The sequence below is a fragment of the Palaemon carinicauda genome, chromosome 13, assembly GCF_036898095.1.
Source record: "Palaemon carinicauda isolate YSFRI2023 chromosome 13, ASM3689809v2, whole genome shotgun sequence".
NCBI classification, from domain to species: domain Eukaryota; kingdom Metazoa; phylum Arthropoda; class Malacostraca; order Decapoda; family Palaemonidae; genus Palaemon; species Palaemon carinicauda.
Window position 1 is genome coordinate 100366506 of NC_090737.1, and position 122748 is coordinate 100489253.

General features: G+C 45.9%; 1 pseudogene; it reads right to left on the bottom strand.

Annotated features, from left to right (window-relative positions):
• Positions 1 to 11674: 11674 nt before the first annotated feature.
• Positions 11675 to 117763, bottom strand: LOC137652345 (zinc finger protein 83 pseudogene; annotated as a pseudogene).
• Positions 117764 to 122748: the final 4985 nt, after the last annotated feature.

The window sequence follows — 122748 nt, forward strand, 5'->3', positions numbered from 1 at the left end:
GGTGTAAGCGGGAAGGTTAATCTACCCTGCTCTCCCCTCTGCTAACTAGCAGAGGGTAGTTACACCCTGACAAAAAGTTTTTTTGGGCTCAACCATGTCGTCCTGATGGAAGGTTCCTTCATGTAGCTTTCTAAGGGATATTTGACTACAGTGATACTTCCAGAGAATTGACCACAGGTCTCCAAAATTCTCCTGGTGCGAGTATCCTTAATATAACTTTTAAGGATATCGCATAATATCAGGGGACGTATTTCTTGATACGACACATAGCAATCTTCACCCCGAATAGAGTTTTCGCCTTGAGGGGGAAGAGTGGCGAGTTTGAAAGGCAGCCGTTATCAAGGTTACCCAGTGGATCCCCTCCCCGTACTACTATGGCATAACTATTCCTTTAAAACTAGCCATTTAAGCACAGTGTTCCTCCCACTTGGTCTCGGTGTTGTTACTGTTTTTAAGGAATATTACCACATGCAATCTCCAGCATCTTCATCCTCTAGAAAGTTGAGTATTTAATCTTTCCTGTGTATAATTTTTGGCTCCCTTCTCACAGTTAAATTAGCATAATTTAAGTGTGTCAAGTGGAGCAGAGCCAGCACCGGAAGCGGCCATTTTAAGACCGCTGTCGTACGCATAAATGCTTTATTTAGTTAGTAGTACGACCTTCCCGGTAATTAGCTATAAAGAAGTTCTAGCTATTTAGGCAAAATTATACTAGTGAAGATAAGCTTTACACATGTAATATTTCCTCTTCCTATTATAGGTTTCTATCGTTTACGATAGGGGCTCGGTGGTATTAGCGTAGCCGAGATCCCAACTCGGGTTAGGTTAGCCTAACTCGTTTTAGTATACTTTGGTAACGTTTTCCCCGTTCAACCTCCTGTATCGTTTTTATTAATTCGGTCCGAGATATATAAATATCTCCTAGAATTATTAGTATAATTCGATACGCTTCTCTTTTAGAGAAATGAGGATAATCCCTTCCTTCCTATATTCCCTTTTCTTATAACATTTCTATCGTTGACAAAAGGGCCTCTCGGTGGTACTAGCTTAGCCGAGATCCCGACGCGGGTTAGGTTAACCTAACTCGTTTTAGTTTACTTTAGTAACGTTATTCCCCGTTTAACCTCTTGTATCGTTTTATTAATTCAGTCGGAGATAAATATCTCCTAGAATTATTAGTATAATTCGATACGCTTCTCTTTTAGAAAAATGAGGTTAAACCCTTCCTTTCCCCTGAGTGCCGCCAGCCCCGGCAACAACCCTATCTTCTCTCATCGCCATCGAGTAGTGTACAGTACTCCGGCTTGACTTTGATAGTGTTTCCTGTCAATCTTCTTTGCCGGCGAGTATCCCGGCTTTGAAATACGACAGTAACTCAGGGTATTCTGTCTTATTGCTGACAACGGCACCGATAGGGGAATAGTCATTCCACTGCCGGTTACAGCGTTGGCGGCATAGGAAGTTCGGCTTCCCTAGTCCACAACCGAAAGTGGGTGGTATAATTGCCACCACCTTTCTCCCTTGTAGATGAGAAGACATGTCCTATATCCGGCAATGTCTCAGGCTGGGGAATCGTTATTCCTCTGCCGGTCAAGACGGCGCTGGTATAGGAAACCATGTTTCCTTGACTTACAGCCAAAAGTAGGAGGCATACCTGCCGCCACCTTTCTCTGTAAAATATAGGACCCTTTCCCTTCCCCTTCTGTCTCTAGTAGCATGATTCCTGTACCCGGTATTCTACAATCACCCCGCTTGCCAGGCTGACTGGGTTACTGGCCGGGCTCCTATAAAGGCGGTTAGGCTGCTGCTTCGACCATCTCCCTAACGGAAGCTAAGCTCCGGGAAAGGTTGAGCCGGCCCTGACGGCTGCCGGTGGGAAATCCATTATACTTTTGAGTATTCTTCAGTCCTCTCTTGGATTGCCATCCACAAACCCTGTAACCGGCAGTACAGCCGGCAACAGAAATTGTGGCTGGATGGAAACTAGAATCAATTTATTCCTCCCCTTCCATTTGAATCCTCATTCTGGAAAGAAGGCAGTAGAGACAGTAGTCCCTACACCCCTAATTATCATACTAAACTATAGTATTACGGAAGTCGTCCTTTCCATTCTTTCTCTCTCTCTGTCAGCTAGTGCCGCCAGGTACTAGCCTAACAAGGTAGCATACCGGCAAAACTACAGTATAAGACAATACAGTAGCCAGTATTCCTGCAGTATAATAATACAGCAATTAGAAAACTACAGTATATAATGATACAGTAGTATGATATTTCCAACATACTCTGTGTATCCTTTCACAGTCCATTACTGAGACCGTTTTAAAAAATGTTGAGGTGAAATATTCCTTTAACATCCTGATGAATCCTAGATTATTGGAACACCAATGATAACCTATCAGTATTAATATTTTACAAGTGGTGGAGTTAGTGTTAGTATCCACTGACTCTGGCTCTTCGTACGAGTTATTCCACTCTGTAATTTCCCTGATAAGGAAAATAAAAATATTAATATTGTAGGTCACAGCAATTGCCTGGAGGGGAAACACAGAAATGTGTCTTTTCTACTTCTTTTCTAGCTTACTATCCTAAGCTATGATAAATAATAGTAAAGCATACTACTTATGCATGTGAATATTTATCAGTGAGATAAATTACCCTATACTCATTTCCCTCTTTCTTTCCTTACAGGAGGAAGCTAAGGTGAAGTGTGTAGTCCTCTGCAACCACAAAAGTAGGGACTTTTGTGGCCACAAGATGTGCAGGTCTCATGCCCCCTGCTGCATCGTACCTGGATCCCTGAGGTACTGGGACCTGTATTTTAAACATATATCATATCAATGATATAAACAATCTAGTACTAATTCACTCTTTTTTTTCTCCCTTACAGGAGGAGCCAATGGCGAAGTGTACAATTGTATTCTGCAACCACAAGAGTAAGGACTTTTGTGGGCATACGATGTACAGGTTTCATGGTTCTGCTGCATCGTATCTGGATCCCTGAGGTTCTGGGACCCGAAGAGTCGCTCCAATCGCCTGACCTTGCTGACCGACGGCTTTGTAAAAGATATCCTTGACACTACGGAGTCAAGGGATACAGCAAGGGAAACCCACCAAAGGTGAATATGAGACTTCCAGAAGAACTCTCCGGGACCTTACCTACCTAACAAAACTTTGTAGTGCCTACTGTTCCCTAAGGCTCAATCGAATACGTTTGTGCCTCAGGCACAGGTCCAGCATCCCTCTATCCAACGGACAGTGGATACGGATATCAACAGACACTGCAAAGCTTAGACATCCACCAAGATAGGATGTCAGAGGTGTCCACTGACACTGGGCAGGACCTACTGCTAGAAGGCCCTAAATAAGGAATGGTTCACCCACCCACAGAAAAAGAAGGATCCGTTTTGACGGTGACTGAGGTCCGTCAGCTCACTGTGCCGGCATATCAACTTACGCCCTCAACCTCTTCAGCCCCAACTGGCTAGACAGGTCGGCAGGAGCGAAACACTCCTAGAGTCGATCCAGCAGACGCTGACACTGCTCCGGAAGGAACAAGAGAAAAATAAGCAAGATCTCAAAGAGATGAAGAGAGAGGTACAGGGAAGGAAATGCCGTGGCGTTTCCAGGGGCTCCGCTAAGCCCCTTAAAATATCTGACCTCCCTCACTGCTCCCAACCAACCCCTGGAGATAGACGGAACACATGCCCTTGTTGAATGGGAAGCTTTATATCTCCTAGAAATTGGGGTTTAATCCCCTTGAGGAGCTTCAACTCTGGTCCAGCTTTCAGCGTACCCAGATTGCTATGTGAGACTACGAGATGAACCTACATTCCGTCAGGAGACTATACCAAAGGAAGTCATTATCCTCGAACATGACAAGGCTCAAGCCATCCTTACCAAGACCCGGAAAGGGGCCGGATATACTAACTCCAAAGCCTCAGCATTGAGCAAGAAGCATCCACCCTTCATTGCTCCTTCCTCCTGAACCTTCCCCCTTTTCCGGGAAATCCATAGACTGTGTCATGAGAGCAGTTGAAGAGGGAAAACCCTGCCCAATCCTAGAGAAATATAAACCATTATCTTCGGCTACGCCAACCTGCGAGGAGAAGTGGAAAGTGGTACATCTAACCTTCTCTGTCTTGAGGTTGGATCCGGAGATAGCAGGCTAGCAGTTTAAGGAGAACCTTCCAAAGTTGTCAAACCCTCCTTTGAGAAGGGAATAGGAGATGAACGATAGTCTTACTGCATCCTTGTCTCAGCAGAACTGCTTACAAATATGTGCAGGACTTTAATAACACCCCAGAAAACTGATTTCATCATGTATCTGGAGCCTAGACCCTTTCTCACAGGAAGTGGTCCAAGAAGTCATTACCAAAGCCACCACAGAGAGTAGGAACCTGCTCCAAAAGTGGGGCATGTCCTCAAAGAGGAAATCCTCATTAGAACTGCACAATTTCCAACCGTGACCATGATCACGGTGCCTCAAATAGTAGTCCAGCTGTAAACCACCCTCCAGATGGTCTCTCATCAGCTGGTAGCCAGTTACCTGTATCTAATCCAGGCTTTGAAAATCACTCGACCACTTTTCGGTCCTACAATGGTAAGGGCCCAAAAGAGGATCCTCCGAAAATCCCCCAAGGATGGAGGAGGACGTGGTCACGGAAACATATCCACAGGAACCTCTAACAATGAGAGGTTCCAGGTAGGAGGTAGACTTTTCCACTTTCGGGATCATTGGACCTTCGATCCCTGGGTCCATCTTTCCAAAAATTCTTCCGACACTTCCCCCTTACTGGAAGAATATACCTCAAAACTCTTGATCAAGAAGCTAATGAGGATAGCGAAGTCCATCTAAATTCAGGAAGGCTGTCTTTCGTTCCCAAGAAAGACTCGGACAAACTCAGAGTCATTCTAGACTTGTCTTCACTCAACAAGTTCATTGAGAACAACAATAGACCTGGCAGTTGCTTACTGGCACCCACCAGTCAGTTGCCCCCTCTCCTCTTACCTAGGATTCAGGCTACAGAAGACAAAATTTGTCTTCGCAGCCATGCCCTTTGGACTGAACGTAGCCTCAAAGGTACTGTATTCGCAATGCTAACGGACACGATTGTCCAGCACCTATGCTCCGAAAGAGTACAGGTAGTAGCATAACTCGTAAGGCAGCATCCAAGGCTACTTGTCTGCAAGCGGCCGGAAGGGTGATCCAGTTCCTGGAACACCTGTGTCTCAAGATCAGTTGCTAGAAGTCTCGCCTTTCTCCAGCTCACAAGTTTCAATGGTTGGGAATCCATGGGAACTTGCAGTGACACCTCCTCTCCATTATATTAAAGAAGAGGAGAAATAGCGGCATATGTCAAGAGACTAATCCAACACAAGAGGATTTCAAAATGCCAACAGGAAAGAGCACTGGGCTCTCTCCGGTTCGCAGTAGTGACAGGCCCCATGCTAGAAGCACAGCCAAAGGATGCGCCAGGAGTCTGGAGAAGATACGCATCAAACGCTTGAAGAGATCAACAATGTTGACACTGACCCAATTGCGCACGCCATTAAGGCCGTGATCAATGAATAAGAGCCTAGCACAGACAAATTTCTTGCAACCACCACAAACATCAGTGGTGATACGCGTCAACATCTTGGAGGCTATGACAGTCCTCCTGATGTTGAGAAGACTATCCCCTCACAGAACAGTCCACATCAGATTGGCTCTCAACAACGAGGTGATAGTAATATGTCTAATCGACAAGGCTCGAGTTCATCTCACATCAACTAAGTGATGTTAGCCATCCTCCGCCTGGCAAGGAAGAGATGATGGCATTTATCAAGCAGTTCCTCTTCAAAGGTTCCACAATATGACGGCGGATGCTCTATCCGGACGAAAACCGATAGAGACAGAATGGTCCCTAGACGCAGACTCATTCTCCTTTATTTTTGATAAAGTCCCGGAACTGCCGATCGACCTCTTCACAACGAGCGACAACAAGAAACTACCTCGTTATGTAGCCCCTTACGAGAACCTTAAGCGGAAGCAATAAACATCATGTCTCTCGACTGGAATGGATGGAATCAAACTTACCTGTTTCCACCAACCAATCTCCTGCTAAAAGTCCTCTGCCGTACCCCGTTTTATCCAAACTGGTATAGAAGTCAACAGTTATATTTCATCCTCGAGAACCAACAACCTGCATCTCATGATTTTTTCGCCCTAACAGCGAACAAAAGGTTGGGATCTCGAAGAATGTGGCCAACTTCATTGTAGAGGACAAGTCAAGTCTGATCAGGAGACAATGCGGATTGTCTTGGAAGAAAGGGGTAAGCCTCGTGAAAACAAAGGGACTTACAGAAATTTCAACAGGTTTCTGTCTCTCTTCTTTCACCTACTTGGACGAGGCCTGACTTCCACCACGATAACCACGTGTAAGTCGGCCCTGACTAGACCTCTTCTATACGCCTTTGAGACGAACCTCATAAGCGAATCCCTTTTAAGGTACCAAAGCATGCACTAGACCCAAGCCGACAACCCCTCCAAAGCCCATTACATGGGCATTGGTCAAGTCTTGCACTATGCTTCGAACCTGAATAATGAGAATTGTACTCTAGAAGAGCTAACACGGTAACTCGGTTTTCTGTTCGCAATAGCCTCAGGGGCTAGAGTTAGTGAAATATTGGCCTATCAGGGATGCAGGCCATATTCAGTTCACAGAAGAGGAGAACTGAATCCTTTCCCCGATCCTACTTTCTAGCCAAAAACGGGCTGCCCACCAAAAGGTGGGGTCCTTGGAGAATCTGCCCACTGAAGGAAGATGTCTCCCTATGCCCATTAGGGTGTCTTAAGGTCTATCTTCATAGAACTTCAGACTTCAAGGAAGGACAGATCTTCCGAGGCAAAACCTCAGGATCAAAATCTATCCCTAAATTAACTAAGAGCAATGCTCACTTCCTTATTCGCATGGCGGATCCTGACAGCTCACCCACAGTTCCTGATCCTAAGAAAATTGCTTCTTCACAGAACTTCTTCCAATACTATATGAAACAAGTACATAAATAAGACATGTTGTGGTGGCGGCGGGTAGTTTTAGAAACCTGTCGTCTAAGCCTGCGACAAACAGTGAACTGCTTTGGGACTTTCCAGTGCATCGGGTGCATGGGTACATTTCCCCTCAAGTGCAAATCACAACGATGATTAACACTGTTCCATATAGGTGCATATCTGACCGATAACACCAGTGCCGAGTGAACGTTGCGTCACAGTGTTCAGGCATTTCCAAAATCTGTACAAATCAGTCAGATTTGGTTTCACATCTCCATTGAGTGGCATCATTTTGATGAAATTACATATTTTTCCCAAAAGGAGAAAGTATGGACCCTGATGTGTTTTCAATGCCGGATCAGATTCATACCTGATTGTAACTACAAATGATAATCTAGTTACAAGGTAAAATACTGAATGTATATGCGTCATTGCTGCTATCTCAGTTCCAGAGAAATAAAGTATACAAGAATTTTAATCAAACCCTAGAAGGGCCCAACTTGAAATTAGAGTACAGATTTCCAAGGGATGAGAAGGGTAATCTCTGAGATTTACCGTCCGTCCCTTTGGAGATACAAACTTTGAATCTTTATAGTCGAAATTGACACTTTCCCTGTAGGGGGCAGGAAGGCCTAAGCTAGTTCCAAGCTTAGTGGATATGACAAATAACGGTAATGTCATATATAAAGGTCTAGGAGACCATATAAGGAACCCATTCAAAGTAAAGGCACTTATACAAATCCAAAGATATAGTACTTTCAAGTAATTCTCTGGTATATTTCTAGCAGGACGACATGGCTGAGCCCAAACAATGGATTTTGAGCAAAGCGAAAAATCTTTTTTTGGGTGATATCACCATGTCGTCCTGATGGACCCTCCCTTCTTTCAAAAAGGAGTTTACAATTATGTAATGAAAGACACCACCTGAAACTACTCTATCTGCGGCTATCCATGCTTAAATGTAACAAGGAATAGTTACGCCATAGTAGTACGGGGAGGGGATCCACCAGGTAACCTTGATAACGGCTGCCCTTCAACTTCGCCACTCTTCCCCCTCAAGGCGAAAACTCTATTCGGGGTGAAGATTGCTATGTGTCGTATCAAGAAATACGTCCCCTGATATTAAGCGATATCCTTAAAAGTTATATTAAGGATACTTGTACCAGGAGTTAGAATTCTGGAGACCTAAGGTCAATTCTCTGGGAGTATCACTGTAGCCAAATATCCCTTAGAAAGCTACCTAAAGGAACCTTCCATCAGGACGACATGGCAATATCACCCAAAAACAGATTTTTCACTTTACTCAAAATCCGTTATTGGCTGCTTTCAGCTTCGCTGAAATGATACTCCACAGTTAAGAGCGTAAGGTTTGTATTTTTCACAGGAACAAAAGAAATCTGATTAAGGCAGGTAGCACAGAAACTGTAACACAATTATGGTCTCTAGTAAGTGAAAATTACCCGCCAGCTACAACTACTACCACCTGAAGTCATAATCGTATCAAAGGTTGAAGGTTTGTATGATGTGCAGGAAGAAACTAATAATAGAAGTTAAAATACAAAACAATTTCAGCATAATAACACATCAATTAATTGAAATTCCACTTTGTACCAAATCATTAAAGAAAGATGTCCCAAAGTAATCAGTTCCTCCTGCAGCGCATACAGCATAAGATTAGCAAACAAATTTATAAAAACACTTTTATTTTCTGTTGTCCAAGTATTTCCTTTAATCATTTAATTCCAACAAATACTTTTCATGTTTCTAACTGTTAAATCTTCCTAAGCAATAAAGGATATGAATAACTAGTGAGTAAAAGGTACAGTACAATGAGGAGGTGCATTGTACCGTTATTAACGATAGCAATAAAATTATCAAAGGCTAAGGAAATAAAGGTAAAAGATAATGAGAATGTGACCATAAATCGATGTTTACATTTTGTCAGCTGATATTCATAAACGAAAGTAACAGCACTTCAGTTTAAATTGCTTTAATTTTAATGAATTAATTTTTAAAGTGCCGGTAATAATACAATAATACCAGCAATAAAAATAAAATAAGTTTGCATGGAGTTTAGTGCAGGTAAAAGTACCTAGCGTAGGCTGGGTTAAATTAGTCTAAGCCTACTGTAGGTCTCAAACTTTACCTACGATGTATAAGGCGTAAGGCGATTTTTTCAGCCAAAATTTTTTGAAAAAAGTGCGTCCTATAGGCCGTCAAATACGGTAATCATCAGCTCGGGCACCCGCTTTTGGAAAGTGGCAGTGACTTTTTAAAAAAGGGTTAGGAGTTAGCCAACCTTAGTGCAGCATTTATTTGCGAAAATCCCCCTTTTGCGACTGTGACTGTAACCTAACTACCGCGAAGAGCAAGGGCCGACTGTAACTGGATCTGGTTCATGCTCCCATACCTTATCTTTTACTTCAATTTTCTATTCTTTACATATTTTACAATGTATATATTTAAAGATCTTATTGTGGCGAGCTGTGTAGCGACCATCTGCAAGCAGAATCTGGCAGGCTGAAACCAGATGGCCAACATTCTCAACTGCTACAAGACAAAAACCACACTGGTCGTTTCCTGATACACCAGCCATTTTCTTGAGGCCGTTTGTTAGGAGGGCTTGGTCTTTTGCTCCTATTATCATCCTTTCTCCATCAAAACCTAAATTTCCATTCCTTATCCATCTGAGTGACTCTTCTTTGTCTATGCAACTTTTTTCCAGTTCTTGGAATCTTCCTGCTCTTCCATGGTGTTCCAAACTTTTCATTCTAAGTTTCTCCTCTCTAGAACTGAATTTCTGCCTGGTCTTTCTGGCTATCATTGTTACTAGTGTCTGTTCCGTGCCCTTTGTTTCTTCTAGCAAGTCACCAGCGAAGTTCTTAGCTTGCTTTGTTATTGATGTTAGTTGGCTCAGGACTTCATTATGATGTTGGGCAACCTTTTTGATGTTTTCATTCATCCTCAGAGCTTTTTAAGTATTGCCCTATACTTACTATTGATGCTCTGTATGCTTGATTAATCTCGATTAAGCCTAGTCCACCTTCTCTGTGTGAGAGGTATATTCTATCTATACACTGGTTTCTATATGTGACTTTATGCAGGGTGAGAATCTTTCTGATCTTAACATCTATCGTATCTATGTCACCTTGCAGCCAGTCTACAATACCAAAACCATAGGTCACCACTGGTATCACTAGCTGATTTATTGCATTGATCTTCTTTAGGCGGCTGATGTACAGTACTATTTCTTTATCGTTTCTCATTTTCTTGTGTTCTATACAATTATTTTCTTCTATTCCCAAGTATCTACATGCAGGATCCTCTGGCAGATCTACAAACATGCCTTCCTCTACTTCTATTCCTTCTGGTGTTACTTTCTTCCCCTTTCTTGATAGAAATCTCAGCACATTTATCTAATTCAAAGTCAATGCAGATGTCACTTGAACATCTGTGGATTGTCCTAACTAGTTCTTCCAGTTTTCTTCTATTGTCTGCATATAGTTTGAGGTCATCCATGAAGAGTACGTAGTTCACTCCTTTGTTTGTCTTTTCTACTTCTGCTTTTGCTTAGGTCATAGCTGGTGTTAAGGTCATTCAAGATTTTACTAAGCGGATCTATGGTCAAGCAGATGAGAAGTGACGAGAGGCTGTCACCCTGGAATATTCCTCTTTGTATTTTTACGTCTGGAATTACTATCTGGCCCTGAGTGTATTTAAGACAGATGGTGTCTTCCACTTGACCATCTTCTTTCCTTATTGGTATTATATAATCCCGACATTTAAGTATCCAGATGAGTGGCACACTGTCAAATGCCTTCTTATAGTCTATTCAAGCCATATTAAGGTTCCTTTGCCTTTTTCTTACAGTCTTCTAATATTGTTTTTTAATTAGCAATTGACCTTTGGTTCCATGTTTATTTCTAATACATTCCTTTTGTTCTTTTTCCATTTATATGCTTTGATCTAGGTGTTCATAGATCTCATCTCCTATAACTCCAGTGAGCCATTTGTAGGTTGTTGGTAGACAGCAGATGGGCCTACATTTGTTGGGGAGATCGGTCTCAGAACTCTTAGGGAGAAGAGAGGTGTTTTCCGTTGTAAGCCACTCTGGTGATTCTTCTTCTCCTCGTATCTTTTTTGAGAAGGCTTGTTCATAGGTGTGGTGTAGCGCTGTGATCTTTTTTAGCCAGAAATTTGGAATCTTGTCTACTCCTGGTGCCTAATCAGCTTGGGCCGTTCTTCCAATGATATTGTTTTGGTTTCTTCAATTTCATTGTCTAGTTCCTCTTCTAATTCCCATTGTTCAGGGTCAAACTCTGTTCCGATGTTTCTTGGTCGCCTAGGTGAAGTGTGGTTTCCATTTCTTCTGGCAAGGCTGCTTGGTTCTTCTGTACCTGTGCTAGAGCTTGAGGGAGAGGTTGTGGTCCTCTGAGGTGCTGGTGGTAATGGTCTTTGCCAGACTTGATCTGTATTTTCCACAGCATTTCCATGGGTCATTTCAAAGGGCTCCTCTATGGGACATTTGAGTCTTTTTAACATATCTCTAACATCCTCACTCATCTTTTGAATTTCTGCTTCATTAAAGTATTGATGTACAATGAAATCAAATTTCTGGGTGGTGAGCCTTGAGCTAGATAGACCGATCTTATTTGGGCAGTGATGATGGAATATTCTCTGCCCCTCATTGCATCTTTCTCTTTGTCTGGTAAACTTTTCTTTGGTATACTCCATGGCCCATATCAATAAAAATTCATCTTCTCTTTCCCATCTACTTGTTCTTTATACTTGTTGTTCACTTACCTCTCTCTCTTCGTAGTCACTCTTTGCTTTGGCCTTGGCTTCTTTTTTTAACTTTTCTATTTCTTCTTAAGGAAGATATTTTGGAGTTTGTGAAACTATCGATGCTCTTAGTCTTGTATTGGTGGCAGCAATTTTCTCAGGTGGTAAATCTGACTCTCTAATTTTTTCCTTGAATACCTGGTTTCTACGTCTGGCCCACCCCTCATACCTTGAGTAGGTGAAGCAGAAGAGGAGTACTTTCTTCTCTGCAAGGGACCATTCAATCTTTAAAAGAGTCTGGTTTTCCTTTTGATTCCTTACCTTGATGGTTGCTGGGCCACAGGATCAGGATTTTGCTGATTTGGTGGGGATCCCTGCTGGATGCTCGATGCACAGATTGAAGTTCCACCATTGCTCTCAACAACCCGCAAAGTACAGGGATGAGTTGAGGGGACCGTTTTATCCTGATTGGTACCTTTCCAGCATCTTTGCTCGACATTTTTTTTATTTGAGTTCCTCATTGTCTACGGCTTCTTATTTTATCCAAAGCTACCCTTACCTTGATTATTCAAAGTGAGGGGTTGCCCCATTCGCAACCTAAGGAACGCGCTCGATGGCCCGATGTGAAGTCACACCAGCGGCCAGATGAGAAGTCACACCAGTGGCCCGAGGAGAAGGCAAACTGGTGGTCCGAGGAGAAGGCACACTGGTGGTTCGAGGAGAAGGCACAACAGTGTGAATTCTAAAATGTCTTGCGAGATTATTTTTCACAGAAAATGCTTTTTTGCAGACACTGCACTTGAATGGCCTCTCCCCAGTGTGAATTCTATAATGTTCTGTGAGGTGAATTTTCTCCGAAAATGTTTTGTCACAGACATTGCACTTGAATGGCTTCTCCCCAGTGTGAATTTTAAAATGTCTTGTGAGATTAGTTTTCACCGAAAATGCTTTTTTGCAGACATTGCACTTAAATGGCCTCTCCCCAGTATGAATTCTATTATGTTCTTTGAGATGAATTTTCTCTGAAAATGCTCTGTCACAGACACTGCACTTGAATGGCTTCTCTCCAGTGTGAATTCTATAATGGCTTCTGAAATAACTTTTATGAGAAAATGCTTTGTCACAGACACTGCACTTGAATGGCTTCTCCACAGTGTGAATTCTATAATGACTTGTAAGATTACTTCTCTGAGAAAATGCTTTGTCACAGAGATTGCACTTAAATGGCTTCTCGCCAGTGTGAATTCTGTAATGTTCTATGAGAATCCTTTTCTCAGAAAATGATTTGTCACAGTCACTGCACTTGAATTGCTTCCCCACAGTGTGAATTCTATAATGACTTGTAAATTTACGTTTTGCAGAAAATGCTTTGTCACAGAGATTGCACTTAAATGGCTTCTCCCCCGTGTGAATTCTAAGATGTGCAGTGAGAACAACTCTCTTAGAAAATGCTTTGTCACAGACATCACACTTATATGGTTTGTCCCCTGTATGAATTTTGTGATGTGCAGTAAGACAGCTTCTCTGAGAAAATGCCTTGTCACAGATACTACACTTGAATGGCTTCTCTCCCATGTGAATTCTATAATGTTTTGTGAGATTACTTTTTTCAGTAAAGGATTTATCACAGATATTGCACTCAAATGGCTTCTCCCCCGTGTGAATTCTATAATGGTTTGTGAGACGACTTTTCACCGAAAATGCTTTGTCACAGACACTGCAATTAAATGATGTCTTCCCAGTGTGAGTTTCATTATGTTTTTCAAGATTAACTTCATTAGAAAATGTTTTGCCGCATTCTCTGCATATGAACTGACCTCCAGTGTGAATTAACAAGTGAGTGTTGGGGTCAACTACATCACAAAATTGTTTTTCATAATTTCCTACCACAAATGACTCATCTTTCGTACCATCATCAGTGTGAGTTTTGAAATAACTTTCCTGACATAGAGGTTTTCCCAAGCCATTGGTTTTTATCTGTTTCTCTTTCTGTGAACATTTTAATTCCCTTCTTTCGTTTATTCTGTCCTGTTTCCTACTAGATACCAACTGTATCCCATATTCCTCTTTCTCACCTTCATTTACACTCTCCTCCTCTTTATTGACTTCCATTTTTCTGATTTTAAATTTCTCCTGACTCACTGATGCATCAGTGTCAAAAGAATATTTCATGTCACCTTCACTTGACTCACATATTTCTGGTTCTGTTTTTGAATATTTAATGTCACCTTCACTTGACTCAAATACTTCTGGCTCTGCTTTGAATTCCATGTCTAAATCCATGAAAAGAGAGCCATCATTAAAGAGCACACTATCAACTAAATCATTATTTTCTAACTTGACAGCAGTGTGTGTACACGAATATTCTATTTCTTTTTTCACTAGAAATTCCAGTTCCTCAGAGTTCCTCATCATCTCCTTATTACAAGATGACATCCTCCTCAATATTATCATCAACAGTGTACAATGATAAAGCTAACACTAAACATCCTATTCTTTACATGAGTCTTAAAATATGAATCCTTCTTTCTTTTTTCCAGTCTTGTATCTCTTGAAGATATCTTCATTAGTTTACACAATCTTGCAAAAAGAGGTGGATGATTATTTCCTTTGGGATGAAAGGTCTGAAATAATAGAGAACAACTATCAGTGGAGAAGGGCATGTTAGAAATGTTGGAGTTTTCTGAAATAAAATTAAAATATTTTAAAAGAAGAAATTTTCAAAAAGAAATTTGTAAATTTATTTTTCCTATTCACACTCATTTGAGTCCTTTAATTAAGGAAATTACGTCAGCACAAACTAGAATTGGTCACTAAAATAGAAACAGATAATGAGTAGTTATCTGACTGGAGAGGGTGCTAGGCAAGCAACCCCAGGGAGCCCCCCCCCCCCTTATAGTAACCTCATAACTCACTTTTCATGCTTTGGACCAGAACTTAAAAAGGTAGTTTGAGGAGTGAAGTTGGATTAAAGGACTCAATTTAGTATGGCTAGGATAAATAATAATTACTCTTAAAATTTACTTGTTCCTACTTATTATAAAAACTCTTGTCATTTAATTAGGGTGAGTCACAGATAAGATGATTGGAAAGCCGCTTGGAATCAAAACTGGAAGGTTCTGTAATTTCTCTGGAAGTATTCCAGGCTTGATCTGTGGCAAAGCAAAAGCATGGCCACTATCACCACTTATCTGTTTATCATAAGGATGAGAAACTGATAGACCCTGGTTTGTACATGAATCATACCGTCCCATGTAATGAGTAATCTGGGGAAGGGACATCAGTAAGAATCACATATCAAGTACAGTTATCCCTCCTTAATCACGGGTTCAAGCTTTGTGGATTTGGTCATTTGCAGTACAGAAAAACCTATAAAATTACAAATTTGCAAGTAATTGGTACAAACCTGTAGCTATTTATTAGAGATTATCTTTTAGAAAAACTGGAAGACAAGCCATTAAGACTTTTAAATGAGACAGAAAATACCCAAACCGCTAGTTAGGGGGGTTATGAAGGGTAGCTGGGGGGGGGGGGGGTTTGCCCTATACCCCTCTCACTCACACACCAATGAATCCCAGTCACTTTTTGATTGTTTTATTGATTAGATGTTTTCTGGCATCCTTATATCCAAGGTCAATGATGCAGATATAATCTATTGTGAATAAAAAATAAAAGAATATTCAATTAAAACCATAATAGCAAAAATGTAATTTTAAAGTTAAATACCTTTCAGAAGACCTGTTCCTGAAGTACAGTAAAGCTAAAAATACCACTAGCATGGTAGGACACATCATGTCCAAGAATATTGGCAAGGATGAAACTGCCATCCTCACCTCGAGCCTTAAACAGATATCCATTTCTTTCACTGCTATAAGTGGGGCTTTTTGGTCAACAAATGCCTCACTGTCGATGGTACCAAACAGACGTCGCAATATGGCTAGTATTGGCCAATAAGCAGAAACTCGTGTCAACCGAGAGTGACCAATGCGGAGACGACAAAGAGTAGTCTCCCACTTTTGGAAAATCATGTAATACTTCCCGGGGGATATAACATTCGTTATTTCTCGGATCTTATATCCAACAAAACTATCCCAATTCTGTTGCCAGTTATTAGAAATCAAATTCTTAATGTTAGGTAAAGAATCATCACAAAGAATGGGATACCTTCTTGGTCGCAACTCAGCTGCAGCATTCTTTGCCAGCGAATCTGCCTTCTTATTTCCACACACACCTACGTGTGCCAGAGCCAAGCAAAATTTAACTGTTATACCTGTCAGTCCAATAATAAAAAGCAATTCTAAGATCTTTAAAACTAATGGGTTACTGGATTAAAAACTTCTAAAGCTTGAAGGACACTCCTCGCATCACTAAAAATAGGAAAATTACCCACCACTTCCAACGCTATTTTTTCAGTGGAAATTAGTATGCCATATAGTTCAGCAGTAAATATGGAAGCTGTTAGAGGAAGTGCACTTCTACAATTAAAACCATTACTATATACTCCAAATGCAATGACAGGATCGGATTTGGAGCCATCAGTATATATAAAAGTCAATTCCGTATGTTCTGCAAAATGTTCCGTAAAAAAGAGACCTGGCTTCTAAGTCAGTCATAATCTCTTCAACTCCAATAAAATATTTACAAAAAGATACCACTAGTAATTTCCATTGAGGCATTGATGATACTTTAAATGGGAGCACCTTCGTTCTAACTATATCAAAACTGTCTATCAATAGTTTCACAAAAAAAAAACATGAGGGTGAGGGTATTTTGGGTGTAACTCAAAATATGTTGAGTGCCTTAACAAAGCTTACAGTCTGATAGGCTAAAGAATTAAGAAGTCTTTGCAACCTAAACCAATATGGAATAATAGAAGACTTTCGGCAAAGGTCTAAGGGTAATTTTCCAGTGACAACAAGGAGGCTTGGAATAGGCATAATTCTAAATGCTCCTGTTGCCAGTCTGATAACAGAATGGTGCATAGAATAAAATATCCTCAACCGGCTAGGGGTGGCTGAGGAGTATATTTCACACTTTTAACTAATTTTTGAAAAAATTAAGGTTTTGTATAACTTTAAAATAGTTTTGCAATCTGCCCCCATGATGTATGGGACAAAAATTTTAAGTTTCAAAGCATAAAGACATTCTACTTTTAATGATTTCAAGTGAGGAACCCATGTCAACCTACAATCAAATATCAAGCCTAAACACTCAGCTTCACTTGCACATGGGATCTGTTGAGATTTGATGTACATATCCGGGTCTGGAAGTAATCCCAGAATACGACAGAAATTGACAACAGTAGTTTTGTTTACCGAAAACTTAAACCCATTCATATCAGCCGACTGAATAATTTTATCAACTGACAGTTGTAGTTTTCTCTCAACCATTGCCATTCTAGCTCCAGCAAATGATAGGGAGAGATTGTCTACAAATAGTGTTGAGAGAATATCTTGGAGAATGACAGGATATCCCATTAATGGCTAGTGCAAATAGGGTTACACTTAGCACACTACCCTGGGGAACTCCTTCTTCCTGACAATTCCTCTCTGATAGTTTCCCCCACTCTCACTTGAAAAAATCTACAAGAAATAAATGATTGAATGAACAATGGTAGTTCTCCTTGTAATCCCAAATTATGAATGGTTTTAAGTATACCATGCCTCCATGCAGTATCATCTGATTTTTCAAGGTAAAAAAAAAAAAGACTGTTACATGGGGCTGTTTAGAAGCAAAGGCTTAACAAAAAGAGGACTCAAGTTATATCAACACATCAGTCGTTGAGTGCATTTTTCGAAATCCACACTGGATAGGTGATAAAATATCATTCTTTTCCAGGTACCACATCAGTCTTGCATTGACAATCTTCTCCATGATCTTACATGAGCAAGTGGTCGATAGTTTGCTGCTAAAAACTTATCCTTACCTGGTTTTAAAAACACTAAAATAATGGCTTGTTCCCAAACACTTGGATAACTATGATCATACCATACTCTGTTAATAATGCATAAAATAAATAACTTGGTTTTAACAGGTACGAGTTTAATCATTGCATATGGAATTCCATCGGGTCCAGGGGCTGTATCATTACAAGTAGCAAGAGCAAAATAAAATTCTCTTTCATTGTAAGAATTGTGTGACTATTCCATTCCTGTTACAAAATTTAAGACTTCCTTTTCTTCAATGCTCCTATACTGGTGACCAGGAGCTGCTTCATGCTTGCACGATACATTTGAGAAATGTTCAGCAAGGGCATTACTAACCTTAGTTGCTCCAGTCACATACTGACCATTCACCTTTAACACTGGCAGTGGGTTGGGGGTGAATTTGCCTGTTATCGTTTTTACTTTACTTCACAGAGAAGATGGTGGTGTTCGACTGTTAATGGAGGAAATAAAAGACACATACAAATCCTGGCAAATCCATTGCAGTATAAAGGGAAAAACTATGGTTTATTTTTTGGAAGGCACCTTGAATGAAGACTTCCCATTGGTAATCTATGATCTAACAATATTTCCAGGTAGTTTCTCTAGAGAGAATTTTGATATATTGGGTTTTGGGTTTGTATTTTTCTTTGTGTTCTTTTGATCTAATTGTTGAGGTGGATAGTGTACCTCAACTTGAATTTCTAATTTAATTAAGTTGTCTTCCAGTTGGTCAGAAACATTAGCAGATATGATATTTATTTGAAGTCATGACTAAATGTTTCTTATGGAAAGAGGTGAGAGAGATGGAGGGCCTTCTCTTTTTTTATCAAAAGGTTGTGAGGTACCATGTTTATGCACCTTCCCCACTACAGGTACACCAAGTAAATTGGTTTCAAGTAGAACCTCCATCAAATCAGGCAAGGACACAACCTGAGAAAGTTTATACTATTGTTTAGAATGGGAGTGGATGCCTTTTGAATATCTTTCAGATCTTTAAATATCTGATTTTCCACACTTTCTGGATATAAATCTTCAATGGGACTTTCATCTTCTTTAACTATTTTCATATCTTTCTTTATGTAGGAAGTGAGGAAACTATTTTCATCAGTGTATTTTGGCAAGTTTTTCTTCAAGACCAGTGAAAAGAGTTGCCCTGGCTTTATTTGTTTATCAAGAGCTTTTTTATGAGCCGATTTAAATGTAACTCTTTCCATGGTCCTAATGGCCTGCATTTCTTTTTCAGAAATAAACTTAATACAGCTTTTAGATGTAACTGGGTATGCATTCCCACAATGTATACAACTTGGATTTTCTGTGTATGCTCCATGACTATTTTCTCCACAGTTGGCACAAACAGCTGGCTTATTTAGTTTCTCTTTGCACTTTTCGCTTGAATGACCATACATTTGGCAATAATAACACCGCAATGGTAAAGGGATGTATGGTTTCACCTTCAAAGATAATCAACCAGTTTTAATAACATCAGGTAGTCTACACTGATCAAATTTTACAATCAAAGTAGCAAGAGGAACGTGTTGTTCAACAACTCTCATACTACCTACTTTTACTAGTCCTTGACTTTTCAGTACATCGTCAATTTCTTTTTCCTCTATATCTAGCATTTCTGGAGCATATACCACACCCTTACTCTGGTTGAAAGTTGGATGTGAAAAGCATTTGACACTATGACCATCCAATGTTGAAAGTGTTGTTAATCTTTCGCTTTGTATCTTGGATAGTCTCTATCAAGAGACTTTCATTTCCCTAGGGAAGATTTTTTGGCTGCTCTCCACATATATTCACTATTTCCAAATTAGCTTTAAAAACATTCACATGTTCATATCTTCCATTTTCAAATTCCAAAATTAAAATCTTTTCATAACTCACTACTTCACAGTGACCAGGTAATACTTCTGCTTTTCTATATTTTTCTGTCCCATCATCATTTATTACTCTCTCTTTCTCTCTTCTTCTCTAGTGTGTTCTTATAATCTAACATTACAATATTAGAATCTGAGTTGGAATAGTCTGTACCGAGGTTCATGTTTGTATTTTCCAGGTCATCACCAGAGGGGTTGGTTTCCAAAGGAGGAACAAGCCGGTTATCCACCTCTTATCAGAAGATGTCAGTCCTCCTATCCCATGTGGCTCAACATGAGAAGAGGTTTCAGCGGGGATCAATCCTCTATTAGAGATGGGCTGCCTCTCTTTAGGTGGGCGTACACTGGTCAATGGGGGTAGTTATCCCTCTCACTGACAACTTCAATGCCTGGCATCACCCATTACCCACATATATGGGATGACTTGAAACCGGATCACTGGAGCCCGACTCTTAACAAAGTCTGCACCCAATGGGGTCTGCCAGATAGTGGTGGCGTCTAAATTTGAAGAATATACAGAAACTGGTCAATGTTCTAATATTGGTCGTCAACAAAAAAAGGGAAAAGGTTGAATACTACTAGACCTCCTAACCTCAGGGCTTGGGTATGTTTAAAAGAGACTATGTCCTTCACTGGCTCTCATCATGGAGGTCAAGTTGAGAAGGAAAAACCTAGCTAAGAGTCAGGTCCCAATCTGAGGGCTAACTAGAGGTACGAAACACTTCCTTAAAGGAGGGTGGTTCAAAATCTACACTCCGAGGCAGTGGTCTAACTTCTGATTGAGGACTAATAAATTCAACACTAAATAACAAGATACATTTCTGTTGTTGCAAGGTAGACTGTTCAAAATGATAACCAAGACTCAAAGCTCAAACGGTACTCTATCGTGGTAGAGACCAAGCAGGGTCTTTCTTCCCTGAGGTAGTGAGCTTTGCTCTCCTGGGAGAGAGATATCGAGCAACTAGAAGCCCATGCAATAACCTAAATCTTAGTAGAAAACTCCCTTGCCTGATGGAAGGCAAAAGATGAATTATGGGGGTATCTAGCCATCCTTTTTGTAATTAACTGCAAAATTCCTACTTGAGAGGGGAGAAGGGGAGGCATTGAATACCTTCCAAGAGAAAAGTCGTAAGGGCACTAGTGATTGTGGTGAATCTAATCTCTGACTGAGGTTTTATGGGCTGCTCAGGAAAGCAGAAAATCATTCTCTTGCTATCTGTGCAAGCAGGAAGAGGTCTAAGCACTATTGTGCCCGCTACCACAGCGGAGCTATGAGGATCCTCGATCACTATGTCATTGCCCTTCTAGAATGGGTCCTGTTACCTCATACTGGTTAACAGTACTCTAGCAGTTCTGGACATAAGATGTCCTGCGTTGATATCTCATCTGCAACTTCCACCAGGGCCACGACTTAGATTGGCTAGCAGAGGGAAAGACAGGTCCCTCAAAGTCCACTATCTGAGTCTGCCTGATTGGAATAACTGCTAGGAAAGTTCCTTGCCTGTATTGATCTGGGTTATAGAGGCCAAAGGAGCTGTCTCAGGTCCAACTCCATCTTGCATCGGTTAGACAGATAGGAGTCATTGCCATCCACCTCTAGTGATCCCAGGCTATAATCCATCCAAATATTGATCAGAACTAACGTTTTTCGACTTCACTGATCAGACGAGGAGCGGTGTTTTCAATGTGGTAAGGTCGTTGACTGCAAGGAATGTCTATGTCTGTGTGTTTTATGCTGTATGAAGGATACCCTTGTTTGTCTATTCTAACACCATTGTGCTTCCATGGGAAACACAATGGTGTGACGAAAGGGAGTTATTGGATGAGATTAAAAGACAGCAACACTTCACTACAATCCATGGAAATTCATGTGATGATGCCAATAGGTGTCGTGACAGGTGAGCCCCTGTCTCGGTAATGATTTTTTCCCTGAGGAGGTTGGTAATCTGTACCTTCTGACTTGGGCCTCTCTTTCACTCTGATCCTATAGGACTTGTAAGTGTGTAGAATCTTTGCCAACACCAAGAGCATCAGCTGCCACGAGCGGAGACTAAGCTAAGACTTTCCCCGGGGCCAAAGAACTCATACGTTCAGGTGCCCTAGCAGCCGCAGTCATGGGTGCGCCTGTAAGAAGTCTCGCTTGAGGAAGAGTCTTTTTTTCCTAACTGGGTAGGTAGTAGGTTGGCCAGGGCACCAGCCACCCATTGAATTACTACCACTAGAGATTTATGGGGTCATTTGCCTGGCCAGACAGTACTACATTGGATCCTTCTCTCTGGTTATGGTTCACTTTCCCTTTGCCTACACATACACCAAATAGTCTGACCTGTTCTTTACAGATTTTCCTCCGTCCTCATACACCTGACAACGCTAAGATTACCAAAAAATTCTTCCTCTCTCAAGGGGTTAACTTCTGCAATGTAATTGTTCAGTGGCTACTTTCCTCTTGGTAAGAGTAGAAGAGACTCTTTAGCTATAGTAAGCAGCTCTTCTAGGAGGACACTCCAAAATCAAAACATTGTTCTCTAGTCTTGGGTACTACCATAGCCTCAATACCATGGTATTCCACTGTCTTGGGTTAGATTTCTCTTGCTTGAGGGTACACTCGGGCACACTATTCTATCTAATTTTTCTTCCTCTGGTTTTGTTAAAGTTTTTATAGATTATATTGGAAATATTTATCTTAATATTGTTACTGTTCTTCAAATATTTTATTTTTCCTTGTTTCCTTTCCTCACTGGTCTATTTTCCCTGTTGGGACCCCTAGGCTTTATAACATCCTGCTTTTCCAACAAGGGTTGTAGCTTAGCAAGTAATAATAATAATAATAGCAATGGGGATCACCACTGTGCGAGAGAACCGTTAGGTTGTAACTGGGAGGCAAGGTGAATGCAACTAAACTTTATTAAACTAGGACTTGCAAAATTATATATGAACTTTCAGATTTATACAGATTGGTTTACTAACATTGCAGGGAAGATCAAGTTTTAAGATGAAAATAAGCAAAACCGTTACAGTGTATGAAACACGTGCGGTACATGGCTTCCCCCCCCCCCCCCCCCAAAAAAAAAACATGTGAAATTGGACGTCCTGCTCATGAGAGGTGTACTGTAGGCGGGTCATCTGGCAGGAGATATGCAGGTTTTAGGCGACCAATAGAGACCCATTCTTCTTTGCCCCGATTGTTGATTTAGAAAGCCTTCAGTGTACGGTGGATCATCAGGAAAGGGCCCGTTCAAGGGGGTTTGCTAGTGTCATTGCGCAGTAAAACGAGCGTTGCCGAGTACAGATCTGTTGGTATGTGTTGTATAATTGTGGTCTTGTAAGTCTGGTGACATGGAGTACATTTTCACACAACATCACGTTGGTACTTGAGATTGGCTGAGGAGGTTGCAGACGGAAAAAATTCGGCACGGACGACCAACGGGTTGCCATACACGCATGTACGGCAAGTGTTTCATATACTCTCATACAATGTACAGTACTGGTTTTGATTTTTTTGGCCACTGACAACCATTCGCACATTTCTTCGCAGCAGCCCCCAATCTGGAGTGGTGGTAACATAACTGTGGCCGTTGGGTGTTTGTAAAAGGCTAATAAAACCATAACAGTTAGTGTACGAGCATGCATGAAACACGTGTGGTACACCACTTTGGTGACCCACCTCATTTACCTATTCATGCTATCACACCACCTATGGGTAGAGCAGTATGCACTGGCAAGGTAGCACTCATCTGTGGCACACATAATGTCCATACTGTACTTGGCGTGCAGGTGAGCTCGCCCACCTACGCATAGTGCACACCTGTGACAGCACACCACCGGGGTAGCCCTCACCTGTGGCATGAGCGAAGTCTAAGCTGGGTGTGCAGGTGAGTTCACCATCTACGAGGTAGCACTCACCTGTGGAGCATGCAAAGTCCATATATTGCATGCAGGTGAGCTAGCTCCTAGTAGCGTGCTAAGAGGCACACTGTAGTGTTTTGCGGACTGCAGCCAGATGTATAACACACACTGCCTAGTGTATGAATGCTAACCACAGCCCAGCTTTTCACTACACAATAAAATACGGTGGAATGCCTAGAGATCTGGACAAAAAATAATAATCAATAATGAAATGGGCGCTGGGCACCACCCGTTAATTTTTTACTGGACAAGAGGACCCAGCTAAATCTGCTGAACTTTCCATTATCTTTTCTTGCCTTGAGCTTGATGAATAAACAGGTAGTATGACCGTTGGTTTAATTCTGGGGAAAATCAGCAATCTATTATAAATAACTCTATCTTCTCTGGGTAAGATTTCTTCAACCTTAAGTAAGCTGAAAGAACATTAGGAGAAAAAAAAAAAACAATACTAACAGTATTGGGGGAAGTGCCTTGGTATATGTATGTATTATTATAAGCTGGAATATAAAACACCCTCTGGGAGGAATTGTATTGAAAAAGATTATCAAAAAAATATTTCAAATAATCAATGAGAAAAAAACAAAAATGCAATGATAAGAAAATACAGGTCTTCAAAACCAGAAGGAGAGAGACAGATATCTCCATGAAAAGCTTCTTAGTAATCAATCCTCTAAATACAGTATTTAATCTACATATATAGGTATAAATAAAGACCAACATAACAGCGTAAATATTCAAATGTAATTTGACAGGTTACTTAGTTACTCAAATTTTTTTCTTCTTAGCCATCTTTTTTTTTTAAGTGATATTTCATCACAGCTGCTCCAGAGGCTGCCTCAAAGCTACAATCAAAAGGGACAACAAAACATCAAATACCTGTAATCAATTTAAGGGGCCTGGCCGGTATAGGATGAAAAACACAAAATCCTGAAAAAATTCACTGAGCTTCAAATGGCAATGGAGAATGCATATATGAAATACTTTATCAAAATTCCTCTTACTTTCATAGTCAGGGAAATTAGTAAAAGTAACTAAATAAACCATAAACATTGATCCCCACGAGAAAATGCAGTATTTCTTCTGTATCGTAAATTTTGATGATTATCATATTTTGATATAAAACAAATTGTGAGCAATGCCATCTGTATAGATTCCATGAATCACAAGACAAAGTATTACAAGGTAATTACACCCTTCGGGCTTCAGTGCTAGCACAAGCCTCAGATAGAGTACATGTACACATTTGAGTTTGACATCTGACATTCACTCAGTTTTACGTCTGCTTTTCTTGGTTTCGGCAAGAATTTCATCATGCTAAAGAGGAAAAGACAATTTCAAAATCTCGTTAACATAAGGAAGAAGAAAATTTGCTCTCTTACGAGTTCAGAAGTAGGTAATATTGGAGATATTAGCAGAGTTGGTGAAGGAGAGAGATGATGAAGGAGCAACCGTCTCGCCTAAAGAACCAAGATATTCAGCAAAGGGATCTTAATTTATGATTAAATTATGATAGATAACATTGTTTTATTTTATCAATATCCAAAAAGGAACCTAAATTCATAATAATCATGATCTATTAATAATGTCTTTGTAAAAATACTGTACAAAGAAAAACTTTGAACACCAGTATCTCAAAACTATACTTATTGACCTTCAAATTCTATCTTCTCCCTTAATTTTAAAGATATGCCAAAGAGGTAAATACAATTTCAACATCTTATTACCATAAGGAAGAAGAAAACTCACTCTATTAAGAGTTCAGAAGTGGGTAATATCAGCGATATTAGCGGAGTTAGTGAAGGAGAGAGTGTTGTGAAGGAAGGAGTGACCAGGAGCCTAAAGAACGGATTTTGAGCAAAGTGAAAAATCTATTTTTGGGTGAGATAGCCATGTCGTCCTGATGGAAGGTTCCTTTAGATATCTTTCTAAGGGATATTGGCTACAGTGATACTCCTAGAGAATTAACCGAAGGTTTCCAGAATTCTAACTCCTGGCGGGATTTATCCATAATATAAATTTAAGGATATCGCATAATATCAGGGGACGTATTTTTAGATACACCACATAGCAATCTTCACCCCAAATAGATTTAACTCTTTGAGGGGGAAGAGTGGCAAACGAAAGGGGAGCCGTTATCTCGGAACCTGGTGGACCTCCTATTCGCACTACTACCGGCCGCCATTCCTTTCTTGCATTTAAACAGGAATAACCGCAGATAGAGTAGTTTTGGGTGGGGTCATCAAGAAAAAAGGGTGGGTCCATCAGGACGACATGGCTATCTCACTCAAAAATAGATTTTTTGCTTTGTTCAAAAATCACAAATTTCAAGTAATTTGTATTTTTCCTAACAGTATTTACCTCGAACTACTTTCTTAAGAGTATCTGGGATCTCCTCCCAACCGACCAGAATTTTGTGTAGTTTACCCTACTCCCGTTTTCTATGTGGGGTAACCTCTGGCGGAGTGATACGTGCCCAGAGACGACCCGGGGTCAGAGAGCATGCTTGCTCAGGTCTCGATCTCCAGTAAGTTTTTGACAGTTAGGTTTCTACTAAGTCCTGTAAGGCACTCGGGGTAGGATGGGCAGGCCATAACCCGAAAGTAGTTCGAGGTAAGTACTGTTAGGATAAATACAAATTACTTAAAATTTGTGATTTGTTCCGACACGGAGTACTTACCTCGAACTACTTTCTTAGGCGACTTATACCTTAGGAGGTGGGAGAGTCGCACAGGACCCAGAGACCGTGATGAGGAGAGAAAAGGGGAACCTAGATAGGAGGCTAGGTTCTGCTGCCCCCCAAGAGAAAACACGAGAAATAGGGAAAACTACCCAAAAAACTATCTTAGTGTCTAAGTAACTCACCTCTGTAAAAATCCTTGGAGATGTATTCATTCACCGACGATGTATCCCATGGCAGTTAAAGGATTTTAGGGTCATTTCAGGGAAGGTAATAGGAAAAAAAAAAAAGGGGGGGTAAGGAAGGAACCTGTGTCTCTTGGACTTACTGCCCGTGGTTTTCCCTGGGGCTACACCTTTAAATCATTTGAAGCGCGGAAATGACGGGACCGAGAGAGAATCCGTCCAGGGATCTCCTCGAACACTCCTTCAAGTAGTGAGCTGTGAAGGTTGACTGACTAGCCCATGTACCTGCCCTCAGGATTTGGCCGACTGCCATGTTCTTCTCAAAGGCCAAAGAAGTACTAAGCCCTCTGATGTCGTGGGGTCTAGGCTTCCCCGGAAGAGGAACCCCTGCACTACTGTAGGCTCTCATGATCACCTGCCGTAGCCAGAAGGAGATCGTATTCTTGGAGACTGGCTTCTTTACTAGTCCTGAGGAGACGAACACACTCTTGATTTCAGGTCGAAGTCTGGCTGTCCTCTCTAAGTACTTCCGTACCGCTCTGACAGGGCACAGAAGCAAGTCCCTCGGGTTGTCCGAAGGAGGGACTGCCGGCACCGAGAATCCTTCAAACTTGGGGTCCCAGACCGCTGGATTCTGGGTCTTGGCCACAAAGGATGGTATGAACCTGAAGGTAGCTTCACGCCAGCCCTTCGAGTGTGACACCTCATACGATAGTCCATGAATCTCCCCTACCCGTTTTGCTGATGCCATCGCTAACAGAAAAACTGTCTTGAAGGTGAGCTCTCTGTCCAAGATGTCCTTTAGGGGTACGAAAGGAGGTTCTGACAGCATCTTCAGGACTCTAGCCACGTCCCACTGGGGCATCCTAACGGCCTGAGGGGGGCACGATTGCTCGAAGCTCTTGATAAGCATCGAGATGTGTCTGGAGGTACCCAGGTCGATGCCCTTCAGGAGGAAAACTTGTCCCAGGGCAGCCAGGACTCCTTTAACGGCTGGGATGGACATGTTCACCTCGTCCCTGAGATAGACTAGGAAGTCAGCTATCTCCGGGATGGAGACCTGCAACGGGTTGATGTTCTTCGAGATTCACCACTTCGTGAAGGTAGCCCATTTTGCCTGGTATACTGTGGCTGACGAACGTCTCAGGTACCCTGACATCCTTGTTGCCGTCTTCGCCGAATACCCTTCCTTCCCCAGGAGACGCTCGATAACCTCCACGTGTGAAAGCAGAGGGACCGAGGGTTTTCGTGGAACCTTTGAAAGTGCGGTTGCCGGAGAAGGTCTGGTCTGTCCGGAAGGGGCCAAGGTGGAAGGCGCGCCAGATCCTTTAGATCCGCGAACCACTCTCTCTCCGGCCACCAGGGCGCTACCAAAGTCATCCACAGGTTGTCCACTCGCCTCAACCTGTTGAGGACTTGCCTGAGCGTTCCGAAGGGAGGGAAGACGTAATCGTCGCGGTTGTTCCAAGGGTGTTGGAAGGCGTCCTCGAACGCCGCCCCCGGATCTGGCACAGAACAAAACACGGGGAGCTGTGCGTTCAGTTTCGTGGCGAAGAGGTCTATCACTGGCGAGCCCCACTTCTGAATGAGAGTCTTGGCCACTTCCGGGTGCAAGGACCACTTGGACCCTACAACTTGACCCATTCTGCTGAGGCCGTTGGCCAGGACGTTTCTCTTCCCTGGGATGAATATGGCCGAGATCTTGATCTGCTCTATTTCGGCCCATTCCAGAAACTCCGTGAGGTCGCACAGCTCCTTTGATTTCAGTCCTCCTTGCTTCTTTATGTAGGCCACCACCGTGGCGTTGTCGCACATCAGTGCCACGGTGTCTCCCCGGAGCCGATGGACGAACTCTAGGCAAGCTCTTCGCACTGCCATAATTTCTAGCACGTTTATGCGCAGGTTCTTCTCTTCGGCTAACCATCTTCCTCTTGCTGTGATGTCGAGGAGATGAGCACCCCAACCCTCCTTGGATGCGTCCGTGAACAGGAGCATCTCCGGAGGGTCGGCTGCGAAGGGCATCCCCTTGAGGGTGTTCGATCTGTCGTGCCACCACTCTAGGACTTCCTTCGTCTCTGGGGACATCAGGACCACCTTGTGCGGGGAGTCTCTCTGGTTCCAGGTCTCCTTCAGGTTCCATTGTACTTCCCTGAGTTTGAGTCTCCCCTGTGGGACTAGCTTCTCTAACGACACGAGGTGGCCTATCAGTCTCTGCCAGTCCTTGGCTCTCCTGGGCTGGTCCGACAGGAAGTGCCGGAGGATCTGGTCCAAGTTGTCCAGTCTCTCCACGGAAGGGAAGGCTCTCGCCAACCGGGAGTCCAGGACCATCCCGAGGTAGTTCATCCTGGTGGAGGGTATCAGTTGGGACTTCTCCAGGTTGATGATGATACCCAGGACGTTGAAGAACTGCAGGAGCTTCGCGCCTTCCTCCCTCAGTACTTCCCCTGAGGCTGAAAGCAACAACCAGTCGTCCAGGTACCGAATCAGGCGGATACCCTGTTCGTGTGCCCAGGCTGAGACTGTTGCGAAGACCTTCGTGAAGATCTGAGGGGCTGTGGACAGACCGAAGCAGAGGGTCTTGAACTGCAACGTTTGGGTACTCCATTTTTACCCTTAGGTACTTCCTGCTGGAGAGGTGAACAGGGATTTGGAAGTACAGTATGCGTCCTTGAGGTCTATGGACATCATGAAGTCTCCCTCCCTCAAGGCCGCTAGGACCGACTTCGGAGTGTCCATCTTGAAGTCGGTCTTGCACACGAACCTGTTGAGGGCTGAGAGGTCTATGACTGGTCTCCAGCCCCCTGTCGCTTTCTCCACCAGGAAGAGTCTGCTGTAGAACCCTGGACCCGGGTTCTTGACTGGTTCTATTGACTCTTTCGCCAGCCTCGCAGAGACCTCTTCTTGTAGGGCCGTCCTTCTCAAGGGGTCTTTGGGTGCCAACCATTCCGCCTGCAGATCTGGTATCAGAGGTGGGGGGGTCCGCCAGGAAGGGCAACCTGTACCCTTCTTTCAGAACTGTTACGGTCCACGGATCCGATCCGTGGTCTCGCCATGCTTGCCAAGAATGTTTGAGGCATCCCTCCACCTGAGGCTTCGGCAGGAGTAGGGGGCCTCTCTCCCTATCTCCTTCAAGAGGCGCGGCCTGAACGACCTCTTCTGGCGGCCGAATAGGAAGGCCTGAAGGCTGATGCCAGGACGTAGTAGGGGCGTCTCTCCTGGGATGGCTAGGTGAGGCGAGAGGAGGGAGAGAGACGTCGGAGGATGTCCTTCTATGGGCAAGTCTTCTCGCTGGAGGGGGTCTGGGTTCTCCCGCATCCTTTAGCTTCCTAACCCCCTCTACCGTCTCCTCCACCGCCTTCAGGGGGAACACTGTCGTCCCACAGTGGCAGGCTCCTCAGGGACCTAGCTTCTCTGTCAGGGAGCCTCCTGACGAGCTTGTTGAGTACAGTGTGCCTCTTTCGCAGTATCCAATTGGCGGCCTGCACGATTGATTGGTAGGAGGAAAGGAACTTCAGGGCCTTGCCTCTCGAGCTAATCAGCTCCTTCAACAAGGCCTGGTTCTCCGGGATTGCGAGGTCGTGCAAGGTTTGGAACCCCACCAGCGTGGAGGCCCACCAATCCAGCCACGATGACACGTGCACCAGGTCCTTGGCCAGCTCCTCCATCATGGACGTTTCCGCAGGGGAGAAACAAACTTGGGCGGTGGTAGCCCTCTCCTCTGCTGCTCCTTGTCCCAGGACGGGGACTGCTGGTTCCACCGTACAGGGAGCCGCGCGGTGTCCTTCGGGAAGGTAGAACCGGCTCTGTGTCTTCAGGCCCTGAAGAAGTTTGGAGGCGCTCTGGCTCTTGGGAGCTTCCGCGTGGTTGGCCACGGTCCTGTCAACGTGCGCCATGCCCAGCTTAACATCCCTAGCCAAAGGAAGGGCTAGCGAGGGCCTCTGTTGCACAGGTGCATCCAGCAGCCTGCTGAGGCTCGAGAGCCAGACTTCGTCAGTGGAGGCCTCAGGTTCGTCCAGCCTGTAGCGACGCCTAATGAGGCCTATCACCCGCCTGTAGGCTGAAACTTCCGCTGCCGAACCTTCTACACCGTCCTCTACATTCTCCGTCGGACGCTCCGGTGCTCGTGATGGAGTACCTCCGACAGGGGGAGCCGCACGGGGAGGAGGCATCTTCTTGGAGTGGTCCAGTCTCGGCGGTTCAGGGTGAAGGATGGGCATCGCCGTAGGGACGGAGGCCTCCGTCCTGGATTTCTCTCTTCTTCCGGAGGACCAGGGGTCTGCGGGCTTGCCCGTCGAGGGAAGGAGTCTCTCTCGTTCCGGATGATTCGTCGTAGATTTTGAGGCCGGGACGCGGCTGCCAGACCGAAGAGGCAACTTTCTCCGCTGGGCGGATGGAGTCGGAATTCGTCGTGACAAATCTTACTGGTGAGCGGGACCTAGGGAGCCATCCCGAGGTGCTCGGTACTGCTGAAGCCCCCAGGAGTTGGCTACGGGGAATGGCGACCCGCACCCATTCTTCCTCCGGCGAGTCGCTTCTCCTATACAGTGAGCCCTCGCTACTTCGCGGTTCAACCATCGCGGATTCACCACTTCGCGGGTTTTTTTCATAACCCATATACAGTATATATACATATCGCGGATTTTCCGGAAATTTCGAAAATACCGCGATATCTGAAGACCCCAAATACGATATTTCGTTACCTGTAATTCCATTAATACTGTAATTAGTAATATCTGCTCTTACTGATTGTTCATTGCATTACATATGACATATAATTCAGCACAGAAAGAAATAAAACACGAAGAGAATGTGATCATACGATAATTCAGTACTGTACTGTATACAGTACGTAGTAAAATTAAATCGAACATGAAACGCAAATCAGATGCAGTCATACCATATTAGAATGGTGTAAGGCTGCTGATGGCTACTACTGTACTACAAATGTAATGGATGTGCATCTTTTCCATGAATCTTTTGTATGTATACGTACGTAGTACTGCATCCAATAATATTCTTTGTTGCAAAAAACACATCTCGAATAAGCGTACGAGAGAGAGAGAGAGAGAGAGAGGAGAGAGAGAGAGAGAGAGAGAGAGAGAGAGAGAGAGAGAGAGAGAGAGAGAGAGAGAGACATATCCTACAACAAAACAAACGTAAAATAGCGTACATAAAGCTGTATTATTATTATTGTTATTATTATTATTATTGTTGTTGTTGTTATTAAAATTATTATTGTTATTATTATTATTATTATTATCATTATTATTATTATTATTATTATTATTATTATTATTATCATTATTTATTATTATCATTATTTATTATTATTATTATTATTATTATTACTGTACAGTATACGTAGGGTACCTTGTACTTTGAATTGGTAACCTATGTAGCATATAAGACGGGTTGTGATTGGTTCAAGCGCTGATAGATGACGAATCAGAACCCAAGTTTTGTTATCTAGCCTGTGATTGGTGTTTTGCCCGCATCTCCAACCCGCAGCATCTACGTATTCGCGGTCACTTTGTCTCCCGCCGTATCGCTGTGTAGATGTTGTTAAGTTATTGTGGACTTTAATCTGTGCTGTGCGTGACTGTTTTAAGTTGAACTTTTTGTTGAACTTTCTGTTAAACCCTACTGTACAATGCCTCCCAAGCGTTCTGCTTCTACTAAGGCTGGTAGTGAGCCTAAACGCCACCGAAAAATGATGACGATTGCTGAGAAGGTGACACTTCTCGATATGTTGAAAGAAGGCAGAAGTTACGCGGCCGCAGACCTCGAAGACCTGACGAAATCGGCCAGTGAAGAAGACAGTGAAACACAGGAAGAGATCCAAGAAATTGTCGAAGAAACGGGCTTAACATTAGAACGGCTTGCCAAGCTCTGCAACCTTGCGAAGTTGAGAGAATTGTCGCAAGAGTGGGACGAGGATATGGTTCGTTCTATGCAATTCTGCAACAAAATCGATGTAGACATGACTCCCTACAGGATGCTCTTAAAGCGAAAAAAGAAGCAGCGGCAGCAACTTCCGATCACAATGTTCTTCCAGCCTCGCAAAAAAGAGCCAGTTCCTCCTGCTACTATGCCTTCGGAAGAAATTGAAGAAGTGTCCCAGGAAGAAGTTGAAGATGTGTCCCAGGAAAAGACACCTCCGTCTGAAGAGACGTAAAATACTATCATTGGCTGCACAGTAGAAGACATCATCAGCTTCATCATCATCATTTCTACTGTGCAGCAAATTCATCGCCATCATCATTCAAGTTTTTCTTGAACTTCTTTCGTGGTGAGTACAGTAACCATCTTTATTTTTTACTTTAATATTCTAACATTTTAATATTTGTGCCTGTTTTAGTTTAGTACTGTATGCATTAAGTTAAAGGGAAGGTTTTAAAAGTCTGAAGAGTATACATGTTGTAACCTATCATATTTTTTTTGTTTAAAATTTACATTTCCGTACGTAAAAAAATCTTTCTCTCTCTCTCTCTCTCTCTCTCTCTCTCTCTCTCTCTCTCTCTCTCTCTCTCTCTCTCTTGTAAATTGTTTTCCTGCTTTGCTACGTACAGTATGTATTGTATGATTTTATATAGATACGGTAAATAATATTTGTAATAACATATTTTCTAAAAGCTTTTACTGTAAATATCATTTATCACTTTCATCATGCGCGTTAAATGCCTTCTTTGTTTACTGAGCGTGGTTGTTTACTGAGCGTACTTTATGACGCCGTCGTTTCAGGCGGCGTCATAAAGAAAAACATTTCATTTGGAAGTCCTAAGAAAAATTAAGTAAAACATTGGTAATAACAAAATCAACATACAGTGAACCCTCGTTTATCGCGGTAGATAGGTTCCAGACGCGGCCGCGATAGGTGAAATTCCGCGAAGTAGTGACATCATATTTACCTATTTATTTAACATGTATATTCGGACTTTTAAAACCTTCCCTTGTACGTAGTACTGTTAACAAACCACCCTTTAATGTACAGAACACTTAATGCATGTACTACAGCACCCTAAACTAAAACAGGCACAAATATTAAAGGCGATTTTATATCATGCGTTTCCTAAACACCTAAAATGCACGATAAAAAATGGCAACCAATGTTTTGTTTACGTTCATCTCTGATCATAATGAAGAAACAAACTCATTTAGTGTACACATATATGTATAGGTTAGTTTTTGCATCGATTATATTGATTATACAGTATGTTGATTTTTTTATTACCAATGTTTTACTTTACGTATTTTTCTTAGGACTTCCAAATGAAATGTTTTTCTTTATGACGCCGCCTGAAATGACGGCGTCATAAAGTACTGTACGCTCAGTAAACAACCACGCTCAGAACAAACAAGGCATTTAACGCGCATGATGATAGTGATAAATAATGATACAGTACAGTATTTACAGTAAAAGCATTTACAAAATATGTTACCTTACAAATATAATTTACCGTATCTATATAAAATCATACAGTACTGTACAGTACATATTGTACGTAGCAAAGCAGGAAAACAATTTACGAGAGAGAGAGAGAGAGAGAGAGAGAGAGAGAGAGAGAGAGAGAGAGAGAGAGAGAGAGAGATTGTTTTACGTACGTACTGTAAATGTAAATTTTAAACATAAAAAATCAATTTACGAGAGAGAGAGAGAGAGAGAGAGAGAGAGAGAGAGAGAGAGAGAGAGAGAGAGAGATTGTTTTATATACGTAAATGTAAATTTTAAACAAAAAAAATATGATAGGTTACAACATGTAGACTTTTAAAACCTTCCCTTTAACTTAATGCATACAGTACGTACAGTACTAAACTATAAAACAGGCACAAATACAGTTTTAGAATGTGAGAATATTAAAGTAAAAAATAAAGATTGTTACTGTACTCACCACGAAAGAAGTTGAAGAAAAACTTGAATGATGATGGCGATGAATTTGCTGCACAGTAGAAATGATGATGATGAAGCTGATGATGTGTTCTACTGTGCAGCCAGGTAGTATTTTACGTCTCTTCAGACGGAGGTGTCTTTTCCTGGGACACCTCTTCAACTTCTTCCTGGGAAACTTCTTCAATTTCTTCCGAAGGCGTACTAGCAGGAGGAACTGGCTCTTTTTTGCGAGGCTGGAAGAACATTGTGATCGGAAGTTGTTGCCGCTGCTTCTTTTTTCGATCTAAGAGCATCTTGTAGGGAGTCATTATGTCATCAACCTTGTTGCAGAATTGCATCGACCCGAACCATATCCTCGTCCCACTCTTGCAACATTTCTTTCAACTCCTTCGCATGGTTGCAGGCCTTGGCAAGCCGTTCTAATGTTAAGCCCGTTTCTTCGACATTTTCTTGGGTCTCTTCCTGGGTTTCACTCTCTTCTTCGCTTGCCGATTTCGTCAGGTCTTCGAGGTCTGCGTCAGTTAGGGGCTGGGAATGGCAGTCCAACAACTCGTCGACGTCTTCAGTCGTCATGTCGCCAAACCCGTCACCTCCAATTATGGCAGCCAACTGCACAGATTTGCATATTGCAGAGTGTTGGATTTCAGCAGGTGTAAATCCCTCGTCGTCGTAAACAATCTGGGGCCACAACTTCTTCCAGCTCGCATTCACAGTTGCAGGTTTCATCTCTTGAAGTGCCTTCTGAATATTCTGCAGGCACGTGGCTATGGTGTACTGCCGCCAGTACGCCTTCAAGTTAAAATCTTCATCCTCATCATCTTGGGCAGCATCCACACACGCAACGAGGTCCGCCAAGGTGTTCTTCGTGTAGAGGGCCTTGAACGCCCTGATAACCCCCTGGTCCATCGGTTGAATTAATGACGTGGTGTTGGGTGGCAGGAACTCAACCTGAATGCCCTCATGCGACAGGTCAGTTGCGTGTCCACCAGCGTTATCCATAAGGAGAAGGATCTTGAATGGCAAGCACTTCTCTAAGAGATATTTGCTGACTTGCGGGATAAAACACTGATGGAACCAGTTGGAGGTCAGCATCTTCGTAATCCATGCTTTTTTGATTATGCATCCAGTACACGGGAAGGAGATTCTTATTTTTATTTTTCAAAGCGCGAGGATTTTTCGACTTATAAATAAGCCCCGGCTTTAGCAAAAATCCAGCAGCATTGCCACACATCACGAGGGTAACGCGATCCTTGAATGCTTTAAAGCCAGAGGCTTTGGCTTCCTCTTTGAACAGGAAAGTTCGCGACGGCATTCTCTTCCAAAACAAGCCGGTCTCATCCATATTAAAGACTTGTTCCGGCTTGTATCCACCTTCGGCGATAATATTCTTGAATGTCTGGTTCGCGTAAGTTTCAGCAGCGGCAGTGTCAGCCGAAGCAGCCTCGTCATGCAGGGGAAACGCTTTTCAGAGCGAAGCGTTTCTGAAACTTCGCGAACCATCCTTTGCTGGCGGAAAAACGTTTCTGAGGCTGGGAATCAGTGGATGTCCCTGGTTGAGGATCATCTGCATCATCATCTTCTTCAGCATGGTTGCCGTCGTCGTCTTGAGGTTCCTTTGCAGCAAAATTCTGATACAAGCTCAAAGCCTTTGTTTGGATGGGTGTTCGTATCCAAGGCTATGTTCTTCTTCCGGCAGTCGGCAATCCACACAGCTAAAGCACCTTCCATGCGTACGATCGTTTTATTACGCGTTTGTAACGACTCGCTTCGCTGATCTGCTAAAGGTGATTGCAGCCGTCTTTCTAATGTTCGCCTCGTCCTTCTTGATATAGCGAACAGTAGATTCGTTGATCCCAAAATGGCGCGCAGCGGACGCGTAACTTCTACCATCTTTTAACATATCGAGAAGCGTAACCTTCTCAGCAATCGTCATCATCCTTCGGTGGCGTTTAGGCTCACTACCAGCCTTAGTAGAAGCAGAATGCTTGGGAGCCGTTGTACAGTAGGATTTGACAAAAAGTTCAACTTGAAAAGGTCGCACACAGCACAGATTCCTGTAAACTTCACAAACTTAACCCTGGATAGGTACGCTCCTCGGACACCCCTTTAAGGGTATACTCGGACGCGAACGACCCCGACGCCAAAAAAATTCTTGAAAAATCAGTTTTTGCAGTAACCTCCTTTTTTCTTTTGCCAAAAAAAACTTCAATGAATGCTTAAAACAACTGTAAAGATAAATACTACTCATCTGCAGAAAAACTATTTATTATAAATATTTTAAAAAATTTAGAAAAAAAAAGACCTGACATAAAAATTCATAAAAAAAAAGTTTATACATATATACACAAATCCTTTTAGGAATTGATTCTTGAATGTTTAGGACACATCTTGATGTATTTTGGATGAAGTCAGACCCATGGAGGTGAAGATCTGAAATGAGAAAAAAAGGGTAACTTTTTTTGGCCAAAAAAATTTGTCCAAATTTCATGAATTTTTTTGGGTACCCAAATGAAATAGGAAGTGGCTAATTTTTTTAGGGAATAAACATATGTTATCCTAAAATAGAAATATGTAAAAAAATCTTCATTATTTTGTAAATTACATTTATATCAGGGGCCATATCTAAAGGTAATTTTTTGAGTACTTAGAAATTTCTTAAAAAAATACATATATTCAATATATAATATGATATTTATGCAGGTAAAAATATACCAAAATATCACAAATTCTATAGGGAACAAGAATATATATAGATAGGGCAGCTTACGCTTCGGATATGTCCACAAAATGGCCGCCAACCACACTGACTCAGACTCCCTAATCTGCCACTTGAAATGTAGGAAGGGTATGTCAATTTCAAGGTGTTATTTACTAATCTAATTATTATTGGATATGCATAAAAATTGTATGGTGGGTTGCTGGATAATTGTCGATTATTTTACGACTATAAAATTAAAATTCTGACCCAAAAAAATTTTTTTGAAGGGAAATAAAATCGAAAATAAAAAAAAATGTAAAACAATATAATATTTTAGCTAAAAAAAATTTGATGATATTCAATCAAAAAAAAAGTAAACAAAATTTTCCGACAAATAAACATCTAGAGGAATCATTACTCTGTGATAGTTCCTTAGTACGTAGTAATTTTGAGAGAATTGGGAAAAAAACGAAAAAATGGCAATCACCGGAAAATCGAACACATACCTATATATACGCCATATCTGGCTAAAAAAAGAAGATAGGCATGGGTAGCCAGATCATCTAGAAACACTTTCCAACACTATAAAATTATAAGTTTTGCGACACTACTTGCCAATTCCTTACGGTAACATGACTAAGCAAAAAAATGCAAAACAAATAAAAAGGGGCACTCGCGGAAAAATGGCTAACATTCTAATATACGGCATTTCAGAAAAAAAAAATTTCAGCCACGTGCTAGGCAAACCATCAAGGCACATTTTCCGACAAATAAACATCTAAATGAATAATTACTCTGTGATAGTTCCTTAGTACGTAGTAATTTTGAAAGAAATGGGAAAAAAACGAAAAAATGGCAATCACAGGAAAATCGAACACATACCTATATATACGCCATATCTGGCTAAAAAAGAAGATAGGCATGGGTAGCCAGATCATCTAGAAACACTTTCCAACACTATAAAATTATAAGTTTTGCGACACTACTTGCCAATTCCTTACGGTAACATGACTAAGCAAAAAAATGCAAAACAAATAAAAAGGGGCACTCGTGGAAAAATGGCCATTCTAATATACGGCATTTCAGAAAAAAAAAAATTTCAGCCACGTGCTAGGCAAACCATCAAGGCACATTTTCCGACAAATAAACATATAAATGAAATATTACTCTGTGATAGTTCCTTAGTACGTAGTAATTTTGAAAGAAATGGGAAAAAACGAAAAAATGGCAATCACAGGAAAATCGAACACATACTTATATATACGCCATATCTGGCTAAAAAAAAAAATAGGCATGTGTAGCCAGATCATCTAGAAACACTTTCCAACACTATAAAAATATAAGTTTTGCGACACTACTTGCCAATTCCTTACGGTAACATGACTAAGCAAAAAAATGCAAAACAAATAAAAAGGGGCACTCGCGGAAAAATGCCCAACATTCTAATATACGGCATCTCAGATAAAAAAAAAAGACATGCACGTGTTAGCCCAACCATCAAGGCACACTTTCTAACACATAAACATGAAAAAAAAATCAATAATATACGGCAATTCCTTACTACGTAGTAAATTTTTACAAATATTGAAAAAAAAAACAAATTGGCAACCGCAGTTAAATACCCAATATACCAATAACTACGTCGTATCTGACAAAAACAAAATCACGCATGGGTAGCCAGATCATCTAGACACACTTTCCAACACTAAAAAAGCAAAAGTTTTACGACACTATTTCGCAATATCTTACGGAAAAATGACTTGGCAAAAAAATGAAAAAAAATGAAAAAGGGACACTCGCGGTAAAATGCCCGACATTCTAATATACGGCATCTCAGATAAAAAAAAAGACATGCACGTGTTAGCCCAACCATCAAGGCACACTTTCTAACACATAAACATGAAAAAAAAAATGAATAATATACGGCAATTCCTTACTACGTAGTAATTTTTACAAATATTGAAAAAAAACAGAAATTGGTAACCGCAGTTAAATACCCAATATACCAATAACTACGTCGTATCTGACAAAAACAAAGTCATGCATGGGTAGCCAGATCATCTAGACACACTTTCCAACACTAAACAAGCAAAAGTTTTACGACCCTATTTGGCAATATCTTACGGAAAAATGACTTGGCAAAAAAATGAAAAAAAAATGAAAAAGGGGCACTCGCGGTAAAATGGTCCTCGTGGTGATGAACGACATTTTAACTAAAAAAAAAATCATGCACATGGTAGCCAAACAATCCACCAAGACTTTCCACAACTGATAACCTATACAAGTTGCACCATTCTACGACAATTTCATAATACGTAATAACTTTGATAATTATGCAAACTACCTTAGAAGGGTAAACTCGGTCGCGCTCGACCCCGACGCGTCTCAGAAATCGGGGAAGGAGTACAGCTACAGCAATGCACATCTGGACACTACTAGAGCGTGTAGGGGAGACACCTCCTGCAGGTCGATCACCCACAAATTCAGTCACGGGGGTGAGTCACGTGAGAAAAACCTGTTTTTTTTTGACGCTCGGGGTCGCAAACGACCCATCGTACCTATCCAGGGTTAAGAACGTCTACTCAGCGATACGCGGGAACAGAGAGTGGACGACCCGGGCCCGTGAGAACCTAGATGCTGGAAGCTGGAGATGATGGCAAAACACCAATCACAGGCTAGATAACAAAACTTGAGTTCTGATTCGTCATCTATCAGCGCTTGAACCAATCACAACCCGTCTTACAGTATATGATGCGTAGGTTACCAACTCATACAAGATACCCCGCGCATACCGTACGTACGTATTAATAATAATAATAATAAATAATGATAATAATACAGTACAGTACTGTAATAATAATAATAATGATAATAATAATAACAATCATAATTTTATTAACAACAACAACAATAATAATAACAATATTTAATAGCTTTACGTATGGTACAGTATTTTATTCTTTTGTAGGATGTGTGTGTGTGTGTGTCTCTCTCTCTCTCTCTCTCTCTCTCTCTCTCTCTCTCTCTCTCTCGCTCTCTCTCTCTCTCTCTCTCTCTCTCTCTCTCTCTCTCTCTCTCTCTCGTACGCTTATTCGAAATGTGATTTTTGCAACAAAGAATATTATTGGATGCAGTACTGTACTACATACGTATACATACAAAAGATTCATGGAAAAGAAGCACATCCATTACATTTGTAGTACTGTACGTACAGTAGTAGCCATCAGCAGCCTTACACCATTCTAATATTGTATGACTGCATCTGATTTGCGTTTCATGTTCGATTTAATTTTACTACGTACTGTATACAGTACTGAATTATCGTATGATAATAATACAGTAATAATAATAATAATAATGATAATAATAATAACAATAATAATTTTATTAACAACAACAACAATAATAATAATAACAATAATAATACACGTAATAGCTTTACGTATGCTATTTTATTCTTTTGTAGGATGTCTCTCTCTCTCTCTCTCTCTCTCTCTCTCTCTCTCTCTCTCTCTCGTACGCTTATTCGAAATGTGATTTTTGCAACAAAGAATATTATTGGATGCAGTACTACGTACGTATACTGTACATACAAAAGAATCATGGAAAAGATGCACATCCATTACATTTGTAGTACAGTATAGTAGCCATCAGCAGCCTTACACCATTCTAATATGGTATGACTGCATCTGATTTGCGTTTCATGTTCGATTTAATTTTACTACGTACTGTATACAGTACTGTATTATCGTATGATCACATTCTCTTTTCGTGTTTTATTTCTTTCTGTGCTGAATTATATATCATATGTAATGCAATGAACAATCAGTAAGAGCAGATATTACTAATTACAGTATTAATGGAATTACAGGTAACAAAATATCGTATTTGGTTGTCTTCAGATTTCGCGGTATTTTCGAATTTTCCGGAAAATCCGCGATATGAATATATATATGGGTTATGGAAAAAACCCGCGAAGTGGTGAATCCGCGATGGTCGAACCGCGAAGTAGTGAGGGTTCACTGTACTGTATAATCAATATAATCGATGCAAAAACTAACCTATACACAGATGTGTACACTAAATGCGTTTGTTTCTTCATTATGATCAGAGAAACGTAAACAAATCATTGGTTGCCATTTTTTATCGTGCTTTTTGGCGTGTTTAGGAAACGCATGATATAAAAACGCCTTTAATATTTGTGCCTGTTTTAGTTTAGGGTACTGTAGTACATGCATTAAGTGTTCTGTACATTAAAGGGTAGTTTGTTAACAGCACTACGTACAAGGGAAGGTTTTAAAAGTCTGAATATACATGTTAAATAAATACGTAAATATGGTGTCACTACTTCGCGGAATTTCACCTATCGCGGTCGGGTCTGGAACCTATCTACCGCGATAAACGAGGGTTCACTGTATCACACAATTGGCCCCTACAAGAAGGACAAAGGGCGTGAGGATCAGTCTCGACCGCCGACATGAATGTTCCACAGGGGCGGTCGGGAAATCCAGGGCAGGTGCGCATGATCGCAGAGGCCAACTTCACAAATAGAACTAGAAAAAGAAAAAGACAAAAGCGTTAATGGCTGCCAAATGACGGCGAGGTTGCAAGCGGACACGTCCGACTACCATCCTAGCCGAGAGCAAAGTGAGCTCAAGCACAGGTGTGTGTGAGAGTGGGGGGGGGGGGGTTGCAAGCTACCCTCCCCTACCCCCGCTAACTAGCGGTGTGGGTAGTAAACCCTTGTTAAAAATCAATGGCTCGTCATTTCAGCTACGCCGAAAGTAATACCCCTATTAAATAGCGTGGTTTGTATTCCAGTTACGGAACAAATCTATTTTTGGGTGAGATAGCTATGTCGTCCTGATGGACCCACCCTCCTTTTCTATAGAAAAGGCCTATGCAGAATCCCTCCCGAAACTACCATATCTGTAGCACCATGCTCAATGCTACAAGGAATGACTGCCATCTTGATTCTCAATAGTAGTATGGGAAATAGGGTAACCTTAATAACGGCTCCCCTTCCAAAATTCCCACTCTTCCCCCTAGAGGCGAAAACGCTATTCGGGGTGAACATCGCTATGTGTCGTATAAAACGGATTTTGAGCGAAGCGAAAAATCTATTTTTGGGTGAGATAGCCATTTCATCCTGATGGAAGTTCCCCTTAAAGTAGCTTCCTAAGGGATATATGTACTACAGTGATATTCCCAGAGAATTTTACCTTTAGGTATCCAGAATTCTAACTCCTGGCGCGAATATCCTTAAATTTTCTCTCAAGGATATCGCATAATATCAGGGACGTATTCTTGACACGCCTCATAGCAATCTGCACCCCTAATAGCGTTTATGCTTCGAGGAGGTGTGGCAAAATAAAAGGGAGCCGTATCATCAAGGCTACCCCATTCTCGTACTACTATTGGGTATGATAACAGCACCATTCCCACGATGGTGGACATTCCTTGTAGCATTGAGCATGGTGTTACAGATACAGTACCACGGGGGGGATACTGTGAAGATCTTTTCTTTTTAGAAGAGATGGGTGGGTCCATCAGGACGACATGGCTATCTCACCCAAAAATAGATTTTTCGCTTCGCTCAAAATCCGTTTTTTGGGCTCAAGCCATGTCGTGCTGATGGAAGCATACCAGAGCATTGGTGTATCTGTGGATTTTCATCAGTGCCTTAACCTTATAGCAACCTTTTCTATGGTCATGGGGACCAATTGAGACGAGTGACGTCACCGTTATTCGTCACCATCACTAATCATAAACAATGTTAGTGCTTCCTGCCTCCTACAGGGAAGAGTCACCTAGACAGTAGAAAAGGGGTCTCGAGGTTAACATATATTGTATGACCAAACATAAGTATACACTGAATATACAAATAGTCTCATAGTTGTATATTTTGCTAAAATAACATCAGTGTCTCTTATATCTATTATTTGATGCATACAAATATATGAGGGATACTTACTTTGGTAAGTTGAAGAACTCTGGCCTGTATACATACTAATAGACATTTATTCCTAATAAATGACTAAAAGAGATGTTTAGTAAAACGAATGTAGTATGACAATGGGATTATACCTGTAACAAGTACAGAGACTATATTTCTTTCTTGAAGGAAGAAATGATGAGTGCCACTCTAAGACTGAAGAAAAATTATATAACAAATGCTCTTCATAATTCCTGTACTGGTTACTTCTATCTGTACTGTGAACTTCATACACCGGCACTAGTGCTATCTGTATAATTCCACATCTGGGATTTTGAACAGAGCTAGTGTTATCATGGTAACACTTAATCAAAACAAGTCACACCTAGGAAGGATGACCTCTTCTCCCTTTAATTGACAGTCCCAGTCAATTAGCTGTTCATCGTAGAATTTAGACGGCAGGTTAAATATTCTACCTGGCGTCACCACATATTGCTTCAAATCATGGACTTGTCTAGCATAGTGTTTGTAGAACACTCTGGATGATTCTCATCCGTTACATGTGCAAGGACATGTGAGGTCCCAAACCATTAACTGTTTACCACAGTAATTAGGGGGCAGGTTTTAATACACTACCTGCCACCACTACGAAGTGTTTCAGTTCATGCACTTGTTTTGCATAGTGTTTGTAAAACACTCTGGATGATTTCCATCCAGTGTATGAACGAAGGCGCTCAAAGTCCATATACTGAAAGAAGTTCAGTGATGAAGCAATCTTTCTCGGATCATGACCTGCGGGAGTACTGTCCGGATCCGCTCTATGAATAAAGTAGGTGAGCTTCGCCCTTAGTTGTTTTAGGGATAAATTTGATCCAGAAGTTTCTCCTTTAAAAAGCTGTCCTCCCCTGAAGTCTGAAGTTCTACGAAGATAGACCTTTAGACACTCTACAGGACATAGAGAGACATCTTCCTTCAGAGGGCAGATTCTCCAGGGACCCCACCTGTTAGTGGGTAGCTCATTTTTAGCGAGAAAGGATGGATCAGGAAAGAGATTCAGTTCTCCCACTTCCGTGAACTGAATGTGACCCTCATCTCTGGATAGGGCCACTATTTCACTAACTCTAGCTCCAGAGGCTATAGCAAACAGAAAAATAACCTTTTGGGTTAGATCCTTAAGAGAACAATCTTCATTGTTCACAGATGAGGCATAATGTAAGACCTTGTCCAAAGACCAAGAGATGGGCTTTGGTGGTACTGCGGGCCTAAGCCTAGCACATGCCTTCGGAATCGTATTAAAGATTTCATTCGCCAGATCCACTTGAAAGGCATATAGGAGAGGCCTAGTCAAGGCTGACTTGCACGTATTTATCGTATTGGCTGCCAGACCTTGGCTATGAAGGTGGACAAAGAAGGACAGACAGAAGTTCATTGAAATTTCTTTCGGTCCTTTTGCTTTGACAAACGCAACCCATTTTTTCCAGGAAGACTCATATTGTCTTCTAGTTGACTTGGCCTTGTATTCTTCTAAGAATTCTATATTGCCTTCTGAGATCCCAAACCTTTTTCTAACGGCTAGAGCGAGAAAATCATGAAATGAAGGGTTTGGGTTCTCTGTGATAAAACGAAGGCAGTTAATTTCTGAACTTTCGGAAATATACCTAGGATCAGAACTAGGACCAGCCTCATCTTCAGTTTCTTCATTAGGGAGGAGAGATTGCTCTTGGGCTATCTGGGAGCCAAAAGAGCTACTCCCCCTTAGAAGTATCTGAGCCTGTTGAGACCTTCAGCAGGTGATTGGATGGGATGAACAGGTATACCTGAGTCCATCCCTTTCATTCTACAGACATGTTGTCTATCAGTCCCACTAGAGGATCCTCGTATGGGGCTACATATCGAGGTAGTTTCTTGAAGACACTCGTGATGAAGAGGTCGATCTGCAGTTCCGGGACTTGTTCCCATTTGGGAGGGAATATGTCTGCGTCCATGGACCATTCCAACTCTATCGGCTTGGATCGAAATAGAGTATCCACCGTCACATTGTGGATCAGTTGTAAATGAACTGCTGGTAGGTGCCATCCCTTTAAGAGAGGGATGGGTAACTTCACCAAGACTGTATGAGACGTTCGATTGTGACGTCTTATTATCGCTTCAGTATCCCAGACCAGTCGTAGGGAGTCTGATCTGTGTGGAGGGGGCTTCCCCACTCATGAATGGACCAGCAGTCTTGGGACTTTCGTGCTTTAATTTTTGTTAGAGAAGCGATTAAAGAGGGACCGATCTCAGTCTTTTTTTATCTCTTCAAGCGTGTGATGCGTGTTTTCTCCAGGCTCTAAACGCATCTTTCGGGTGTGCCCTTAGCACCAGGTCTGTCACTATTGCGAACTTGGGAAAGTTTAGCGCTTTCCCCTGTTGGCATTATGGCAATCTGACTGATTACCTGAGTCTCTTGACAGACCTCATGAGCTCCTTTTATATTCCCAAGGGAAAGGAGAGTTGATGTGACTGAGGGCTTCGATGGTTTTTTAACCATCGAAACCCCTGAGCTGGAGAAAGTCGAGACTTCTAGAAGCTTATCTTGCATCCGTGATGTCCCGGGAACCGGGTCATCTCTTTGAATGCACATTGGCCATACACTTCGGATGCTGCCCACCCCAGCCTCTCGATCAGGTATATTAATACCTGAACTATTTCTAGGCTTGACTTTGACGTGACTAAGTTCGTCAATCCTATGAAGATACTTAGAACTGTGAGTCCGATACGTATCTTTCCTAGGATGAATGTTACTCTCTGTAACATGAATTCTAGATAGGAGGAAGGGGGGTGGTTGACTGGAGGGTTCCGAAGGACACCTTTCAGGTCTGACAAGACTACGAACACCCCTAATTGGAACAAGGTCCATATGTTCAGAAGGAATAACACTCAGAACTTGCTGTTTTTTATGAACTTGTTGAGTGGCGACAAGTTCAGAATGACTCAGAGATTTCTTGAGTCCTTCTCGTGAACACAAAACAGCCTTCCCTGGAACTCGATGAGCTATATTTTTCTTACCACCTGTATGCTCTATAGCTCTCAGGTATACTCCTCCAGGAGCGTTTTGAACTGTAGGAGAAGGTAAGGAAACGATGGTAAGGACATTTCTGTTTCCCATCAATGGCTCATCTTGAATAGGCTTTGAACCGAAGGATTGAAGGTCCTGCGATCCTGAGGGAATGTTCCTCCTAGCCAAAGCGTCTTAATGCTTCGAATAGTCAGTAGGTTAGACTTTTGACCATCTGCCTGTAGCATCGTGGTCACTGGAATTGTGGGATGTTGTTGAGCAGCCCGGATATTTCCAGCATTTTCGATCTTCTTTTTAGGTTGGGGGCCCACAACCACGGAAGATTTTCTCTTTGAAGGAATGCCCCATTTTTTTAGAAGACTTATGTTCTCCATGGTGGCATTCTTAATTACTTCCTTAATGACCTCGTGTGGGAAGAGGTCTTTACCCCAGATGTTGGAAGATATTAGCGAACACAAACTCTCTACATAAAGGTGTAAAGGTCCTTCACCAGGGTAGCCATATGCATTTTGGCTATGACCATGAGCATGTCTGGGGTATTTTCGTAGGTTGAACACAACTCTATGTAGTTTTGTAGAGAAAGGGATGTCGTAAGTCTCTCCTTTGACTCATGTTCATTATACAAGAGCAACTCAGACAATTTAGGGAGACATACCTTGAATTGTCGACTTGCGACATCCTTGTCTAATTTTCCTACTGAAAATGTCAAATGGACTTCCTTCCACTCCTTTTCGTGTCCGGGAAAAGCTGGTGATAAAGGCTTGCACTCATCGAGTGTGGGACATGGTTTACCCGCCTCTACCGCTTTGGCAACAGAAGTAAATGCCTTCCCCATAAAGGGGAATGAGAGTGAGGTAGGAGCAAGAAAGGAAGGGTGTCTGTTATTCAGTGAGAATACCTTCGACTCTGAATAACCCGCCTTTTTTAGACTACCTGAAAGGATAGTCTGTGCCTTATCATGTTCGAGAAGCATGACCTCCTTTGGCTCCGTTCCTTTTCTTGACTTTGGTTCGTACTTCAGTCGAACCCAACAATTAGGGAAAGCATCAAAGCTTGGCCAAAATTGAATTTTGTCCAAAGGAACAGCACCTATTTTCTCTGAGATGTAGAGATTGCCATTTGAAATCGGCATCTGCTCCGTAAACCTCCAAGGATTGGTTATGGAGCATGTTGGTAGGTCTTGATTCATGGGTCGTTTGACTGACCCCTGGGAAGTGACAAGAGAAGCTTTACGAGGCTCTATTTTGCGTTTTACTTCCTGCTTTTCGTTGTGTTTACGAAAGCTCTCTATTTGATTCTTTAGCTGGATACATAATTGTACCACATTATCCAATAGAGGGGTAGAAGACGAAGATGTCGACATCGATGGCTCTATATCCGGCATAGGTGGAGGAAATTCCGACACAACATTTTTCTCTTCTACCCTGGGGCACTTCTTACCCTCAATCCCAAAGGTTTTCTGGCCGTCAGGGGATGTAGTTGGCTCCTGAGGCACTACTATTTTCTCACTTGCTTCCGGAAATAGTAGCTTACGCATCCTATCATTAGGTAGGAAAGGTCCCGGAGAGTTGCGTAATTTATATTGAGCTGTATCCCTAGTCTCCATAGACTTGGGATTTTCAAAACCTTCAGACATTAATGTCTGACATATATTGCAAACCTGTGGGTTCCAATAATGTAGGGATCCGGAAATAATATTGCAGGGGGCATGAAACCTGCAAGTATTATGACCGTAAAAAAAAACTTATTCTTGGCCTTGCAGAGGACTGCAGCACAAGGTATCTGGTGTTCCTCCTGTAAAGAAAGGAAAACCAAATGAGAATACAATGGATTTTCTCCTTGACAATCAACATGCAAATGTCCTTTACAATAGAGTAGCTTAGGATAGTAAGCTATAAAGGGATAGTAGGAGATACATACTTGTGTACCCCTGTGAGCAAATGCTGTTACCTCCCCTCAGTATTAACTACATGGAGATTTCTCTATTGAGTAACTCCAAGTAGAAGGGCTCTTACCCCTAGGGGTAGAGAAGTATCAAATCACTGTCCCAAAATAATGTTAATACTGTGGGGTCAGGATGACTGATTCTCGATCAGAATATTGAAGAAAACTTTTCATTCAATATATGAGTGGTACCAGCGGAATGCTCGTACAAGGGTACCCAAGGTATGTCAGAAAATACTACTGTATAATGGTACCGTAGTTTTCTAATTGCAGTAAGTCTATATTGCAATTTACTGGCTACTGTAAATCATGTATTGTAGTCTAGTCATTATGCTGCCTTCATAGTAGCATATGACAGTACGGTCCATCTAGCATGAAGCCAACTGGACTAGGAAAATAAAGACATATATTTGTATATCCCACTCAGCCTATTTGCTGTAGTCTTCCTACTATATTAAAATATAGAGTTTCCTGATCAGGGAGACTCAAGGTAAAAGGCTCTACCCTTTAAGGGTTAGGAGTGTATTACTCTTGCCTTGAAGTGTTTAATATTGTAGGGTAATCCTAATACTGATTCTAATCAGGATATTGAAGAAATCATATTCATTCAATATAGGATTGGGCTCAGCAAATGCCTGTGTTGGATATCCAAAATACAGTATATTGGAAATAACTACTAGTATAAAATGTATAGTAGTTTTCTATCTGTAGTATAATCTATACTGGATATACTGGCTACCTGTATAACATATACAGTAGTTCAGCCGGCATGTTGCCGGCATAGCTAGGTCTTGCCGGCATACCCGGCATTCTAGCTAGAGAGAGAGAGAGAGATAGCATGGAAAAAAGGCTACTCCTTACTGTGAATGTATACAGTAATTAAGGATGTAAAAGTCTAATTTGACTGCCTTTCTCCAGAAAGAAGGTTCTAATAGAAGGGGAGAATGTACCATTCAGACTTCCATGCAGCTACAGTACTATTGCCGGCAAATTACCGCCGATACACTGCCGGCCGGCAAGCTTCCAGCAGTACCAGTACAGTCGGCGTGCTGCCAACTGACTCAGCACTATCTTTGCCGGCCTGGCCGGCAGTACCCCAGCAACAAAACCTGTAGCAGCAGTTCAGGGAGGACTGAAGAACCTTGGGGACAGAAGGGACTTCCCACTCACGGCCATCATGGCCGCTGGCAGCCACCAGCTACCGGCAGCCATCTTGTGGGCCAGCAGTTGCCGACAATCTCCAGTTGTCGGCAGCCATCTTGGCTGCCGGCAGTCATCAGCTAACGGCAGGGACCATAACAGCCGGCAGATGATGTGGTTGGCGGCAGTATGCCCTGCCGTCAGCCAAAGTCATGGCTAGAGAGGGAGTCTGGCTGGCTCCGGCAACCTACCAGCAATGGTAAGGTTGCAAGATGCCTGCCTAAAGAAAGACAATGGCTCAGCCATCAAAAGTTGACAGAGGGGTAGGGAACAGGGTCCTGTAACGAGTGTGAAAGGAACTGGCAAAATTGTCAGTCCTACCACCTGTTAAAAGAAACTCGGTTTCAGTATCGGCAGAATCCCAGGTGACAGGAGAGACTCAGTTCTCCATCCCAGAGATTTCCGACAAAGTTAAGGGGATGGCGGCACTGCCGCCTCCTCTCAACAAAGAAGAAACAGAGTTCCAGTGCCACGTTATCCTAGGCTAAAGAATATTACTCTTCAGCCCAGAGTACTGTGGCACAGGACTAGTCTTTTAGTCGTAAGGAGAAGATGGTATTCTACCATAACTTCGAGTGCGGCTAATGAGGGCTAACCTCCATTGCCGGCCACCTAGCCGGCAGGGGAATGATGGTATCCTACAACCCATTCGCCCTGCCGGCAGGTCGCCGACATGAGACTAAATACTCTGAGATTCTGACTAAATCCCAAAACCTGCTGGTATACCACAACCAACGGTTAAGGGAAGAGGCAGGACAAACCCTAAGTTAGCCATGTCTGAATAAAATTCAAGGCACGGCCATTAGGGTTGTAGCCTGAGGCTACACTCAGAGGGAAAGAGATTACCCTTAAATCTCCGAAGAGACGTGTAATGTTTCATAACATTCTAGGAGGTATCAGTCTCCACTGAATGAAAGCAATACACGAGGGTAACCGGGGAATGTCTGAACGTATAGTAAAACGTCTAGGTTAGGATACCTAGGCTAGACGAGATCTCGGTTACCTAAATCACCGAAACTCTAACTATACGATTGACAGAGAAAAAGGAAAAAATTATGCACATTATCAAATCTTTACAAGAATAATTGCCTAAATAGCTAAATAATTAAAATAATTAAATAAGGCTATTTAAAACTGGAAGTTGTTCTGCTATCTAAATAACACATGCCTAACGAACGACGGCGCCGATGGCGCCTCCAGTAACTGGCCTAGCTCTTAGGCACAATAAAATACCCTAATTTCATTGTGAAACAGGAGCTAAAATATACTCATAGTAAAGACCCGATACTCAACTTTCCAGAGGCGGAAGAAGATGGAGAAAGCATAATAATAATCCTGTACCACCGAGCGAAATCACTACAAAAAGAGGAATGTCCGCCATCGTGGGAATGGCGCTGTTATCATACTCAATAGTAGTACGAGAACGGGGTAGCCTTGATACGACTCCCTTTTATTTTGCCACACCTCCTCGAAGCGTAAACGCTATTAGGGGTGCAGATTGCTATGAGGCGTGTCAAGAATACGTCCCTGATATTATGCGATATCCTTGATAGAAACTTCAAGCATATTCGCGCCAGGAGTTAGAATTCTGGATACCTAAAGGTAAAATTCTCTGGGAATATCACTGTAGTACATATATCCCTTAGGAAGCTACTTTAAGGGGAACTTCCATCAGCACGACATGGCTTGAGCCCAAAAATATATACAGTACGTCCCCTGATTTATGAGATACTGTATCCTTAAGAGAATTTTAAGAATATTCGCGCAAGGAGTTAGAATTCTGGAGACCTAAAGGTAAATTCTCTGGGAATATCACTGTAGTTCATATATCCCTTGGAAGCTACCATTAGGAACCTTCCATCAGGACGACATGGCTATCTCACCCAAAAATAGATTTTTCGCTTCGTTCAAAATCTGTTCTATTGACCTTCAAATTCTATCTTCTCCTTTAGTTTTAAAGATATAGCCACAAATTTGGTAAATAACTTAGAAAAACATTATACATACATACATATACCAAGGCACCTCCCCCAATTTTGGGGGTTAGCCGACATTAACAATGAAACAAAACAAAAAAGGGGGACCTCTACTCTCTACGTTCCTCCAGCCTAACAAGGGACTCAACCGAGTTCAGCTGGTACTGCTAGGGTGCCACAGCCCACCCTCCCACATTATCCACGACTGATGAAGCTTCATAATGCTGAATCCCCTACTGCTGCTACCTCCGCGGTCATCTAAGGCATCGGAGGCAGCAGCAGGGCCTACCGGAACTGCGTCACAATCGCTCGCCATTCATTCCTATTTCTAGCACGCTCTCTTGCCTCTCTCACATCTATCCTCCTATCACCCAGAGCTTCCTTCCCTCCATCCATCCACCCAAACCTTGGCCTTCCTCTTGTACTTCTCCCATCAACTCTTGCATTCATCACCTTCTTCAGCAAACAGCCATTTTCCATTCTCTCAACATGGCCAAACCACCTCAACACATTCATATCAACTCTAGCTGCTAACTCATTTCTTACACCTGTTCTCACTCTCACCACTTTGCTCCTAACCCTATCTACTTGAGATACACCAGCCATACTCCTTAGACACTTCATCTCAAACACATTCAATTTCTGTCTCTCCGTCACTTTCATTCCCCACAACTCCGATCCATACATCACAGTTGGTACAATCACTTTCTCATATAGAACTCTTTTTACATTCATGCCCAACCCTCTATTTTTTACTACTCCCTTAACTGCCCCCAACACTTTGCAACCTTCATTCACTCTCTGACGTACATCTGCTTCCACTCCTCCATTTGCTGCAACAACAGACCCCAAGTACTTAACTGAGCCACCTCCTCAAGTAACTCTCCATTCAACATGACATTCAACCTTGCACCACCTTCCCTTCTCGTACATCTCATAACCTTACTCTTACCCACATTAACTCTCAACTTCCTTCTCTCACACACTTCCAAATTCTGTCACTAATCGGCCAAGCTTCTCTTCTGTGTCTGCAACCAGTACAGTATCATCCGCAAACAACAACTGATTTACCTCCCATTCGTGGTCATTCTCGTCTACCAGTTTTAATCCTCGTCCAATCACTCGAGCATTCACCTCTCTCACCACTCCATCAGCATACAAGTTAAACAACCACGGTGACATCACACATCCCTGTCTCAGCCCCACTCTCACCGGAAACCAATCACTCACTTCATTTCCTATCCTAACACATGCTTTACTACCTTTGTAGAAACTTTTCACTGCTTGCAACAACCTTCCACCAACTCCATATAACCTCATCACATTCCACATTGCTTCCCTATCAACTCTATCATACGCTTTCTCCAGATCCATAAACGTAACATACACCTCCTTACCTCTTGTTAAATATTTCTCGCATATCTGCCTTACTGTAAAAATCTGATTCATACAACCCCTACCTCTTCTAAAACCACCCTGTATTTCTAAGATTGCATTCTCTGTTTTATCCTTGATCCTATTAATCATTACTCTACCATACACTTTTCCAACTACGCTTAACAAACTAATACCTCTTGAATCACAACAATCATGCACATCTCCCTTACCCTTATATAGTGGTACAATACATGCACAAGCCCAATCTACTGGTACCATTGACAACACAAAACACATATTAAACAATCTCACCAACCATTCAAGTACAGTCACACCCCCTTCCTTCAACATCTCAGCTCTCACACCATCCATACCAGATGCTTTTCCTACTCTCGTTTCATCTAGTGCTCTCCTCACTTCATCTATTGTATTCTCTCTCTCATTCTCATCTCCCAACAATAAAATAGAGCCATTTTTTCCAATTTTTTTTTAGTTTTTTCCTTGATTTATGGAATTTATATTTTTACCATAATGAAAAAATTCATATCTAGCAAAAAAATTACTTAAGAGAAAAAAAACGGATTTTGACGTAGGAAAAATCTAATTTTAGGTGAGATAGCCATGTCGTCCTGATGGAAGTTCCCTTCGGCAGCTTCCTACTGTATAATATTTCTGCGAGCGATATTACAAGAGAATTACCATCAGGTATCACAGGATTCTATCCGAAGATGTCGTGTATAATCAGGGACGTATCCGAAGATAACCATAGATATCTGCACCCCCCAATAGACTTTACCCAGTCTAATCAACTAAGGGTAACACTACTTTATTGGAGGTCTACATTAGGTCTATATAGGGTAGTAATCCCAAGTCTTAATATTAAGTATCAAGGGAGGAGATAGAGCGTCCTGTGAAGCGTCAACAGGTACGCTCGAGGGGACGTCTGCTCTGGCGCTAATGCCTCTCGTTTCCTTTCGCCGTTCGACATTCCTTCTCCCAGGGGTTGGGGAGCTTGGAAGAGGTCTAAGGCTAGGAGAACAACAGGTCCGAGCAGACGCACCCTCCACTGCACTAATTAAATTCACTGCACTTTTAGCACTGACACTAGCACTTTCTAATTGTTTAACATCGAACATTAACTGGGTTCTGTCCGCTGCAAGCGATTCAACTCTCACGCCCAGGGCTTGAATGGCCACCATCATGTCCTTTAGAGTTGGTTCATCAGCAGTAACAGTAGTAGGATCTGGAACTACCACTACAGAGGAAGGATTAGGTTCGTTGACACGGGAAGGGGAATAATCTCTAGAAGAACGAGATAAAATCTGTCTAATCCTATCTCTCGCAAGTTTACGAGTGTAGCGGTCAAATTCTAACCACTCACTCTCAGACAAAATAACACATACATCGCAACGATCACCCAACTCACAAACTTTACCTCTCCATTGTACACAAATGGAGTGTGGATCAATAGAGGCTTTAGCAAGCTGGGTCTTACAACCTCTCACACACTTTCTATAAGTTGAGGAAGAGTCAGACATTTTGAATATTTCAAAGAGAGATCAAACGAGCAAGGGTCAAAATAACAAAATTTAATAGTGGTTCAAGAAAATCCAAAAGCAAATCCAAACGAGCGAAAGCCAAAACCAAATTGTACATCACCAAGATAACTGCAATTATACAGGTTACAGCGAGTGAAAAATCCAACGATATCGCAGGTGCGGCGGCAGGGAAGATCTGAGGAATGACTGGAATGGTTCCAGGTACCTGGCTAGAGGGCGCACTGGTGGTACACCTGGCTACCGAATCAGCGATTGCCGCGAGTTTTGAAATTTCTGCCGTGACGTCAGGGACGTAAGCTATATATATAACTACCGGGTAACTCAGATGTTTAAAATTGTATTTTTCCTATACAAACGTGTAATCATTTAATATAGGACTTCGCTTCAGCTCAGCTGAAACAGCCGAAGAGAAAGAAAACCAGGCAGTTGTGCTGAATCCGGTGTGGGGCGGAGCTTAGCTCCCCCCTTAAATGATTATGGGTTTATATAGCAAGGAAAAAAGGGATTTTGACGTAGGAAAAATCTATTTCTGGGCGAGGGACCTGTGCCGCCCAGTGAATAAGCTCCTATTAGCACTTATTCTTAGGTAATTTACTGCTAAATATACCAGAGAAAAAATGTAAAGGAGTGCTAGGTTAACTAGCTCGCTCACCTATTGGTGTCGGTATAGAATTGGGCGTATAATCCAGAGGTCCCGCACTATTTAGATTCATCCACAACAAAGACCCCAATAGAGGAGAGCCGTTCAACCTCACTCGGCACCACCAACTCTGCATCCGCTCAGAACCCAACTCCTTAGCACCCAAAGTTTGGGGACTCCAAGGGAGAGGAGCTGGGAGGGTTCACTGGGCGGCACAGGTCCCTCGCCCAGAAATAGATTTTTCCTACGTCAAAATCCCTTTTCTGGGCTTGAACCTGTGCCGGCCAGTGAATATATACAAGAGAAATGTCACCAAACTTGCAAAATAAAGGAAAAAACATAAGCATAAGGGAAATACAAGTTGCTTTAATCAGAGATGAGTGCCAAAAACAGCTATAAGGGTATCTTAAAAAGAACATAAATCCACTTGGTAGAACAATTGACAAAAAAGGTAAGGTATAATAATGCCGTGAGTGATGATATATACAGATACTCAGGAGTCAAAAATTTACAAATATAATAATAGTAATCAGGTGCGAAACCAACGAATACAAATAGGGTATAAATGAGGCAGGTAAGGGGGAGAGATAAAATGACAAGGAATTAACATGTGAGTTACCTGGGGGTAACTACGCTCCCTGCAGCTACTGTAGGAAATTTAAGGGCTTCCAAATGTTTAAGGTAGTGTTTCTTGAACACTGAGGGTGACTTCCACCCTGTATACCTGGAAAGATCCGTAAAATTCATGTGGTGAAAAAAGTTCACCGAAGTAGCAACCGCTCTGATATCATGTGCAAGAGGAAAAGAGTCAGGGCTAGCTTGTTTAATAAAATACAAGATTTGTTGCCTGATCCCTTTAATGGTAATGGTACCGCCTTGTTCTCTAACGAATAGAGGCCCCGAGGAGTTAGAGGAGGTCCGGGATAAATAAGACCTAAGAGTAGTAACAGGGCACAGAGACGGATCTTGCGTGAGGGGAACAATTTTCCAGGAGGACCATCTGTTCTGAGGGTCTTCATTCTTAGCTAAAAAGAATTTGTTAGGTGAAAGAAGGACCTCTCCCGAAGGAAGGAACTCAATATGACCCGGGTCTCTTGACAAAGCTGCCAGTTCAGAAATTCTTGCCCCGGAAGCCAAACTCACCAGGAAAAGTGTTTTCCTGAGAAGGGGAATGTAATCACAAGAACTGTTAATGGTATCAGAAGCCAATTTGAGTACATCATTAAGGAACCAGGTAACCGGGGTAGGACGAGTAACCGGTTTCAGTCTGGCACAGGCTTTCGGAATTGAAGCTAACAAAGAGTCGGTTAAGTCTATGTTAAAACCCACTAGGAAGATCTTTTTCAAGGCAGATTTAATAGTGGTGATAGTATTGGCTGCCAGACCTGATTCTAATAAAGTTCTAAAGAAAGTGACTGTAAGGTTCAAGTTCATACAGTGTATGTCTGAGTCTATCAAAAATTTAGCCAACTTTTTAACCGCAGAATCATATTGGCGGATGGTGGAATCCCGTTTATCTGATTCTAGGAACAGGGTGTTTTGAGGATCGATATTGGCACCATGCATGGCCGCAAACTTCATGAAGTCCATAAAGTTAGGGCGCTCTGAATGTTTGAGAAAGCGTACACAACGCGTGTTTGTACTATCTGAGACAGAACCGGATTGGGTATCGGGTGAGGATGTAGTCTCAACTCTCGCAGGAGAGGGTACCAATTGCTCTTGGGCCAGTTGGGTGCGACCAAGGCTACTCGTCCCTTGAAGGATCTCAGTTTGTCTAGGACTTTCAGTAAAAGATTCACCGGGGGAAAGAGATAAATCCTTTCCCAGATGTCCCAATTCTGTGACATGGCGTCTGTGGCGTAGGCCTGAGGGTCTAGATTGGGAGCCACATATACTCTCAATTTGTGGTTGGACTCCGTGGCGAAGAGGTCCACTTGGAGACCCGGAACCCGAGAGAGAATCCACCGGAATGACTTTAGATCGAGTGACCATTCCGATTCTAGAGGGGAGGTCCGGGACAAGGCGTCTGCAACTACGTTCCGGACTCCCGCCAGGTGGACAGCTGAAAGATGCCAATGGTTCGAGGCTGCTAGGGAGAATATGGCTACTAGAACGTGGTTCAGAGGCCCTGATTTTGATCCGCCTCTGTTGAGGCAGCGGACCACCACTTCGCTGTCGAGAACCAGACGAAGGTGTTGTCTCTTGGATGGAGCGAGACGTTTCAGGGTTAGAAGAACTGCCATGGCCTCCAGCACATTGATGTGGAATTGGCGGAATAAGGGAGACCAAAGACCTTGAACTTTCCTGAGCTGAGAATAGCCTCCCCAACCTAATAGGGATGCGTCCGTGTGAATGACTAACTTCGGAGGCGGAAATCGAAGGGGAACTGACTTTGACAGATTGATGGCCCTTGTCCAAGGTAGAAGTCTTTCCCGGAGAATGGGAGGAAGGCGGACTTTCCTGTCCCGGAGCTTCCGGTTCGCCCTCGAACGCCAGACACGATTGATATCTTTCAATTTTGCTTTCAGAAGTAGATCCGTCACTGAAGCAAATTGAAGGGACCCTAAGATCCTCTCTTGGAGTCGTCTGGAATTTACTTTGTCTTTGAGAAAGCGTTTGGTGTTCATTGCAATCTCTAACCTCTTGGGTTTGGGAAGACACAGAGTGTGAGATATAAGATCCCATTGCAGGCCGAGCCATTGGAACTTTGATTTCGGAAGAAGACGGGACTTCTTGAAGTTGATCTGGAAGCCTAGAGATTGAAGGTATTGGATGACTCTGTGAGTGGCTTTTAGGCAATTTTGGGAGGTGTCTGACCAAATGAGCCAGTCGTCCAGATAGGCTACTACTTGAATCCCTTGATTTCTGAGTTCCTGAACAGCAACTTCTGCTAACTTTGTGAAGATCCTTGGGGCGATGTTGAGCCCGAAAGGCATCACCTTGAAGGAGTAATTTTTGTTTCCTAGGCGGAAGCCTAGATACGGACGGAAGTGTCTCGCTATCAGGACGTGATAATAGGCGTCTGTAAGATCGATAGAGGTGGTGACGGCCCCACGGGGAAGTAAGGTCCGCACCTGCGAGACGGTAAGCATTCGAAACTTGTCGCATTGAATGGACAAGTTGAGAAGGGATAGGTCTAGAATCACTCTTCTCTTGTCCGAATCCTTCTTCGGGACACTGAACAGCCGACCCTGAAACTTCAGGTGTTTCGTTTCTTGTATGGCGTTCTTTTGTAACAGGTCCTGGACAAATTCGACTAGGTCCGGAGTGGAATGTTGATGAAATCTGTTCGGAGGAGGAGGTCCTTGAATCCAACTCCACCCTAGTCCCTTGGAGATGATACTGAAAGCCCAGGGACTGAACCTCCATTTGTTGCGGAAGGCATAAAGCCTCCCCCCTACCCGCTGCACCTCAGTATTGGCTTGAGGAGTTGCCTCCACGTCCACCTCGGAAGTTCTTTCCCTTGCGAAAGAATCTACCTCTACCTCTGTTCTGGTTTGAACCACGGTGGTAGCCTCTACCTCTGTTATAACTCTGGGAAGAGCCTTGAGCCTCATAAGACTGGTTAAAGGCTGGAGAGGTGGTGGAGGCACCGGGAAGCTGGCTCTTAGGGAGCAGAACGGTGACATAGTCGTCCGATGAAGGAGCCTGAGAGGTGGAAGGCTGTGCAGGAGCAGCAGGAGATGGAGGAAGAGGCTGACGGAAAACGGACGAACTACTCTGCTGTTGCCGGAACTGGGTGGAGGTATACGGGCGGAGCTTCTTCCTACCCCGGGCTTGGTAATTTGCGGGATCATATTTCCGCTTAGGAGTCAAACCCCAACAGGCTTTAAGGCTCTGATTAACTCTAGTAGCCTCTGCCAAGACTTCCTCCACAAGATCCTCAGGGAAAAGATTTGAACCCCAGCAAGAGGACCGGATAAGTTTATTCGGCTCGTGCCTAATAGTCGCCTCGGCCAGGACGTGTTTGCGGCACCTACGTTTAGCAATAGCAAAGTCATATAAATCGAAATATAACGACTGCAAAGTAGCCTTATTGAGAGACTTAAAGATACTCTCAGTATCATAAGTTAAGGCTATCGACTCCGTAGACGTGGCCAAGTTCAAAGTTCGACCAACACGTAGGCGGGAATCATACTCCTGTTTAATAAGGGATTCCGGGAGACGGGGAAGCCGTTCACTAAACATAACTGAAGCACAGTCCGCTGTTAGCTTGCCAGAAGTAAAGGTGGTATGGACATTGTCCCAACACTCATTACCTGAAGGAAGAAGGAGGGAGATCGGATCCACCTCTCGGATGGGAGGCAAGGGCTTCTCCTCCAGAGCATATTGGAAAGCAAGCTCTGCAACCTTATTGACGCATGGAGTCACGGTGTTCTTGTCCATTAAGAACATTGTGAAAGAACTTTTATGAGGCGTCAACATGGTATTGGTGCAACCAATATCATTCAGAAACCTAGCCCAAACAGATTGGGCTTGTTCTTTTGGGAAAATGACAGTCTCTTTGGGGACCTTATCCAGCCGAACCAGAGCTTCCTCGGTAAGCCTGGCATAACCATGAAATGGAAATGCGAGACCAGGAGGAAAGAATTCAAAATCCTCTAGAGGACGAGTACCAAGACCTTCCAATGTTAACATCCCGTCTGAGAATGGGGAATGAAGAGCCATGCGCCAAGGGTTATTCTTGGTAAACGGCGGAAGCTTAGAGGCATCCGGGATGAGAGAGCTTTGAACTCGCTCCGGAGCACCCTGCTCTAATGCCCCAAGTCTCTGACCAATGTTAGAGAACATCGTGTCCATCTTGGCCTGCATTTCCGACACAATCTTGGATTGCATCTCCGACACAATGCGAAGCATGGCTGATTCGGAAAGGCCCGGGCTAGGAGCAGAAGTGGCGGATTGTACTCCCGGGTCGTGAGACTTAGAGGAGGAGCCGGAAGCCTTAGATGACGGGTTTGTATTTGACTTGGAACTATGGGAAGCCTTGTGGGGCTTACGAGCTTTTGGCAAAGTTCTAGATATAGACTTATCTTTGGGGGGAACCGGGTGTGATCGATGAGACGAATCACGGTCCCCAGAAAAACCATGGAAAGAAGAGAGATCAGATGAAGAAGAAAGAGAGGGGCTGAGGATAGGAATCTCAGCGCCGGTAACACCTGCCTCACTTACCACCCTACCTGCATCCGGATCATCCAACAACATAGGTTCAACATCCAGGTTCAAGGAAGCAACATTGTCTTCCAGATCTCCGGGGGCATCCAACGGATCTTGTTCCTGGTCGATGAATCCCGCTATAGTGGCATCAATGTCGGCAATGATGGGTGCCGCAACATGCCTAGCCACAGCGGCTGAAGACTTGGCATTAGGGTAGATCATGGCACAGTAGTCTTCAGATAGGACGTAAGGCTGTTTAGATTTCACGTTTCGGGCAAATCCCCCAATCCACACTTTCAGTGTGGCCCGAGCCGCAGTCTTCTGCTCCGGGGATGCCTGAAATAATAGTGGGAATTACAGAAAGGAAGATTCCCGGCGGTCCTTCAAGACCATAGAAATCTTACTAAATAGTGTATGTATACCAAAAAAGGTAAAATAATTAGAAAGACAACATAGCCAACGGGACTCACCGAATCAGATCCGAGAGTGGTGATGAGGTCAAAACAGACCATACAGTTATCAGGGTGTCAGACCACAATGTCCTCCAGCTGAACTCCGCAGAGGGCGTGAGACCTACATACGGTATGGCCACAAGGCTGATGAAGAACAGCCGCACAGGCCGTCGTCTGACAATGCACCATCTATAAAAAGAATAGTATATGAGAAACTGTAATTCTCTTAAGTAGGGGCGGGTCCGGAGGACCCGGGACTAAACATAAGTCTAACTTAAGACTAGAGCTTAACTGTAATACTCTTAAGTAGGGGCGGGTCCGGAGGACCCGGGCCTAAACATAAGTCTAACTTAAGACTAGAGTATAGCTATCCATTCCGGTCGAGCCGGGATCATAAAGAGGGATGCAACAAAGAATTAAGACACATGGTGTCTGATTTCCCGGAGCGAGGTTAAGCCCCGGGCCGGGAAATAAAAGTACATCCATAAACCAATACATATAGGAACTCCGGGATAGTGATCTGTCATATATGATCATATATAATCATAGGAACTGTTATAAATTAAGAGGGGGGCGGAACTGTAGATAAGAACCGCCAACAGAACCCGGAGGGTTTCGTATAACATAATAAAAGTGTGATAGGTAAATATAAAATAGGGTGCACCGGGATCCTACTCTGTTGACCGGTGGCCAACCCGTCTAGACAGAGACGAAACCGCCGGGACACCCGGAGGACAAAGTCCATAAACACTGAACTACCCCCTCTAAAAGGAGGGAAGGCAACGGTCCCCTAGGGGAGGGGGGAGAGAAGCCTAGCCACCCACCTAGCGAGAGGGGGAGCTTGGGGGAGGATCACGTGATACGGAGCAGCAGGGCTACCAACTGACGATCCCCAAACACTACCAAAACAGATCATACGGAGTAATAAGCACAAATATTCATTATAAAAGTAATAGCGTTGAAAAATATATAAACATACACATAAAAAATTAGGGCAAGGCATGCAACATAATAAATAAATCCCAAAGGACAACAACCTGATGGCTTATATAATAAAATTGCCGCCCAGTAACGAAGGTCGGCAAGCCATCTACGATACGTAACTGATATCGGCCCTAAAAATGAACCCCAAGGGTTCTAAACGCTAAATAATGAATATCCACAATAAAACATATAAAATTTAAACTAATAATAAAAATAATACACTTAGTAACACCGCGAGTGAAACTAAAAGCTCTCAAAACAGGAGTACCAACTGTAAGCGGAATTGAGCAAGACCGAGATGATCGAAGAGAATAAACTCCTATAATTTAAATATTAAACGATCTAGATTGCTCAAAACACAGCAAAACATAGCTTGGTACTTAACTTAGACGGTGTCTCCTGGGAAACCGATGAAGAAGCCATAATCCAGTGAAAAATAAGGCAAAACACGAGAGCACAAAAAAGCGGGTTACAACACAGGCGTGCTAAAAAGGAGTTGAGTTCTGAGCGGATGCAGAGTTGGTGGTGCCGAGTGAGGTTGAACGGCTCTCTATTGGGGTCTTTGTTGTGGATGAATCTAAATAGTGCGGGACCTCTGGATTATACGCCCAATTCTATACCGACACCAATAGGTGAGCGAGCTAGTTAACCTAGCACTCCTTTACATTTTTTCTCTGGTATATTTAGCAGTAAATTACCTAAGAATAAGTGCTAATAGGAGCTTATTCACTGGCCGGCACAGGTTCAAGCCCAGAAATACAATTTAGGACAAAATGTCATTTGTTCCGATGCAATATACAATCCTAGTAATCATTTAATATAAGAAGACTCACTGGTTGGTGGGAGGTCTGCTTTTGCTGCTTGTGAACAGCTAACTGCCCGGATAAAGACCTGGTCTCGAATAAGAACAGAGGACTAAATCCACCTACTCCTGTCTCTTGACTCGACATGATAATGGTGGGGTCTGAGAGGCTGGGAGCCGGGTTGCGCGATGGGTAAGAGCATCGCGCGACCTGAGAGCGTGAATGTAAGAGACACTCGACCCTGGGGTCACAGTGACTGGATGAACCTCCATAACCAAAAGGCAAAGGGTTTATACATCCACCGTCTTCCCTGTCTAGCAGAAGACGGGAGGAGAATACCTGTAAACAAACTCTAGCAATCTTACCAGGGAAGGCTTGTCTTGATGTATGGAACTCCATGGGAGGAGACGGAGAGAAAGGCGGATCACACGCAGACTGCTTTCACACTGCCAAACATAGAATAAAAAACAAGACAAGAGACTTCCCTGTCCCGGAGGAACTGGAGAGGTCAGGCAATAGCTTGAACTGCTACCACAGGGCCAAGAACAAAGGTGTCCAAGGACTTGTGTGTAAACTCCCTCTAGTAAAAGGCCGTAAAGGTGGTCTGGCACTTGGCCCACTAAGAGATTTCTCTTGAAAGCGAGTGTGGGGGCAATGCCCCTGATCTCGTGAGCTTTAACCCTCGCTGGTGCTTAGACTATTGAGGAAGTCTCATACACCTTGCGGATGGTTTCGCGGATCCAGAAGCATATTGTATTCCTCGACACCTCCCTCTTGGCTCTGCCGGTGCTAACGAAGAGTCGTTGACATTCAGGTCTGAGATGCTGAGCTCGCTTAAGATAGCGCCAGAGAAGCCTCTCACCAGAACCGCAACTCGCCGCATCCGGTATGGAAGGAATAGTGAAGGCCTCGAACCTGGGATCGTGGATCGCTGGGTTCTGAGTCTTGGCCACAAACTCTGGCACAAAACTCAAGGAGATCTCCTTCCAACCCTCTGCATGAGTGACATTACAAGAGAGGCCGTGTAACTCCCCGACTCTCTTCGCCGAAGCTAAGGCCAGCAGAAAAACAGTCTTAAGGGCCAAGTGGCTGTCTGAGGCACGGCTCAGGGGTTCATACGGAGCACGAGTAAGACCCGAGAACTTGAGTGACATCCCACTGGGGAACTCCGAAGTTCCCTCGGAGGGACATGACTGTTCGAAGCTCTTAATGAGCATAGAAATCTCCAGGGCTTTGGAGATATCTATGCCCTTCAGACGGAACACCATTGCAAGGGCAGACCTGTACCGTTTAATGGCAAAAACCAAAAGGAGCTTATCTCTGGGAAGAAAGACTAGGAAGTCTGCGATCTGAGTCAGAGAGGCTCCGACCGGAGAGATACCCCTTCCACTTCACCAATGACAGAAAACCAACCACTTCCCCTGGTAGACTGAGGAAAAGGATCTTCTAAGGTACCCTGACATCTCTCTCGCAGCAAGTCGCGAAAAGCCTTGCGTTCTGAGGAGATGCTGGATACTCTCCACGCGTGAAGTCTGAGCGACTGCACCGCCTGGTGGTACCTGCTCGACATGGGTTGACGAAGGAGATTGGGCCAGTGTGGTAGCTCTTTCGATGCCTCGACCAGGAGCGACAACAGATCGGGAAACCACTCCATGTGTGGCCATAGTGGAGCAATGAGAGTCATCCTGAGTCCTGGGGTTACTAGGACCTGGGACAGGACTGCGTGAAGCAGGCAAAAGGGAGGAAACACGTAGCAATCCAGTTGATCCCAAGGATGTTGCTGTGTGTCCTCGAATGCAGCCGCAGGATCTGGTACTGGAGAGCAAAACATGAAAGCTTGGCATTGTGCCATGTTGCAAATAGGTCGATGCATGGTTCTCCCCAGAGGTGGAGTACTCAACTCGCTCCCCACGGGTGAAGAGACCATTCTGCCCCTATTACCTGGTTTCTGTGACTTGGGGCACCTGCCAGAACATTTCTCTTGCCTGGAATGTACCTGGCTGACAAGGTTACGTATTGACTCTCTGCCCACAGAAACACCTGCCTCGTCAAATGCTGCAAGGAATGTGAGAGCGTGCCCCCTTTCTTGTTGACGTACGCGACCACAGACGTGTTGTCGCTCATCAGCACTAACGAAGTGCTCTCTCAAACGGGCCTGGAAATGCATGAGTGCTTTCGAGACTGCCATCATTTTCAGCACGTTGATGTGTAGGTGTTTCTCCTCTTCCGACCAAACATCTGACACGACTAAGTCGTCCAGGTGTGCACCCCAACCTTCCGTGGACGTGTCTGTGAACAGACGGAACTGAGGTGGACGAGGGTTTATCAGAAACCCTCTCATGAGGTTCTCCTCATTTAGCCACCAAAGGAGATCCTCCCTTACCTCGCGTTCCATGAGGACCGGACGAGAGGGAGGATCGGTGGCTGCCAAGCACTGCTCCTTCAGACACCACTGAAGGGAGGGGAGATGGATCCGCCTGAAAGGAACAAGCTTCTCCAGCGAGAGGTGACCTAGAAGAGCTTGCCACTGGAGGGCAGGAAGTTGTTCCTGCGACAGGAACGACTGCGCAACCTCTCTGAGTCTGCTGATCCGTTCTTCCGAGGCAAGCACGTGAGCTGCTGCCGAGTCGATCAGCATTCCCAAATACTTCTCCTTCTGCTTGGGAATGAGGTTCGACTTCTCGTAGTTCACCACGCTCCCCAGATTGCAACAAACTGCTAGAAGCGAGTCTCAGTCCCGAATCAATTGCTCCTGCGAGGGAGCAAGAATCAGCGAGTCGTCAAGGTACATCAGTAGGCGGATGCCCCTCGAGTGGGCCCAAGCTGCTACCATCGTGACCACTTGTGTGAACACTTGGGGAGCTGTGCAGAGTCCGAAGCACAGGACTTTGAACTGGTACGCGTCCTTCAAGTCTATCGAAAGCATGAAATCATACTGCCTGATGGCTAAGAGCACAGTGCAAACTGTCATCATCTTGAACGCAGTTTGCTGAACAAACTTGTTCGCTGGTGAAAGGTCGATGATCGGTCTCCAACCTCCTGTCGCCTTCTCGACAAGGAAGAGACGGCAGTAGAACCCTGGTGAATGATCGTGTACGACTTCTAGCGCATCCTTCTCCAACATTTCCTGGACCTCTGCCTCCAAGGCCAGAGCCTTCGGAGATGTTGGAACGTACGTGTGGAACGCTATTGGAGTGGAGGATGGGGGGGGGGGGGGGGGGCGCTGAAGCACGAATGGGAGCTTGTACCCTTCGCGAAGGATCAACGCCACCCAATCCTCGGCCCAGAGGTGCTGACACATCGCTCAATGGCGCAATAGGCATCCCCCAACCTTCGGCAACATAGGAAGGGGAAAGCCAATCTCAGTGTTTCCCTTTCCCTCGCTTGCCCATGTTCTTTCCCCAACGTGGAGGAGCTCCCGAGGGAGGCTGAAAGGGCTGTTTGGGGGCAGAACCTTTCTGAACAGGAGCAGGTCTCGGCTGCACAGAAGGAGCAGGTCTCGGCTGTACAGGAGGAGCAGGTCTCGGCTGCACAGGAGCAACAGGAGCACGACCAGCGGTACCCTTGCTACTTCCCATGGGCTCGGCCTGGCCACGGACAGTTTCGTGGGACCAGGTCCCTTGAAACTTGCAGCCTGCACCTTGTGGATAATGGAGTCCTTCAAGTCGAGGTGCCATTTATCCCACACGGCCCGAACTTACTCTGGTGGAAAGAGAGAAGTTGTAACTCTAGTAGGACCGTTCCTGAGTGCCAGAGCCTCTCCTGAACCAATTTGTCTCGCCAAATGAGCGGCTACTGCCTCGTGCTTTTTTAGGATTAGATTGGCATATTGGGTAGCAAGCTGATCCAAGAGAAAAGCAACAGTTTTTCCACCAGACAAAGCCAGGTTCTGTACTGTTCCATGTGTTTGGGGGTAGCGAGCTTGGTGTCCTGCACGAACACTGTGGCCGTACCACAACAGTGGTTGAGCCACGAAGCAGCATGGAGAGCAGGTACAGAGATGGACTCCTTAGTTGAAATCTCAGAGATCGAGAAGGAGACACTCTGGGATTTCAAACTCTCGACCGAGGAACCCCCAGCAAGCGCTCCGACTGCGGGGTCGAGAGGGAGAGGACAAGACACAGAAGACTCTGTGACATAGTACCTCTTCTGTCGCTGGAGTGGTTGAGGAAGAAGCTTGTTCGAATCTTGGCTCCTAAGCGAGCACCAGGTCCTGCGATCTGGTCACTTACTCGGTCCAATGCTCGACCAGCCTGTCTCAACCAGGGTAGTGTGATGGGCCGTGAACTGCCTTAGGGAGTTCCCCATAGGATCTCCAAGGCTGTACACTTATCCTCAGATACTACCGCAGGAGGACCCCTGAGGCCATTAATCTCACGCATGAGGTTAATGACCTCTAGAAACGGCGACTCTACCTCGGGATCTTCCGTCTCCACGGCCGGTGAAGGCCATGGAGGTGGCTGATCCCTCGGTCCTGCTACATCCGTAGGTGTAGGGGAAGTGACATGCTGCATGTGTGATGACATCCCTCATGAATACCCTCGCTCTGGTCCTAAGACCGAACCAGGCGTGTATTCAGTTGTCGAGGAAGGACCCTGGCAGGGTTCATCCCCGACGGAATGCATCGAGGTTTCCACTGCGACCGAGTGCGTGACTGATCGCTGCGAGCCCCACAAAGTTCCCGAAGGAGCTCGAGCGCGAGCGGGGTCGCTGGGAACTACAGCGCTAGACAGGTTAGTCGCGCGAGTGGTGTGCGCGGCCTCACCTGTTACATGGCCAGAGAGCATGGGGGTTGGCTGCATCTCGCACGGCTGGTATGCGCGAGAGCTAGCCTGGTCGTGCACGACCGGCCCCTATGTCGTGGGCTGAGCCGCGAGGTGGCTCCATGCCGGGCCCAAGTCACGCGGGTCGATTGCGCGGCTGTCTGGGCCTGCTCCCTGCTCACCCGATACACGAGTCACGGAGTCGGTCCGCGTGGCTACCCCAATGGCGGTAGCCTGCGTACCGCGGATTCTTCACGAGAGACCACAGCTGAGATTCCTCATGCCGAAGCCGGGACTCTCATTTCCCCGCTTAAGAGCGGTTCAATTCGAGTCTAAGCAGCAGCTCGAGGGCCCGAGGACTCGTCACCATGCTCTGGGAGACATTACCTACACCCTCAAGCGCGGTTGTCGTGCAAGGAGACCTTGCGCGAGATTCGCCGTGAACAATCCCACGAGCGCAGGGAACACGGGAATCTCTCGCGTTGGCCTCTTCCTCCGGAAGAGAAGAGGTGTCTTGGGGTGCCATGTCCCTTCGACTTCGACTGGCCTTCCTGGCCCTCTTGGCTTTCCTCTTCTTTCCCCTTCCTCTTTTTCCTTGGGGGAGAAGAGTCAAAGTCAGAAGATGAAGACGAAGAGGAGGAGAGAGAGGAAGAGGAACTAGAAGAGGAATACCGCCCACACTTCCTCGTGCCCCCTACGAGGTACTGGAATGGTGGTCGAGGCAACAGCAGACGACACTGGACGAGGATGAACAACCTGAGCCATGTCCGTAGGAAGAGCCATGGTCGGTGAACGAGGTAAACCTGAAAAACATATTGAATGAGCAGGAGTTTTGGCAGATTTTAATTTTAACTGACTTGCGGGCGAAGCTGTAAAGGGTTTGCCAGCAGTCGATAAAGAAATCTCCGTGTTTAAAACCTTACCCTCCCTTGTTTTAACAGGGAGTCCTGCAGTTATTTTACCCTAGGAAAAGTTTGCATTTTGCCAGGAACAAATGCTTTAACAGGAACATGGTCAACAATAGGGGTATCAGGGAACATGGGAGTCAATAAAGTTACAAAATCAGTTACATTCATGTGTTCATCAACAATCGGATCATTCAAATGACGTTCAATCTCGTCCGCCAGAGTTAAACGGCGTTTTAACAAATCCAAGTCAGGCTTACCTGATAATCTGAGAGATGCCCAAAGTTCCCCCATCTTACCAGGTAATATGTCGTCATCGGTATCAGACGGTCCAACAATCTGTCGGGTGTCCCTTGAGATCGCCGAAGTAGCGGGTGCGCTAAGGTCACCCGCTTCCCTGGCAAAACCCAAGAAATCCCCGACAGGCTGTGAATCCGAGCTTCCCAAAATCATACTCACACCCTCCTCCGACTCGGAGAGTGAGTGAGCAGACTTCGCTGTGGTAGTCTTTTGAGACGACACACTTTGCACCGCTCCCCCTTCTTCTTCTTCGAAAGAGGCGAGATCTCTGAAGCAGAAGAAGCTTTAGGGTTCCGGCGATATTTGCGTCTATTCTCGAAAGCTTACCACTGCAAGGGCGGCCAGGATTCACACTCACGGCAGGGAGAACCTTAAGAGCAAGGTTTTCCCCTGCATGTTGGGTAGAGCGTGTGTGGGTCTACTGAAGGTGACGAAAGCCACCTACTGCAGCGCCCGCCATGGCCTACACAACATCGCATCTTACGAGAAACTTTCTCCTCCATAACAATCACACAATCACTAAAACACAAGTACAAGAGAAGGCAAAGGGCTGCAGCGTAGAGAGCGGAGAGTAACACAACCATCCATGTTGAGCCGAAGCGAGGTTTGTATATAGCGTCGGAACAAGTATAATGTTATGTAAGGCTTTTGTTTTTCCTCTGTATGAATGCAGTATTGATTTCCTTTCGAAATTTCTTGAAATAAAAGCTGATCCTTAATCTATCAGTTATCTACACACAATAACAATGCTACGCACTATATTTGCCCAGTGGGATTTCTAAGCAAGCCTCAGGGATATCTTGGGATAGGTACTGTTCCTTTTGGGTATCTTCATAGAATAAAGAAGTTATATCACTAATTTCACGATGACAGCTACCATTCATTACCTAGAAGAGAAAAAACCATTACAGGTTGTATACATTGAATCATAAACATTACATTAACATTACAGACTTCTTCAGTTGGATTTGAAAATAAAAGCTTCTGCTACAAGGATGACTGAATGGTCACTCAAAAGAAATGACTTATTGTTTAACAATATCTTCCAACAGACTCTTGTAATGATTGACTCAAGTTTTAAGGGCTTGTCTCTTATTGGAAATTATCAAAAACTTAAAAAGTAATTTATATTTTTTCTAATTATACATACCAGTCTTTTAATAGGAGTATAACTTTAAAGTACTGTACCTGGAATGGCTGTTAAACTTCTGACTGGGTAATTTTAGTCACTGGTAGGGGGATGGTAGGCCCTGATCACTTGCTAGGTAGAATAACCCATACTTTGATCTTAACTTAGGACTTGCAGGGTGGTTGTGTTGAGAAGTGTAATCAGGTCTGTAGTTAGGATAAATACTACTGGTGATTGATTGATTGATTGATTTAAAGTTTTCAGGCATCCTGACTACTACTGGTGATTTGTACCTACATGAATATTAACCATTGTTCTTTAAAAGCAGACTCATCCTTAGGAAGTCCCTACAACCAAACATGACAAACTTATAACAGAGTTTGTATTTTTCCTAACATACAAACCCGAATTCTTTACTATAGGAGATATTCTAGCGCGAGCTGGAAAATACGGCAGAAAACCTTAACAAGGTTGTTAACGACCAGGCCGGTAGTTATCCACCTGTTAGTGGTGGACTGCCGGTCGGTAGCTACTGAATACTTTCAATCAGATTCTAGCTAGGAATATTTTTAGGGGGCGGTGACGGAGGGAAGATTTGTGTAAAGAATTCGGGTTTGTATGTTAGGAAAAATACAAACTCAGTTATAAGTTTGTCATTTGTTCCTACACTTGATACAGACCCTCATTCTTTACTATGGGGGACTTAGTCTTGAGGTCAGGGTGGTCGAGGAGTTCCCTATTCCTAGGGAAGATAGTCCTCAGACTAGACTCTTTTGACGAAAAAACCTCCCGTTAAACTTTTCTTTGTAGATCCCCATAATCTTAGCACGACTGAAAGTTTGTAATTACGTGGAAACTAATGTTTCAGGATGAAGAGGGTTCAGAACATTCGACTTGGACCCTTTCATATTTAGGAATCCTCCAACCTTGAAAAGGGGAACCCTCGTGACTACAAGTATAACTTATACCCTGTGAGAGGAGTCAGATGAGTTTCATACCTTATTTCAATTGGCGAGTCCAGCTGAACTGGTTACAGACTAGGATACCCAGATGGGAGGAAGAAGGAAGCGCAGTAGATAGATGGATGTCCTTCTAAAAACCAAGTGTAACACAGAATCCTCGACCAATGGCCACTGTCCCCTGAAAGGGCGTAAGGTAGCTACAGCACCTGTTGACCTGCCACAATAGGCCCTACAGAAAAGGTGTTTAGACACATATGTGTCACATTGGTTAAATAGTGAGTGGTGAATGTAAATTGGCATTTCCAGACTCCAGCTCTTAAGACTTGGGAGACTGAAAAATTTTTCTTAAATGCCAGTGAGGCAGCCACTCCCCTAACTTGATGGGCTTTGGGTTGAGCTGCCTCTGGGTCTCCGTGAATGGCTCTCACAATAACTTTCTTGAGCCAGAAAGAGATGGTGTTGCGAGAGATTCTCTTCTTTACCTTGTTGGTACTGAGGAAGAGATGATGGAGGCGTAGTCTGAAAGGTCTGGTGCGCTTCAGGTATTTCCTTAGCGCCCTGACTGGGCATAGTAGCAATTGGTCAGTATCCTGTGTTACCTTATTAAGGCTGGAAAATTGAAATTCTCTAAACCTCTCATCGGCCGATGAAGGATTCTGAGTTTTGGCCACAAAGCCTGGCACGAAGTTGAGCGAGACTTCCCCCATCCTCTAGAATGGGTGACTTCATAGGATAGACCATGTAGTTTACCGACCCTTTTTGCCGAGGCCAGAGCTACTAGGAAGACAGTCTTAAGGGTTAGGAAGTAGTCAGAGGTCCTATTTAAGGGCTCATAGGGTGGACCCTTCACGGAACATAAAAGACCAGGGACACGTCCCAAGGTGGTGGTCTAATCTCAACTGGGGGGTAAGATCTCTCAAAACCTCGAATCAACAAGGTGATATCTTCTGAGGCGGAAAGGTCAACCCCTCTCAGTCTACAGATGAGGCTTAAGGCTGAACGATAGCCTTTAATTGCCGAGACTGAGAGGAGTTTTTCCTCCCTGAGGTACACAAGGAAGTCTGCCACTAATGGAAGAGAGGGATTGAGTGGAGACACGCCTCGCCCTCTACACCAAGCTGCAAACACTCTCCATCTTGCTTGGTAGAGGTTTGTGGAAGATTGGCGCAGGTGCCTGGACATGTGCTCAACCACCTTCCGTGAAAAGCCTCTGCTTCTGAAGAGTGACTGGACAGCCTCTAGGCGTGAAGCTTCAGGAAGGGGATTCTCCAGCGGGGGACACCACTGTGTGGCTGCGTCAGCAGAAGGGGTTCTGGAGGCAGAAACCTTGGAACTTGAACCAGCAGGGAAAGAAGGTCTGCGTACCATTCTCTGCTTGGCCATGCCGGAGCTATTAGCGTTAGCTTGCAGTTCCGGGAGGTCCTGAGTTTGTTGATCACCCTTCTGAGCAGGCAAAAGGGTGGAAAGGCATATGCGTCCAGGTTGTCCCAAGAATGTTGAAGGGCGTCCTGGATCGCTGCCTGATGGTCTGGAACTGGGGACCCGTAGCGGGGAAGTTTCACATTCAGAGAAGTGGCGAACAGGTCTATTGTGGGGAAACTCCACAAAGCTATTACTGTCTTCGCTACTTGAGGATCCAAAGATCATTCGCCACTCAACACTTGGTGATACCTGCTCAGTTGATCCGCCACAATGTTTCTCCGGCCCGGAATAAACCTGGCTGTGAGAGAAATGTTGTGACCTTCCGTCCACTGGCAAATCTGGACCTCTAGCAGACAGAGGTCTCTTGCCAGAGTACCCCCTTATTTGTTGATGTACAAGACGGCTGTGGAGTTTGTCGCTCATCAGCACCACCTCTCGTCCTTGTAGACCTTTTACAAAGTACTTTAGGCCTTTCCAGGCTGCTAATAATTCCAGGTGATTTATATGGAGAGTTTGTTCTATCGGAGACCAAACTCCCGATGCTAATTTCGGGCCTGGGTGGGAACCCCAGCCCCGTAGCGATGCGTCTGAAAAGAGTTTTAACTTCAGACTGGGGCTTTGGAGGGGAATGTCCTTTTGGGTATTCTCTCTGGTTGACCACCAATGAAGATCTTGTATCACCAGAGCTGGAACCTCCACTGACAAAAATGGGGAATCGATCTTTTGAGACCAATGGGTCTTCAGATGCCACTGGAGACTTCTCATTCTTGATCTTCCGCCTGGAATTAGTTTTTCCAGGGAGGAAAGATGGCCCAGAATTCTCTGCCACGACTTGGTTGTAGGAGGCAGAGGAGACAAGAGTTGGGCGATGGATTGCGCGCCAATAAAAATGGACGATCGTCAGCGCTTACGCGCGTATGAAGATCGTCAGCGCTAGCGCTTGAAAGAACATCGACAGCCAAGAAGATCGTCGGCGCTTGCGCGCATAAGAAGATCGTCGGTGCTAGCGCACATGTAAACGCGCGCGCACTTGTGCGCTAGGTTGAAGGATCAGCTGACAGGACGATCAGGAACTGGGATGTGTCCTGAAAAGGGAGGGCATCCCCTGAAGAGGACCAGGCAGGTCTACTTCAGAGTCCAGAGCCGACGATCCACACTGGAAGTACTGCTTGATTTTCCGAGGAGTGGTCTATATGAGAGACCTCTTCGCGGGAGAGAGGTGCCCTTCGTAGAAGAGACTTGGAGACACTTCAGGCTGAACCACTGGTGAGCGCCTGTGCGTATCTCAGGAACTCCAACGATGTGCGCCAATGCGCAGGAAACGTTGGCGAGCAGTGCCTGGAACAGGGTGTCTCTGAATAGCAGTCTCAGGAACAGCAGGACCAGCAGGCGAGTGCTTGTGCACAATTGCGCGCGAGCGCGCAGGAGAATGTTGGTGCGCAGGGGATACCTGGCGCTTAAGGGACTTACTCACAATGTGAGAAAAGCCCTTTGCCCCGAAGGGATAGGTGTCCGTTGGATAACGGGGGGCATGGGCGCCCACAGCGCGTCAGCAGCCAGAAACGGAGAAGGCAGGTCAGCAGGTCTAGGAGAACGAGACCCCGAAGGATCAGAGGACTAAGGGCACGAGAGACCAAAGGCCTAAGGTAGCCTGAGTTGCGAGACCCCGAAGGGTCAGCGCAAACGAGAAACCGAAGTTTCCCTGTCACTAAACACCGAAGTGTTGGAGTGACTAAAGTTACGAGAGCCCAAGGGTTCTGCGTAACTAATGTTACGAGACCCCGAAGGGTCAGCGTGACGGGAAACCGAAGTTTCCTTGTCACTAAACACCGAAGTGTTAGTGACTAAAGTTACGAGAGCCCAAGGGTTCTGCGTAACTAATGTTACGAGACCCCGAAGGGTCAGCGTAACGAGAAACCGAAGTCTCCCTGTCACTAAACACCGAAGTGTTAGTGACTGAACAGCAAGCTGGTCTAATCAGGAACAATCCTCCGAAGAGGAGTCTCTATGAGTGGCCTCTCTTGCGAACTAGAGAGGTGAACACTTCGTAGAAGAGACTTGAAGACACTGGTGATATTGGCCCTAAGGGCCGTAGGGTCAGCAAGCTGACCTCTAAGGAGCAATCCTCCGAAGGGGAGCCCTTATGAGGGGCCTCCCTCGCGAACGAGAGAGGTCAAGACTGAACCTGCAGCTGCTCAGCCCCTTGAGCATAGCTACAGAAGAGACCGCTCAGCCCCAAGAGCATAGTCACAGGAAGTTCCATGGACCGGCCTTGCAACCGCTCAGCCCCTTAAGCATGGTTACAAGAGCGGTAGCTCAGCACCAAGAACAACCGCCTAAGGACCAGGAAAAAATGGTATTTTCATTATAAAATAAATTTTTGAACATACTTACCCGGTAGTTATATATATATAGCTTACGTCCCTGACATCACGGCAGAAAATTCAAAACTCGCGCCAGTCGCCGATTGGATAGCCAGGTGTACCACCCCTGCGCCCTAGCGAGGTACCTAGGAACCATTCCAGGAACCCTCATATATTCCATGCCTCTAGTCTCTTAGAGGGGAGGAGGGTGGGACTTTAATTATATATAACTACCGGGTAAGTATGTTCAAAAATTTATTTTATAATGAAAATACCATTTTTAAGCATAAGACTTACCCGGTAGTTATATATACATATAGCTGATTAACACCTTTGGTGGAGGGTTAGAGACAGCTAGTATATCTGGAATTTTTCTTAAGAGTTAATTAAAACAAACTTAAGGGTTCGTACCTCATAAGGAAGCTGACTTCAATGATTCTCTGTCTCATTATGTCTGCTAGCCTTAAGAGATCCAGCGATCCTCCCAGGGGGCTGAAGATCTCATAGGGACTGTCAAACCGGTGTATATACCTCATTATGACAGAACCTCCTCCAATAACCAGTTCCAGGCGCTCTTCAAGGAACAAAATTGACCACCTGACTAAAATCAATGATTTTGGAAGATTGACACAGTCTCCACAAACAACCATAAAAACAAATAAAAGTTCCAAGAGAAGAAAAAGTTATTGGGATTATGGGAACGTAGTGGTGGATCCTTCACCCACTACTGCACTCGCTATCACGAATGGTCCCAGAGTGTAGCAGTCCTCACAAAGAGTCTGGACACGATTAATTTAGTATGAATTGAACACAGATTTACTCCCCCAAAAGGTTGTGTCCATAATACTCCACCACAATCTATTCTGCTTGAAGGTCATTCAAGTTGTTATAGTACTAACCTCATGCGTCTTGACCTTAAAAACTTGAGGCCAGTCTCACTGTAATGTATATGAGCCTCTCTTATAAGAGTCTGATGAAGAATGAAAGGACATTCTTGACATCTGATAACGAGGGCTTCTTAATCGAGCACCAAAGAGCTTTCGACTTGCCTTGCAACTCTTTCATACTGCCTGGGTAGAGCTTCAGGGTTCTTACTGGACACAGGACTCTCTCCAACTTCTCGCCAACCATATCCGAAAAATTCGGAAACTCAAAAGCCTTAGGTCAAGGTTGAGAAAGGCGGTCATTCCTGGCGAGAAAGCCTAACTGCAATGAGCAGAAAGCTTCGTTATCTCGAAAGCCAACGTTTTACTAAACGTATGAATTAACTGATTCTTTTAGATGTCACAAGACTAACAAAAAAAAATAGTTTTCATCGAGAGGTCCTTAAAATGAAGATAAAAGCAAGTGCTCAAGCTTGTAATGCATAAGGAACTTCAGGATTGAGTCCAAGATCCAAGCTGGTGAATCCTGGTTGTTTGATGTTACAAACAAGTTGAGAAGTTCCTGTAGGATTTTATCAATCGTAAGGTCCAAGATACTGTGTCTGACTACAGTCGCTAACACACACCTGTATCCCTTGATGGAAGAGGATGAACAAATGAGCTTCCTTCGAAGGTAAAACAGGAAGTCAGCAATCTGAGTTGTAGAGATACTGGAAGAGAAAAACAGAGTTTACTCTGCACCATTCTCTAAAGCCTCCCACTTGGATTGATAAATCCTGATGGTAGAAGTTCTTATTGCTCTTGTAAAAGACTTAGCTGCCTCTTTCGAAAACCTCTAGTTCCTGTGAGGTTTCAAAAGGCTGAAGGTAGCCAGAAGAAAAGCTTGGAGACTAGAAGGGTAACTTTCCAAGAGAGGTTGTTTGAGTAAAACTATTCTTTATGGAAGACTTCTAAGAGAGTCCACCATCCATTCCAGTATCTCTGTGAACCATCCTCTTGAGGGCCAAAAGAAGGCCACTAAAGACACCTGGTCCCTTCGTGTGACACAAACTTTGTGTCACCTCGTAAGGAAATAGAACGAGGAAAACTTAAACATCCAGATTGGACCAGACTAATAGGAAAGCGTCTATGTGGACTGCTTCGAGATCTGGCACTGGAGAGCAGTAAGTTTCTAGTCTCTTTGTCTGTTAAGTCACGAATAGGACTATACAAGAACGACACCAAAGTCGCCACAGATTCTTGCAGATTTCTCGATAGTGTCCAATTTCCAGCTGAGACTGTTCTTCCATAAGTTCTTCTCTTTTTTAAAGAAACTTGTTAGAAGGAATACATTCTTCTCCTTAGCCCAGATGAGAAGACTCCTCTCAGTCCCGTAAAGGAACCTCGAGTGGGTTCTGTCTTGCTTGGCAATGAAAGCCAATTCTGGGGAGTGATCGGCATAGACCTGCACCAATTTGTTCCAAACTGACCCTTCAAAGCTTTTTGAGAGCCATCTGGACTGTCAACAGTTCCTTTGGGTGATGAGGAAGCTCTTCTGATCCTCTGTCCAAAGTCCCGAAGCTTCCAACTGTCTAGTGTTGCTCCCACCCCGAATCCGTGGTGAGGAGACACAACACAAGGTCTAAGATCCTCTGTTCAAAAGGGGTGACATTCCGGAAGTTTGACTGGATCGAACCACCACTGAAGATAACTTCTATAGCATCCTAAAAGAGATGGATATTGACTCAAGACCTTCTCCTTGTCCCAAAATGATTGAGGTTGAAATGGAGAGAATAAAGATAATTCACATAAGGATCATAGCTTCTAGCTTCTGACTGGCCGGGAATCGAACCCTGGTCCAGGAAAACTAGGATGAACAGTGACATAACAATGGTCACAAAGAAAGAATCAAAATTCCCAGGGAAAAAACCCCCTCCCCAAGAGGAGAAGTTTCCCAATACTGTACACTCATCCACTTCTGTATCTTAGAAAGATCGCAGTTTCAAGAAGGCTTTCTCCGTTCTAAGAGGAGACGTAAAAGCCCGAAAAAACTTGACTCTGAATCACCATCCTTAAATAAAGTATTTTTTGTGATGGTGTCAAAACATCTAACGGAAGTAGTGACGTTGTGTTTATCAGGGTTTATGTATTTAAGGTCCTGACTCCTGGCGTCAAGGAAACCCAGATCACCGCCTATGTCGCCGCGTTGTACTAAGGCTAGACGCTCGATAAAAAACTTTCGTAATCAAAGAGATCGGAACTAAGGCATCCTTGATCTCGACATTCGATTCGACTAGTGTCACCACGAAGTCCGAAGTTCTCATGTTCAATGTCATGCCTCCTTCTAGATCTCCGACGTCGAGCGTCCTGAAAGACGGAGCGCCGAGTGTCCTGTAAGACGTGGCCACGCTGAGCTTCCTGTAAGACGTGGCGCTGAGCGTCCTGTAAGATGTGGCGCCAAGCGTCCTGGAAGGTGTGGCGCCGAGCGTCCTGGAAGGTGTGGCGCCGAGCGTCCTGTAAGACTGGCGCTAAGCGTCCTGGTGTCAGAAGAGACTCGTCTAGTTGACAGGAATACGCAATTCTTCTGAAAGGTTCAAAGTTATCTGAAAATCCTTTATGAAGATCGTAAGAAAGAGCTCTGATAAATCAATCGTCCAGATACAGGGAGGCTCTGATGTCTCGAGTGCAATATTCTGCTACATTTAGCAAAAGTTTAATTGCAAAGCCTGCCTCTTAAACTCCTCTCTAGATCTGTGAGAGAGATCTATTGGAGCTAAAACTAAAGGAGGTTTTCCTATGAAAGGAAATTGTAATCCTCCTTCAGAAGATGTAATGACCAAAGGTCTGCTCCCCTCTTCTCCCAAGATTGCCAGAAGTTATGTAGTCTGGCTCTACTGCCTGAAGGCAAAAGCAGTCAGACTCTGCTTCGCCTTGTGACCAGGCTGACATGAGACTTTAAATAGTTCATGATTTCGATGTCTCCATGGAGAGCTTTGACTTCTGAACGAAGGCATTGAGACCAGTTACATCCAGGACCGGATAAAAGCCTCCATCTCCCAAAAGAGAGACATTTGATGTTGCAAAGTCTGTTTTGCAGAGAGGTCTTATCAGAGTAACTAACAAAGGAGGTTTCACTAGGAAAAAGATTTCGCATCCATCCTTAAGGAATAGCACGGACCTCAAAGTTATCCTGCCCCATTGTCTGGATTCCTCAAGAGATTCAGTGATCCACCCAGGGGGCTGTAAAAATCTCTGTGGGGCTGCCACAAGGTCCTCGACCTTAACGTGGTTAGACCTCCACCCTTGCTATCCTGGAATACCTGATAAGGAAGCTGGCTTCATAGGTTTATATGTCTCATTTACCTGCATTCCTTGAGAGACTCAGCAATCCACCCAGGGGGCTGTAACAGTCTCTGTGAGGCTGCCACAAGGTCCTCGACCTTAACGTGGCTAGACCTCCACCCTTTATGACATATCTGTTTTAGACGTTGTTATGACGTTGTTACTGTTTTAAGAATGATTTATTGTTAAATTATTCTCATCATTTATTTATATCCTTATTTCCTTTCCTCACTGGGCTATTTTTTCTCTATTGGAGCCCTTGGGCTTAAAGCATCTTACTTTTCCAACTAGGGTTGTAGCTTGGTTAGAGATAATAAAAATAATCTCGTACCTCAGATACAAGATCTAGAGGCCAGGTTATTCAGAGGAAAAAAGAAAGCTGTCTTTCCTAGGTGCTTCTGAGACTCTAAACAGTCTCCCACTATCCTTAAAGCTTCAGAGATGACCACGTGTAAATTCAAAGGGTGGCGAACGTGGAGCAACAGGCATAAAATAATTTGGAAACTAATCATAAAAACTTTCATGAGTTTCTAAATCAACTGAATGACAAAAGGAATAAGGATCTCTCCTTCTGAGAATCTTAAATTCAACAGGAGAAAAGTGATCACCAATGTCTTCTACTGACAAAGATCTTGTAAGACGTGGCGCCGAACGTCCTGAAAGACGAGGCGCCGAGCGCCCTGAAAGACGAGGCGCCAAGCATCCTGAAATATGAGGCGCCGATCGTCCTGAAAGACGTGGCGCCGAGCGTCCTGAAAGACATGGCGCCGAGCGTCCTGAAAGACGTGGCACCGAGCGTCCTAAAAGACGAGGCGCCGAGCGTCCTGAAAAACGAGGCGCCGATCGTCCTGAAAGACGAGGCGCCGATCGTCCTGAAAGACATGGCGCCGATCGTCCTGAAAGACGTGGCGCCGATCGTCCTGAAAGACGTGGCACCGAGTGTACTGAAAGACTAAGCGCCGAGCGTAAAATGATCTTCATTACGTCACTTGGCGCGTTCAGTTCATCAGAGGGTTCTCATGGCCGACTGGCGCTCTAGAACAAAAACCGTGTCTATGTTGGTTCGTAAGCATTATAGTATTGCTATTATTAGCAAATGTGATGCAATGTAAGACTCTAACAGCAATGTTAGTAGCTTAACGTCCAACGCTCTTTGCTTTCCCATGGCAAGGGCGAGCATTCTTGGGAACGTCAACAGGAACGCTCGAGAGGACGTCTGCTCGTGAGCTAACGCCTCTCGTTTCCTTTGTCTGATCGACATTCCTTCTCCCAGGGGTTGGGGAGCTTGGAAGAGGTCTAAGGCTAGGAAAAAACGTCCAATGTGCTGAATAAATTCACTGCACTAATTTAGCACTGAAACTTGCACTTTTAACTCTTACACAAAAGACCATAATTAGTCCTGCCCGTTATGATAGATCTTTCTCTACTGCCAAGGGCTTGAATGAGAGAATGCAAAATCGTTTCTAGTTCTTGCTATATAAAAATGTAACAAAATATTTTTTATAAAATATTACCCTGATATTTTCATTGTAAATAAATGTTTGAACACACTTACCCGGTAGTTACATATAACTACTGTACCGGTAAAGATAAATGTTATACATACTTACCCGGTAGTTATATATAACTACCAGGAAAATTACATGTTATATGATTCAAATGAACAGATATAGGAATAACATATATACAGTATATGTAAACAACCCTTAATTCTTAAAGGTTCCTAAAAATAGTGATTTGTTATTATTAAAATTAACAGATATCGCAATAACGTATATATATATATATATATATATATATATATATATATATATATATATATATATATATATATATATATATATATATATATATACATATATTATATATATATACATATACATATATATATATATATATATATATATATATATATATATATATATATATATATATATATATATATATATATATATATGTAAACAACCCTTAAATCTTAAGGGTTTCCAAAAATAGTGGATTGCTACACTTTACAATTGGAACACATATGTGAATATACGAATAATACTGTACTAGAATCCCAACATCGAAAGAAAATAAACGACATCAAGAATTGTTGGGACTGCATCGTATTTCATGAGAACTACGCAGCGAAAATTAACAATATGCTAGTTCTATCTAATCTTTAAAAATAGTATAGATGATTTAAAGAACGAATACTTAAAACACAAATATTTCTTAAAAATTAACATAATCTTTTTATATTAAAAGTTAAATACTTATTTAAAGTTAGATTTCCTTTTCATTCTTTACATGAAAAAGCAAAGAAAAGAATTAAGCAACATATTACGTAGTACTATGTTGCTTACGTCACACGATTGTGACGTCATAGAGATGGTGGAACGATCTCCGCCATCATGTTTAAAGAGTAGGTTCGTAAGTTTTACAGTAGGGGGAAAAAAACTCCCATTCCTACCTCTTAAGATACAAACACAGTTAAAGCACTAACACTCAGTAGAAATAAAATCCAACCAGCAAAGGCTAAAAATAAATTGTACATCACCAAGATAACTGTAATATACAGGTTATAGCGAGTGAAAAATCCAACATCTTGCCGCTAGCGCGGCAGGGAATATATGAAGGTTCCTGGAATGGTTCCTAGGTACCTCGCTAGGGCGCAGGGGTGGTACACCTGGCTATCCAATCGGCGATTGGCACGAGTTTTGAATTTTCTGCCGTGACGTCAGGGACGTAAGCTATATATATATAACTACCGGGTAAGTCTTATGTTTAAAATTAAGGTATGAGAAGTTCCCCCTGCAGGGGGAAGATCTCACACATGGGAAGGGAACCTCCCTCGAAAGGGAAGTTACCTACCCCTGGAGGCGAACCTCCTTATCGTTCTAAGATGAACTGAAGAGCTGACAGTTGTCACGGGAGAACTTCTAAGAGAAGGGATAACGCCCATGACGATGTCCTAGAGAGACGGCAGCGAAAGCAGACTCCCCAGGCATAAACAGGACAGCTCTGCTTCGTTGGCACACTTCAGTCAAACGAAGAAAAACTGCATAGTTAACTGGGAAAATAAAGTTAAATAATTATTTAATAGAAATTCCCCCGGGAGGAACTCTGCAGAGTAACCCCGAGGGAATAGCAAAACATAGGAATTAAAAATTAAGTATGCGCCCTCCTCCCCCACTGACATTCACGGAAGAAGGAGGAGGGCGGAGAACTTTAACAAAAAACAGAATTATAACAATTATAATTATGTAACTGATTTTTGAATGTTCACAAATAGTAAGAACCACTGAACCCCGAAGGGAAGTGTTCCCCAGAAGCTGAAAAGTTAAAAATACAATTAGATTTCATAAAAATAATTGAGGCAAATAAAAACAGAAAAGCAACTCAGCCCGCAACATGAAAGAAGTTTCCCTAGTAGTACGTAGTAGTAGTAAAGGGTGAACGACCTCGAGTAGAGAGAGAGAATGTAGTCAAACTAAACTCCCACATTCCCTTCGCTGAGAATCCAAGTTCCCCATAGGAAAGGAGAAACAGCGAAGATAAAAGATGAATGAAGAAAGTCCAGCGATGACGATTCCCCACGGCAGACGAATTAACGGAAAGCCAAAGGAAACGACCGAAGGAAAAAGGGGAGAGGCCGCGCTCCATAACAAGAAACCGTGGTGGCCTAGCACTACCGGTGTCGTTGTCGTACACTACCACACAGCACAAACACTGAAAAGAAAACTTACTATATTTCTATATACAAAAATATATACTGTACATAAACATAAAGAATGTGTATATATATATTACAAGTATAAGAAAAAGTAAATAAGAAGACAAAAAGCATTAATGGCTGTCAAAAAGCGAGGGTGAGAGCGGACACGTTAGCTCACCGCCCGAGCCAAAAGTAAAGTGAGCTCATCACACAGGTGTGTTAGGGGAGGGTGGGTAGCAAGCTACCCCTCCCTACCCCCGCTAACTAGCGATGGGGGTAGTAAACCCTCGTTAAAATTCTAATGGCTCGTCATTTCGGCTACACGAAAGTAATAACCCATATTAAATGGCGTGATTTGTATTTCAGTTACGGAACAAAGATGGTTTCAATCATGATCTGATTGCTGTCAAAATACGGACAGTACGGGGACCAATTATAGTCGCAACGACCTATTTACCCCCAAGAAACCCAGTATTTCCACAGCAGGATATATTATCATTGATGAGACGTAACATCCCAGTCTATCTGCTGGCTGATCTTAATGCAGCTCATCCAGCCCTTGGTTATAACTGAACCAACCCTATTGGCACATTAATCAACGGCCTGATGAATAGGAACCTTATAAGGTTCTTAGGCCCAGATTTTGATACGTTTTTTGCCAGAAGAACCTCTAGTAAGCCAGATATACTTCTTTCCAATAGATTTCACATGTTTAATTATTCAATTACTCAAGGCCCCTTAACCACTTCAAATCATCTTCCCATTTAGTTTAAAGCTTACTGTGAGACCCATTACGGTGGTCGCTAATCCAACAATAGATATGAACAATGCGAACTGGGAACGTTTTAAGGACACACTCGATGACTCTCTCTCTACTTTTGATGAACCCTATAACATCTTAAAGGATAAATCTTGCATAGACGATAAGATAGCTTTTTGGTATAGGAGGATCAAGGAAGCATCAGAGCTCCATATCCCATTCAAAACTTACAGGATCTTACCATATACCAAAGAAACAGATTCTCTTAAACTACTTCAGATCCGATATAAACAAGCCCTAGAAATAATTGATAACCGAGGTCCCACACATCAACTTGTAGAGTACATTCATAATATACAAGAACATATCAAAATAGAATTAATTGAACTCATTAATACAACTTGGGAGGCTCTTTTAGATAAATGTGAAGATTATTATATGATCAGGAAACTGTTAGGCTCATCTTCTCAACCTATAGCATACATCACTCATATTAACGAAAAAATCTATCCCAAGATCAGGAGGTGATCTTCAGAGACTTCTGGTCCAATATCTTTAAAATACCCCCAATAGAAAATCTAAGGTTTGACCAACAACACGAGCAGCATGTCATTGAGACAATCCGTGAACATACTGATCGTATAATACCTTATGATTCTGTAGATCTTGGGAGACTTGACGAAGATGACCCTTTTCTCAAACCTATCCAACTTCAAGATATAATCAAAATAATTAAAAGTTTTAAAAACAAAGCTCCAGGCCACTCTAAAATAAATAAAATGACAAATTCGGAGATAATTTGTATTTTTCCTAACCATACAAACCTTAGCTATTTACATAGGGTTTACTTTCGGCGTAGCTGAAATGATGAGCCATTAGATTTTAACGAGGGTTAAACTACACCCCGCGCTAGTTAGCACGGGGGTAGGGGAGGGGTAGCTAGCTACCCCTCCCCCCCACACACTGGTGAGCTGCCTCACTTCACTTAGAGGTAGGACTTGTCTTGGGGGACAGGGTTGGCGGGCAAATATGTGTAAATAGCTAAGGTTTGTATGGTTAGGAAAAATACAAATTATCTCCGAATTTGTCATTTGTTCCGTAACCAAAATACAAACCACACTATTTACATAGGGTGACTTACCCTTAGGCAGGGTGGAAAGTCCCCAGCCTTACTGGCTTTGGCTTACCCGGGGACTCAGAATCCGAGTGAGCAGCACTTCGAGAAAAAGAGTCCCTGCGCCTCGCAAGTTTCTTGCTACGCAAGAAACGTGCGGCCTACATACGTTGTGTGTGGAGAAATGAAGTGTGACTCGTCCTAGGAAGTTGACCTGAAGTCCTTTATATGGAATTCTAGGCTAGGACGTCCCCATACCACCTCGTCAGGGTATGGAGGACGCGACAGTATTATACTTAATACTGTACTAGGAACACAAGGAAGCATGGTTTACCTGCAGAGGTTTGAGGTCAGCTAAGCAGAGACCCAGGATGCTGCATTCCCCAAGAGAGGGGAGGATGAAGAAAGAAGTAAGGGCCAGACATACTCTTTCATTCACGCAGACTAAAACCGGGTAACAGTGCCCTCAACCTTCTGCTACTTGTCCATTAAGGAGCCTGAGGTTAGACCAGCTGTTGTGCAGCCACCACAGGGCCGATAGAAAAAGTATCGAGGCTCCTGTGGGTCACGTCCTGCAGGTAGTGGGCTGTGAAGGTCGTTTGACGCTTCCAGACCCCAGCTTGTAGCACCTGCATCACAGAGAAGTTTCTCTTGAAGGCCAGGGACGTGGCGATGCCCCTGACATCATGTGCCCTAGGGCGACGTGACGGAGGAGGGTCTGGATTCAAGGAATGATGAATGGTCCGTCGAATCCAGGCTGAGATGGTATTCTTGGTGACCCTCCTCTTCGTCCTTCCTGTGCTCACAAACAGAGCTTGCACGCGGGAACGGACTGCAGCTGTTTTCTTCAGATAACGTCTCAGACTTCTTACTGGGCAGAGTAGCATATGATCTGGGTCATCTGAGACTCATAACCCTGAAGGAGTCGAACCGTGGGTCCGGCACTCCAGGGTTCTGAGTCTTGGCAACAAACTCAGGGACGAACCTGAACGTTACCTCCCCCCATCCCCTTGAATGGGCGATGTCGTATGAGAGACCATGAAGTTCACTGACCCGCTTGGCCGAAGCCAGAGCGAGCAGGAATACTGTCTTCCAAGTCAGGTGTTGGTCAGAGGCCTGGCGTAATGGTTCGAACGGGGGTCTCTTCAGAGCCCTGAGGACCCGAACCCCGTTCCAAGGAGGAGGTCTCACTTCCGACTGAGGGCAGGTAAGCTCGTAGCTTCGTATGAGTAAGGAAAGTTCCAGCGAGGAGGAAATGTCTATTCCTTTCAGCCTGAAGGCAAGGCTTAAGGCTGAGCGATAGCCTTTCACCGCCGAGACCGAAAGGCGCATTTCCTTCCGCAAATAAACAAGGAACTCCACTATTGCTGGAATAGAGGCATCAAGAGGAGAGATACCCCTCCCATGACACCAACCACAGAAGACTCTCCACTTCGCCTGGTAGACCCCTGCGGATGACTTTCGCTGGTGTCGAGATATCCTTTCCGTAACTTGTTGCGAAAAGCCTCTCTCCGTGAGGAGACGCTGGATAGTCTCCAGGCGTGAAGACGAAGCAATGCTACGGCTTTGTGGAAGATGTTGCAATGTGGTTGTCTGAGTAGCTCGTGTCGTGGGGGAAGCTCTCTCAGGGGTTCCGACAGGAGCTGCAGAAGGTCCGGGAACCACTCTGCATGATGCCATAGCGGAGCTATTAAGGTCATCGACAGGTTGACCGATAGTCTGGTCTTGTTGAGCACCCTTCTCATCAGGCAGAACGGTGGGAAGGCGTAGACGTCGATGTTGTCCCACCGTTGTTGAAAGGCATCTTGCCAGAGTGCCTTGGGGTCCGGGACTGGGGAGCAGTACAGCGGCAGCTTGAAATTCAAGCCTGTCGCGAACAGGTCCACTGTCGGGGAACCCCACAAAGTCAGGACTTTGTTGGCTACTTGAGGATCCAAAGACCACTCGGTACTCACTATCTGCGAAGCTCTGCTTAGACTGTCGGCGAGCACATTCCTTTTCCCAGGAATGAAGAGAGCTGATAGACGTATCGAGTGGACTTCGGTCCATCTCAGTATCTCTACTGCAAGATGGGATGGCTGTCGAGAAAAGGTACCTCCATGCTTGTTGATATAAGCCACTACTGTGGTGTTGTCGCTCATCACCACCACGGAGTGGCCCGCCAGGGTCTGTTGGAACTGTTGAAGGGCCAGAAAAATGACCTTCATCTCTAGCAGGTTGATGTGGAGGTACTTTTCTGATTCTGACCATAGGCCTGAGGCCCTCTGGTTCAGAACGTGGGCCCCCCACCCTTCTTTTGATGCGTCCGAAAACAGCATCAAATCCGGGGGAAGGATGAGAAGATCCACTCCCTTTCGAAGGTTGACGTCGGTCAGCCACCATTGCAGGTCCGTCCGTTCCGCAGGGCCTATCGAGACCAGAAAGTCCGGGGAATCGATGCCTTGATCCCACCGGGACTTGAGCTGCCACTGCAGAGATCTCATCCTGAGGCTGCCGTTGGGAACTAGACGGGCCAAGGAGGCTAGGTGACCTAAGAGACATAACCAAGATTGGGCTAGAAGGTCTTCTCGACTGAGGAAAGGCTTTGCAACCCTCCTCAGCCTTGCTATCCTGTCGTCTGATGGAAAGGCTTTGTGGAGATTGGTGTCTAATATCATGCCTAGATATACCAGTCGTTGGGTTGGGAGCAGAGAGGACTTTTCGAGATTTACCATGATCCCTAGATCTTGGCAAATTCCCAGAAGCCTGTCTCGGTGTCGAAGAAGGGTCGACTCCGAGTATGCCAGGATCAGCCAGTCGTCCAGATAACGGAGGAGACGGATGCCGTTCCTGTGCGCCCATGAAGATATCAGTGTGAACACTCTGGTGAACACCTGAGGTGCTGTGGAGAGACCTAAACACAGCACCTTGAACTGGTAGATCTTGTTGTCTAGGCTGAATCTTAGGTACTTCCTGGAAGACGGATGGATTGGGATCTGGAAGTACGCGTCCTTCAGATCCAGTGTGCACATGAAGTCTTGCGGTCTCACTGCAAGTCTGACCGTTTCAGCTGTCTCCATGCTGAACGAAGTTTGCTTGACAAACTTGTTCAGGGCTGAGAGGTCGATGACGGGTCTCCAGCCTCCAGACGCCTTCTTTACAAGAAAGAGTCGCCTGAAGAAGCCTGGGGAGCTGTCTACGACCTCCTGGAGAGCATCCTTCTTGAGCATGGTCTCAACTTCTGCCCGAAGGGCTAGCCCCTTTGCCGATCCCATGGCATAGGAGCTCAACAACAGTGGATTCGCTGTCAGGGGAGGTTGAGATGAAATGAACGGGATGCGATATCCTTGTCCGATCACAGAGACCGTCCAGGAATCGGCCCCGTGTTGCTGCCACCTGATCACGCAACTTTGCAGGCATCCCCCCACAGGTGGACAGGCAGGGGGATTGCCAATCCTAGCGCTTGTGGTCTCGGCCGCTCCTTCTAAGATTTCTGCCTCCCCTGGAGGACTTTCCACCCTTCTTGTCTTTGACAGGAAAGGGCTGCAGTTTAGACACCTTGGTCTTAGCTGCCGGAGCCTGCTTTGGTGTCCTGCGAGGCTGCTGTTGCTGTTGAGGAGCTGGAGGTTTGTAGGGCCAAGATGTAAGGGCCTTCTGGAGGAGCGAATCATGACTCGTCTTCCTCCACCTCTCTGCTGTCCGTTCTATACCCTTGGGCTCAAACAGGTTTCCTCCAAGGATGGAGGAATGTCTGAGCTTGCTGACATCCATAGCGGGGACCTTCGGGTGGAACTTCTCAGTCACCGCATCACGTCGCTTAAGAATCGAGTTAGCCCACAGGTTAGTGACCTGGTGAGCTAAAAACTCGATGGAGCGCATGCCCGAGAGGAGGAAGGTCTCCAGGGCCTTCCTATTGCTCTCCTTGGACAAGTCCTCAGAGAGCAATTGGATGCCCAGAGACCCTAGCCAGACATCCAGCCACGAAGTGGCCTGCATGGCACACTTCGCGACTTTCTCTTGGCTCAGGATCTCCAACGCTGAGAATGTCACCTGCCGGGCATTGAGTTACTCTAAAGAGAGACCCCTGGTGAGCTCTTCCACGGAGTGGTGGAGGGGAAGAGCTAAACAAGACTCCTCCATGATCTCGAAGTACCTCCTCTGCTGAACGCAAGGAGGTGGGAGGAGCTTGTTCCCGGCAGAAGAACGGCTGGAGGAGGCGAGCTCCGAAAGCTGGCCCTCGACCTTGTCCCTGGCACTCTTCACCCCCTGGGACCACGGCAGGGCTGCACTGGCCTTGGGGGCTTCTGAATGCCATAAACTTGGTCCAGGACCGTATCCTTGCCTTCGCGAGGGGCAGTCTCAGGGTCCTTAAAACTGTTGAGTTGCCTCATTAGATTAAGGACCTGCCAGAAGGTGTGTTCAGACTCGCGCTGCTCTCCTCCTTGTGGACTGGCAGCTAAGTCTCCTGTCCCCATTGGCTCTTCATGGGGGGACACGCGGACGTTCTCCCAGGGAATCGTTGGCTCTGGACGAAACCTTGAAGATAACATGGGTATCGTCTTTGAGTCCTTGGGCTCCCTCCTGGGAGGGATACAGGACTCTAGCAAAGAGGTCTGGAAGGACCCTCCTGCGCGAGACGTTTCTCTTCCTTGAGGTGGGGTTCCTCCCATTGGTGCCGTGGGAGAGTGCCTCACCTCGCTGGATTCTCCTGAGGACGGGAAAGGTTCATCCGCAGGAGAAAGAGAAAACGCCTGCAAAGGGGAAGGGGCCTTCCCGACGGACCTCTTGGGAGCCAGCTTAACCCTGGGAGAAGTCACCGCGAAATCCACTCCTCTACTTCTCTTCAGCGGGGGCGAGGGAGCCTTTGGTTTTACTCCCAGATCAGCGAGGGCTGGCTTCATAGCCTGCACGACCGCTTTCATCAGGGAACCAAACCAAGGCTGGCGGCTGACTGACGCAGTGTCAGCGATTCCCGCTGGAGGGAAGGGGATCGGCTGATCCTTAGGAGTGGATACTAATGGGCCTGCCTGAAATGAAGAAAGGGAAGAAGAATGTTGCCTGGACCTCTCCGATGAATCTTCCTGCTCCTGGACGCGTGCTCGGCGCTTATGAGATGGCGATCGCGAGGACGATCTGGAAGCACGCAACCCCGGCAACTCGCAAGGTTGGGCGCGCTGCGAAACCTGGCGAGAATCGCGTGGGGGGTCGCGCTGCGAAACCCGGCGAGAATCGCGTTGGGGGTCCCGCTGCGAAACCCGGCGAGAATCGCGTTGGGGGTCGCGCTGGCGCTCGCGCGATGGCAAAACCGCTGGGTCGCGCGCGGAGATGAGGGCATGGGCGCGCAGGCGAAGATGTGCGTGGATGCACAGGTGAAGGTGTGCGCGAGTGCCTGGGTGATCGCTGGCGATCAGGAGAGCGATGGCGCGTAGGCGATGGCGCGTAGGCGAGTGTAAACGCGTTGGCGAGCGATGGCGCGTTGGCGAACGATAACGCGTGGGGCGAGTAGGCGACCAGGCGACCAACTGCGCACAGATGAGCTAGCGCGTGGGCGAGTCAGTGACCTGTGGCGATCAGACGCGTTGGCGAGCGTTCGCGCACAGGCGAAGGATCGTGCGGGCGCGTAGAAGAACGCTGGCGCGTAGGAGATCGCTGACGCGTAGAATAGCGCACAGTGGCGCGGAGAGAAGTTGCCAACTGGGGCGCAGGGCCAGGGGGCGCTGATGTGCTCGAAGGCGAAGGCTCATGGGCGGGCTCAGGAGTCAACTCGCGGGCGAGCATGCACTTTAGAAGTGCGCTCAGGAGAAAACGCACGGTGGTGCATAGGCGGCGGTCGACGCGCAGGGGAACGCTGGCGAGGCAAAGGAACGATGTCCTCGCCTGCGCCCAGATCCGAAGATCGTGGGCGCGTGGGCTAACGTTGGCACGCAGGGCGCACATCAGGAACTGGGCGCGCAGTAGTGCGCTGACGAGCAGGAGGCTGACGGCGCTCAAGAGACTGTTGACGCACAGGGCGCTCAGCAGGGACCGAAGGGCGCGTACGCACAGGCGAGCTCTGGCGAGCAGGTGAACGCTGGCGAGCAGGAGAGCGCTGGAGATCAGGAGAGCGCTGACGAGCAGGAGAGCGCTGGCGATCAGGGGCGCGTTGGCGAGCAGGAGAGCGCTGGCGATCAGGGGCGTGTTGGCGAGAAGAGTCTGACGACTCATCCGCAGGAGAGCGCTTGTGCGCAGGAGGGCGCTGGCGAGCAGGTGAACGCTGGCGAGCAGGAGAGCGCTGGCGATCGGGAGAGCGCTGGCGAGGAGAGTCAGGTGACTCTTCAGCAGGAGAGCGCTGGCGAGCAGGAGAACGTTGACGAGCAGGAGGGCGCTGGCGATCAGAAGAGTGGTGGCGCTTGCGCGCTACTGAAGGGCGCACAGGTGAAACCTGGCGCAGAAGGGACTTACCCACATCGTGGGAAGAGCCCTTCTGCCCCGAAGGGACCGGTGCTTGAGTCAACAAGGAAGATCTGGCAGGCGCAGGAGATTGCGAACGATCTGCGGAAAGGCCCAGTGATGTTACAGCCAAGGTCAGCTCCCGACGAGAAGAGTCCTTTGCAGGGGACGACGAAGATGAAGACCTGAAGAGAAGGCGCCTCTTAACTCCCTTGTAAGGAGAAGGCAGGCCTCGGCGGCGAAGAGGAGGGCGAGCCTTACGGCGAAGACGACCTCGAGGCAGGGTATCACCATCGTCGGTCCTCCGAAGAGGAGTCTCTGTTAGTGCACTCCCCAGAGGAGGGGGAACACCCGCAGGAGAAACCGTTGGACCCAGATTCCCTCTCGAAGGATGTTTGGAGGGGGAACCTCAGCCTTCAGCAACATCCACAACAGTAGCAGCTGGGGTTTGACCCGACCCATCGGACGCCTCTGCCACAACAACGTCGACAATAGCCAGAGGATCTACCTCTGGTATTACCGGCGACTGTTGGACACCTGCCCCCAACTGGATCAGATCAAACAGGGCTTCCTTGGAGGGCGAGCCCTTAAGCCCCAAGGAAGCCCAAAGCTGGAAAAGATCATTGTTAGATACAGTCTGGTCATAATCAACAAAATCAATAATGTCCTAGGGGAGCTGCCTCGCTATGGGAGGCAACACCCTCTCCCGAACCCCAAGATTGGGAAACAAAAGAAGGACCTACGCTACCACTCGGCGGCCTCTCGCGAGAGACCGAACGAGTGGGAGCTTCGGAGGAGGTTCGGGCAACGGAAGAAGAGTCCTTGGAGCCTTCCTTCCCCAGGGCAGTCCCTGAGGGAGAACGGTCTCGCTTAGAACTCTTCTTACGCCGCCGGGCAAACCTCTCCCACTGGGAGGTAGGCCACTCCCTACATTCCATACAAACATTATCACTTTCACACCGTTGACCTCGACACTGCGGGCAAAGGGTGTGAGTGTCTGTATCAACCGCCGACATGAATGTTCCACAGGGGCAGTCCGGAAGTCCAGGGCATTTCCGCATAATGCAAAGAAAAGGTAGAGGCCAACTTCAAATACACAAATGAAAGAAAAAGAAAAACAGATTAAGGCTGTCAAATATGCGAGGACGAGACAGACACGTCTGTACATCGTCCGAGCCAAAAGTGAAGAGGCAGCTCACCGGTGTGTGGGGGGAGAGGGGTAGCTAGCTACCCCTCCCCTACCCCCGTGCTAACTAGCGCGGGGGTAGTTTAACCCTCGTTAAAATCTAATGGCTCGTCATTTCAGCTACGCCGAAAGTAAACCCTATGTAAATAGCGTGGTCTGTATTTCGGTTACAGAACAACTTATCCTTAAAAACTTGCCAAATTCGATGCTCTCTTTTCTTTGCAACATCTTTAATGAAACTCTGAGTATGGGTTATAGGCCAGATTATTTCAAAAAAGCAATACTTCCCTTTGTAAGGAAAAAGGGCAAAGATCTCACCTCAGTCTCTAACTATAGACCAATATCCTCATTATAGACTCCTGGTAAGATTCTTGAAAAAATTATTAAAGAAAGATTTGAGGATTTCCTTGAGGAAAATTTACTTACAAATAACAACCAATACTGATTTACAAGGGGGCAAAGGGACCCAACTTGCATTAGCCCGTCTTTATGAATTCATTGCTGTCAAGTTAAGTCTTAGAGGTAGTTGTAACTTAATTTCTAGAGATGTCAGCCGAGCTTTCGATAAGGTATGGCACAAGGGTCTTAAATACAAGTTGATAGAAGCACAACTACCAAATTTAGCAACCAGATTATTATGTAACTTTCTTGACAATCGAGTGGCCATGACCAAGATAAAAGAATTTATAGGGGCAGAGTTTCCACTTCTATCTGGTGTTCCTTAGGGTAATGTTCTCTCCCCTTCACTTTATAACTTTTATATCAAAGATACCCCTCCTCCTCCTGTTCCAGGTGGTCTACAAATCATGTTTGCAGATGACCACACCCAAGTAATAACTATCCCTAATAAGAACAAACGTATGCTACAAATAAAAACAGTCAGGGAAATAAAAAAATAAATAATCACAAAAAGAAATGGAAAATACAGTAACAACAAATTTGAACAAATTTCAGCTCCTTCCAATTTTAGTTCGCAATCCTGCAGAAATCATTGTAGACAATGTAAGAATTCCATTCAAACAAAAGGCCACAATACTTGGGTGTAACTTTCAGAAATCTGGTATTCTTCCACACGTCAAGGCGAGAATAACTGCTTCTCAAGTAACTCTTAATAAATTAAAACATTTTAAAAATTTATCAACTAAAACTCAACTTGGTTTATTTAAATCATTAGTAAGACCTCAGTTACAGTACCCCACTATAATATTCGGAGCACTTAGCAAATCTTCACTTAATAAAATGCAGGCAATACAAAATAGGGCTTTGAGGAGAGCCTACAAAGACAGCCCTCCCTATTATAATAAAATTAGGGAATTACATCAATATTCCAAATTGGAGCCTCTTAATGTCCGGTTTCACAGGCTCGGACAGAAAACCTGGGACAAACTTGCTTTAGACGATGACGACCTTTGTACCCTAACTAGAAATCTCACTATTGAACATGCTCATGATCATAATTGTTGGAGGAGACTGGAGCCTAAGATCAATTGTGATCCTCCCAGGCCCAGATATATATCATCTGATTGAATACATTAAATATCATTTCAACAGTTAAGTTGATATTTCATTTAAACAACAAATCATCAGAATTTTTGAACAATCTTACCTTTTTTAATCATCAAATTGGTGTTAGACGAACGGACTACTGTAGCAAGGGCTTGGCATGAACCAAATATCCTTTCCTTTTCCTGCCTGTCTTTTCTTTTCTCATACTGATTCTACTACTATCTAATATAGCATGAAGGTCTGCCTCTCTCTTTTATTCTTCTCCTGTACTTCTCTTTCTCCCTTTTTCCTTATTCTTTCCCATCCCGAGTACCTGCCTTCGGGCTATAAACTGAATTGTATCCAGGGGTACTTATCCTTTCCCCATATTCCCCACTTCCCTATCTTTATCCTTATTATTATTATATAACTACCAGGTAAGTCTTATGTTTGAAAACATGATTTACCTGCAGTGGTTTGGGGTCAGCTATGCAGAGAACCCAGGATGCTGCTTTCCCCAAGAGAGGGGATGATGAAGAAAAGAATAAGGGCCAGTCAAACCTTTTCATTCATGCAGACTAAAACTGGGTAACAATGCCCTCAACCTTCTGCTACATGTCCAATAAGGAGCCTGAGGTTTTAAACCAGTTGTTGTGCAGCCACCACAGGGCCGATAGAGAACGTATCGAGCCTCTTGTGGGTCACGTCTTGCAGGTAGTGGGCTGTGAAGGTTGTCTGATGCTTCCACACCCCAGCTTGAAGGACCTGCGTCACTGAAAAATTCTTTTTGAAGGCCAGGGACGTAGCTACGCCCCTGACATCATGTGCTCTAGGGCGACGTGACGGAGGAGGATCTGGATTCAGGGACAGCTGAATCACCCTACGAATCCATGCTGAGATGGTGTTCTTGGTGACCCTCCTCTTAGTCCTCCCTGTGCTAACGAATAAGGCTGGCACATGAGGACGAACTGCAGCTGTTCTTTTAAGATATAGCCTCAAACTCCTTACTGGGCATAGTAGGAGATGGTCTGGGTCATCTGTTACAGAATGGAGACTAGAAATCCAGAAGGAGTTGAATCGAGGATCCGCTACTCCAGGATTCTGAGACTTAGCAATGAACTCAGGGACGAATCTGAACGTTACCTCCCCCCATCCCCTTGAATGGGCGATGTCATACAAGAGACCATGAAGTTCGCTAACAGGCCTGGCCGAAGCCAAAGCTAGTAGGAACACAGTCTTCCAGGTTAGGTGGCGATCTGAAGCCTGGCGTAATGGTTCATAGGGAGGTCTCTTAAGAGACCTGAGAACTCGAACCACGTTCCATGGAGGAGGTCTCACTTGCGACTGAGGGCAAGTAAGTTCATAACTTCGTATGAATAGGGAAAGTTCCAGCAAAGAAGAAATGTCCATTCCTTTCAGCCTGAAGGTTAGACTTACGGCTGAGCGATAGCCTTTCACTGCCAAGACTGAAAGCCGCATTTCTTCCCGCAAATACACGAGGAACTCCGCTATTGTTGGAATAGTGGCATCGAGTGGAGAGATACCCCTTCCACGACACCAACCACAGAAGACTTTCCACTTTGCCTGGTAGACAGCTGCAGAAGACTTTCACAGATGTCCAGACATCCTGACCGCAACTTGTTGCAAAAATCCTCTCTCAGCGAGGAGATGCTAGATAGTCTCCAGGCGTGAAGTCGTAGCGCAGCTACGGCTTTGTGGAAGATGTTGGCATGTGGTTGTTTGAGTAGATTGTGCTGTGGAGGGAACTCTCTTTGTAGCTCCGTTAGGAGTTGCAGAAGGTCCGGAAACCATTCCCCGTGATGCCATAGCGGAGCTATGAGGGTCATCGAAAGATTGACCGATGTTCTGGTCTTGTTGAGCACCCTCCTCATAAGACAGAACAGGGGAAAGGCGTAAACGTCGATGTTGTCCCACCGTTGTTGGAAGGCATCTTGCCAGAGAGCCTTGGGGTCTGGGACTGGGGAGCAGTACAGCGGAAGGTTGAAGTTCAGAGCTGTTGCGAACAGATCCACAGTCGGAGAACCCCACAAAGTCAGGACTGTTGGCTACTAGATGATCCAAAGACCACTCGGTACTCACTACCTGAGACGCTCTGCTCAGATTGTCGGTGAGCACATTCCTCTTGCCTGGAATGAAACGAGCCGATAGTGGAATCGAGTGGACTTGGCTCATCTCAGCATCTCTACTGCAAGATGGGATAGCTGCTTTGAAAAGGTACCTCCTTGTTTGTTGATGTAAGCCACTACTGTGGTGTTGTCGCTCATCACCACCACAGAGTGACCTGCCAGGAACTGTTGGAACTGTTGAAGGGCCAGAAAGACGGCCCTCATCTCTAAAAGATTTATATGGAGGCACTTTTCTGATTCTGACCACAGGCCTGAGGTCCTGTGGTGCAGTATGTAGGCCCCCCACCCTTTCTTTGAGGTGTCCGAAAACAGCATCAAATCCGGGGGGAGAACGAGAAGATCCACTCCTCTTCATAGGTTCTCGTTTGTCACCCACCACTGGAGGTCCGTCCGTTCCGCAGGTCCCATAGGGATCATGGTGTCCGGGGAATCGTAACCTTGATTCCACTGGGACTTGAGCCGCCACTGGAGGGCATCATCCTGAGGCGACCGTTGGGAACTAGACGAGCCAAAGAAGAAAGGTTACCGAGGAGACGTAACCACGATTGGGCTGGAAGTTCTTCTCGTCTGAGAAAAGGGCTTGCGACCTTCCTCAGCCTTGCTATCCTGTCGTCTGATGGGAAGGCTTTGTGGAGATTGGTGTCTATAACCATGCCTAGATATACCAGTCTTTAAGTGGGAAGCAGAGTGGACTTCTCGAGATTTACCATGATCCCCAGATCCTGGCAAAGTCCCAGAAGTTTGTCCCGGTGTTGAAGAAGGGATGACACCGAGTCTGCTAGGATCAGCCAGTCGTCCAGATAATGGAGGAGACGGATGCCGATCCTGTGTGCCCACGAAGATATTAGGGTGAACACTCTGGTGAAAACCTGCGGTGCTGTGGAGAGACCCAAACACAGCACCTTGAACTGGTACTCCTTGTTGTCTAGGCTGAATCTTAAGTACTTCCTTGAAGACGGATGGACTAGGATCTGGAAGTACGCGTCCTTCAGATCCAGTGTACACATGAAGTCTTGCAGTCTCACTGCTAGTCTGACCGTGTCTGCGGTCTCCATGCTGAACGGAGTTTTTTTGACAAACTTGTTCAGAGCCGAGAGGTCGATGACTGGTTTCCAGCCTCCAGACGCCTTCTTTACAAGAAAGAGTCGACTGAAGAAGCCAGGAGATCCGTCGAGGACCTCTTGGAGAGCGCCCTTCTTCAACAGGGTCTGGACTTCTGCCCGAAGGGCTTGGCCCTTTGCCGATCCCATGGCAAGGGAGCTCAATAACACTGGATTCGTCGTCAGGGGAGGTAGAGATGTGAACGGGATGCGATATCCCTGACTGATTACGGAAATCGTCCAGGAATCGGCCCCGAGTTGCTGCCACCTGTATGCGCAACTTTGTAGGCATCCCCCCACTGGTGGACATGCAGGGGGACTGCCAATCCTAGCGTTTGCGGCCTCGGCTGCTCCCTCTAGGATTCTTACCTCCTCTGGAGGACGTTTAGAAAGGGCTTAGACACCACTGTCTTCGCTGCTGCCGATGGTTTTGTGGTCTAGATCGGATGGGACTGCTGGGGTGCTGGAGGCTTATAGGGCTTGGATGTCAAAGCTCTATGCAGGAGGGAGTCTTGGTGGGACTTCCTCCACCTCTCAGCAGCCTGTTCCACATCCTTAGGCTCAAACAAATTCGTTCCTTCTAAGAAAGAATGCCTGGCCTATTTATCTCGGTGCTAAGGACCTTCTGATGGAACCTCTCAGCCACCGCATCCCGACATTTCAGGATGGTGTTTGCCCACAAGTTCGAGACTTGGTGGGCCAGAAACTCGATCGTGCGAGTGCCTGAGAGGAGGAACGTCTCCATAGCTTTCCTGGTACGTTCTTTGGAGAAGTCCTCAGAGCGTATCAGGATACCCAAGGTCCCTAACCAGATATCCAGCCACGAAGTGGCTTGCATAGCACACTTCGCAACCTTCTCCTGGTTAAGGATCTCGGTTGCTGAGAACGAGACCTGCCGGTTGGAGTGTCTCTCAAGAGGGACTCCCCTGGTAAGCTCTTCCAACGAATGGTGGAGAGGAAGAGCTAAACAAGGCTCCTCCAAGATCTGAAAGTGCCTCCTTTGCTGTATGCGAGGAGGCGGGAGAAGCTTGTTGCCGCCACTGGAACGGTTGGAGGAGGACAACTCGGAGAGCTGAACAGCAATCTTGTCCCTGGTACTCTTAACACCCTGAGACCAAGGCAGAGCCGCACTGGTCTTAGAGGGTTTTTGAGTGCCAAATATGCCGTCCAAGACCGTGTCTTTGCCCTCTCGCGGGGGGATCTCTGGGTCGGCAAACCCATTGAGAGCCCTCATAAGAGTCAGCACCTGCCAAAATGCATGCTCTGACTCTTGTAGTTCTCCTCCGGATACAGCAAAGTCTCCTGTCCCCAAAGGCTCTTCTTGGGGAGATTCGCAGACATTCTCCGAGTGGCTAGCTGGCTCCGTCCTAAGTCTTGTTGAGGATTTTGGTACCGTCTTCAAGTCCTTCGACTCCCTCCTGGGAGAGATGTAGGACTCTAACAAAGACGGTGGGAAGTTCTTTTCAGCCCCTACCCGGGAAGACTTTTCAACGCGACGTGGGGTTTCCCTCACTGGTGCGATGGCGGAACGTCTCACCTCACGTGACTCCCCAGAGGATGGGAAGTCCTCGTCCGACCTGGAAGGAGAAAAAGTCTGGGGGGGTGAAGGAACCTGCCTCGAAGGCCTGCGAGGAGTCAACTTAGCTCTCGGAGAAGTCACCGCGTCCGGAACTCCTCTTTTTCTCTTTAGAGGGGTAGAGACAGCCAAGGATCTGTGCCCCAACTCAGAGAGAACAGGCTTGAAAGCCTGCATAACTGCTCTGATTAGCAGCCCGAACCATGGCTGTTGACTGACAGCAGCGCTGTCAGACACTCCCTCTGGAGGGACAGGGATCAACGGATCCTTGGGAGGAGTTTCCATAGGGGGATTCGCCTGAAAAGAAGAAGAGATCCTGGACCTTTCTGGATGCTTCCCTTCCGCCGCAGTGAGCGCTGTTATGTGCTTGCGGGGAGGGGAATGCAGCGATGGCGACCTTGCCGTGCGACAGTTCGCGGGCCCTAGTAAATGTCGTAGGGTGCGCGCGCGCAGGAGATACCCCTGGCGCGCGGGCGTGCAGCTGGAGCCTGTGCATGTGGGCGCGCGTCAGGTTGGTGGCTCACAACTGTAGGAGAGAATGAGCGCGGGCACGTATCCTCGTGGGCGTGAGAGGGTGACTGCGCATGAACGCGCGATGGCGAGCGCTGGTGCGTAAGAGACAGCAGTTGGTGCGTGGGAGAAGTCCTTAACTTCCCAACAGCACCCACGATCTTCGGATCTGGGCGCTGTTGGAAGGTTACTGGCGCGCAGGAGGTTGGTGGTGTGCAGCGGCGCGCAGGTGAATGCTAGCGAGCTACCTCAAGCAAAGCCTGGCGCGCATGTCCATCATGGCGCGTAAGCGACGTATGCGCGCGATGGCGCATACGCCCTTGATGCCCTGTAACAGTGTTCGTTGCCTGACAAGCATGTAAGTCAGGTTTCGTAGGCGTGTAGCGCGCATCAGCTCTCAGGAACGGCGACGGCAGGTCAGCAGGTCTGTCGGGTGGAAGATCGACGTGTCCTTAGCAAGGACGACCTTCCACTGAAGGGGATCGCGAACGATTCGCTGAGAGGTCCAGGACCATAGCAGGAACAGTCGGTGAACGCTGACGAGGCTCCTCTGCGGCGGACTGCACCGAAGATGGTGAACCAAAGAAACGCCTCCTCACCGCAGGTGAAGGAAAGCCTCTCTGGCAAAGAGGAAGGCGAGCCTTGCGACGGATGCGCCCTCTGGGGGCCGTTGGATCAGCAAGCTGACCTTCTGCAGTCCTCCAAAGAGGAGTCTCTGTAAGTGAACTCCTCCGAGGGAGAGAAACACCAGCAGGAGAGACTGTTGGACTTAGTTTCTTCCTCGTTAGTTGAGCAGGAACGGGAGAAACTAAGCCTTCAGCTACTGCGGGATGTGAAGAGGCAGAGGTATTAGGAGATACCGCATTGGATACCTCTGACACCACAACGTCAACAATTGACAGAGGATCAACCTCTACCAAAGTCGGCGATTGCTTGACAGCGGCACCCAATCGGATGTAGTCAAGTAATGCTTCCTTGGAGGGCGAACCCTCGAGCCCCAAGGAAGAGCAAAGCTGAAAAAGATTGGTTAATGACACATCCTCCCCCGGGGGGAGAGGTGGAGCTGCCTCGCTAGGGGAGGCAACGCCATCTCTCGAACCCCAAGTTTGGAAAACAGAACCATGGTCTACGCTACCACTCGACGACCTCTCAAAAGAGACCGCTCAAGTGGGAGCTTCGGAGGAGGTTTGGACAATGGAAGAAGAGTCCTTGGGTCTTTCTCCTTTCAAAGAAACCTTCGAAGGAGAAAGATCCCGCTTGGACTTCTTCTTACGTCGCCGAGAAAACCTCTCCCACTGGGAGGTACTGTAGACCACTCCCTACACTTGTTATTACTTTCACACTGTTGACCTTTACAGTAAGGGCAAAGGGTGTGAGAGTCTGTCTCGACCGCCGACATGAATGTTCCGCAGGGGCGGTCGGGTAATCCAGGACAGGTGCGCATAATCGCAGAGGCCAACTTCACACAAATCTGTCAAAGAAAAAGCAAATAAGCATTAATGGCTGCCAAGAGAGAGGCGAGGATGAGAGAGGACACGTCCGTCTACCATCCGAGCCGAATTGAGCACAAGTGTGTGTGTGAGGGGGGGTAGCAAGCTACCCTCCCATACCCCCGCTAACTAGCGGTGTGGGTAGTAAACCCTAGTTAAATTTTAATGGCTCGTCATTTAAGCTACGCCGAAAGTAATATGACAAATTCGTGGATAATTTGTATTTTTCCTAACTATACAAACCTTAGCTATTTACATGTGGTAATTACTTCGGCGTAGCTGAATGACGAGCCATAAGAATTTTAACGAGGGTTCACAACCCCTCCGCTAGTTAGCGGGGGGTAGGGAGGGGTAGCTTGCTACCCCTCCCCCTCACACACACCGGTGAAAGGCTCACTTTACTTAGGGGTAGGACTTATCTTGGGGGACAGGGCTGGCGGGCAAATATGTGTAAATAGCTAAGGTTTGTATAGTTAGGAAAAATACAAATTATCTACGAATTTGTCATTTGTTCCGTAACTGAAATACAAACCACGCTATTTACATGGGGTGACTTAACCCTTAGGAAGGGTGGTAAGTCCCGGCCATATTGGCTTTGGCTTGCCCGGGGATTCCATATTCGAGCGATTAAGTACTGTACTCGGACAATAGGGAATCCCTGCTCCTCGCTAGCGGTTGTGAAACTGCCGCGGCCTACGTAAGGTGTGTGCAAAGGTGAAAAGTGACTTGTCCTAGCCAGTTGACCTGGAGTTCCTCAGAAGGAAATCTAGGCTAAGACTCTCCCAATACCACCTCGTCAGGGTATGGGGACATGACAGTATTAAACCTAATACTAGGAACACAAGGAGGCATGGTCTACCTACAGTGGTTTGAGGTCAGCTGTGCAGAGAACTCAGGATGCTGCTTTCTCCAAGGGAGGAGAGGATGAAGAAAAGAATAAGGGCCAGACAGATCTTTTCATTCGTGCAGACTAACACCAGGTAACAGTGCCCTCAACCTTCTGCTACTTGTCCATTAAGGAGCCTGAGGTTTAGACCAGCTGTCATGCAGCCACCACAGGGACGATAGAAACGTATCGAGCCTCCTGTGTGTCATGTCTTGCAGGTAAGGGGCTGAGAAGGTGGTCTGACGCTTCAACGCCCCCGCTTGCAGGACCTGCGTCACTGAATGATGCTTCATGAAGGGCAGGGACGTAGCTACACCCTTGACATCATGCGCTCTAGGGCGATGCGACGGAGAAGGGTCTGGATTCAAGGCTAGATGTAACACCCTACGAATCCAGGCCGAGATGGAATTCCTGGTGACCCTTCTCTTCGTTTTCCCAGGGTCCACGAACGAGGCTTGAGCCTGGGGACGAACTGCAGCTGTTCTCTTAAGACGCCACCTCAGACTCCCTAACGGCAAGGTAGGAGATGGTCTGGGTCATCTGCTACAGGACGGAGACTTGAAGCCTGGAAGAGTCGAACCGCGGGTCCGGTACTCCCAGGTTCTGAGACTTGGCAACAAAACTCAGGGACGAACCTGAACGTTACCTCCCCATATCCCCTTGAATGGGCGATGTCGTGTGAGAGACCATGTGACTCGCTTGGCCGAGGATAAGGCAAGCAGGAATACTGTCTACCCGGTAAGGTGGTGATCTGGGGCCTTACGTAGTGGTTCGTCGGGAGGTCTCCTCAGAGACCTGAGGACTCGAACCACGTTCCAAGGAGGAGGTCTCACCTCCGACTGAGGGCAGGAGAGGACACGGCTTCGTATGAGGAGAGTGAGTTCCAGCGAGGGAGAAATGTCTATCTTTTGAGCCTGAAGGCAAGACCTAAGGCTGAGAGATAGCCTTTCACAGCCGAAACTGAAAGGCACATTTCATCCCGCAAATCCACGAGGGGCTCCGCTATCGCTGGAAGCGGCATCGCGTGGAGGGATACCCTATCCATGACACCGGCCACAGTAACTCACCCCTTCGCCTGGGAGACTACTGCGGAAGACTTGCGCAGGTGTCCAGACCTCCTTTTCGCAACTTGTTGCGAAAATCCTCTCTCTTTAAGGAGATGCTGGATAGTCTCCCGGCGGGAAGCCGAAGCGAAGTTACGGCTTTGTGGAGGATGTTGGCATGTGGTCGTGTGAGTAACCCGTGACGTGGAGGGGGTTCCCACGGAGGCTCCGTAAGGAGTTACAGAGGGACTGGTGAGCCATCTGCGAGAGGCCCTGGCGGAGCTATGGAGGTCATTGAGAGACTGACCGATACTCTGGTCTAGTAGAGTACTCTCCTCATCAGCCAAAACGGGGGAAGGCGAACACATCGATGTTATCCCACCGTTGCTGGAAGGCATCTTACCAGAGGGCCTTGGGGTCCAGGACCGGGGAGCAGTTCAGCGCTGTAGCGAACCGGTCCACAGAGGGGAGCCCCCACCGAGTCAGGACTTTGTAGGCTACTTGAGGATCCAAAGACCACTCGGTATATGGTGTCTGTGTCGTAATGCTCAGACTGTCGGCGAGCCCATTCCTTTGCCTGGAATCAAGCGAGCTGCTAGGATGATCGAGGGAACTCGGGCCATCTCGGTATCTCTACTGCAAGATGGGATGGCTGTACTGAAAAAGTACCTCCCTGTCTGAGCATGTAAGCCATCACTGTGGTGTTGTTTGATCCTCACAACCACAGAGTAGTCCGCCAGGCTTGGTGGAGCTACTGAAGTGCCAGAAACACGGTTTCCATATCTAGTAGGTCTAGAGGAGGTACTTTCCTGGTTCTGACCACTGGCCTGAGGTCCCGTGGTTCAGAACGTGGGCCCCCCCCCTTTCTTTGACGCGTCCGAAAAAACCATCAAGTTTGGGGGGGAGGACGAGAAGGTCCACTCCCTATTGTAGATTCTCGTCTGCTTCCCACCACTGGGGGTCCGTCTGTTCCGGTTGTCCCCTAGGGATCCAGGCGTCCGGGGAGTCGTGTCCCTGACTCCACCGTGCCCTGAGTCGCAGCTGGAGAGAACTCATCCTGAGGCGACTGTTGGAAACCAGACGGGCCAGGGAGGAGAGACGTAACCACGTTGGGTTGGAGATTCTTCTCGTGTGGGGAAAGGTCTTGCGACCTTCCTCTGCCTTGTTATCCTGTCGTCTGAAGGGAAGGCTTCGGGAGATTGGTGTCTAAGACCATGCCTAGGTATACCAGACTCTGAGAGGGCTGCGGGGAGGACTACTCGAGGACCACCATGATCCTTAGGACTTGGGCAAAGTCCGAGGAACTTGTCCCGATGGCGAAGAAGGGTTGCCTTCGAGTCTGCTAGGATCAGCCAGTCACCCAGGAAACAGAGGGGACGAATGTCGATCCTGTGAGCCCATGAGGAAATCAGAGTGGAAGCTTCGGCGAACACTTGAGGTGCTGTGGAGAGACCGAAGCACAGCACCTTGAATTGGTATATCTGCCTTCCAGGCAAAATCCAAAGTAATTCCTTGAAGACGGGTGGACCGGGATTGGGAGTACGCGGCCTCCCGGTCCAGTGTACACATGAAGTCTTGTGGTCTCACCGCAAGACTGACCGCGTCTGCTGTCGCCATGTTGAACGGAGACTGTTTGGCAACCCCGTTCAGTGTCGAGAAGTCGATGACCGGTCTCCAGTCTCCAGACGCCTTCTCCCAGGGAGGAGACGATTAAGGAAGCCTCGGGACCCGTTGGCCACCTCTTGGAGGGAGCGCATCTTCAACATGGACTGGAATTCTGCCCGGAGGGCCCGTACCCTTACCAATCCCTATCCAGGGAGGGGCTCGTTACCAACCGGATCTATTGAAGGAGGCAAGCTCAGAGAGCTGGCCCTCGGCCTTGTCTCTGGCACTCCTCATTCCCTGAGACCAGGGCAAAGCTGCACCGGCCCAAGGGAGTTCTTGGGTGGCGTAGATTTGGTCCCGGATTGTACCCTTCCCTTTACGAAGAGGAATCTCTGGGTCTGGGGTCCCCTTGAGGCTCCCCCGAGGGTCAGAACCTGCCAGAACGCGAGTTCCGACCCCTGGAGCTCTCCTCCTGATGGACTGGCAGCGAGGTCTCCCGTCCCCGGAGGCTCTCCCTGGGGAGACTCGTAGACATGCTCCAAGGGTCCATCTGGTTCCTGTCGGGTCCTTGCGGAAGACTGGGCCTTCAGTTCCCTCCTAGGGGGGAAACAGGACTCCAGCAATGAAGGATGTAAGGCTTTCGCCCCCTCCGCACGAGAAGATTTCTCAAGAAGAGGCGGGGATTCCCCCTCTAGTGTGATGGGGGAGAGGACCGGATCTTCCGACCCTCCTGGGGATGGGTAATGCTCATCCGCAAGGGAGGGGGAAGAAGTCCGAGGAGGGCAAATCGCCTGCGTAAGGACTCGCGAAGGGACACGATAGTCCTTGGAGGGGATACCATGTCAGGGATTCCTCTCTCCCTCTTCAGGGGGAGAGGAAGTTGCTACTGATTAGTGACCCCAGTCCGAAAGCACAGGCTCATCACCCGCGTAAGCGCTCTGACAACGGCGTCCCACCAGGGTTGCTGACTGACCGTCGCGCCGACAGATAGTCCCTCTGGAGGGAGAAGGATCATTCGATCCCTTGGAGGAGTTGGCACATGAGGGTTCGCCCGTAGAGAATACGCAATGAAGGGAGAAGAGGCCTTTGACCTGTCCGGAAACCTCCCCTCCTCCGGAGAGGGCGCTGTTCTGCGCTGCGGGGAGGGGAACGCGAAGGTGGCTTGATAGCCAGAGTCCCTAATGTAATTAGGGCGCGAACGTGTTGGAGAACAGTGAGCCGATCGCGCTGATGATCGCGCGAAAAGCACAGTTCTGGGTAGAGCGTGAATAAAACGTGCGTAGCAGGATAACCGCGCTCGCACACACGCGTACCCGCGTGAGTGTGGGCGTATCGGCGATCGCTCGGGGGGGACCATCGGTGCCTACGTGGACGATCCCCGCGCTTCGCGCATATGAAGATCATCGGCACTTGCACGTGAAAGAAGATCGTGGGCAATTGCGTGGGAAACCATCCCAGGCGCAGACGATCTCAGCGACAGAAGATCACCGGTGCTTGAGCGCCGTCGGCGATTGCGCGTGGGAAACCATCCCATGCGCGGAAGAAATAACGCGGACGATCTTCGGCGTCTACGCGTGTACGAAGATCGCCGGCGCTAGCGCGGGAGAAGATCGTCGGTGATAGTGGGAGGGAAACCATCGGTGCCCGCGCGTACGATCTCTGGCTATGTAAGACGATCGTTGGCGATCGCGCGAGCACGGACGATCGTCGGCGTCACGCGTGTGTGAAGATCGTCGGCGCTCACGCGCGAGAGAAGATAGTCGGTGATCGCGCGCGGGAAACCCTCGGCGACCGCGCGCGGGAAACCCTCGGCGACCGGGCGCGGAAGATCTACGACGATCGTGCACGGGCAACCATCCCATGCATGGACAAGCGGAAAACCGCGCGCGGATAATCCGCGATGATCACGTGAGCCTCGAAGATCGCGCGCGGGAAACCATCCCGTGCACGGAACGATCTTCGACGCCTACGCGCGTTATGAAGATTGTCGGCTAACGGTCTTCGACGAAGATCGCGCGCGGGAAACCATCCCGCGCGCGATCTTCGGCGCTTACGCGCGTTATGAACGTCGTCAGCGCTTGCACGTCTAGCGCGTATCAGGAGATCGTCGGCTAACGATCTTTGACGATCGCGAGAGGAAGGGCCTCGGAGATCGCGCGCGGGAAACCATCCCGCGCGCGCACGATCTTCGGCGCTTAAGCGCGAGAGAAGATCGTCGGCCCTCGTGCGTCTAGAACGCAATAGCGTTATGAAGATCATCGCCGCTTGCGCGCCTAGCGCGTAGCAGAAGATCGTCGGCTAACGATCTTAGACGATCGCGAGCGGAAAAACGCGCGCGGAAGGGCCTCGAAAATCGCGAGCGTGAAACCATCCCACGCGCGGACGATCTTCGGCGCTTACGCGCGTTACGAAGGTCGTCGGCACTTGCGCATCTAGCGCGTATCAGGAGATCGTCGGCTAACGATCTTTGACGATCGCGAGAGGAAGGGCCTCGGAGATCGCGTCGGGAAACCATCCCGCAGGCGGACGATCTTCGGCGCTTAAGCGCGAGAGAAGATCGTCGGCCCTCGTGCGTCTAGAACGCAATAGCGTTATGAAGATCGTCGGCGCTTGCGCGCCTAGCGCGTAGCAGAAGATCGTCGGCTAACGATCTTCGACGATCGCGAGCGGGAAACCGCGCGCGGAAGGGCCTCGAAGATCACGCGCGTGAAACCAACCCCCGCGCGTACGATCTTTGGCACTTACGCGAGAGTGAAGATCGTCGGCCCTTGTGCGTCTAGAATGAATTAAAGGGCCTCAAAGATCGCACGCGGGAAACCATCCCGTACGCGTACGATCTTCGGCGCTTGCTCGCGAGTGAAGATCGTCGGCCCTTGTGCGTCTAGAACGCAACAGAAGATCGTCGGAGAGAGTGCGTACGCGCGCTAGGTTGAAAGATCAGCTAACTCGTAGATCAGGAACTGGGATGTGTCCCTAAAGAGGGAGGGCATCCCCTGAAGAGGACCAAGGCAGGTCTGTTTCAGAGCCGACGATCAACTGGAAGTACTGCTAAACACTCCGAGGAGTGGTCTCTGTGAGGGACCTTTCCCGCGAACGGGAGAGGTGTCCTTTGTAGAAGAGACTTGGAGACACCGCAGGCTGACCGCTGGTGAGCGCCTGTGCGCTATCTCAGGAACCCCAACGATGTGCGCTAACGCGCAGGGAACGTTGGTAGCAGCCTCCGGAACAGGGTGTCTCTGGAACGCAGTCTCAGGAACAGCAGGAACAGCAGCCGAGCGCTAGCGCGTAAGGGGACGTAGGCGCGCAGGGAGTACCTGGCGCTTAAGGGACTTACTCACGGTGTGAGAAAGCCTCTCCTGCCCCGGAGGGAGGAGCCCATTGGATAACGGGGAGCGTGGGCGCCCAAAGCGCGTCAGCAGTCAGGAACGGATTCGGCAGGTCAGCAGGTCCACTGAGGGTACGGGAGACCAAAGGTCTATCGTAGCCTGAGGCGTAAGGCCCCGATGGGATGAGTTGCAAGACCCCGAAGGGTCAGCGCAACGAGAAACCGAAGTTTCCCACTCACTAATCACTGAAGTGTAGAAGAGACTAAAGTTACGAGAGCCCGAGGGATCTGCGTAACTAAAGCTCCGAGACCCTGAAGGGTCAGTAAAAAGGAGAAACCGAAGTTTCCCTGTCACTAAACACCGAAGTGTTAGTGACTGAACAGCAAGCTGCTCCAACAGGAACAATCCTCCGAAGAGGAGTCTCTATGAGTGGCGAACGAGAGAGGTGAGCACTTCGTAGGAGAGACTGGTGATGAAGCCCCAAGGGCCGTAAGATCAGCTGACGTGAACAGGAACAATCCTCCGGAGAGGAGTCTCTGTGAGTGTCCTCTAACGTGAACGGGAGGAGACACTTCGTAGAAGAGACAAAAGAGGTAATCCTCCGAAGAGGAGCCCTTATTGCGGCCTCCCTCGCGAACGCGGGAGGGCAAGACTGATCTTGCAGCTGCTCAGCCCCTTGAGCGTAGCTGCAGAAGCGACCGCTCAGCCCCGAGAGCATAGTCGCTAGTACCATGGTCCGTCCTTGCAACCGCTCAGCCCCTTGAGCAAGATACAAGGGCGGTCGCTCAGCCCCAAGAGCATAACCGCCTAAGGACCAGGAAGGGTAAGAAGGGAAGTTAACTAACTACCCTAGAGGCGAACCTCCTTATCGTTCTAGGATGCATTGAAGAGCTGACAGTAGTCACGGGGGAACCTCTAAGAGAAGGGAACGCCCCAGACGATGTCCTAGAGAGACGGCGGCGACAGCAGACTCCCCAGGCATAAACAGGACAGCTCTGCTTTGAAGGCACACTACAGGCACGAAGAAACAGCATCGTAAACAGGGAAATAAAAATGAATAATTATTTAACAGAAATTCCCCCGGGTGAAACTCCGAAGAGAAACCCCGAGGGAAAGTAAAACATAAGAACAAAAGTAGGTATGCACCCTCCTCCCCCACTGACATGCACAGGTGAGGGGGGGGTGACGAAAACTTAACAAAATGACAAATTCGAAGATAATTTGTATTTTTCCTAACCATACAAACCTTAGCTATTTACAAAGGGTTATTACTTTTAGCGTAGCTGAAATGGCGAGCCATTAGAATTTAACGAGGGTGTATTACCCCCGCGCTAGTTAGCGGGGGGGTAGGGGAGTGGTAGCTAGCTACCCCTCCTCCCCCTCACACACAGGTGAATACTCACTTTCACTTAGAGGTAGGACTTGTCTTGGGGGACAGGGCTGGCGGGCAAATATGTGTAAATAGCTAAGGTTTGTATGGTTAGGAAAAATACAAATTATCTTCGAATTTGTCATTTGTTCCGTAACCGAAATACAAACCACGCTATTTACAAAGGGTGACTTATCCCTTAGGAAGGGTGGAAAGTCCCCAGCCATACTGGCTTTGGCTTTACCCGGGGACTCAGAATCCGAGTGAATCGCACTCGAGAAAAGGAGTCCCCGCACCTCACAAGTTCCTTGCACCGCAAGGAACCATGTGGCCTATGTAAGCTTGTGTGTGAAGGAAGAAGTGTGACCCGTCTTAGGCAGTTGACCTGGAGTTCCAGAAGGAACTCTGGGTTAAGACGTTCCCAATACCACCTCGTCAGGGTATGGGGGACGCGACAGTATTGACTCAATACTCGGAACACAAGGAAGCATGGTTTACCTGCAGAGGTTCGAGGTCAGCTATGCAGAGACCAGGATGCTGCTTCCCCGTAGAGGGGATGATGAAGAAAGAAGTAAGGGCCAGACATACTTCTTTCGTTCATGCAGACTAAAACCTGATAACAATGCCCTCAACCTTCTGCTACCTGTCCAAAAAGGAGCCTGAGGTTAGACCAGCTGTTGTGTAGCCACCACAGAGCGATAGAAAACGTATCGAGACTCCTGTGGGTCACGCCCTGCAGGAAGCGGGCTGCGAAGGTCATCAGACGCTTCCAGACTCCAGCTTGTAGCACCTGCGTCACAGAGTAGTATTACTCGAAGGCGAGGGACGTTGCGATGTATCCAACATCGTGCTGTAGGGCGACGTGACGGGGGAGGGTCTGAAGACAGGTCGAGATGAATGTCCTTGAGTCCGGGCTGAAGAGGTATACTGGTGACTCTCCCCCCATGTCCTCCTTGTGTTCCCAAATCGGCTGCAACTGAGGCCAAACTGCAGCTGTTCCCAGCGCTAACCTCTCGATTCCTGTACTGGCAAGAAAGAGAAGGTCTTGGGACATCAGACACAGAATGGAGACTCAAAATCTTGAATGAATCGGACCGAAGGGTCGGGACCCACAGATTCTGAGTCTAGCCAACAACTCAGGAGCGAGCCTGAATGTTGCCTTCCCCTCTTCCTTAGAAAGGGGGGGAGTAGTAAGAGACCAAGAAGATTGCTTACACACTGGCCGTGGCCAGAGTGAGCAGAAGACCCAGGGCGGAATACAATCCGAGGCCTGTCGTAAAAGGGTCTTGAGAAGATCTCTTAAAGGACTAAAAGTCCGAGCCATGCTCCAAGTTGGAGGTCTTCCTCCGACTAGGGCAGGGACGATCGTAGCTTCGCATGAGCGAGGATAGATCCAGCGGGCAGGAAAAAGTTATTCCTTTAAGCCTGAAGGTCAGGGAAAGGCTGAGCGACAGGCTTCATTGCCAAGAGCGGAAAGGAGTTTCCTCCCGCCGAAAGGCAATAAGACCGTTATTGCTGGAGAAGAGGCCTCACGGGAAGAGGTATATCTCCCACGGCACCAACCACCTTAGACTCTTCACTTTGCCTGGGAGACCCCTGTGGATGACTATCGCAGATGACGCGACCTCCGTACCGCGACTGTAGCGGGTTGTCTCTTCTAGAGGAGGAAGCGTAGTGTCTCCAGGCATGAAGCCGAAGCGACGCCCCGGTTCGGGAGAGATGTCGCAGTGTGGTTGCTTGAGTAGTCTGCGCCGTGGGAGAAGCTCTCCCGGGAGTTCCGTCAGGGGAAGCAGAGGGTCCAGAAACCGTTCTGCACATAGTCCCAGTGGAGCTCTCCCATTGAAAGGTTGACAGACAACCTGGTTTTGTTGAGACCCATTGTCCGCAGACAAAAAGGAGGGAAGACGCAGGCGTCGAAGTTGTCCCACCATCACCGGAATGCATCTTGCCAGAGTCTCGGGGTCTGAGACTGGGGGGAAAACTAGCGGAAGCTTGAGGTTCCAAGCTGTCGCGATCAGGTCCCCCAGACCAGCACTTGCTGGTTACCCAAGGTCAAAGACCCCTAGGTACACTCTCTCTATGAGGCTCTGCTCGGATAGTCTGAGAGAAACATTCCCCTGCCTGGAATGAGAGAGCCGATGGTGGAATTGAGAGAATCTCAATCATCCCGATATCTCTACTGCAAGATGTGAAGGTGTGAAAATGCGTCCCCTGCTGGTTAGCATGAAGTCGACACGCAACGGGGCGACTTGGCAGGAGCGGTAGGATCTGAAGAGGGGCCAGACTAAGGCCCTTAAGCCTGCCTGAATGATGGAGAGGTATCCTTCAGGTCTTGACCATAGGCCTGGACCGGAACATGCCCCCCCCCCCCTTTCCTTTGACGAGTCCGAGAACCGCATCAAGAATGTGGGGAAAGGACGAGAATATCCACTACCATCAAGAGGCTCCATAGGTCAACACCCATTGTAGGTTTAATAGTTCCGCTGGTCCCATAGGGCCAGGGAGTCCGGTTAAACATTGCCTGAAGCCACCGGAACTTGGATCGCCCCACATGGAACTTATCCTGAGGCGACCGTTCGGACTATAAACGGGTCAATGAGGAAAGAAGAACTAGGAAACGTTCCAAGGTAGGGCTGAAAACTCTGCTTGACTGAGAACAGGTACTGCGACTCTCCTCAGTCTTGCCACGGTGAACCGAAAGGAAGGCTCGGAGGATGTGGTAACAGAATCTGGCGTCCCCAGGTGGTCACCCATCCAAGTACCGACGTTGCTTAACCTCGCTGGACGGACGAGAAGCGGGGTTTCCAACGTGGTAAGGCGGTTGACTCAATATCATGGCCAGATACTCCAGATGTTGAGGCAGAGGAAGAGAAGGCTCCAAGCAAAATACCATGAGCCCACACTCATGGTCAGCATTCGGAAGCTTTTCCCGGCGCTGAAGAAGGTCGAAACCCGAGCCTACCGGAGTTGACCAGCCCTCCAAACAGCAGAGGAGGCGGAAGTCTGCACCTGAGCGGCCAAGAGGAAGGCAGGGAGAGTTCTCTGGGGAAACAAACCTGCTATGCCACGGCGGGATAGCCACACTGCATCATAAGCAGGAATACTTGCAGTTTAGGCTGAATTCGACGAGCACCCTGGAAGATGGATGGAATGGAAACTGAAAGTACCCGTCCTTCCGATCCAGGGTTAAAGGAGTCCTGTCGCCTCGTTACCAGTCTGATCGATTCTGCTGGTCTACGCTGGCCGAAGTTTGTTCGACAAACTTGATCAGGGCTGAGAGGTCGACTATGGACATCCCCTCTCAGATCCTTCCTTACAAGAAAGGATCGACTGAGGGGGCAGGGGGTGAAGCCGTCGATGATCCTAAGGAAGACCTTCGCCTAAGGTATGGATCATTCTGCCCAACCGGGCAACTCTGCTGATGCTATGGCATAGAGGTTCAGAGACACTGAATTCGCTGACAGAGACGGCAGGCGCGATATCCTTGGCTACTCACAGAGATTGTGCGGGAATGGGCATCGGGAAGCTGTCATTCGGATGAGTAACCTTAAGCATCCTCCCAGCGAAAAAACCTGCAATCCTAGAGTTCGTGAACTCCTTTTAGGACTATGCCCCCCCGGGGGAGTCTCCCGTGCCATCTGTTCCTGACAGGAGGAAACTGCAATTGGACACCTTGTCCCAGTTGTCGTAGCCGATAACTTGGGCCGACGTGGTTGAAAGAAAAGGGAGCTGGAGCCCTGCAGAGTCTGGAAGAAAGCGCCTTGGAGGAGTGAAACCGGAAGTCGATTTACTCCGCACAGCAGACGTCTAAGTCTCTGTCCTTGGGCAAAGACAAAACTCTTCTCAAGGATGGAAGGGTGTCTGAGGTCGTTGACCTCCACAGATGAGACACCCGAATGAAGCCTTCAGTCAGCGCGTCCAGATGGTACAACATCGAGCTTGTCCGCAAGTAGATACTTAACGACGAAAGGCCAAGGTGCCTGAGCTCGAGAGGAGGAAAGTACCCTTGATCTTCCTGTAGCTTCCTTGAACCAAACCTCGGGCCGTAACCGAGGAGGGAAAGAACCTGGTAAGCTCCCAGAGGAAGAGGTAAGCAGTCACCCCTTGTCCGATGGAGAAATCTTCAACGGAAAGCCCCCCCGCCAAAAATCCTTCCAGGGCGGGAGAAGGAGAGAGTACTCGTGCAGGAGAGGGGACCCTCGAGACCGACCTCTTGGGAACCAACTTCGCCCTGGGGGAAGTCACCACGAAGTCCACTCCTCTCTTTCTCTTCAGCGTAGGAGAGACAGCCGCTGGTTTGTTACCCTGGCCGGTGAGTGCTGGTTTCATAAACCTCATTAACGCCCGTGCCAGCGGATCAAACCATGTCTGCTGCTCCAAGGACACAGAGTCCGAAATCCTCGCTAAGGTGAAAGGGATCGGGCGATCCTTTGGAGAGGACACGACGGTTCCTGCCTGAAAAGAAGGTGGGAAGAATGCTGTACTGACCTGTCTTCGTCCTGCACTACCAACCTGTGCTTGGATGGAGGTGATCCCGAGTGCCGCCTAGGAGCACGCGTCCCTGCTGCTACCACCGGCTGTGGAATTCGCCGCGAACTATGGTCGCGCGAGGGCGAACAGTCGCGCAAAGGCGAATGGTCGCGCGGGCGCACAGGCGAGTGGTCGCGCGGGCGCGCAGGCGAGCGGTCGCGAGGGCGCGCAGGCGAGCGATCGCGCGGGCGCGCAGGCGAGCGATCGCGCGGGCGCGCAGGCGAGCGATCGCGCGGGCGCGCAGGCGAGCGATCGCGCGGGCGCGCAGGCGAGCGATCGCGCGGGCGAGCGATCGCGCGGGCGCGCAGGCGAGCGATCGCGCGGGCGCGTAGGCGAATGGGCGTGACGGCGAGGGATCGTGCTGCCGCGTAGGTGAAGAAGATCGCTGGCGGTAAGCGATGGCGAGCAGCATGTGTAGGTGAATGATCGCGTGATAGGGTGCGATGGTGATCAGCATCCGCAAGAGGGCGAGCGTTCAGGGTTGTGCGATGAGGAGCAGCATGCGTAAGCGGGCAATCGTGCAGGGTTGTGCGATGGCGAGCAGCATGCGCAGGTGAATGATCGCGTGAAAGGGTGCGATGGTGATCAGCATCCGCAAGAGGGCGATCGTTCAGGGTGGTGCGATGAGGAGCAGCATGCGTAAGCGGGCAATCGTTCAGGGTTGTGCGATGGCGAGCAGCATGCGCAGGTGAATGATCGCGTGAAAGGGTGCGATGGTGATCAGCATCCGCAAGAGGGCGATCGTTCAGGGTGGTGCGATGAGGAGCAGCATGCGTAAGCGGGCAATCGTTCAGGGTTGTGCGATGGCGAGCAGCATGCGCAGGTGAATGATCGCGTGAAAGGGTGCGATGGTGATCAGCATCCGCAAGAGGGCGATCGTTCAGGGTTGTGCGATGAGGAGCAGCATGCGTAAGCGGGCAATCGTTCAGGGTTGTGCGATGGCGCGATAACGATCAGCATCCGCAGTTGAGGGTCGCGCGATGGCGATCAGCATCCGCAGTTGAGGGTCGCGCGATGGCGATCAGCATCCGCAGTTGAGGGTCGCGCGATGGCGATCATCATCTGCAGTTGAGGGTCGCGCGATGGCGATCAGCATCCGCAGTTGAGGGTCGCGCGATGGCGATCAGCATCTGCAGTTGAGGGTCGCGCGATGGCGATCAGCATCCGCAGTTGAGGGTCGCGCGATGGCGATCAGCATCTGCAGTTGAGGGTCGCGCGATGGCGATCAGCATCCGCAGTTGAGCTAGTAGCTGGCGAACCATGTTCCTTCAGAAGTGTTGGAGAACGTTGGCGTGCCAGCTGTAACACACGTGGGCGATCCGGAGATCGCTGGCGAGCTGATGATCGCTGACGAGCTGACGATCGCTGGCGAGCTGATGATCGCTGACGAGCTGATGATCGCTGACGAGCTGATGATCGCTGACGAGCAGAAGGCTACGCGTGGAAGCCTGTGCAAAGAAGAAGAGTCCTTGACCCCGACCTGAACCGAAGTTCTAGATCGCGAGGGCGAACGTGGGCGCACAGGGCACGTAACAGGAACCGCAGGGAAGATCATCTTGAAAGCGCTGACGAACAGGAGAGCGCTGACGAACAGAAGGGCGCGCAGGGAAACCCTGACACGCAAGGGAAGAACCCCCGTGGGGGCAACCCTTAGCCCCGAAGGGATCGTTGTCCGCCGGGAGACTGATGTCCGTCGGAAGACCGCTGTCCGTCGGGAAGACCGTTGTCCGTCGGGAAGACCGTTGCCCGTCGGAAGACGAGATTAGACTGCTGTCCATCTGCACCAAGACGGAAGATCGAGAAAAAGAAGTTGTAGGCTGCAAACGGAGATTCAAAAAGGCGCCTCAAGCACCCTTATAGGGAGATGAGAGGCCCTTACGACGAGGCGGACGGAGGGCCTTACGGCGAGGGAGGCCAACAGCAACAGCAACAGAAGAAACCTCCGAAGAGGAGTCTCTATGAGTGTACTCTCTCGCGAACGAAAGAGAAACACTTCGTGGAAGAGACTGGTCAGCCAGTGACCTAAAAGGGGCAATCCTCCGAAGAGGAGCTCCTGCAGTTGCCCAGCCCCTTGAGCGAAACTGCAGGTGCGACCGCTCAGCACCAAGAGCATAGTCGCACGAAAAAAAGGCAAGAGAAGAACCCCCCAAAAGAGGAAAAGCTCAAGCCTGGACAGGAAAAAACTTCCCTCGGAAGGAAAGTTATCCGCCCAAGGAGGCAAGCCTCCTGACTGTTCTAAAATGAACTGGAGAGCTGTCCGTCGACACGGGAGTACTACCAGTAGAAGGAGACACGCCCCTGACGACAATACAAGGGGGGAGGCAGCAACAGCCGAATCCCCAGGACTCAACCAGACAGCTCACACCGTTGCTATATTACAGAAACGAACTAGATCGGTAACTGTAAAAAAATAAAAACAAATAATATTAGTACACATTCATTCCCCCGGGAAGGCTCCGAAGAGGAATCCCGAGGAAAAGGAACAAGAATTACACAACAGGCACGTGCCCTCACAACCACTTACACTCGCGGAAGGAGAGCTGTAACCAAAACAGAATTATAACAATTATAATTATGTAACTATGTAATTATGTAATTTAAAAATGAATGAACACTAAAGAAAAAAACGAAAACCCCGAAAGGAATCGTTCTACAAGCTGAAAAATTAACAACTACAATTAGATTCATAAACTAATTGAAACAAAATGTACGGCGTAGCAACCCCACCCACACGGGAAGGAAGCTACAAGGGCGTAGTAAAACATAGTAAAAGGGTGAACGACCTCAAGAGAGAGAGAGAGAGAAAGACCGAAGTCAAACTCGATCGCAACCCATAAAATTAGGCCGTGGTGGCCTAACTGCCGAGGCCTCCACGTAGATATCGTACACTACACACACACATCTGAAAAGGAAACTTACTTATTTCTATACTCAAATATATATACAAACATGAAAACATGTTTACATATATATTGAGTAAAAGAAAAGTAAGCGATTAAGTAAAGACAAAACAGACAATGGCTGCCAAGCGAGGACCAAGACAGAGACGTCTGTCACAGTCCGAGCCAAAAGTGAAAGTGAGTATTCACCTGTGTGTGAGGGGGAGGAGGGGTAGCTAGCTACCACTCCCCTACCCCCCCGCTAACTAGCGCGGGGGTAATACACCCTCGTTAAATTCTAATGGCTCGCCATTTCAGCTACGCTAAAAGTAATAACCCTTTGTAAATAGCGTGGTTTGTATTTCGGTTACGGAACAAACAGAATTATAACAACTATAAATATGCAACTGACTTTGAATGTTCTAAGGAACACAGACCCCCGAAGGGGCGTGTTCCCCGAGCTGAAAAGTTAAAAATACAATTATATTCATAAAAACAATTGAGACAAAACGAAATAGCGACTCGCGTCCGAGAAGCTGTCGTAGCCGTAGTACGGAGTAAGAGGTGAACGACCTCGAGAGAGGGGCCGTACTCCACGAAGGCAACCATGGTGGCCTAGGAGTGAACGGCCGTGACCAAGAAGAGAATCGTGGTAGCCTAGACTAAGCCGGCGTTCACTCTCGTAGACGTTCACAACACACACCGCACAACACTGAAAGCAAAGGAAACTTACTATTTTCTATACAAAAGAATATATATAAACACCAATAATGTTTAAATATATTAAGTATAAGAAAAGGTAAGTTAAAAAGACAAAACAATAATGGCCGTCAAGTGAGGATGGGAGCGGAGACATCCGATCGCCATCCAAGCCAAAAGTAAAGTGAGCCTTTCACCGGTGTGTGTGAGGGGGAGGGGTAGTGAACCCTCGTTAAAATTCTTATGGCTTGTCATTCAGCTACGCCGAAGAAATTACCCCATGTAAATAGCGTGGTTTGTATTTCAGTTACGGGACAAACCTCTATTAAATAGCATGGTTTGTATGTCAGTTACGGAACAAATTACAGTACAGTATATACACATTGGTAGTCTCAAAATCAGTATAAATAACTTACTGAATGTAAGAATATAAATGTCCCAATGGAAATGAATAAATTAGGAGACATACTTGTTCAACAGTCTTTGGAAGCCAAGAGCTGACCTGATGTAAAGAATTCCGTAAAAGGTTACACCTTAAATATGACCTTATAGGGAGGGGGTTGTAATTTATAATAATGTATGGGGACTTTGTAGTTAGTTGGGACGGACTGGGTCAGTAATAAAAAATGTTGGTAAATATTCACTATAGCACAATATTCCTAATGAAGCTTTTCCAATAAAAAAAAAAAAGTTTTTCCTATAGAAAAATGAACGTTTTCTTAAAATATTACACTTATTTTCTCTGCAAATAATAACTTATTTAATAAATACTAATGAATGGGGTTAGCGTGCGCAGCTCAGAATGTAACTCTTGCCAGTACATAGGAGCTTGATGTTTTTCCTTTTTCACTCGTTCATGGTAGAGCAAAAACCATTAGAATTCTAAAAAGTATCCCCATGCTTAGACAGCATTTCAACAACAAATAAACCGAAAACCCATTAGACCATTTAAGAACGGGGATATTTTTAAGCAATCTAATGATTTATGCTTGGCTGTGCGCAAGCTGTGTACTGACAAGCGGCACATACTGAGCTGGACATGCGGAGCCTTTGTATATCAGCGGCCACTTCCTCACTCGTTCATTAAAAATGGACATTAGCTAACCTAAACTTTCCCTCATAACCTAACCTACAAGCCATGTCCTTACCTACTTACCTAACGGGGGGGGCGGGGGGGGGAGGCTTAACAACCACCTGTGACCCCCCTTACACTGACATATTATACGTTAGACATAACAATACATACAGGTGGCCGCTGTCATACATACATCCAGCACACGCTGAAAAACATTGATTACTGTATTATTTCTTAGTTAAGTTTTTATTGGCAGGGAGAATGTGTAATTTATCGAAGAAAATGGAAGATTTTCAACAAGAGCCCCCTGTTTTTAGCAGAAAAGCTTTTCCTGTCCGTAACTATATTACATCCACTTTCCTTATTGAGAAAATCGATTTGACAAGTAATAAGAAAGTTTTCGCCTGTCCCAACAACTACATACAACCCCATAACGACTGTTGTAAGAGGTCGAAGCTTTAATATGATCTTAATTTAAAATAATTTACAACAAAGGGCCTAAATAAGGATAATACACCCAAATCTCATCCATTACCAGCACTCTAATATAAGCTTAAACAATAGAACATACACTCTGAGATAAAGCCAGGACGTCACTCTATTGCAATATAACCTTATTTGGCTACAAATATTACCTAAAATTCCTTTAATTTCACACTTAATTAAATCAACAGCAAATTTCTCAAAACCAAATGACTCGTAGGACACCAAGAAATACAGACTGGGATTCCTGTGTTGTTTACACAGCAAAAATAACTTAAGTTTGCGAGTTTTGCGGCCACTCTACCACATAGATAGGTGCAAAGCTTCTTCTAACCTTATACTCAGTTGTTACTGTAATGGCAAAGATATGATATTTATGCTATAATTGAGATTATTACTTATACCTTAAACAATTTTTTTTTATAAAAAAGAATATTATCTTTTAATTTTTATCTTATTCTACCTTGACATCAGTTGGGATAATGCCTTACTATCGTCAGTTTTGGTAACCTATTGTGGTAGGTTTGGTATTTTGGGCCAAGACATGAAGAATAGCACGAGAGAAATTATAGATGAAATTGAAGAGAGAAAAGAAATGCCAGATGGGTGGGATGAACTAGAAATGTTATCGGTCGGTAAATCTACAGGCAGCAGAATAGATGGTGAATATAGACGAGGACTATTTATTACAAACAGTATTTAAAAGAAAAAAAACTAAGATTAATGAAAATTAAGGATGCAATTAATGACAAGATGGGCAACTTGGGTTGGGATAGAGGTAGATAAACTGCAGATCACCTTATGCACACTTAACGATATTATAAATTATAATCATTACTTAGGAACCTCAACATGCATATGGTTTGGGGAGGCAGTAGTGTTTCGATCAACTGCTTGAAAGACTGTATTAAAGAATTGAGTAAGATGGTAGGGAACGATGATATAAGATGGTCTATAAACTTAATGAGAAGTTAAAGCAATTATTAAGAGTCCTGTCGAATATACAGAAGAAATTAACAAGGAAATGTAAGACAGGGAACAATTTTTGGATCAAAATTATATTCAATTGTTACGGACAAAGTTAATTCTGTAAGTGAGAAGACGATAACATTGATTAGAAAAAAAAAATAGGATAGAAGCCCTGGTTTATGATAACGTTTCTGAGCAACAACAAATACAAAGTAGAAAGAGCTATAAGCAACAGCCAAAATTTGGAAGAACTAAAGAAATTTACTTTTAGCACCAGTCAACAGAAGTCAGCGGTGTTAGTAATAAGACACAACAGAAAAGGTTAAAAAGGTTAATGGAATGGTTGAAAATGGAAGGATAGAAACAGTTAGGTAATATAAATACTTAGGAGAATGGTACTAAGAATAGGGAAACCATGGTCTTAGCATAAGTAATAAGGGAAGCAGAAATAGAATACATGGTGCAAGCAGTTAGGAAGTATGGAGACTGTAACCGAGTAGGAGATTTGGCGCATTGCTTGTGAGAATAAAGATTTATGAAACAGTAGCAGCACCTGTAATATTTGCAAATATTGAGACACGGAGTGTGATAAAAAAACGAAATGAAAGAACTAGAGGAGATATAGTACAAGGTCTTAGGAGGAAGGTTTGAACACGTTGCAACCACACCTTACTGGGGGCTAATAGCAGAAACAAGAATATGGCCCATTGAAATTAGTTATAGTTAAGTTCCTGATTCCTGATTCCTAATTGCTCACACCGCAAAATAAGTTTGCGGGCACTCTATCGCATTATAGATAGGTGCAAAGCTTCCAAGCTTATTCTTATTATTGCAATTAACCTTATGTTACCTGTACCATAAATGAATTAAAAATGAAATTCTCAATCTTTCTGTCTTGAAATCAGATAGGATAACACCTTGCTATCATTAGTTTTGGCAACCTATTGTGCTCAGTTTGAACTTTTTAAATTTTTCTTTCATTTGCATTGCCCTACTTACAAATGCAATCAGATCCCTGCTAGGATTTTGCAACGTACCCATACTTATATCTAGTTTCATTAAGTGTCCTAATTTGGGGCATGAAAATAAATGTTCAGTATTATCTTCTTCCTCTTGGCACAGGTCACACAAATGACCTGCATATTTTCCCCCAGAAATTTGCTTTTACATTGAGCATATTTAATTTTGTCTTCATTACAAGGGATATAAGGTTGTGGGCCATTTCTTTCTATAAATCTTAATCTTTTTATCACTTTCTTTTATTTCTTCAATAATTTCTTCTATTTTTTCCATAATTCTTTTCTTGATTTTTTTTTTCAGTGTCTTTTTCCCCCAACTTCGTATTTCGCCAACTTCCATCCCATATTTACTACAGATTTCTTTTATGCTCTTACTCCAACATTTTCTATAAGGGTTCTTCAACTGATCCTCAATTATCTCTCTTACTAATCTTTTTTATCTGAGTTTATGATGTTATGGAAGAGCATCAATTTTTTATATTCTATTCTGCAAGCTTCTCTTCTGTGTCTGCTACCAGAAGCTTGACCGACTAGTGACAGAATTTGGAAGGGTGTGTGAGAGAAGGAAGTTGAGAGTTAATGTGGGTAAGAGTAAGGTTATGAGATGTACGAGAAGGGAAGGTGGTGCAAGGTTGAATGTCATGTTGAATGGAAAGTTACTTGAGGAGGTGGATCAGTTTAAGTACTTGGGGTCTGTTGTTGCAGCAAATGGTGGAGTGGAAGCAGATGTACGTCAGAGAGTGAATGAAGGTTGCAAAGTGTTGGGGGCAGTTAAGGGAGTAGTAAAAAATAGAGGGTTGGGCATGAATGTAAAGAGAGTTCTATATGAGAAAGTGATTGTACCAACTATGATGTATGGATTGGAGTTGTGGGGAATGAAAGTGATGGAGAGACAGAAATTGAATGTGTTTGAGATGAAGTGTCTAAGGAGTATGGCTGGTGTATCTCGAGTAGATAGGGTTAGGAACGAAGTGGTGAGGGTGAGAACGGGTGTAAGAAATGAGTTAGCGGCTAGAGTGGATATGAATGTGTTGAGGTGGTTTGGCCATGTTGAGAGAATGGAAAATGGCTGTCTGCTAAAGAAGGTGATGAATGCAAGAGTTGATGGGAGAAGTACAAGAGGAAGGCCAAGGTTTGGGTGGATGGATGGTGTGAAGAAAGCTCTGGGTGATAGGAGGATAGATGTGAGAGAGGCAAGAGAGCGTGCTAGAAATAGGAATGAATGGCGAGCGATTGTGACGCAGTTCCGGTAGGCCCTGCTGCTTACTCCGGTGCCTTAGATGACCGCAGAGGTAGCAGCAGTAGGGGATTCAGCATTATGAAGCTTCATCTGTGGTGGATAATGTGGGAGGTTGGGCTGTGGCACCCTAGCAGTACCAGCTGAACTCGGCTGAGTCCCTTGTTAGGCTGGAGGAACGTAGAGAGTAGAGGTCCCCTTTTTTGTTTTGTTTCATTGTTGATGTCGGCTACCCCCCAAAATTGGGGGAAGTGCCTTTGGTATATGTATGTATGTACGTATTCTGCAAGACACCGGCCATATTCCTGGAGATAGTGGAAGACCAAATAGGAGAACCATACGAGGATTGCTGGGAAAAAGTATTATAGAAATATGATGAAAAAAAAATGATAATATTAAAATTGAAGAAGTAAAAAAAGTATAAAAAACTAGAACTCAAAAAAGAAATCAAAATTAAAGTGGCAAATGAAATTAAAAGAAAATGGAAGAAAAGAAAACAGAAATGGCCACAATGAGGTTTGTAAATGGTATTGGCAGAAGAGATTACATAGGAGAACTCAACACCAAGGAAGCAGTAATAACTATGAAAACAAGGTTGAATATGATCGATTTAAAAGAAAATTATAGAAACACACATGAAAAGGAAAGGCTTCGAAGGTTATGTAGTGAGGTAGATGATATAACTGAGCACATGTAATGAATTAAGGAAATATAGAAGCGATGGATTAGAATTAAGGAAGTTGGAAACACCACCTAAAGATGTCCGATATATTAGACAGGCCCTGGAAGTTAGAAGTAAAAGTATGCAAACTGAGCTGTATGTGTAGGAGGTAACTAATGACAAAGATTTTTCTGCAGATTGCAGCGCTTTGCACCTACTACGCTTCTTCTAGTAGTATGCCCACAATCAGTTTTGTGGAGAGCAACGAGGAACCTGTAACAAAGGGAGAGAAAAAAATGTTACAAGAGGATTGCAGAAAGTACAAGGGACAACATGAAACCTTGATTGAGTAAGTAACGGAAAACCAGCATACGAAATGAAATCTAAACTCAATGATTACAGATTTAATGGAATTAAATGAAAGAATGCTAAATGAGAATATGAAGGTAGGTAGTAGGTTGGCCAGGACACCAGCCGCCTGTTGAAATACTACAGCTACAGAGTTATGGGGTCCTTTGACTGGTCAGACAGTACTACAGTGGATCCTTCTCTCTGGTTACGGTTCTTTCCGTTTGCCTACACAGACACCGAATAGTCCGGCCTATTCTTTACAGATTCTCCTCTATCCTCATACACTTGACAACACTGAGATTACCAAACAATTCTTCTTCACCCAAGGGGTTAACTACTGCACTGTAATTGTTCAGTGGCTATTTTCCTCTTGGTAAGGGTAGAAGAAAATCTTGAGCTATATGGTAAGCAGCTCTTCTAGGAGAAGGACACTCCAAAATCAAACAATTGTTCTCTAGTCTTGGGTAGTGCCATAGCCTCTGTACCATAGTCTTCCACTGTCTTGGGCTAGAGTTCTCTTGCTTGAGGGTACACTCAGGCACACTATTCTATCTAATTTCTCTTCCTCTAGTTTTGTCAAAGTTTTTATAGTATATATAGGAAATATTTATTTTAACGTTGTTACTGTTCTTAAAATATTTTATTTTTCCTTGTTTCCTTTCCTCACTAGACTGTTTTCCCTGTTGGGGCCGCTGGGCTAATAGCATCCTGCTTTTCCAACTAGGGTTGTAGCTTAGCAATTAATAATAATAATAATAATAATAATAATAATGATAATAATAATAATAATAATAATAATAATAATAATGAAAGAAGATACTAGGGACTCGGGCAATGATATCATAAAAGAATATTCAGGAAATTTAAGTGTAGTGGATGAGCATGAACACGAGAGGAGAAAAGAACAGATTGAAAGAAATTTGCAAATTGATTATACTAAGCATGAGGAAGAAGATCAAGGTAAAAGAAAGAAAAAAATAAAACAAACAAGATATTGTAACTAATGAAGAAAGAATAACAAATCGTAGAAATTATG